Source organism: Spinacia oleracea, chromosome 4 (genome assembly GCF_020520425.1).
Source record: "Spinacia oleracea cultivar Varoflay chromosome 4, BTI_SOV_V1, whole genome shotgun sequence".
Taxonomy (NCBI): domain Eukaryota; kingdom Viridiplantae; phylum Streptophyta; class Magnoliopsida; order Caryophyllales; family Amaranthaceae; genus Spinacia; species Spinacia oleracea.
In genome coordinates this window covers 11,521,910-11,666,088 of record NC_079490.1, presented here as the reverse complement: position 1 = coordinate 11,666,088, position 144,179 = coordinate 11,521,910, and the positions used below count along the sequence as shown (strand labels likewise).

The window sequence follows — 144,179 nt, the reverse complement described above, 5'->3', positions numbered from 1 at the left end:
TCAACGTTCCGTGAATTTTGGTGTTAACAAGGTGTTGTTTGGTTGACATAAAAAACATAGGAAGTTGGACTTAATAGGAATTGCAAAGTATGTGAATTGTTTGGTTAACAAAGTTTTTGTGAAATGGGGGAAGTGAAACTTCCTGGGAATTTCAATTTCTTACAAAATGTGGGAATTTGCTTACCTAGTCCCCCCTAGGTAAGTAGAAATTCACATAGGAAGTTACTTCCACATTATCAACCAAACAACTTTAGGAAATTCCCATGAATTTAATTAAGGAATCCACTTCCTATGATTTTGTATTTCATGGAAAATTCTACTTCCTATGTGAACCGGACGACACCTAAGTGAGCACGCAGGAAACATTCTATTTTGGTGTACGTGGTAGGTGCTTATTTTCCGACCTTATACTCACTTCTGAATCATACAGGTGACGGCGAGGTCAATGTTGAGGAGTTTCTGAGGATGATGAAGAGAACGTCGTATGCATACTGAAATTGAACCTAAGTTAGTTCTGCACCATGCGTTACTAGAAGCTGCGTCTGCTGCTGTATGTGATGTGTACATGTTGACTGTTACCACTGAGCATTGCTGAGTGGTCTAGTGAAAGGGTTGCTAATGTGTGTTTTATGGGTTAATGTTCTTGTTTGTTTATGTTTTTCGTTATTTATTTGTAGTTACTCAACAGTTATAGACCTAATATGAATTTTATCATCTTTTGGAAGAAAGTAATGTCTGATGCTGAAACTTGTGGCTTCTGTATCAAATTTCTTAAGTTCCTCACAAGTAGTCACAACAGAATGTTTACCAACTTACCATTATGACGTACTAGCTGAGCTGGCAGCTAACCAAATATTCATCGTGTCCGGAATTAGTTGTCACTAGGGGTGTGCACGGTCCGGTCCGGACCGGAAATTGGACCGGAACCGGACCGGAATTGGACCGGACCGGACCGGACCAATAGATTCCGGTCCAGTCCTCGGTCCTTGAAAATACCCGATTCCGGTTCGGTCCGGTCAAAACCCGGAATTTTCCGGTCCGGACCGGTGACCAGGAATATAATTTTAAAAATATACTCCCTCCGTCTCTTTTTGTTTTTGACGTTTGGTATTCTGCATGCGTTTTAACGACTAATTAATGTGCATTGGTGTTCTTCTAAGTTTTTCATGTAAGTGAGGAAAATTACGTTTATTTATAATGTTTTCACTCTTATCAAAATTCTGATATTGGGAAAATGAGAAAAAGTTAATGTCCCTATGGAAAAGTGTGAGAGATTAAATGAACCAATGAATTCAATTTGTTAATATAATAATTGGACACAAATTTTGATAGAATATTAAATCATTTATGTGATAATATAAAAGGAAATGTAAAGAACGTTTTGGGACACCCAAAAAGGAAAACGTAAAAAACAAAAAGAGACGGAGGGAGTATATTTTAGATAGAAGAGCCCAATTTATAGCCCACATACACTAATCTCCTCCCGCTTTTTTTGTTTTTTTTTTGTATATCAGTGACATTTATCCCCTTGAAATTAAGCTTATGATGTGATAAATGGTACTCCCTCCGTATTTTTTTAAGAGATACACTTGGTCGGGCACGGGTATTAAGGAAAAGAATTGAATGAAATAAAGTAATAAAACAAGTGGGGTTGTGTAGATATTTTAATAAGTAAAATAAGTGGGGACCATGTCATTTTAGGGGATGGTGGTGGGGGTAGGGTGTAAATAGATTATTTAATTAGATGGTAGGGTTGATAAGTTACCAAAAATAGCAAGTGTATCTCTTAAATAAATACGGCCGGAAAAGGCAAGTGTATCTCTTAAAAAAATACAGAGGGAGTATATTTAAAGAGAAATATAGGTCGTAAAAAGAGGTAAAAAAAAAATTGAGTTTAAGATTGTAAATCGCAAAAAATTAAAGAAAAATCGGTCCAAGGCGTTCCAAGCCGGTCCAAAACCGGACCGGACCTGAATTTTCTGGTCTGTTTCCAGTCCGGACCGGATTCTTTCCGGTCCGGTCCTCGATCCGCGCGAATTCTGAAAATTCCGGTCCACCGATCCAACCAGTTCCGGTCCGGTCCGGTTTTGGACCTGTGCACACCCCTAGTTATTACAACTCACAAGATCCTTTATGAAAGGAGTTATTTATATACATGATGCAGAGAGTGAGCATGCTAGTATAATGACATTATGTGAGCATGCTAGTATAACATGATGCAAAGAGTGAGACGGTACACAGGCCAAATAATGTAGCAATCACGTAGACGAGAATCAATATCAGGTTATCGATAGCAACCTTCCATGAGATTAACGTATATAATTAAGCTAGTTGATGTAGACGAGAATCAATATCAGGTTAATTATAACAACTTTCCGTGAAATTAACCTAATTAATCTAGTTGCATGTAATCAATTATCAATATCAGGTTATCGATAGCAAACTCTCATTGAGATTAACCTAATTAAGCTTGTTGGCATCCATTGGGTATATTTTACCTATATTGCAATGTTGACCATCCCATTCAAAGCACATAAGAGCATTCACGCCAGCTAAAAAAAAAAACACTCACATACAAAATTTGGTGAGTATAATATTGTTCACGGACCCACACCAATGAGTTAAAAAAATCTCACCAAAAACGCTCACGAACAAAATGAAAACCAAACTCCTCGTGAGTGCCATTTGCATGTGATTGTGTGCAAATAGTGGAGTCCACATGCTGGAATATTCTCTATTTGCTTCCACTTTTGGCAGATAACAGTACACAAAAGTAAGAAATTACGTACCAAGAAGCAACGGATACAAAAACAAGAAGAATCTTTGCTGAGCGGGCGCGTCAGCTCAACCAATGGGAGAGCGCCACGTGTCCCACTCAGTCAAACAGCCAATTAGATTATTTGGTTTAAATTTACAACGACTCTATTTTATAACGGTATTTTTGCCAAAAATATTTAATAATAAAAAAAAATACCAACGGCTCTAAAATTTTAATCTCTATAAATAGACACCCAATTTGATATATTTTGACACACTTTCAAAAATTATTTTTCTCTCCTCTCTTAAAATAAATCATTTTACATGCAAAATACACAATAATTTGAAATACTTGTTAAAATATCTGAAAAATTTCAGAAATATAAATATCTTTTTATTCTAAGTTCGTATATTTTATTATTATTATTACTATTATTATTATTAGTATTGTTATTATTATTATTAATATTGTTATTATTATTCTTAGTGTTATTATTATTGTTATTTTGTTGTTTTAGTCTGAAAATAATATTAACATTACCTATATTATTGTGTTTGTTTATTTTTTTTTTAGTACAAAATGGAAAATAATTTCAACTTGGATGATTTTGATCTTAATCTGAATAGCAATCAATATTCTGACTATAATTCATATGTGCAAGGTAATTCTCCCTCTCAAAATTTTCAACAGTCATTTTATGCTAATAGTACTGTTTGTGAAGATGTAGAGGATAGTGTCCCGGAGACACAACCTCCGATCATGACACATCCGCTGCCTGTCAGACCAAATCAAAGAATTCCTGAAGCTGTTGCGTCTCGGAGTTGGTCTATTCAAGAGGATGAAGTTCTGGTTGCTGGTTATATGACATATTGCACCGATGTAGTATTGGGAACCGATCAGAAAGCAATTGATATTTGGAAACAAGTTTCTGCATACTACGACAAAGTTCAAGAGGAAAGGCCTTACGAAGTTGCTAAAAGAGGCCTCAGAATGTTAGAAAGTCATTGGAGAAGGATAGCTGCAGATGTACAGCTCTGGGCTGCTTCCTTTGAAAAAGATGAAGATTTATTTGCAAAAAGTGGGAATAGCAATGGGGACGTATACAGTATCGCCCAGAAGCTTTTCCGCGATTCTGTAAAATCAGGACCCAAGAACTTCACATGTGAGCATGCTTGGAAGATGGTTTGTGATCAACCAAAGTGGAGGCGAAGGATGAGGTGGGGTATTTCAAAGGAAGAAAGAGAGTTACGTGACAACGTAGAAGGAACTCCACAAGATAGTGAAGGCAGTGGCAAGAGAACTAGGCTTGATGATGATGGTAACAATGTCTTAGGAAGTGGTGAAAGTTTCGTATCTGGGGGTCTGAATCGACCAGATGGTGTTAAAAAAACTAAGGCTAGAAGAAAAGGAAAAGGGGCATCATCATCAGAGGCAGTTTCTAGTTTTGGTGATAGTTTACAAGCTAACACTGCAATGAGGCTTCAAGAGAACCAAACCCGCCAAAGGAGACTGGAGTTTGACATGTTAAGGGAAGCCAGGATGAAACAGCAAGTGGAAATAGAGGCGAGGCATGTTCAAGTTTCTGAGACAAATGTTGAAATTGAAAGAAAGAGGCTCGAGATGGAACCGATGAAGATGAAAAATGAGTTCTTGCAAATATTGATGTCGAAGGGAAATTTAACTGCATTTGAAGAACAAACCAAGGAAAGATTAATTACGGAGCTTTATGGTGGTACTAATTAGTTCAGTTTAATTTATAATTTATTTGGTGTGTTAAGATTTTAAGTCGTAAACTTGTGTTAGTTAATTTTCAATAAGCTCGTATTAGTTCGTATTGTGTCTTTAATTAAACTTGTATTAGTTAAGGCTTTAACCTTGTATTAATGTGTGGTATGTAATATATTTATTTCCTTGAAGTATTATATTTTAGTTATTAGTTATTATTTTTGTCATAGTCAATCTTATCACGTATTCTAGATAACCTTATCAACAAATCGAAAATCCTAGAAAATCTACGAAAATCCAAAAATATCTTATCCGAAATCCAGGTAACCTTATCAAAAAATCTAAAATCGTAGAAAATCTTACAAAATCTAATAAAATCTTATCACGAATTCCAGATAACCTTATCAACAAATCGAAAATCCTAGAAAATCTTACAAAATCTAATAAAATCTTATCATGAATTCCAAATAACCTTATCAACAAATCGAAAATCCTAGAAAATCTAATAACATCCAATAACATCCAATAAAATCATATCATGAAATCAAGATACTTATCAACAATCCTCTTTAAATACATACTCATTATCAAAGTCATTCTCATCCTCACACCTACTTCTCATTCTCTCAATCAATCTCATTTAAAAAATGTTGTTTCAAAATAGTTCAAGCTCATAATCTTTAGAAGAAGATCAAAACCAAGAAATTGATCAAATGATTGACGAAATCGTCACTCATCATTTACCAAACACATTTTCCCGTCGAGGTCCTAGACGTCAAACTGTGAATGATGGTGAAATGCGTATTCTAGCGGATAGAAACCGTGAAGAAGGGCATAACCGGTTGTTTAACGATTACTTTGCGGTTAATCCAGTGTATTCAGAAAAGCAGCTTCGTCGAAGGTTTCGAATGAGAAGACCATTATTTTGTCGAATCATGAACAAAGTGGTTGAAAACGATATTTTCATGCAGCAAAGACGAAATGCTGCTGGCAAGCTAGGGTTATCAGGATTGCAAAAATGCACTGCAGCTATCAGAATGCTTGCGTATGGTCTGGCTCCGGATGGGGTTGATGAATATGTAAGAATGGGTCAAACAACTTCAAGAAAGTCATTATTGCATTTCACTCAAGGGGTGATCAAGCATTTTGCAGAGGAGTACCTAAGAAGTCCTACAGATGAAGACTTAAGAAGGATCCTTTATCAAAATGAAATGCGCGGATTTCCTGGCATGATCGGAAGTATTGATTGCATGCATTGGGAGTGGAAGAACTTCCCTAATGCCTGGAAAGGTCAATACCAGGGACGTAGCGGGAATGCTAGCCTCATTCTTGAAGCTGTTGCAGATCAAGATCTATGGATTTGGCATTCATTTTTTGGTATCCCTGGTTCATGCAATGACCTTAATGTTCTTTATCGTTCACCTGTGTTTGATGATGTTTTGCAAGGTACGGCCCCTCCTCTAAATTTTCAAGTGAATGGAAATGAATACAACATGGGGTATTACCTAACAGATGGTATTTATCCAAATTGGGCTACGTTTATCCAAGGATTTACTCGTCCTCAACTTCAAAAGCATAAGCTATTTGCTGATAGACAAGTCCATGTTCGGAAGGATGTTGAACGTGCGTTTGGAGTTTTACAAGCGAGGTTTGCCATTATACGACAACCTTCTCTTGCTTACGATGAAGATATATTATCTGACATAATGAAATCTTGTCTCATCATGCACAACATGATAGTTGAGGATGAACGAGACATGTATATCCGAGCTGATGTGTTAAGAAGGTACTATGAACAAGACCTTTCGAGCTCCAGCGCAACGGTGAATAATGGTGAACCTTTCGAGTTCCAAGCTGGTCATCCCGTCAACATTAACGATTACTTGGGGAGAAGAGTAGCAATGCGTAACCGTCAAACTCACCAGTCTCTGAAAGATGATTTAATCGAACATAATTGGCAAAAATATGGACCCAATAATCATTAAACTCTTGTGTCGAGTTAAGATTTGGTTTAATAATGTGTGAAACATACTTTTATTTGGCTTTATGCTTTTTAAGTCTATCACGGAATATGTTTTGGTTGTTGTAATATTCAAGTTATCCAAAATACATTATGCAATTTAAGTTATGTCCCTTTGCATTTTTTTACATTAATTATGTATTTACATGAATAAAAAATTAAAGTAAATATAAATTAAAAAAATACAATTTTAAAGATAATAAAAATATATAAAAAATAATTAACTTACAATTATTTACCTTAAGTGTTTTAAATCATTAAGCTATTAATTTAAATGGACATAAAATAAATATAAAATAGATGGAGTATGTGGGAGATAGAAAGTGTAGTGGGGTATAATGAATAGTAAAAATAAGATTGGTGAGTGGTTTTTTTTGGTACATTGGTGGGATGGGTTTTATAAGAAAAATTTGTTTGTGAGGAAAATGATGTGGAGGAGTAAGAAAGTGGTAGAAAGAGAGTGGTGAGTGGGGTTTTTTTACCCATTAATGAGAGTGCTCTAACAAAGAAATAATGCCAAGAAGACGTTGTTGCAGAAACAAAATATGAATAAAACTTTGCTATAGCCAAAGAAATAATTGTTACTGTAGATTTTTTTTTATTTTTTTTTTGACATCACCATAGGTAATTTAGATGACCAAAAATAATCCAAAAAAAAAAAAAACCTTCGTAAGTGAATCCCAAATACTTAAGTATTATAAAAGCCATTGCATCATATATATGAGCATAAAATACCTTATTGACTGAAATTATACTACTCCCTCTGTTTCTGTTTGTTTGTTACGTTTGAATTTTTGCACGTTTATTAACATATAATAAAGATTCTTTTTTTTATTAAAAAAATAAACTCAAGGAAAACCTCAATCAACTAATCATTACAACAACCAATAATATTTTTTTTATTTATAAAATGAACCAATAATGGAAAAGCACAAAGATTGCTGTTTGGGCTCCCAATTGAATACCAATTGGGCCATTAAGTCCAAAACCCAAAGGCTGACAGCAACAACATCAAACCCACTACAGTCCAAAAGGCTATTCAGCCGCCAATCAAGGCCCAAGGCCCACTTGCAATAAATGACCTAAGGGGATTTATCGTACAAACATTATAAATAAGCCGTCATGGCTCACTTACCAAGGTACGTCCATTTCACGCCTTAAGACTACTCTTCTAGAGAACTTCTCTCTCTAGAATCCGAGCATTGTTCTTACTTAGGCATCGGAGGGGCTTTCCTCGGAAACACCCCCGAGGCTAGTAACTTGTTTACTGTGCAGGTTGATCTGGACACAACACATTCGAGCTAGCAAGATCTTCAACACACACAAAAGGGCCTTCATTCGAAGCCCATTGTTTCATCCACTTCAACACCGGAACAATTTGACGCCGTCTGTGGGGAAGAACACTTGAAAGCTCCGAAAAAACACTTCACTTTCCACGTAAAAAATGGAAATGCCCAACAATGACAACCAGGTGGGAGATGTCCTTGTCCAAACGGATTCGGAATCCGATGGAGGTGAACAGCTGCACTCAGTGGCGAGGTCGCAGCCAACAAGGGCCACTGCCACGACCAGCAGACCACTCCCTTCTCGAGAAGAGCTAGCTGCGGACATGACCATCATGCAGAACTTCCTCTTCAACGAGAAAGAACAAGCCCAGGCAGCAGCACGACGAGAAGCGAGGAGAGCTAGGCGACAGGTGTTGCTGAACATGCCCTCGACTGACGAGGATAATGTGAGGCCCGAGCAAGATCTCTCCACAATGTCAGGAACGCACCTAATGACAAGGTGGAGAGAGAGCACGTGGGATACGCAACAGAGAGCTGCACAGCAGCCAGAATGGTTCGCAACGCCGTCTCCAACACCGCAAGCTCTCCAAAGCGGGGCCAGTGATCGAACTCGGATCCGAAACTCGATCCATAGAAGACTGCGACCTTCAGTTCATGATAGGCTGGGTAGCCCCTGTGGGTCCAGTAGAAAACCCGAGGGCAGTGGCCAGTCGAGAAGGAGAAGGAGAAGTGACCGAACTCCTAGCCCCCTACACGCCCCTGAGCAATCCCTCGGAGGAAACTCGAGGAGCGAAGGTATCAGGGCGAGGCTAGGGAAGAGGATCATGACTCCAGCATCGTCCCCATTCTCAGATGACATTGTCATGGAGACAATCCCCAAAGTGAGGCTGCCAGCACACTTGACATACAGCGGGGTTACGGATCCGAGGGATCACGTCATCTCCTATGAACAACAGATGTTTTTAAGTCCCTACTCCGAAGCCTGTTGGTGCAAATACTTCCAAACCACGCTGACAGGAGTTGCAGGATAATGGTTCAGATCGCTGCCGAAGGGATCGATCAAAAGTTGGAAGAAGCTGAAGAAAAGGTTCTGTGTGCAATTCGTGAGAAACAATCGCCCAGAACGAACCACTGCCGAGCTAACTTCTATACAGCAAGAAAGGGATGAAAGCCTGCGAGACTTCATGGCCAGATTCATGAAGAAATCCACCAACATTCCGAACCTACAGCCAGACGTGGCAATCCTCGCTTTGAAGCACGCGCTACGGGAGGGAAAATTCCGAGACAAACTGACAATGAAAAACCCCTCCAAGATAGCGGACGTGCTCCAAATGGCAGATGCGTTAATCAGAACAGAAGAGTTCAACAAGGCTGCAGCAAGGCTAAGAGGATCCTCAGATCCGAAAGATAACAAAACAAATCAGAGTAAGCCCGAGGGCAACTCGAGAAAGGGGAAAGAGAAGGTGGGTGCGAGAGATGCGAGCCCAAAGAAGGATGGGAAAAAGGGTGAATTTCAACCCAAATACACCAACTACACTCCACTCGCCATACCCCGAAGAGAAATTTTCAATCTCCACAAAGATGATGAAAAGTGGAAGCTACCAGACAAGCTCCGATCCAACCCTCTCCATAGGAACAAGAACAATTGGTGTGAGTTCCACGATGACTTCGGCCATACCACCGAGGAATGCAACTCGCTGAAGGACAACATCGAGGACCTCATCCGCCGAGGCTACCTAAAGCAATACTTGCTCGACCGTAGAACAGAGAGGGAAGAGAAAGAGAAAGCAACATCTGGAAAGCAACAAGAGCAAGCCCAGAGAAGAGTCCATGAGACCGAGGGGCAAAAGAAGAAACCAATTCTAGTGGTGTTCGGAGGACAAAGGTCCGGCCACGCCAGCAAGAAACATTTAAGAGCTCTCTCCCACCGAGTCAACTTCAGCAATGTTGGGGAGAATCAGCCTACCCCCCGAACATGACCTTCACTGCTGATGACTGCCTTGGGACCCAGTACAAACATGACGACCCGTTGGTGATCGAAATGGATCTCAACAACCACAATGTCCACAGAGTACTAGTCGATGGAGGGAGCGCCGTCAATATCATCTTCAGGAACTGTTTCGACCAGCTCATCCTCGAAGGGGGAGAAGAGTCACTGACCAAGGTCGGCTACCCATTGATCGGATTCAACGGATCCGCAGCCATTCCCCGAGGAAAGATCACCCTACCCGTCACAATCGGCCAAGGCCTGGCAGCGAGGAATGTCCGAGAGGAATTCTTGGTGATGGACTGTGACTCAGTATATAACGTCATCATGGGACGAACCATGATCCACAAAATACAAGCAGTTCCGTCCACATACCATCAGATGATGATGTATGTCTCGGATGCAGGCTTCGCCGAGCGGATAAAGGGCGACCAAGAGGTGGCAAGGTCCACCTGTCACACGGCCATCCGAAAGCCAAGGCTAGGAGACAGTCCCGAGGACGAAGATGAGAAGACCTCCCCCCCAGGTGGAGAAAAAGATGCCAAGAGGAGAAAGGCGGGGTCGAGCAGCCTGGTAAAGCCCGCAGAAGTTGATGCTCGACCAGAGACCCTTTCTCCCGAATCAGACCAAGAGATGGAAGACATTCCCCTAGAGGATGAGTCAGACAGAAGTGCCCGAATAGGCAGAGGCCTAGGCTCGGGACTTCGAATAGAGTTGATCCAGTTGCTGAGGGATCACAAAGACATCTTCGCATGGTCGGCGGCTGACATGCCAGGGATAGATCCGAAGATGATCTGTCACAAGCTGGATGTTAGTCCCGAAGCTCGGCCAATCAAACAGAAGAAAAGAAACTACTCCTCAGAGAAAAACAAAGCTATCGCCGAAGAGGTGAAAAAGCTACAAGAGGCAGGCTTCATCGAGCCATGCATGTACCCCAAGTGGTTGGCCAATGTGGTCATGGTCAAAAAAGCGAATGGCTCATGGCGCATGTGCGTCGATTTCACTGATCTGAACCGAGCCTGCCCAAAAGATTGCTATCCCCTCCCGATGATAGATCAGCTAGTGGACTCAACCAGTGGCCATGCATTGCTGAGCTTCATGGACGCCTTTTCAGGTTATCACTAAGTGTTCATGCACCCTGACGATAGAGCGAACACCGCCTTCATCACAAGCGGGGGAGTGTTCAACTACAGAATGATGCCCTTCGGATTGAAAAATGCCGGAGCCACCTACCAAAGACTAGTTGATCACGTCTTCGCCGATCAAAAGGGAAGGAACGTCGAGGTTTATGTGGTTGATTCCATAGTAAAAAGCGTGAAGGAAGAGGATCACATCAAAGACCTGACCGAAACCTTCGCCAACCTGAGGAAATACAACATGAAACTGAACCCGAAGAAGTGTGTCTTCGGGGTAAAGTCAGGGAAGTTCCTCGGATTCATGGTGAGCGAAAGGGGAATAGACGCGAACCCGGACAAGGTCCAGGCTGCGTTAGATCTACCCGAGCCGAAGACAAAGAGAGACGTGCAAAGGCTAACGGGCAGGTTAGCCGCACTGTCAAGATTCATATCGAAAGCTTCGAATAAAGGGGCACCCTTCTTCAAAGCTCTCAAACCTAAGACCCTCCCAGGAGGAGAGGCAGAACCCATCAAAAAGAAAGGTGTCCCGAGAAAGGTGGACCCCGAGTTGACATGGGAACAAGAGCAAAGAGACGCATTCCAGCAACTCAGGGCTCACTTAGATCAACTGCCGACGCTAGCCAGGCCGAAAGAAGGGGAAAGTCTGTACTTGTACGTCGCAGTCAGCCCCGGAACTGTAAGCGCAGTGCTCCTCCGAGAGGAGGAAAAGAAACAGCAGCCAATCTATTTTACCAGCCGAACCCTGACAGACGCTGAAACTCGGTACCCGCTAATTGAGAAGGTAGCATACGCGGTGGTGGTAGCAGCTCGGAAACTGAGACCCTATTTCGATTCCCATCAAATAGTGGTGCTAACTGACCAACCACTGGAGAAAGTGCTAGACAAAATAGAGAGATCAGGAAGATTGGCTGCATGGGCTTTCGAGCTATCTCAGTTCGGGATCAAGTATCAACCAAGGACGGCCATTAAAGCGCAAGCGCTCGCAGACTTCTTGGCCGAATACTCATATCAGGAAATGCTAGATGACACCAAAATGACATGGGAGGTCTACACTGACGGATCTTCCACTGTGAACGGCTCGGGAGCCGGAGTAGTACTGATACCCCCAGTAGGTAAGAGCATAGAGTACACCCTAAAGTTCGGTTTCAAGGCAACCAATAATGAGGCCGCAATCGCAGGAATAGAGCTGTGCTTATCTCTGGAAGCCGAACATGTTTGTCCGAAGACTCATTCTCAGCTCGTAGCCAACCAGATCCGAGGGGAGTATGAGACCAAATGGCCAAGCATGACATCTTACCTAGCAAAAATCAAATCCTTAACGTCAAAGTTAAGATCCTTCGAAGTCATACTCATTCCCCGAGGACAAAACGCACAAGCAGATGCACTATCCAAACTTGCAACCTCAATGCTTACCGACCTAAACAAGTCAGTCCATGTGGAAGTACACCAAGAAAGAAGCAATGACATTCCACCCCCCACAGTGTACAATGTGCGTCCAGAACCGAGCTGGATGGACGCAGTCATTGCGTACAAAGAGAGGGGAGAACTTCCCGAAGACAAGCTGCAAGCAAGGAAGCTGAAAAGATTCAACCAATGGTTCATCATCGATGGCAACGGAGAGCTCATGAGGAAGTCATTCTTAGCCCCACTGCTGAAGTGTGTAGGCCCAACCGATGCCGATTATATCCTCAGGGAAATCCACCTCGGCATATATGGAAATCACATCGGAGGCAGAGCACTGGCACACAAGGCACTAAGAGCCGGATTCTGGTGGCCCACCATGGTGTCCGAAGCAAAGGCGCTGACAAGGAAATGTGAGAAATGCCAAAAGTTCGCACCTGTAATCCACCAGCCAGCCCAAACCCTGCAAGCGACACTCTACCCCTTACCATTTGCATAATTGGGCCTGGATATCATCGGTCCATTCCCCTCGGCTGTGAATCAGAAAAAGTGGCTGATTGTGGGGGTTGACTACTTCAGCAAGTGGATTGAGGCCGAAGCAGTTTCCTCCATCACAGAGCAGCAGGTCCGCAAGTTCATTTGGCAAAATATCATCACAAGGTTCGGAATACCGAGGCTAATGGTCTTCGACCATGGGAAGCAATTTGACAACACACCACTACAAAGATGGTGCAAACAGTTCGGTATCCACCTCGCCTACTCAGCAGTGTGCCATCCTCAGAGCAACGGCCAAGTCGAAGCCGCAAACAAGCTCATCCTTAATGCACTCAAGAAGAGAGTTGAGGATGAAAAAAGCAAATGGCTAGAAGAGCTCCCAGGAACACTCTGGTCCCTTCGGACCACCGAGAAGGAAGCCACAGGACAAACGCCCTTCCACTTGGTTTACGGTTCCGAGGCTGTCATCCCTGTAGAGATCGGAACAGAAAGCTTGAGGGTCCAGGCATACAACAGGTATGATGGAGTCCATGGTCAAAGCAACGACCAACTTCTATCCGAATCCTTGGATCTACTAGATGAAGCTCGGGACGAGGCCAGAACTCTGAACGCAGCCTATCAGCAAAGAGTCAGCAAGCACTACAACCGAAGAGTCAATGCCAGACCTCTAAAGGTCGGTGACCTAGTGCTCAGAAACGCTGCTGCAGTTCAGAAGGGAAAGATCCACGGGAAACTCTCGGCAACATGGGAAGGACCATACATCATCCACTCTGAAAAGAGGACTGGCACCTTTATGCTTAAACAGTTAGATGGAACGATCTTGAAGAACCATTGGAATGCCGATGTTCTCAAGAAATATTTTGTATGATCTAACTCCCTTCCTTTTGTAATCCAAGTAAGTCGTTTAATGAGAAGAGGAAAGCCACTGGCACCATGTGTTTCATTAAACATACCCTTATGTCTTTTTATTCTATCACTCTGTCTTTATGCATGCAACTTCGGATCTGATCAATCCGAAGCTAAAATCAACCCGAAGTAGCCATTCCTTGGGTTCCAAAGGCCCAAGAAACAGCTAACTCAAAAACAACCCGCAAGGTACCGTCCAGAACCTCCGGATTCGCGGTACCCAGGGATACTCCGTTCGCAACAAAGTCTCTCGAATACAGTTATAACGAGTACGGCTCAAATCCACGGATTCCCGAAGCTCATAACTAAGAGAGACTTGCGATTTCTTGCCCAGGTTTCCGAACCACAAGAACTCGGAAGAGCGGAAGTAGACATTGAAAGAGCTCAAAAGTAGACTCAACAGATCCACGGATCCGATGAGCTCAAAAGAAGACTCTAGACATGTCTACAAACGATAAAGAGCTCAAAAGCAGACTCTCAACAGATCCACGGATCTGAAGAGCTCAAAAGCAGACTCTAACGTCAAACTTCAAAGAGCTCAAAAGAAGACTCAACAGATCCACGGATCTGATGAGCTCAAAAGCAGACTCTAGACACATCTACTAACGATAAAGAGCTCAAAAGCAGACTCTAAACAAATGTTCAGACCTTGAAGGCCCCAAAGCCATCAAGCTCTTCAGCAAGGCCCTAATAAAGTCAGCAGAAGAGCGAGTCTCTTAACAGATCCATAGATCTGAGGAGCTCGGAAAGACTAAAAGAGAGCCGCGGATGCGAACAGAATCCAGGGATCCCAAAACAAAAGTTAAATACTTCGGAAGTGCAAAAAAAAAAAAGACAAAACAAAACAGCAAAGTCATTTTTATTCAACATTTGGGGAGCAAGTACGATTACACCAACTAAAGCTCGGATCAAACCGAGGAATCCTCAAAAATTGAAAGCAAAATGACTTAAAAAAAGCTAAATCGGCAGCCATCAACAGACAAAACATCGGCCTACCGAAGTACTAAGAAAGCAAAAAAAAGAAATTATTGAAGTACAACGCAGTGCCGAGGCAAAAAGGAAGGAAATCAAGCGCAAGTTCAGAGGTCCTCAACTGGAACCAACCGACTCTGAGGAAGACGACTGCCCGAGTCCCTAGGGGACGTCACCATCACGTCCCTAAAGAGCAGATTGCAAAGAAGTGCCAGCAGTGGTGTCCCCTTCCGAGGAAACCTTCCGAGCTTGCTGCTCCTTAGCAGCTTCTTCACGCTCCCTAGCAGCGTCATCCCTGTCAGCCTGACATTCCACCAGGTTGTCCTCAGCCTCGAGCCACTTAGGCACATGCTCAGCCCACTTAAAATCGGGCATGTGCTTGGCAAACATCCGACGAGCGCCGAGGATCCCTTCCCAGTACTGATCCTGGCACTGCTCGGCAGTATACATAAGGGCCTTCTCCTCCTCGAGTCGACGAACCCTGGCCTTAAGCTCATCAGCCTCATGTTCGAGCACAGGGATCCGTTGGAGGGCAGTGTTGAACTTCTGGGCACTCTCCCGAAGGCGTAGGATGACATCATCCTTGCTCTTCAGCGCGGCCTCAAAGCCAATCTTCTCCTCAGCTCTCTCCTTCTGGGCAGCCTCGTGCTCCCGAGCATCAGCCTCCATCTTCGAACGCAGATCAACGACCCCTTTGCCAAAGAGCTCGAGAGTAGTCGTCTGCTCCCGAGTAAACTCGGCAACCAAGCCCCTCGCCTCTTGAAGCTCGGCAAGGAGAGTGTTCATCTTCTCTTCCAGAAGAGGAACATCGTGGTTGTAGCGCTCGTCGAAACGGGCCAATCGTGCCTCGTCGGAGTACTGGCACTCAGCAGCAAAAGAGGACCAGAAGTGTGCTTGCGCAAAGAAAAAAAAGAGAGGAGAAGTGACACTAGTGGAAAAAGCCTCATTTACGTCGCTGCATTTGCGTCACCATTATAAACAAGTGACGCAAATGACAAATTTTAGCATTTAAGTTAGTCATTTGCGTCGCAGTTCTATTAATCTACGACGCAAATGACTCTAAGATGCTCGCAGAGTCATGTGCGTCGCGGATTAGTAGAACTGCGACGCAGTTAACTGTGTCATTTGCGTCGCAGATTTACTAATCTGCGACGCAGATGACTCTTAATACCACTTAAATCATTTGGGTCGCAGATTAATAAAACTGCGACGCATCGAAAATTTCCCTACCCCAACGCATTCAATTCTCACCTACACTTTACTGCTTCAATTCTCACAACTGCAAACCCGCAAACCCGCAAACCCTAAGCTTAGCTTCCCCCCTCAACTTCGTACTTCGTCCTTCTACTCCGACCCTCCACCCCAGTCACTCCCCGTCTTCCTCCTATTCACTGTCGACCGCCGCTCACTGCCGGCGTTCCGAGACATACTCCACGTTCTTCCTTCGGCTACGATTTATTCGAACCTGACACGAATTCAAACCTACTTCTGTGCTCCTCCATCAGCTTCGACTTATTCGGCCGGCGCTGCCGCCACCGTCGTTGCCTGCCCTGCCGCCGCCGCCGTTTCTTTCTCCTGTCGGCCAGTGCTGCTGTCTCCCTCCTCTACTTCAATTTTAGGTATTATTTTTTTGAATTTAATTTGAAAGATTTAAGTGTTATTGCATTTTAGTTTTAGTTTTTGATGAATTATAATTGCTTATTTTAATTGTTGTTTTTGTTGTATGTTAATTGTTTATTACATTTAGGTTTTGTTGAATTTAGGTTATGAAATGATGTTTATGTTATGAAATGAATTTAATTAGCTAGGTTATGAAATTAATTTAGGTAAAACAAAAGGAGTTATCGGAATATTATAGATTTGACGCCGGATGAAATTACTGAATCTCAACAAGTTCATCTTCAAGATTTAAGAACTGAAGAGCAACCACCGTATTATTCAAGGTTTTCAAACTCAGTAGTCGATGAAAGTGGCGGAATAGTCTCTTACTTAATTACGTTATTACTTCCTTAATTGCAACCATATTTATTCTTGTTTATCCACTCTGATTACGTGATTTTGAATGCTCGAGGAGTACAATTTCTTGTTTTAGATTAGATTATCGTTCCAATCATTAATTAACTTGTCACTTTATCTTAATGCATTATGGATGCGTAATTAAGCTAACTTTTGCTTTGATTTCTCTAGTATTTTTGATAATTGATGTAATTTATGTATGGTCTAGGGTGAACCTTTTGAGGTCCTTGAGGATGATAAGTGCCTGCCTGAAGAACAAGTTAAAGCAATTGCAAAGCAGTTGGTACAGCTTCATCTTTAAGTTTCTTTTAGTTATTTACTTCTTATCATTTTTCTCTTCAAAGTGGTTCTCAAACTTCTACATTCCCCCACTCCAAAGTACTGTGTGATATTTAATGCGTTTCACTTGAAATGAATAAAAGTGATTTTTAATTGTGCTGCTGGCCAAATTCCAGGTAAAAGCGCTGCATTACTTGCATTCCAACCGAATTATTCACAGGGACATGAAGCCGCAAAATATCTTTATTGGTTTAGGCTCCATGGTTAAGGTTAGGTAAACAGAAATTATCCATTTACTCTACTTTTTGCCTGACATATTTACTTTTCAGACGACGCAACGCACAACAAGGACAAGACCACGACGCTGGTCCCTATTGACGCCGCCGACCACGCCGCCGCCCACTCCGCCGGCGCCCCTGCTCAGTTGGTTTTGTTGAATTTTAAGAAGACTCCCAGAAAACCTAAAGAAAGTGTTCTCAAGCAAAGTAAGTCGAATTTCCCCTCCCTTTGTTATCGAATTTTTGGGATTTTATAAATTTGGATTTTTATTAGGGTTTGGGTTGATGATTGTTTGATTTTTTTTTGTGGGGTTGGCAGAATCACCAGCTGAATTTTTTGCGGAGAATAAGAATATTGCGGGATTTGACAATGTAAGTTCCAAGCTCAATCCTTTACAAGTATTTCGTGCTTTTTTCTTCCTTATTTGTGTGATTTTTAATTAATTTTTTACCTAGGAATTGTTGTTTTATGGCCATCTAAGAGAAATGAATACGATCTCGCTTGAACTATATGATTTTCTTGTTGTTTGGTTGGACGCATAATTCGTCAATTGGTAGAAGGTACACCCGGATGCATGCTAACAAATTTCATTAAATAATTTGGTTAATGAAAATAACAGCTTGCTGAAATAGCCAATTAATTTCTCTATTTTGAAATAGTGATGCTGATATTTATTTCTTATTGCTCCTGCGTCACTCGAATTTTGTTGAAGTAATCGCCTTTTTCTACCGTGCATTCACTGAAATTTTACCAATAATTAGTCTCTAGTCAATATTTATGGTACTGCCAAAATGAAATTTGAGGGGAATTTGAGGTGTGTTAATAGGTTGTAGTGGAAAGTAATGCGGGTAATATCATTTCTAGAATTTCATATCGTGATATTGTTCTTTTGCAGCCTGGTAAGTCCCTGTATACTACTGTTAGAGAGTTAGTGGAAAATTCTCTCGATTCTGCTGAGTCTATATCAGAGCTTCATGTTGTGGAGGTCACAATGTAAGTGGTTTCATTCTATGATTATGGCGTGTATGTAAAGTTAGCATTGTCATAGGTATTATTAGTTTCATTCTAAGGGAACTAAATTAACATGGATTCCAGCACAGGTATAATTAGTTTATTATTTACCTAAGAATCAAGTTTTTCAAAATTATAACATACAATGTGATATAAATTTTACTTGTGTTATTTATTTTGATGCATGTAGTGTGCTCAACAACCGGGATCACTAGATTGTGCTACTACGTCATGCGTTTTATGTACGATATATTTACAAAGCATCGTGATAGTCAAGATCTTACTACGGTATGTGATATACTTTAATAAATTGAAGTAGGCATAACTATTGATTGTTGACCTAATTATTTATATACTTGCATGTGTGTTTTTAGGATTATTCAAGAACAGAGCCTTTTTCATTCGAGGAGATTAATGAGGTTAAAGAATTTTGGGCTGATTACTTTTTGACCAATTCCGATGTAAATCTAGCTAGCTAGCTAGTTTGTTGTAATATTGGTTTGTTAGGTTCGTTATCAACATGTTGGTTGAACGATATGATATGATGGATTACCTTTTAATGGGGTTGTAAAACTATATTTGACAGGTGCATGTATTATAATTCCCGATTATTGGGAAGGGTTATATTACAAAGGAGATTCTGTCGAAATTTTCAACTATATTCCACTATTTTTTTTATGCATGTATATATAATACTGTGATCCAGATACATGAAATATGAAGTTGCTCAATAAAAAAAAAGAAAAAAAAAAGAAGAAATAAGTACATTTGCGTCGCAGTTTAGTAAAACTGCGACACAAATGACCTTATTTTTGATATTCAATTTGAGTCATTTGCGTCGCAGTTTTACTAAACAGCGACACAAATGACTTTTTTTTTGACATCCTGGATAGTCATTTGCGTCGCAGTTTAGTAAAACAGCGACACGAATGACTTTTCAGGATGTCAAAAAAAAAGTCATTTGCGTCGCTGTTTAGTAAAACAGCGACGCAAATGACTCAAATTTGCGTCGCACAAAAGTGCGACGCAAATGACTTTTTTCATTTGCGTCGCGGCCAGTTGCGTCGCACCAATGTGCGACGCAAATGGGCTTAAATGACCGACGCAAATGACTGTTTTTCCACTAGTGTGAATACCAAGAACGCGAGAACAAAGCTTGCGAAAAGTAGAGTAACATTTACTTTACCTCGTTCAAATGAAACTGAGCCATTTGAGTGGGATGGTTGCCCTCCTCCCCAGGAATCCGCCAGCCAGGAATTCCCCGAAGCATGTTCTCCCTAGCCGCACCGGGACCGATCATAGACTCGGGATGAGCTTCGGGATCTTACCCCAAAACAGACTTCCGAGCAAAACGGGCCATGGTCTCCCGCACTCTTTGAGGCACCCTCCTAATGGGAACATCGAAAGACGGGTAAGCCAAGCGCTCCAACACCGAGGTAGAGGTGGAGTCCAACGTCTCGCGGAACTTCCTCTTCGCCCCGCGCTGGCGAGCAAGCTCGTCACCCTCAGAAGCTGCAACCTCGGCGCCCTTGCTAGCCAAAGGACTCCCATCAGCGTTCCCCGAGGAAGTAAGGTCCACTACTACCTTCGGAGAAGCTAACAAAGCATCCTCAGCTCCAGCAGCAGCAACATCCTCGGCACCAGGAACCTCGGAGGAACCGAGAGGGGGGTCAACCTCAAACTTCTCCACCATAGGAGTAATATCAGCAACGGTCCCCCCCACCGGAGTCAAAGGCTTCAGAGGCGAGAGTTGAAACGCCTCCTCGACAAAGGCTGATTCACGGGCTCGTCCTGCACCAGAATCGCCACGCTCTTCAGTTTCTGGCCTGGGAGCGGAAGCTTGCCACGAAGTCCCTTTGGTGGTGGACCCATCTCTCCTCTTTGCCGAGCCAAGTAACGCTCACCCGCTTCGACAAGACTTGGATCCTCAGCAACGACCTGCCGAATTCTCTCCTCAGTCAGATAAGGACGACGGCTCAAAAACTCGAGAACTTCGGGACTAGGGGTTACCTTCGACGAAGAAGCGACTTTCTTCTTCAACTTCGAAGGAGACCTCTCCTTTCTATGCTTCTTAGGAGAAGTCTCTTTCTCCGAAGCTTTCCTCTTCTTTAGCTTCTTCGACTCCTACAAAAAAAGGGAGGCGGGTGAGCAACGACCAAAATGCCGAAGAAGGCAAGCAGAGTGCGAATGCAAGATCGCTTACCTCGGGAGCAGCGAAAGATTAAGGAGACGAAGCAGAGGAAATGACAGGCGCAGCAGATGTTACCTCTGGTCCCTAAGAAAAACAGACACCGAAGACAGGGTCAAAATCAAGACCACAAGAACCCACAGAGCCGAAGTCTAAACAAAATGAACGAATAATCAGCGTTACCGGATCAGAGGTAGTTACCAATTCAGGAAGCACTGTCCGCCTCGGGATAGCTTCTCCAGGGTTCTGAGAATCCCAAGGGTCGGCTCGAACGCCTTCCAGATGCGCAAGAGCGTGAACCGAGAACTCGTGATCCTCGAGCTTCGGCTGCCGAGGATTCTGCGCTTTGAAATCGTAGGGAGGGCAACGAACGAGAACCCCTTCGCCGTTGAGCTGGTAACCAAGCACCGCAGGGTCAACAGCTTTCTCGCCTTGATCTACACAAAAAAAGAAGAGATAGAAAAGATGAGATTCAAACGGGTAAAGAAAGGGGAGGTCAACACCCCAACTGAAGCACGATCTCAGCAAAGAAAACCTCACCCCTGTCATATATCCTACTGAGACCAGCAGCAGCGAGGATGACCTCCCGTGTGATATAATGCAGGTTCGGAAGCCAATACATCGACTCCCGAGCCGTCTTGGCTTTAAACCACTCCAGCTGCATGGCGTGGTCAGGATTCTCTCGATCAACAGGGCCAACCCGCGACATCGAAGGGTCCGGCTTCACGAACCACTTCGGGGGCGAGAAATAATGAGGATGCCTCGGATCAACGGGAACACGGACCAACAACCATCGCTCTTTCCACCCGTGGACCGAGGATACATACGGAAAAGCGGTCATATAAAGATCCTCGCCTTTTTGTTTGTTCTTGTTGTTGATGGCCCACCAACCAGCCTCGGCATTCGCGTTCCTCACGAGCTCATGCATCTCTTTGAAAACCTCGACTGACGGCTCGTAGCCGAGGTAATCGCACATCCAGCGATACCCCACAAGATGGCGCATGGACTTCGGGGTCAGCTGACCCAATGAGACGTTGTACTCCTCCAACACACGGGCGATGAACGGATCCAAGGGGAACCGAAGCCCGAAGTCGAAGTGGTGGAGATACACAGGAACGTATTCCGGAGGAGTACGAGTCACCCTCGCATTTTTCTGCTTCGGGAGCTCGCACCAATAGCCCAGGGCATGTGGAATGCCATATAAATCCTCGGCAAGCCGATGATACCTCCCTTTCTTGGCATCCACCAGCCACTTCCCATCAACTGCCACTCCATCCGGGCCAACAATCTCGGACTTGTCCTCGTAGAGGCTAGCAAGCCTCCCCAAAGGATCAGCCTCCTCCCACCGCCTCGGAAAGAGCGAGCGGATAGGAAAACGACCCGTCACACCAGCCCCCTGGCTCGACTCGGCACGGGCCTCGTTCCCCGAGCTCTCTCCAACACCAACCCCGGGAGCAACCCTGTCCTCCTCATCACTAGAGGAGGACACCACATCGGATTTCTTTTTCCATCTTCCCCCAGCCATGGTGAAATAGAGAACGCCGAAGATACACATAAAGGAGTAGAAAAAGAAGGAGGCAGAAACGAAAACAAATTACCTTTCCGGAAGCGGAAAACGCCGATGAAGAGAACGAAGTCAAGTCCCGAAGCAAATTCGCAATGAATGTGCAAAGATCTGAAGAAAACACCCAAAGAAATCGCCGGAATTCTGAAGATATGAAAAACGTTTGAGTGAATAAAGTTTGAAATGAGGAAAAAGATGCAGTATTTATAGGCCACGTCCTAAAAACCGCCCAACTTCCACTCTCCACACTTGTCACTCATCCACGAACTCGCATCATCTTCCCTTCGAAAAAAGAGAGAACCTTTGGACTTCCCACAGTTGGAAACCCACCCATTTAATTCTAAATGGGCCGGGTCTGGGGGGGCATGTTGTTTGGGCTCCCAATTGAATACCAATTGGGCCATTAAGTCCAAAGCCCAAAGGCTCACAGCAACAACATCAAAACCACTACAGTCCAAAAGGCTATTCAGCCGCCAATCAAGGCCCAAGGCCCACTTGCAATAAATGACCTAAGGGGATTTATCGTACAAACACTATAAATAAGCCGTCATGGCTCACTTAACAAGGTACGTCCATTTCACGCCTTAAGACTACTCTTCTAGAGAACTTCTCTCTCTAGAATCCGAGCATTGTTCTTACTTAGGCATCGGAGGGGCTTTCCTCGGAAACACCCCCGAGGCTAGTAACTTGTTTACTGTGCAGGTTGATCTGGACACAACACATTCGAGCTAGCAAGATCTTCAACACACACAAAAGGGCCTTCATTCGAAGCCCATTGTTTCATCCACTTCAACACCGGAACAATTGCTAACTTAACATATTTGGGAAATTGTACAGAAATTTAATGAGTTGAAATTATTGGACCAAAAAAAAAATTAAAAGATAGCACAAAAAATGATAGTATAATACGGAGTAAGTTTATAAAGGAAAGATTCTCCCACGTAACAAACATTGTGAAACACCTTAAAAGGAATACGTAACAAACAAAAAGAAACGGAGGCGGTAGTACGTTACTAGTCTTCATCGATCGTTCATCCTATTGCACCCACATTTTGCGGTCGACAACGGAAACTAGGCTTTCCTTGTAAGAAGAAACATATTTACAATGTTTAAGCGGCACCAATGATGTCTTGGCCTAGTAGTAAAGACTGAGGGCCTGTGTACGATAGGTCTCAGATTCGAATTTCCCGGCCCCATTTATAATTAATTATATTGCCCTTGTGGCTCATTCACAAAAAAAAAAAAAAAAACACCAATGTTTAAGTGGCGGACTTTGCAACTGCCATGTTTCTTGGGTTTCAAGGTCATATAGAAATAGATCGTCACATTGAAATTATAACCTTGTTATCATTCCATTGACCAAGTGGTGGACAATACCCTTTACAATCAAGATTATGGTGTATCTTTTGGCCCAAACCCCTTCATTCAATGTCCAAATCACGTACCTATTCAACGTATATTGTTGAAAACAATAGCCAAGAACTAAGGCAATAGAGTCGTAACATACAGCAAGGCATCTATACTAAGCCGACTTCTCATCGTTTGGAAGTTGCCACTCTTGAAATTTATCGCTACTTAGGTTGAAACTAATCATCAAATTTGAATTACCCGGCTCCTCCGATGTTAGCCAATTAAACACTATCATTTACATAGATGTAACAACTATGAACATCCAGAGAATAATGTTTTGTCAAGTCACCCCAATATCTCCAACAATAAAAATTGTATGTTGGTTCAGTGGTGATTGAGGTTGAACTTGGTAGGGATGACCTTTGTTCGATCCTCATCAACAATAATTGGGAGGGGACTGAAACCTATCCACTCATAACTCGCCCCGAACCCGGATTAGCCCCTAAGGGTGAACCGAATGGTACACAAAAAAAAATTCTCCAACAATCATTTCGTAATGAGTAGATGAAGATTGAATGAGAGATGGAATCGGATTCAATTTTATCCACACACTTGATAACAACAACCTTGTAATCTCGAGTGTAAGGATCGTATCCAAATCCGAATAACTCGTACTCACAAAAAGCAAGATTATGGTTTGTAATTAATGGAGGCAGGGTTTTTAACTCGTTGAGTGCAGGGTTCCAGAGATAACGTTGTTCGAGACTATCAAAACACCATAGATAAAATATCCCCGTCACACGGACCACACATGTACTCCCTCCGTCCCGGAATACTCGACCCGGTTTGACCGGCACAGAGTTTAAGGGACTTGAATTGACTTATTTAATTTAATAGGTAGTAGTTGATAGTGGGGTATTATTTTAATGTAGTTAGTGGGAAATGTGTAAAGGGGTGGGGTTGGGGGAGAGTAGGGGTTGAATTTTTAATTATTTTTTGTATGGAGTAAGGGGTAGGTGGGTTAATAGGGATGGAGTGAAAAATAATATAATATTGTTAGAATATTTCCATTTTTAGAAACAGGTCAAGTATTAAGGGACGGCCCGATAAGGAAAACAGGTCAAGTATTCCGGGACGGAGGGAGTATGTATTATAAACGGGTGTACCTATTCCTTCATATTGCCAATACTATTTCATCTACCCATAAATGATACACATTGAGTTCACCCGCTTCAGTAACCGTATATTGAGCAATGAGACAACCGCGACTATGAGATGAAATGATGGCTCTTAATCATAGCTAACCATGATTTGCAAACAACCCTCAATTGCAATAGAGTTTTCACCGGCAACCAAGATAAAATTTCTATTATCAAATCTTCATAAAGTGAATGCCGATTTTTTTTTAATTTTACCGTTTCCCGAAGCCGTTTTTTACGCTCTCTTTGCATTCTGTAAAATTACAAATAAACAAGCTTGCTACAATAGGTAATGTGGTTCTTGTATTTTAAAAAAAAGATACACTTTAACCGACGCGTAATTTTAGAAGAATGAATTGAATTTATTAAATTAAGATAAAATAATACACTTTTTAATATACGGCCGTTTAAAAATAGTGTATTTTTTTTTTTTTAAATACGAAGGGAGAATAATTTAACTCAATCTCTTTGTATTGGGAAAAGATCGAGTATACCTTTTTTTTTTTTTTAATGGTTGTAAATTCGATCATTTCTTCATATGTACTATATCGTTGCAAAGAAAGAGTCATGCCTACAAAAAACTGTCGTCCCCCCTAAATTCAATTCATAGACGAACATATATGGAACGCACAATAATTAATCATATTGAAAGTAAATTGATTATACTATCGTAGAGGTTAATTTATTTGATTAAAAAAAAAAAGTCAAGCAACATTTACAAAGAAGACTTTTTAATGGCTACCATAAAATGGTAGCCACTACCGTAAAATGAATCTCGATCAACCTTTTAGTTTTGTTGACTCCTCAAAACCGTAGATTATGCTGACTTTTTATTAATAAAAATGTATTTTCTTTTCAAACAAAAAAATAAAAATCTCCGCATTATCTTCCTCACATTCACGTTTGTTTTAATTTTTTTTTGGTATTTTCGTATCTCACTACCTCAGAGACAATGATTTCTCATCTTTTACCCAAACTCTGATAATTGCTTACTGTTCTATCATTTTCCAAAAACATCCGATACTCCATATTTTTCTTCACCATAAACTCAAAAATTTTCGTTCTATTAGGAAATCAAATTAGGGATAATTTCGATTCAATTTTGATTTGAACAAGTTGATTTCTTGTTCGAGCTATTCTTGTTCGAGCTATTCAAAGGATCTTTAAAATATTATCTACTACGCAATCGTCGTACAAACATCGATCTTTGTTCTTTTAGCAATATTCATATATTATTTTTGGTAATTTCGATTCAATCTTATTAGCCTGGAAATGGTTGGGTTTGAAACACCCTTATCCATTTCAAACACAACCATTTCCAGACTAATAAGATTGAATCGAAATTACCCAAAAATAATATATGAACATTGCTAAAAGAATAAAGATCGATGTTTGTTCTTACCTACGACAATTGCGTAGTAGATAATACGGTAAAAATCCTTCGAATAGCTTGAACAAGAAATCAACTTCCTCCAATCAAAATTGAATCGAAATTACCCCTAATTTGAGAACGAAATTCAGATTTTAATTTTATGAATTTATGGTAAAGAAAAATATGGAGTATCGGATGTTTTTGGAAAATGATAGAACAGTAAGCAATTATCAGAATTTTGGTAAGATGAAAAATCATAGTTGAGATACGAAAATACCCAAAAAAAAAAATTAAAACAAAAGTGAACGTGGGGAAGATAATTGGGGGATTTTTATTTTTTTGTTTGAAAAGAAAATACATTTTATTAATAAAAAGTCAGCATGATCTACGGTTCTGAGGAGTCAACAAAAATAAAAGGTTGACATTCATTTTATTGTGGTGAAGACCATTTTATTGTAGCTGTTTCGGGGTTGAAACGATAGTAGGAGCGTCCTTGGTATCTTGGGTTCCGGTCTCGTGCGGTGCCTGCAAGATGAACTCCGGGCCAAGGGGGGGTCCCCGAGGCGGAGCCTCCGACGCTCAAGTCAGTACAATTGATGTATAAAATGAGGTGTTTAGGGGAGAGAGAGTAGGGTGGCTTCTCTAGGGTTAGAGAATGACCCCTTTACCTTGCCCTTTGAGGGGTATATATAGTGCCTTTGTTGGGCCTTTGAGGCCTTGTAAGGGATATTGGGCTTGAGTGGATTTTATTGGCTTTTAGGTTAAAATGGTGGGCCCATTTTAACACCCCAACAAATGCCCCCCATACCCAATTCTATTTGAAAAATGGGTTGGGTTTTGATTTTGATCACTTCCAAGTGAAAGTCGATTTCAGCTCAGAATTTTAACCTCGGCTCGGATTGTAACATCGGTTCGAGTTGTAATCTCGGCTCGGGTTTTACCTTCGGATTTTTGTCCTTCGGATTTTTACCTTCGGCTCGGTTTTATCCTTCGGATTTTTACCTTCGGCTCGGTTTTATCCTTCGGTTTTTTACCTTCGGCTCGGTTTTATCCTTCGGATTTTTACCTTCGGCTCGGTTTTATCCTTCGGATTTTTACCTTCGGCTCGGTTTTGTCCTTCGGATTTTTACCTTCGGCTCGGTTTTATCCTTCGGATTTTTACCTTCGGCTCGGTTTTATCCTTCGGATTTTTACCTTCGGCTCGGTTTTATCCTTCGGATTTTTACCTTCGGCTCGGTTTTATCCTTCGGATTTTTACCTTCGGCTCGGTTTTGTCCTTCGGATTTTTACCTTCGACTCGGTTTTATCCTTCGGATTTTTACCTTCGGATTTTACCTTCAGCTCGGACTGTAACATCGATTCGAGTTGTAATCTCGGAGCGATTTTTCACCTCGCTCTTCAAATCCGGAGATCTGTTTAAGAACGTGCTTCTAAAATCGGCTCGGATTGTAACATCGGTTCGAGTTGTAATCTCGGAGCGGTTTTTTTTACCTTCGGCTCGGATTGTAACATCGATTCGAGTTGTAATCTTTGAGCGATTTTTAACCTCGTTCTTCAAATCCGGAGATCTGTTTAAGAACGTGCTTCTAAAATCGGCTCGGATTGTAACATCGGTTCGAGTTATAATCTCGGAGCGGTTTCTTTACCTCGGCTCGGATTGTAACGTCGATTCGAGTTGTAATCTCGGAGCGATTTTTAACCTCGTTCTTCAAATCCGGAGATCTGTTCAAGAACGTGCTTCTAAAATCGGCTCGGATTGTAACATTGGTTCGAGTTGTAATCTCGGAGCGATTTCTTTACTTCGGCTCGGATTGTAACGTCGATTCGAGTTGTAATCTCGGAGCGATTTTTAACCTCGCTCTTCAAATCCGAAGATCTGTTCAAGAACGTGCTTCTAAAATCAGCTCGGATTGTAACATCGGTTCGAGTTGTAATCTCGGAGCGATTTCTTTACTTCGGCTCGGATTGTAACGTCGATTCGAGTTGTAATCTCGGAGCGATTTTTAACCTCGCTCTTCAAATCCGAAGATCTGTTCAAGAACGTGCTTCTAAAATCGGCTCGGATTGTAACATCGGTTCGAGTTGTAATCTCGGAGCGATTTCTTTACTTCGGCTCGGATTGTAACGTCGATTCGAGTTGTAATCTCGGAGCGATTTTTAACCTCGCTCTTCAAATCCGAAGATCTGTTCAAGAACGTGCTTCTAAAATCGGCTCGGATTGTAACATCGGTTTGAGTTGTAATCTCGGAGCGATTTCTTTACTTCGGCTCGGATTGTAACGTCGATTCGAGTTGTAATCTCGGAGCGATTTTTAACCTCGCTCTTCAAATCCGAAGATCTGTTCAAGAACGTGCTTCTAAAATCGGCTCGGATTGTAACATCGGTTCGAGTTGTAATCTCGGAGCGGCTTTTTACCTTCGGATCGGTTTTATCCTTCGGATTTTTACCTTCGGATCGGTTTTATCCTTCGGATTTTTACCTTCGGCTCGGTTTTATCCTTCGGATTTTTACCTTCGGCTCGGTTTTATCCTTCGGATTTTTACCTTCGGAAGTGATGTAGTGCCATCATGCCAATGTATGCTGTTGTTACCAATCGTGCAAGGTGATTGTGGGCTCAGTTGAGTCTGAGTTGTGGAAACTTGCTTTATTTCCAAATTCATAACTTTCACGCGTGAGCTGTTACTGGCTCCGAAATTCTGTACTCAAGCAAAATGAATCCTCTTTATTCTGAAAATGAGTTTGCAGATCTGGGAGAGTGGGAAAGCATCTTTACTTGGCCTTGAGGCTACTGGGCCACCAAAATGTAGTAACGATCTGTAGCAACAATTTGTAGCAACATTATTTGTCACCACACTACCCATTATAACGTAATTTGTTGACAAACAGTAATTTTTGGTCGGCTATTTCAGATTTCCGGCCATTTTTGCGGTTGAACATAATAGTATGAAAATGTGGATTTTCATGGGTTATTGCTCTCGATCCCCACAGACGGCGCCAAATTGTTTCGGGGTTGAAACGATAGTAGGAGCGTCCTTGGTATCTTGGGTTCCGGTCTCGTGCGGTGCCTGCAAGATGAACTCCGGGCCAAGGGGGGGTCCCCGAGGCGGAGCCTCCGACGCTCAAGTCAGTACAATTGATGTATAAAATGAGGTGTTTAGGGGAGAGAGAGTAGGGTGGCTTCTCTAGGGTTAGAGAATGACCCCTTTACCTTGCCCTTTGAGGGGTATATATAGTGCCTTTGTTGGGCCTTTGAGGCCTTGTAAGGGATATTGGGCTTGAGTGGATTTTATTGGCTTTTAGGTTAAAATGGTGGGCCCATTTTAACACCCCAACAGTAGCTATTGCAAAATCTTCCCATTTACAAAGTATATAAATCTAGCAAATATGTAAAGTGGCAATGCAATACATGCAATCCTCTAATTATCAAAAAACTTTAATTGGGGGAAATGTTTCTCGCTCGATCTCTTCCTCTCCTCTTTTCACTAAAACCAAAACTTGCCATCATTATTAACTTAAACTCAAAATCCAAATTAAATAACGAATAATAAAAAATATATTAGAAGGAACTTAAAATAATGAGTCAAAAGAAGAAATTAAATAGTTACCACTTTATCACGTTAGCTGCGGATCAGAAGAGGGGAGGGATATTTCGGTAATATCACTTTAGGTATCCCGCTAAGATAAGACTAAATTATCCTCTAAACTTTCGCAATTAAATTCAATTAAAAAGTTAATTATTTATTGATTTAAAAATCGGATTATTTATTGATTTTAAAAACTGAAAATTAATAACAAATCAGAAAGTTTTTTTTGGTGACAGCATTATGGCTAATCCCCGTAAGTGTAAAATTTAATGGTCTAATATTTGAAAATCTTTGACTTTCTTATATACGAAAGCCTATAAGCTAGAGTATAGTTGTACGTAGTATATGTACAAGATCTTTGCTTACGCCCATACATTAATATTAAATAAAAATCAATTTTTAATTTTTAATAATTCCGCATGCATCATCGAAAATAGTCAAGCAAATATGTAATGTGGCAATGCAATACATGCAATCCTCTAATCATCAAAAAAAACTTTCACATAAAATTAAGAATAAACAAAGCCAAATTAACATATATCTCGTGATATTGAAACCCTGTATTTGGGGGAAATGTTTATCGCTCGATCTCTTCCTCTCCTCTTATCACTAAAACCAAAACTAGCCATCATCATTAACTTAAACTCAAAATCCAAATAAAATAACAAATAATAAAAATATATTAGAAGGAACTTAAAATAATGAGTCAAAGAAGAAAATAATTACCACTTTATCACGTTTGCTGCGGAGCAATCTTTTTAATTCCTGGTTTTATGTGTTGTAAAACGTGAAATTATATAGAAACAAGCTTGGGCATTAATAAGTATCCTAGATAAACCTAATTTCTATCATCTCTAATTTTTCTATTCTAAAGGAAACTCCTAACCAGCGGCCTCGCCTTTTGGGGCACTAGATTAAGATTTACAAATAAATAGCAATTAATAACAAAAGATATTGATGGAGATAAAAATAATTTCAAAAGATATTAAGTTTTTAATAACAATATAAAATCTTTGAATTTTGTTTATATCTTTCCTAATTAAAAACTCTTTTGAACTTTCAAAGTTTTAGATGTTTTTTTTTTTTTTTTTTTTTGCGAATGAACCACTAAGGGCGGGAGATGAGAATCGATCTCAGGATCACTTGGAACCGGGATAGAAGCTCTAACCAACTGAGCTATCCATCACTCTCAAAATTTTAGACGTGTGCAATAAAATTAGTTGTCTAAATTGTTCCATTAACGATGGAAAACTTTATCGCTAAAGGTTAATAGTGATGGAATTTCTTGTTGTGAACCTGTCATAAAGATGGTCGTCATTGATGGAAAACTTGTCGTTATCTCGTCGTAAAAAGCATTTACGATGGTTGTTCCCGTCTTTATTTAGTTGCATGTTAACCCCGTCGAGAAAGACATTTGCGACGGGATTTTTGGCCTGTCATTATTGGGTTGTCATTATTGACTCAAATTCTTGTAGTATCAGCTCATATAAAATTGAATATCTCACCATTCTCATAAAGTCACAAATCGTGTTTGTAAGAACGTATATATGTCGCATATACTACTCCTTATTATGTCACTTCACCACTAATAAGCATCATAGCATGTTATTGTGTCACGTACATAGGTCACTTCTTATTATGTCACATCATCACTAATAAGCATTATGGCATGTCAATGACAACCAAAAAGCATGTTAACAAGGATCGAACACCAGACCTCGTACTTAATATGACTTCAGATAAGTTCAATTAAGTTTATGTAAGTGAAATAAGGTCCTATAAGTTCCAATAAAGTCCTATAATTAGTTCCAATAAGGTCCAATATGTTTTAATAAGGTACGTTGTATAAGTTCCGATAATATGTTTTAATATCATGATTATTTGCGTTGTTATATTAAAATAATTTGTGGTTACTAATTAACAATAACAATTATCAATTATATGTAAGTATTAATTAATAAGTTATTATTAATTACTATCAATATAATTACAAGGGAAAAACTTATATAATAAACACTTTTAAAAATACGTGTACATCACAAATCAATTGACGGGCTTTTTGGTGAGACGCAAATATCATAATATTACTTATTTACATCAATGCATTAAGTGAAATACGCGTAGGGATCTGAGTATCAAAAAGGAGTTATTTTTCGTCCGTAATAATGTTCCATTACATAGTATGAATAGGTTTATTGTAGAGTTAATAATCACAAATATTTTTTTACAAATATATAAGTCGAATTTGTACTTGGATTTTATAAAATTTGGATAATTATTACAAAGTATTTATATTATCGGAAATTTCATGAAATGCCCCCGAGATTTGCCATAATTCACCAAACGGCCATCAAGTTTCAATAATTCATAAAATACCCCTCACAATTCGTATGAATACCCAAAATACCCTTACTAATAACGGGTCGTTAGTCCGCCGTTAGCCAAGTTTCCAATTCACCCAAATGCCCCTATTCTAAAACTTATTTCACCAAATGCCCTTATTCTAAAACTTATTTCACCAAATGCCCCAAACTTAAATATAACTATTCTGGTGTTCCAACGGCTAGCTTTTGTGTCTGAAAAGTAGTCGTTGGTCATGGTTGGCTATAAAACCTCCTTTGCTGAATGGTTCTTGTAATTTAGATGTTATTTTGATTTACTTTGCAAGTTTCATAAAATTTGTGTCATGAGTTTTCTTTCAAAATCATCATCAAAACCCAACGAGTCCACATATATTAGAGTACGTACCTAACCAATTTTGTTATTGTGGTAGGAAATTTGCCATTTGAAGCTCTTGTACAACACTCGATCCACAAATGTTGTACTACAAGTGTGATCCTTGCAACAATTTGAGATGGTGCAAAGGGTAGTTGAGCAAGAAAACAAGGGGCAATAACACGAAGGACAATACGGGAAAAGCTTAGACGAAGGATAAAGTATTGAAAAGAGGGAAAACAATAAGATGCAAGAAGAATTGAAGCAAATGAAGAAGAAGCTAAAACAACAACCAAAAGTAGTCAAAGTTGTAACAAATGGGGATATATATATATATATATATATATATATATATATATATATAGGGGAGGGATCCGGTGAGAACACCTCCTTATGTGAGAACACTTCTTATGGTGAGAACACTTTTACACTCTCTATGTTCTATATTTGTTCAACAATGTTCTAAATTTTCAAACTCATGTTCTAAATTTATTCAACCATGTTCTAAACTTATTTAACTATATTCTAAATTGGTTCAGCCATGTTCTAAATTTATTCAAGCATGTTTTAATTTTATTCAACCATGTTCTAAATTTGTAAGCTCATGTTCTAAATTTATTTAAGCATGTTCTAAATTTATTCAAGCATGTTCTAAATTTATTCAAGCATGTTCTAAATTTATTCAAGCATGTTCTAAATTTATTCAACGATGTTCTAAATTTTCAAAATCATGTTCTAAATTTATTCAACCATGTTCTAAACTTATTTAACAATGTTCTAAATTGGTTCAGCCATGTTCTAAATTTATTCAAGCATGTTTTAATTTTATTCAACCATGTTCTAAATTTTTAACCTCATGTTCTAGATTAATTCAAGCATGTTCTAAAATTATTCAACCATGTTCTAAATTTGTAAGCTCATGTTCTAAATTTATTCAAGCATGTTCTAAATTTATTCAAGCATGTTCTAAATTTATTCAACGATGTTCTAAATTTGTTCAACCATGTTCTAAATTTGTAAGCTCATGTTCTAAATTTATTCAAGCATGTTCTAAATTTATTCAAGCATGTTCTAAATTTATTCAACGATGTTCTAAATTTGTCCAACCATGTTCTAAATTTGTTCAACCATGTTCTAAATTTGTTCAACCATGTTCTAAATTTGTAAGCTCATGTTCTAAAATTATTCAATCATGTTCTAAATTTTTAAGCTCATGTTCTAAATTTATTCAAGCATGTTCTAAATTTATTCAAGCATGTTCTAAATTTATTCACGATGTTCTAAATTTGTTCAACCATGTTCTAAATTTATTCAAGCATGTTCTAAATTTATTCAAACATGTTCTAAATTTATTATATGCTTTCCTAGCACAATAAAAGCGGTACAAGTTAATTATCAAGAGATTCAATCAAATTATAATGCGAATTGAAAAAATAAATCAACCACATAAATCAATAAAATAAGTTATTGAAATTACAAAATTGATAACTAAACCAAAATTTGGAATAATTCATTTGAAACAAATCTAAGAAGAATTACAAAATAAAAATCAACCAAAACAGGGGACGTGGTGGAGGAACAAGGAACAAGGAACTGTGATTGAATTCTTGCGAGCAGCGGCGGCGGCGGTGAGAGGCCACCAGCGTCGTCGGCGAGAGGAGATAATCAAAATTGCTGCGAAAATATAATCGGAATTGGAGGAGGAAGGAGGAGATGATATGTGGCCGGATTGCTGCGAGCGGCGAACTGAGAGCAGCGAGCAATGAGCGGCGCCGGTCGAAGAATCGATTGAAATAGATTTTAATTTTGAAATTAAGAAATTGAATGAAACTGATTTTGAAATCGATTTTAAAGAAAAATCGAATGAGAATTGCTGAATTGGAATTGTGTTTACCTGATTCGCGAAACACAACCACCGCCACCAGCATTTTTGGTTCGAGTTCAGGTTTCGCGACCGGCGATTTTGTTCGAACATCGGCGAATTTGTTTGAGCGGCGGCGAGCAACGAGAAGAAATCACCGCGAGATGGAGAATTTGTTCGAACAGCGGTGAAATTGATGGATTTCTGGTTCGATTTTACCGATTGTAATTGCGATTGAAATGCTGCCATCGGCGGCGGCCAGAGGCGATCATCAGCGGCGGCGAAGAGAGGCGATCATCGGCGGCGAGAGGCGAGAATTGACCGGCGAGCAGCGACCGGCGAGTGTTGGTGGCGACCGACGGCGAGAGAGTTGGAGAGAGAGAGAGGGGGAAGAATTGGAGAGAGAGAGATGAATCTGAAATGAAAAAAAAAAAGTGTCGTGAAAAAATAAATTGGGGGTATTTGTTATAATTAATTACGAAAATGCCATTATAGAAAGTGTTCTCACCGTAAGAAAGTGTTCTCACCGTAAGGAAGTGTTCTCACGAGAGCCTTCCTCTATATATATATATATATATATATATATATATATATATATATATATATATATATATATATATATATATATATATATATATATATATATATATATATATATATATATATATATATATATATATATATATATATATATATATATATATATATATATATATATATATATATATATATATTGATGTTTGTAATTTTACAATCATGAAGTAAACACAAGTAATGAGAAACAAATTCACATTTCATAAATAATTCTTGTTGCATAATCTACACAAAATACCAAAATGAGAAGCATTTATGTTTTTAGCTTCACTTATAAAATATATTTGCACCCACTACATTTAATGTTGTTTTCTACTTGATGAATATGTGCAAGATCAAAATAGATGTGCAAAAAACTACCCCAGAAAGCATTAGCAACTATCCAGAAGAGCTTGTGGAACAATTCTCCACTCCAACCTCCATTCCTACCAAATAACAAAATTTGTTAGGTACCCTAATATATGTGGACTCATTGGGTGGATGATGATTTTGAAAGAAAACCCATGACACAAACCTTATGAAATTAGCAAAGCAGAACAAAATAACATCTAAATTACAAGAAGCATTCAGTAAAGGGTTTTTTTATAGTCAACCATGACCAACGGCTACTTTTCAAACACAAAAACTAGCCATTGGAACATCAGAATAACTATATTTAAGTTTGAAGGATTTGGTAAAAATAAGTTTCAGAATAGGCGCATTTGGTGAAATAAGTTTCAGAATAGGGTTGGGTAACGGCGAACCAACGACCTGTTATTAGTAAGGGTAATTTGGGTATTTGTACGAATAGTGAGGGGTATTTTATGAATTATTGAAACTTGATGGGCGATTGGTGAATTATGGCAAAACTCTGGTGCATTTCATGAAATTTCGTTATATTATTTATAATAATATAAAAATATAATTATTAATACAAGAACTAAATATTAATTACTTTATTAATTTTTATTTATTAATATTTGCAATAAACTATTATCATTATTATAATGGTTAAAAGTTTAGTAATGGTTTAATAAAATTTAATAAGATTTAATAAGGTCCTACAAGGTCATATAAGTTCCTATAAAATCCAATAAGTGAAATAAGTTTTTATAATTCAGATAAGTTCAAATAAATTCAGGTTCTATAAGTTGTTAACTTGAGAACACACCCTTAAACTAATACAACACGTCCATACTTAACTCTTTCCCGTTTTCATCAATTAGTTAGAATACAATATTGATATTAGTCTTTCCTAACTTTTGTCGTATCCTTGATAAAATTAAAATAGAAAACCATTAAAGAAATTTCCACTTAGACATTCAATGACGGTGGCATTTAACGAAATCGGTTTGATTTGAATGTAGTGTTGACAAAAAAGTAAAAACAAATTGTTCAAAATAACTTCCAAATGGGGTGGTGGCGCAGTTGGCTAGCGCGTAGGTCTCATAGCTAAGTTGAGTGATCCTGAGGTCGAGAGTTCGAGCCTCTCTCACCCCATTTGTTTTTATTTTTTTAGAACCAACTTCAAATCATCTTTCAATTGTCATTTTACAACATTCATCATTTCTCACACATTTATAGGGATGTCAATAGGTAGGATCTTGGTAGCGTCAAATCTGTAAAAAAATGGCCATATCCAAATGATTCCATACATTAATTACTCGATTTCAATTGTCATTTTACAACATTCATCATTTTTCACACATTTGTAGGGATGTCAATGAATAGGGTCTGGGTAGACTCAAACCTGACAAAAATGGCCATATCCGAATGATTCGATCCATTAATTACTCGATTTGGATCCGAAATGACGACCCAAAATCAACCCGAAATCCAAATTTACCCTAACTGAAATCGAAACCGATGCGAATTATTTTAACCCGAAATGAGGCGTTATCCGAATCGGCCCGAACCAATCTTCATCCGAAATCGAAGTAACCCGAACCGAAAATAGCTGTAAAATATGAATCAACCCGAAACTGATCCGAACTGGAGATCCAAAACCAATTTGTACCAAAGAACAACTCAAATTTATCATTAGTTCAAACTAAATACCACAAGTTTTTTTAACTTTTATTATTATTATTATTATTATTATTATTAATAATAACCACATAGTATCTATGAAATAATCGAGAGTTTGAATACTAGTTACTTTACTAAATCATGATAATCCTCTATTAATCACCAATATATATTGTTATATTTGTCCATATTTCATGTTTCGTCTTCTCGACCATACATTAGTAGAAGTAAGACTAGAGTCACCTAAATTATCACTTGTAACAATGTGAAAATGTAACCCTTGTCGTTTACTAAAATTTCCATACAGTAAACCAGTAATCTCGAACTGTATACGCTTATCCCTTAATTATTTTGTACGGAGTAAGAAATATTGTTACATATAATATTAAAAATAATTGAATATTTTACGAATGATGACCAAATATAAATCAAATTGCCAACTCAAAACTTGAAACGTGAAAAGTCCGATCTAACTCGAAAATATCCGAACTAATCCGAAAAGAGCCAATCTGATATGATCCGATCTGAAATGAAGCGAACCGATAATGACTTGACCCAAATTCGACCCGATCCGAGCATCAAAAAATCGAATTAAACTAGAAACCCGAATGGACCCGAATGGACCCGACCCATACCAAAACCCGATCCAAAGTGAAAGTGACACAAAATTACCCGATCCGAATGGACCCGAACCGAATCGGATCCAAACAATCCATTTTCCAGGTCTAGGTAGAGTCTAGAAATACCCAAACCCTAATTTTTTGACGTATACTCATACCCTACCTTACCTTATAGGGTCTAAATTACAAGACCCTTACCGGGACCCTATATATGAGTCTGGTAGGATATGGGTTGCGTTTAGGGTCCGGTAGGATATGGGATGCCTATTTTTTCGATAACTTTTATTAGCTTTTAATATATAATTATATGTAATGCAAAAAAGAACAAACATGACCAATGATTAATATGACAATTTAAAACAAATAAATAGCCGGTGTCCGAAAATCATCCTTATCTTTCCTAAAACACATCACAATTTAATATACTAAGCTCACAAATTACAAAATCTCAAGTTCTCAACGACACAACGTCAATGTTAGAGGTTTCTTTTACTTAAAGTGTGGTAGTGCTAGCTGACTTTTAGAGGAGTAGATGTGATTTTGTAAATTGTTTTAGGATATTTTTTTTCCCCTTAAAACTTGAGCGGGTCTAGTTTAGGCTTTGGTTAAGGTCTGGGTCTGAAAAGGGACCCTTATGCCTTATCCTACCCTACCCGAAACCTCATATACTCATATCCTACCCGATAATCCGAAATCTCATAACCCGATACCTCATATACACATACCCTACCCTCCCTTCCCCTATAGAGTATAGCGTCTAAAAAAATAAAATTCATATCCTTATTTAAGGGTAGGGTTCTGGACCCGTTGCAATTCCTACCCATTAGTGCTTGATTCTTCCTTGTAAATCTCTTTTGTTCCAAAATCTAATATCAGCTGTCATTTTGCAACATCAAATTCGTTTAACAAAAAATGAATCAAATTATTGCTCCTGCTAAATATATTTTACATTTTAGTTAAAAGAATTAAAGATGAAGTAAAAAAATAAATAAATGAAGTAAAGATGTACAAACCTTAATTTATCTTCCAAATTAAATGACAAATGGGGTGGTGGCGCAGTTGGCTAGCGCGTAGGTCTCATAGCTTAGTTGAGTGATCCTGAGGTCGAGAGTTCGAGCCTCTCTCACCCCAATTTTTGTTTTTATTTTGGAACCAATTTCACTCATCTTTCAATTGTCATTTTACAACATTCATCCTTTCATCACACATTAGTGCTTGATTCTTCGTTGTAAATCTCTTTTGTTTCAAAATCTATATTATTTTATTATATCGACACAGTGTAAAGACGGGAGTAATATCAAATGCCATTTTGCAACATCAAATTCGTTTAACAAAAAATTAACCAAATTATTGCTCCTACTAATATAAGTTACATTTTAGTTAACAGAATTAAAGGGAGTACTTATAGCAAAAAAAAAAAAAATTGAAGTAGAGATATACAAAACTTTCTTTATACCTTGCCAATCAAAAATGTGGATCAACAGAGTTAACATAAGTTTATAAAATTGCCTGTACACAAAAGTAATGATGTACAAATCCGCGGCACTGGCTTCAGGATAAACACTACGTCAGAACTTATTTTTATCTCAACTCTTATACTTCGTAATTCATTCTTACGGATTCTAGCTTCTAGCTGTGCTCTTGGTTCGCGAAAATAAGTTTCCAAAACCATGTTTATCCCTCTTCTCTAATGACATAGCCGCTTTAGCATCATCTTTTGCTGACTTTTGGTCATCCTCTTTACTGGTTGTTGAAGTATTTTGAGCAGTTTCAGAAGATAATGTATCTGGTTTTTCATCATTATGAAGAAGCTGTGACTCTTTTTCAGATACCTCCAACAAATTCTCTGAATCCAAGAAGAGATCCTCGAGTTTTGCGAGGGATTTCAGTTGGTTTCCAAGTGATGCAATCGTCTTCTGACACTCTGCCATTTTAGTTGCAGCTACAGCTAGCTCCTTTTCCTGTCATACATACAAACATTTTACAAAACATTGTAAGATATATTGCTGTTTAATGTTTTATTCTCCCATTTGTCAATGTAGTTTTATGATCAATTCATATCACACAAACTTGGTTAAAATTTGGTATGATCATAAATCACCAACACCTTATTTTTTTGTTATCTGAAAGATTCTACAATCTGATTGATTGAACAATTTATTTTGTCCTCAGAGGGAAAATAACCTGAAAAAAGTACAGCATAATTTTATGCTTGCATCAAATTCGAGCTGTTAATTTTTATTTTTATTTTGGTATTTACCAATTCAAAAACTTTAAAAGCCTGTTGCTAAGCCTGTCTATATGAAAGTTCAGCAAAAAATTCTGGTCTAAAAAAATTCAGTAAATTTCGACGAAGTAAAATAGTAAACTGACCTGCTGTTTATCCAACTCCTCCTTTGAGATCGGTGAAACCTGAAATTCAGCTTTAGATTTGATGTTTGACAGCTGAAATTCAGCTTCAGATTTCAAGTTCGATACCTGAAATTCCAACTTCCTACACTTAACAGCTAATCCTGAAGACCTTGCCCTTTCCTTTTCCACCTCATGTTCTAACGAACCAACTTTGGCAAGTACGGCTTTAAGTTGTGTTTCTGCTTCTTCTTTCTTTGCATTTGTCATCTGAAGCTCTTGATTAACAGCATCCTTCGACCCTTTCGTTGAAGCTAATTGACTTTGCCACGTGTCAGCATCATGTTTCACTTCCGAAAGCTCGTTCTCCAACTTTTTACACTTAGCACTAAATTCTGCAGACAACTGTCTCTCCTTTTCTGCCGTCTTCTCCAGAGATCCAATCTTAGCACGCAGCGATTTGGTATCACCATCATGTTTCATTTTCGAAAGCTCGTTCTCTAACATTTTACACTTAGCACTAAAATCTGCAGACAACTGTCTCTCCTTTTCTGCCGTCTTCTCCAAAGATCCAATCTTAGCACGCAGCGATTTGGTATCACCATCATGTTTCATTTTTGAAAGCTCGTTCTCTAACATTTTACACTTAGCACTAAAATCTGCAGACAACTGTCTCTCCTTTTCTGCCGTCTTCTCCAAAGATCCAATCTTAGCAAGCAGTGATTTGGTTTCTGCATTTACATCCTTCAAATGTGATTCTGCTGCTTCTTTCAATTTATTCATAGATGTTAACTGATTTTTCCATGTTTCAAGTTCATGTTTCATTCTAGAAAGTTCATCTTCCAAAACCCGACACTGTGCTGAAGAATCTGTGTATAAAGCCCTCTCCTTTTCAGTCTCACCCTCTAGAAAACTGATTTCAGACAGCAGATTTTCTCTCTCTTCCTCAATTGCTTTATGAAGGGACTCTGCCTCTTCCCTTCTTACATTGGCATCATCGAGCTCTAAATCAATCGCCTGTCTCAACTCATTTGCCAAATCCAACTCAGCCTGAAACATCCCTATCTTTTTATTTGCTTCTCTCAACTGTGCTTGTGATATCCTTAGTTGATTCTGACACGAACTCAACTGAGCTTCTGAAATCTTCAATTTATTCTGGCATTGAGATAATGCCGAAGCTAAATCTGTTTTTTCTGATTCAACAGTCTCAATATTCTGCTCAAGTCCAGCTATTCTATTTAACATGGCATCAAGTTCATTGCTACTATATTTGTCAATCGAAGTTGCAGTTCCAGGAGAGCAGCTTCTATTTCCATTCTCCGGAAGAGCTGCTAACTTCTCCATCTCTAGGAAATCATCCATGAGACCGATATCAGGTGAAGGTGGGGCCATGTGGGTTTTTGAGGGAGTTTTTCCAAGTTTAAGGGTAGATGTCCATGAATCTGAATGGCTCGGTTCATAATCAGATAACCTTTCTCCACTATCTGATTGACTATCATTGACCGACTTGGAGTCATTAAATGAAGTTGCTTTACGAGCCACGGTTTTTAACCTACGGCATTCAGCCTCGAGTTTAGCAACTCTCTTTATGCTCTCTAAGTGTTGTTTACTGGCTGTTTCCGCGGATTTTGTGCTTAAATCCCTCTCAAGAGTCCTTATTTCTAAATCTTCTGTTCGAGAACGGAGTTCGAGATGCAAAGAAGCATTTTCCTTCTCAACAGAACCCAGTTTGAGGCGAAGATCAGACTCCAAAGAGGCAGCAGCTGCCACTTTAGCATTCGCGGTTTCAAGTCGGGCTAGAATATCAGACATTGGGACATCCAACTCAGATTTTTTTGATTCTGAATCCTGTGACTTTTTAGAAAGGGCTTCTTGAATTTTCTCATCTTGATCGTCTCTCATGTGCCGCAACTGCCTCAAGCACTCCTTGAGGGCCCCATCAAGATGGACTATCCTATCCTCAAGTGCTGAGTTTTTCTTAGTTGCAATATCAAGCTGTTGTTTTAAAGTGACTACCTCATTATCAGCCTTTTCCCAACCTAAGATTCAGTCAAGTTACAAAAAAAAAAAAATCAGCAAACGGTTGGAGAAAAATTTCCTATATGGAATTGATAAAAGCTCTCTAAAACCGAAAGGTCTAGCCACGATAATGAGCTACATGATGCTAAGGGCAACTCCAGTGGTTAAAAAAAGGACCGTTGGTACATCAATGACATAAGCAGCTAGTAGTTATTTTGAGCAGGTAGCTCAAAATCTTGTTGGATATTGAATAATTTGTTTTGGATCGAATAAATAAATTGTTTAAATTAAATATTATTATAGGGAGCTACAAGGTATTATAGCCAACCAATGTGAAACTTTGTAACTTAAATCAAAATTGTAGCTAGGAATTTGATGTGTCAAAATTAGCTACACCATCTTGTAGCTCACCATTGGAGTTGCCCTAAATGTGATTGCACAAGCATGCATTATATTCGGGAAAAATAAATCAACATATTTCACCTGTAACAGCTTCCTCTGCAACTTTGGAATGCTGCTTTACCAATTCCTCTTTTGCACTAATAGTTGCAATAGCAGCAGATAGTTTCTCAGTCAGAATTCTCACACCGTCATTGGCATCTTCATCAGGAGGTGCAACTTTCGAGGTGACTTCTGTATTTTGATTTGGAGATGCCTTTGAAGAATGTGGAAAGCTTAATCAGACTCGCATTACATTATTACACAATCAATTGCAATTAACTAGAAAAACTTGCTGTCATTGCATATTTTGATTTGGGTATTTCCTTCAGTAAGAAAGCACGCGTGTCAAATTATACTCCGTACTTAAACTTACAACCAAAAGCACCAAACTAATCAGTTCCATGGTGTGCTTGGCTACATATATTTTTCGAGAACAAAACATGAGATTTACGCAAAAATCTATAATCAAGTATTCAAGTTCAACACAGGCTATCAGCCGAATTCCAAAATTGTACTAATTAGTATGAGATAATTTCATATACTTTGAATCTTCAGTCAATTTTGATGTTCACAAAATTCCCTAATCTGAATTCTGAAGTAGAATATGAATCCCATTTCGATCACCTTCCAAGATAACCAAAATTTAGGACTAAACTGGCAATAACTAACAATTTAACACCCATAAATCCATCATTATGACAAGATTTTGCTAGATTTGAACTAAAATGAGCACATTGTAATAAGAACAAACTACCATTACATTACTATAATTGACAAAATTACCAAGATTTGAATTAAATTGAACACAATATGATCAAATGACAAACCTGGTGCTCATCTGAAAACCTCTCAGAAGGAGATGATAATGATCCTGATCCTGATCCTGATATCGAGCTGTCGGTCTCGCCTCCCGGACTTTTGTCCGATGACCTCCTCCTCCATAACCAACTCCGGCGGTCCATCAGTTAAATTCACCTTGATCCCACTTTACTTCATCACCTTTCAAAAATAAAAAGTTCAGATTTTTGCCCCAAATTCACTAACAGCTTACAAATTCAGAATTTCTGTTGGTGAGTCAATCACAATTGTGCAAATTTAAGGATCAGAATACTAGATAAGATGGATTTTTTTAACAAAAAAGTTGGTGCTTGCCAACAAACTATTGATGTTTGACAATGAAATGTGTCAAATTTTCTACTCAAATCACCTCAGAAAAAATTGATTTTTTAATTTTTTTGAAATTTAAAAACTTTGCTTGGAATTCAATTCTCTTCTGTTCTAACCTCTACTGATAGATGACTAGAGTCAGAAAATTACTGGAATTTTGCAAATTTCTGGGAAAAACTTGGAAATTACTTCAAAATTAAAATTTAAAGAAAAGGGGGTGTTTGATTGTTACCTACCAAAGTCCCTCTCTGGATACAGTGACGTACTGTATAAAGCTTGTAAACATCGCCAAATAGAAGAGAAGAAGAAAGGGATGGGAGGACAGAGAAAGTTGATTATGATTATAAAGATGACCCACAAAAATTTATTCAAAAAATCATTTTAAAAAAGCAGAAATGAGAAATACCCACTAATTAAAATAGCAGAAAGATTGAATCTTTGATTAAAACAAACATACCCAGAAGCTGAAATGAGTTAATTAATCAATGAATTTAAAAGGGTAAATCTCAAATCCCCAAAAAATAAAAAAGGAAATAAAAAACAGGGGATCTGAAGAATGTCATAGTGTGAAATTAGGAGTTGGGATTGTTGAAAATTAATTTAGTTTTTTTAATTTTTAATTTTTAATTTTTAATTTTTTGAGTTTAGTGGGGTTTCAATTATGATGGAAAGATATAAGAACATGTGATGATGTGAAGACGAGCTGAGTAAGAGAGAGAAATAGAAAGAGCAAGACTTTTGTGCAATTATTTTTTCTTTCAAATCTAGGTTTTCTTTGAGGAAAAATTGGGAAGTGGGGTCAATTAAATAAAAAATGAATACAAAAAAATGTTATTCAAATTGTATGGCTTGATTCCCGCCATTGGAAGATGTGATTTAACTCAACTAGTTCAATTCCATTGATGTTTGATCAAATTTGTGTAATGGATGAAGAGAGTACTTACCTTGCCTAGCTTGCCTATCACCTTAAAGCCTAATAATGTGGGTTGTTGAAATTTTCTATTGTTTGTCATGTTTGGGTAGTTTTTCTCAAAATATTTGTGTGATGGCGATTACTTTTCCTCGTGTACATATTAGACATTAGTATTAAATAATTAATCAATCAAATTGAGTTTTCATGGGTTTTGTAGGTTGTAACTGTAAATCTGTAATTTAATTTTAAGAGCTCGTTCGTTATCATTGTCAGTTCAGTTTTTTGGTTTATGATTTTGAAAGTCGTATGACTTACATTGAATCATGAATTACAAAACAACAATACCTATTGTGACTATGTCTAAGCTAGAGAAAAAAAGTATTGGTTGACAACAAAAACCTAAAAACTACGAAGTACTTTTCTTGTTTTCATATTTATATTATTTTACTTTTCAAAAAACAGAACACGGAAAATGAAAAGCATACTGAACTAAATATAAGGTTTTTGTTAAGGATTTCATTTTCTTGTACTTTTTATTAATTTTAATAAGTATGCATTTGAATAAAGTTGTAAAAGATGAAATCAATGATCTCAATCCTAAAATTGCTAGCTATCTCTCAACTTAGGTTATGATTTGTTTAAATATAAGTGTTGCGTGTTCTCCTTAACTTGTTTTTAACTTATTTCATACGAAGCATTATAGTTCAAAAAATTTACTAAAGAAAAAAAAAACATAGTTTAGAAAAATAAAATTAGATAAACTTAGATAAAATATTTCCTGACATACTTCGTACAAGTTATATAAATTTCTATTGCTAGTACTACTACTACTTTTGCTTAACACATTTTTATATTTCATATGCATTTTCTCTAATGAAATATTAATCTTGGTTTATCACTCTTGTTTTAGAAATATATATGTGAACTTTTACTTGTAGTTAGCCTATGACTATATTAGAAGAAAGATCTTATTGAACCAACATCTATTTAACTTAGTCAACTCAATTACACAGGTCAATATTTGAGTCACTCTCAAACATAACTATCTATACATATAAATACTCTCTAACATCCACATTGGTTAGTCGTAGGCTCGTAGCCGCTCCTCTCTCTCTCCTTTTTCTCTCTTCCCTCTCATCTTTTAGGGTTTTAATTTTCTTTGCCGCTTAGGCCGGAAATAGTCTAATTTCTTCGGAAATTAGACTATTTTCGACCATTTTTCTTGTTTTTTCATTGTTTTTTTCTTTACGTTTTGTCTTGTTTTGGGTTTTTTTTTCTTTTTTCCGTTGATTGGTTCCCAATTTATTTTTGGGTTGTTCCCAATTTATTTGGGTTTTTCCTAGAGTTTTCTAGTTCTTGATTCTCGCCCGAGAATTTTTTTAGGGTTTTAATAATTGGGAAGGAGATTTGGATTCATACAGGTTTAGAGTTTATCACCAATTTGTCGATTAGAACAATTCGTGCGCAGATTGTGTAGGGCTCTACTTGGAAAGATGCGAAAATATCGAAAGTCATTGCTCGCGTTAAGCTAAAAGCGGTGGAATACGAGATGTGATTTAGGATGCAGAATAGTAGTTGTTTTGATTGTAATTATCATTGTAGATGCCGTATGACTGATTATTAATGAAATTATTTTTTCCAGTAAAAAAAAAATACTATACATATTGTTGTTGTAAACTTGAAATAGCTGGAGGATCAAGCTATGTATATTTAGGAGTTATCTAAATATAAGAGGTATCTAATAGGATTGTATTTAGGAGTTATCTAAATATAAATAGAGACCTAATAGGATTAGGAATAAGTTGGGTTTTCTTATATAAGGAGGTGCTAGGTTGTAGCACAACTTATGAGATTTGTGAGTTTAAGGTTTTTGAGTAATTTTACCTTAAAGATAATAAGAGAGGTATTCTTATTAAAACGTGTGTTCTTGAAATTCTATACTTGGTATCAGAGCCAAAGAAGTCGACCACAGTAAGATCCAAGGAGAAACAACCATGGGAGACGACGAAGAAAAGGATGCGGCAATCAAAGCCAAAGAAATCGGACCTTCATCCATTAAGTGTCCAATGCTCAATAACACAAACTACACAGTTTGGTCTATACGTATGAAGGTGGCACTCAAGGTTCACAAAGTATGGGAAACCATTGACCCGGGAACAAAGGATGATGACAAGAACAACATGGCCATAGCCTTACTGTTCCAATCTATACCCGAGGCACTGATTTTACAAGTTGGAGATCTTGACACTTCAAAAGGAGTCTGGGATGCTATAAAGGCTAGGCATGTTGGAGCTGATCGAGTGAAAGAAGCCAGACTACAAACCCTAATGGCCGAGTTCGATAGATTAAAGATGAAAGAAACTGACAAGATTGATGACTTTGTCGGTAAGATCTCAGAACTTTCCTCAAAATCTGTTGCTTTGGGACAAACCATTGAGGAACCAAAACTGGTTAAGAAATTTCTTAAGAGTCTACCAAGAAAGAGATACATACACATTGTTGCCTCTCTCGAACAAGTTCTTGACCTCAATACCACAAGCTTTGAGGATATTGTTGGGAGACTAAAGGCCTATGAAGAAAGAATCAGTGAGGAAGTAGAAGAAGAAGATCAAACTGAGTACAATGATCAAGGCAAACTCATGTATGTCAACACTAATTCTCCACAATATAATCAAGATAACTATGGAGGCAATAGAGGAAGAGGACGAGGGGGTAGCTTTCAATGGAGAGGAAGAGGTCGTGGACGATATGGGAATTATCAAAAACGAGACAAAGAATCTATAACATGCTATCGTTGTGATAAGAAAGGTCACTATGCTTCTGAATGCCCTGATAGACTGCTTAAACTCCAAGAAGCCATGGAGAAGAAAGATGATGACACTCAAGAAGCCGATGGATTGATGATGCACGAGGTGGTGTATCTCAATGAGCAAAAGGTGCAACCAAGCAAGTTTGAAGGTGAACTAGACACAAAGGATATATGGTACCTCGATAATGGTGCAAGCAATCATATGTGTGGAAATCGTAAGTTCTTCCTGGATCTTGATGAAACAGTCAAGGGAAAAGTGAGATTTGGAGATGATTCCCGTATCGATATAAAAGGTAAAGGTTCTATTCGATTCTTGTTCAAAACCGGTGAAAAGAAGGTCTTGAGCAACATATACTATATACCAGATTTGAGAAGTAATATCATAAGCCTTGGTCAAGCGACAGAAGCAGGATGTGAAGTAAGTATGAAAGAAGATCAATTGATGCTCTATAATCGATTAGGTCAATTATTGGTGAAGACAACCAGATCAAAGAATCGTCTTTACAAGGTCATATTGGAGGTAGAAAACATCAAGTGTTTGCAGTTAACAACATCAAGTGAATCATCAAAGTGGCACGCACGACTAGGTCACGTTAACTTGGAGACAATGAAACTAATGATCAACAAAGAGTTAGTAACTGGTATACCAAAAGTCGTAGTAGAAAAGGAAACGTGCGAATCATGTCTTCGTGGGAAACAAACAAGGCAGCCCTTTCCACAAGCCACCTCTTATCGAGCTACTCAAATTCTTGAACTTATTCATGGGGATCTATGTGGCCCTATCACACCCTGTACACCAGCTCATAAGAGGTATGTATTCGTACTCATTGATGATTACTCACGCTACATGTGGACTATTTTGTTAAAGGAGAAGAGTGAAGCTCTTGATAAATTCAAGAACTTCAAGATGCTTGCTGAACAGGAAACGAGAACTGTAATCAAAACGTTCCGAACTGATAGGGGTGGAGAGTTTATGTCACACGAGTTTCAAGCTTACTGTGATAAAAATGGCATAAAAAGACACTTGACTGCACCCTATTCACCTCAACAAAACGGGGTAGTCGAAAGACGCAATCGAACACTCTTAGAGATGACTAGGTGTATCTTAAAACACAAGAGTTTACCAAACTATCTATGGGGAGAGGCTGTGAGGCATGCTACTTACCTAATCAATAGAGTTGCAACTAGATCTTTAGCTACACAAACTCCATACGAAGTGCTTAAGGGGAAGAAACCTAACATTGAACACCTTAGAGTATTTGGTTGTATCGGGTATACAAGGACAGAAGCTATAGGAAGGAAGAAGCTAGATGATAGATCAAGGAAATTGGTACACTTAGGGACAGAACCGGGGTCAAAGGCCTATCGTCTATTTGATCCTTCAACCTCAAAAATAATAGTGAGTCGTGATGTAATATTCGATGAAGATAAAAGTTGGAGCTGGAACAACATTGAAGGAGAAGCAAGTAAAGACTCAGGAACGTTCATTATTGACTTAGGAGAATTTGGTAATAGAGGTATAAGTGAAGATGTAAGCACCATAGAAATTGAAGGAGTTGATCATAATGAAGGAGGGGATTGTAACACTCGAATTATGAGTGATAACGAGGACAACCCAGAAAGAGCTCCAAACTATGAAACAGAAAGCTCCGATCGTGAAATCAGTGAAGACTTAGCTGATGACCAAGCTCCTGTAAGAAGATCATCAAGACCGAGTGTGAAACCGGCATATTTGAATGATTATGTTTGTCTTGCGGAAGTTGAGTGTGAACGTCTTCTAATCTTGATTAATGAGGAACCTTGGGACTTTAATGAAGCAAAGAAAACAAAGCATTGGGTAAAGGCTTGTGAAGATGAGCTCTCATCGATAACCAAGAATAAGACATGGAACTTGGTTGATCTACCAGTTGGAGCCAAGGCAATTGGGCTGAAATGGGTTTTCAAGACAAAACGTAATCCTGACAAAAGTATCAACAAACATAAAGCAAGATTAGTTGCGAAAGGGTATGTACAAAGATTTGGTATTGATTTTGATGAAGTCTTTGCCCCGGTAGCACGCATTGAGACAATTCGATTCATCATTGCTCTAGCTGCCTCAAATGGTTGGGAGATACATCATCTGGATGTAAAAACCGCGTTTCTACATGGAGAATTGAAGGAAGTAGTATATGTCACCCAACCAGAAGGGTTCGAGATCAAAGGAAGTGAAGATAAGGTGTACAAACTGAACAAAGCACTTTACGGATTAAAGCAAGCACCTAGGGCGTGGAATGAGAAATTGAACAAGATTCTTAAAGAGTTAGGCTTTAATAAGTGTTCCAAGGAACCATCACTGTATAGAAAGGAGGAGAAAGGACACCTTTTGGTTGTAGCCGTATATGTAGATGATCTCTTAGTTACGGGTTCAAATCTTGATATGATACTCGAGTTTAAGAAAGAAATGGCAACAAAGTTTGAGATGAGTGATCTTGGAAAGCTAACGTATTATCTTGGTATTGAAGTACTCCAACACAAGGATGGTATAACACTAAACCAGGAAAGGTATGCGTCTAAAATTCTGGAAGAAGCTGGAATGAATGAGTGCAATACATCTCAAGTACCAATGGATCAAAATATAAAGCTATCAAAGAGACTTGAAGAACGTTGCATTGATGAAAAGGATTATAGAAGGAGTATTGGGTGTCTCCGATACTTACTTCACACAAGACCTGATCTCTCTTTCAGTGTTGGTGTTCTTAGTCGATACATGCAAGAACCAAAGGAGTCTCATGGAGCAGCCCTAAAACAAGTTCTAAGGTACTTACGAGGAACATTGTCTTTTGGACTTACTTTTAAGCGATCCAATGGTACGGGACTAGTAGGGTATAGTGACAGCAGCCACAATGTTGACGTGGATGATGGGAAGAGCACAACTGGCCATGTTTTCTACTTTGATGAGTGTCCTATCACGTGGTGTTCGCAAAAGCAAGAAACAGTAGCACTCTCCTCTTGTGAAGCAGAATTCATGGCAGCCACGGAAGCTGCAAAACAAGCTATTTGGCTTCAAGAACTCTTTGCTGAAGTAACTGGTAGAGAATGTGAAAAGGTGACAATTCGAGTTGACAACAAATCTGCAATAGCCCTTACCAAGAATCCAGTTTTCCATGGACGCAGTAAACATATACACACGAGATATCATTTTATCCGTGAATGTGTTGAGAATGAACAAGTGGAAGTTGAGCACGTTCCAGGTAATATGCAAAAGGCTGACATCTTGACAAAGGCACTTGGAAACAATAAATTCAAGGAAATGAGGAGTCTTGTTGGAATTCGAGATGTGAAAGAAGATTATTTCAAGCTTAAGGGGGAGAATGTTGTTGTAAACTTGAAATAGCTGGAGGATCAAGCTATGTATATTTAGGAGTTATCTAAATATAAGAGGTATCTAATCTAATATATATATATAAAGGGGAGTTTTTTCAAGAGCATTTAGAGCGTCCACATAGGATTGTCCAGTCACTAAATAAAATTTTAAGATTATAATAATAAAATAGATTAGAAAAATAAATAATAATTTTTAATCTTATAATTATCTTTATAATTCGTATAATAAAATAGATTAGAAAAATAAATAATAATTTTTAAACTTATAATTATCTTTATAATTCGTATTTATAACTAATTCTGCGGAGTAAGAAGTATACTCCATATGTTTCTTCGAAAAAAAAAAGAAGTATACTCCATATGGGTTTCATACAATTTTTTATATTGTTTTTTTTTTTTGTTTTTTGTTATGGGTATTAGGGGGAAGACAAGAAGATAAAAAGATTGAATACGTGTGTATCATTTCTTCCAATAATGATACTACTTAATGATCCTTAAAAGATAAAAACAAATTCTAGATAAAAATAATATAATTGGATAACTTATCACAATTAATACTCCCTCCGTCCCGGAATACTTGACCTGTTTTCCTTATCGGGCCGTCCCTTAATACTTGACCTGTTTCTAAAAATGGAAATATTCTAACAATATTATATTATTTCTCACTCCACCCATATTAACCCACCTACCCCCTACTCCATACAAAAAATAATTAAAAATTCAACCCCTACTCTCCCCCAACCCCACCTCTTAACCCACCTCCCACTAACTATATTAAAATAATACCCCACTATCATCTACTACCTATTAAATTAAATAAGTCAATTCAAGTCCCTTAAACTCTGTGCCGGTCAAACCGGGTCGAGTATTCCGGGACGGAGGGAGTATCTTTTTACAAACTGCTTTACAAAATTTATCTAATTAATGAATAAGTTATAGTGTAACAGAACCACCTCAAATATTTCATTCTTATATATTATTGTACCTATGAAACCATCCATAACAAACGTCGTTCACATTCACGCATATTGTGGTCTTTTTTTTCATGTCGATCAACATAGATTACGGTTAAATGACATCACTGTTTCATGGGTAAATATAGTCTTCTCCAAACTATTTTACCTACAGATGATAAATATCAAATATATTTTGTTTATCACCATGTCTTATAACTTCTTATGGACGACGTTGTTATTTCTCTATCCTCCATTGCTTCTTCTTTGTTGTAGGTTTGTTTTGCAAATTGGTTGTTTTTTTTTTTTGCTCACCACCATATTTTCTTCCCCCAAATTCAAAGGGCCTGTAATAAGCTAAAGCTCTCTTAGATTGAATTCCCCAACCCATTTATCCTCCCAAACACTGATTTTCGAGTCACTCCCTATACCCACAAAATATTAGCTTGAAACAAGTCCCAAACTTTACCCATTGATTTCCAAAGACGAGAACCATAGGAGAAAGAACGAAAGAGATTATTAGACTTGGTGTATTTATCCTTAATAACTTTAACAGCCATGTTTTGTTCTTGATGGATAATTCTCCACCACAACTTAAGGATATACAATAAGCTCTATTAAGGGATTTCACACACCTAAGACCCCAAACCCCCTTCTTTAGAAAGCGAGATATTATTCCAACTAAGAAGGTGGATTCCTCCTTGATCTACATCTTTGCCCCACAAAAACTTCGCAATCTTATTATTCCAACGAGATATTGGTTGTTTAAGACCTCAAAATGTTTACTTTCGATTAGTGTTGTTGATGGTACTTCGAACTAATTTGGTTAACTTCCCTCAAAAAAAAAAAACTAATTTGGTTAACTATATCGAGCGCATCTATTTTAAGTCATAAATCTATTTAATTTGAATAGATTAGTTATTGATTAGTGAACCAAACTTAAATTTCAAAAAGTATAATTATATTGAGTACTTCGTATGTTTCTAATTGTTAATTTTGCAAACGTATAATTAAATTGAATATGTTTTTACTTCATGTATGAGTATCTATCAAAACAGATTAATCAACAGATGTGAGTATGTGACTACAGTCACTAGAAGACAAGTGCAGTTCTTTTTTCGTTACTTTGGTTTAATTTGATTGTAAATTCATCCTTGCATTACTGAATTTATTGTAAATAGATGATTATCTTCCTGTTTGAATTTATAACTTCCTGTTTTCTTTTATGCATTTAACTTTTTTCCATATAGGATTGAGTTTATCCTTTAAGTGTTTTATTGGATTTAATCTTCCATATCATTATTATTTTTATTTGAGATGCATAATATTTCTTCATGAATGGATTTACAATTTAAGAAATAAAATTTACATATTTAATCAATATTTTAATAAAATAGAAGAACATATATAGGTTATGTCATTTTCTTATAGTTGAAAGAAACCCGTGCATTGCACGGGCTTCAAATCTAGTAGGATTGTATTTAGGAGTTATCTAAATATAAATAGAGACCTAATAGGATTAGGAATAAGTTGGGTTTTCTTATATAAGGAGGTGCTAGGTTGTAGCACAACTTATGAGATTTGTGAGTTTAAGGTTTTTGAGTAATTTTACCTTAAAGATAATAAGAGAGGTATTCTTATTAAAACGTGTGTTCTTGAAATTCTATACATATTAATGTTCTAATTATAATCCTTATGTATCCTATGTATGCCATATACTTGTTATAGTACTGCGTATATTGTTTAAAGGTACTTTTAAGTAAAAGTTGTAACAACCTCAAAGGCTCAAACAATTAGTACTACAAATCTAAGTTTAACTTTAATTGCAACAAAGGTATCAATTAGGATGCTTTTCTTCCTTGCTAATCTTTTTGCCACATCTAGTTGATGCATAAATTATGGTATCCACATAAATTAATTAAATATTGTCGGTCATGAGTGTATGTATATACATAATACATGCAACATATATTCATGCCATGTTGTTATTAGAAGTATGTGTTTGTAATTATTTGAATTTAGAATGAGAACAAATAATTTGATTAAGACTTGCATGCACGCATCTTAATTAAATTATAGTTTTATTAATATAAGTTAAATATCTCGTTTATATTTTTTTCATGCATATTTATATTTTCAAGGTCCACTTTATTTGTTGGTCCATGAACTTTGCTTATTTTGCTTTTTATCTTTATTTTATTTCAAGTTGTACGTAGTAGTACAATACTGATAAGAAAATAAATAAATTATATATATAGTAAGGGTGTTGATTGCTCATTAACGAATAATAATACTTTGCTTGATTTTCTTTTTGGTATTCGATCGAATGAGCTATAAATGCAATATGAAGTACGTACAAATTACAAACAAAGGGAAAAAGATTTGAATCTATTATCTACCATGTATTGAATATCAGTCTTAATCATTAGGTCAATACTTCATCGATAATAATTTGATCAAATTAATTTATTTATTTTAGTGTTAACACTCGGTTCACCCTTAGGGCTAATCCGGATTCAGGGCGAGTATTGGGTGGATAGGTTCTAGCCCCTCCAAATTATTGTTGCGGGGGATCGAACACGAATTCTCCCTACTAAATTCAGCTCCAATCATCACTAAACCAACAAACAATTGATATCAAATGAATATTTAAGTGTGATATGAATTTCCCAGACAAGTGTGCTCGTCACGTTGGCCCCACGTTGCACAAACTTCTTTCAAGTGGAGAATTATGAAGCTGATTTCATGGCAATTGGAGTATTTTAATTCATGTCACAAATTTTCTCACTATTGTTGAATGCAACTTCATTGTCTTCATGTCATCATTTTATATAACAACAAGTAAATATGACGAAATGTGTGTATATTATTTGACTTTTTGAGTATGGGTAAATGTCCATCATGTAATCATTTGAATTCAAGACATGTAACGACTACACAAGCATAATGTGAGAATTGTACGTACTCAATATATACATGAGGACATGTAACGATTATACAAGCATAATATGTCGTTGCGAATTTCTTCTGTTAACTCCTTGGGACACTTTATACATGCTTATCAAGATATCGACTTCTTTTTAAATAACAAAGTCTCTTACGTACTCTCTTCTTTTAACTAAGCTGGGTCACAATTTTAAGAGAAAACGTGTCTAACTTCCTCGTAAAATTTACATTTTTAAAAGAAATCACGATACTTTTGTAAGTAAGTGAGTTACCCGAGCCAATTCAAATTCTAAAACTCGTGTACAGACTTGATCATACGAAAATAATGATAATGATAATAAAATAAAAATAAAATTATACTTCTCCCGTTTTTCTTTTTAGTTGACACATTTATTTATCACGTTTGCCAATGCAATATTTCAATAATTAATTAATATCTTTAATTATTAATGGGTAGAATTTATAAAAAAGTTGATATTATAAATCTATACAATTAAACGATTATAACAAGATACCACGTGACTATTTTTCTTTTCTTCAGTATAAATCACAATTGATAATCAAAGTAAATTATATGAATAGTGTTAAAAGTCAAACTGTATCTAAATAAAAAGTTACGGAGGAAATATGATTTATGAGTATCAAGTAGTCTGCATGTGTGCTGACTGGTAGCAAAATGGATTATTTGAAGGGGGGTTAGTAAAAAGGCAATAATAGAGCAATCCATTACAAAGTTTCCAAGGGATATTTGGGACCTCTATGAGTTGTATAGTGAACATGATAGAGACTTGAGGAAGTGAATCACTTACCAAATTCTGTCGACTTTTCTTGTTTATTTTGTGTGTGTTCTATGTTATATTTGTCATAGATGGTCCAAATGGTCCATCCATATACAAAACAAATGGTTCAAGTCTAGTGTTCATGAATTACTTGTATTTTACTACAACTTATCGAGGTTGGCTTTGTACAATTGTACTAATGCGGAGTAATGTTAAAACAATTGTCACCGGAACATGAACGATAATGTTAGAGTAATGCCTTGAATCGGTCAAGCCCATTACTGCAACGTCTCAGCACGGTACCCGTTGTTTTGAACTAGGGTTATCTGTTTTAGGCCTATTTTTTGGGCTTTTTCCGCCTCCGTCTAGAGAGTACTATATAAACAATTAAACACTCTAGGTCATAACCTAGTTGGATTATGTAATTTGTATTTCTCAAGATCAATAAAACTTTTCTCCCCTCTACCCGTGGATAAAGATGGCTGTGGGCTGGGCCGGCCCGAAGCACGACCCGACCTGACACGACACAAAAAATCCCGGCCCGAGCACGAAAAAAGCCCGGCACGGCATGGGCACGAAGTCGTGGGCCGGGGGCCGGGCCTGGGCCTTAATTTTTCGAAAAAGCACGACAAGACACGACACGACTCGACCCGGCATGACAAAGCACGCTAAATTTTGTAATTTTAGTCTAAGGCACGACGGCCCGGCCCGACACGAAAGCCCGTAGGCTCGTGCTGGGCCTGGGCCTTGTTTTGAAATTTTCGGTCCGGCCCTACACGATACAACGTGAGCCTAGATTGGGCCCGACCCGACACGAAAACCCGTGGGCTCGTGCCGGGCATGGGCCTTATTTTGAACTTTTCGGCTCGGCCCGGCCCGACACGATACAACGTGGGCCTAGATTGGGCCCAACTCAGTTAGGCCCACGGCCATTGGGCTCGGCACGCAGCCCGACCCGACCCACGACCATCTTACTCGTGGACGTAGCTAGCACATTGTTAGTGAATCACGCTAAATCTCTGTATTCTTTATTAACCTTATTTAATCTTTCTTTGCATCCATTATAACAAATAATATGTACATACCTGTATACTTCGTATATTCTTTCTGATCTGAAAAGGTTTAATTTTGATTATAAATAAATAATATATTTATGATATACTCAGTAATTGGCAAAGTTTACTTTTGACTATTAATAAAAGTTTAGTTTTGATTATTAATCGGAAAAAAAACAACGGTCGGTTATATGTTGTCTACGATATACTACCTCCGTTCCTAAAAGTTCTTTACGCTTTGGAATACGTATCCAAAGTATGAAAACTTTGACCGTAAATTCTCATTGTTATATACATCAAAACGTTATCATGTAAAATATGTCTCATTATGTATTTTCAGAATATCTAGTTTTTATAATTTTTTCACATACAGAATTAGATATACAAGTGATTAAATATTGTATTGAAGTTCGTGCAAATAGTAAGCGTAAAGAACATTAAGGAACATAAGTAGTACTATGTATCTGGATACTTATGTCAGCTCCCTTACGGCGTTGTTCGAAGGCAATTCACAACTTATTTGCCAATTTATTTATCCAAAAATGAAAAAGTTGGTTCACATGCTAAAATTTATGACAAGCAATTACTAAGTTTACCAAGCATTTTTTACAATTTGAGTAACAATTAACTAAAAGAAAAATGGAGTACTTTGATAATATATTAATATGAGTCGGTCAATCTAGTCAAACCAACCAACCAACAACTGATTATCAAACAAGAATAGTACAATACTATTTAGTTAAATTAAATGAAAATCTTGTACACCACGAGCGATAACGCGGTATCAAATTACCAACTCAAAGGCTGCAATTAGGCATCACATAGCACAATCTATTCAATTTCAAGCAAAGCATTGCACATTTGCACAACTACAAGTCTACAATGATGATTTGATGACATTATGGATTTTACTGAAACACTCAACACTCAATTACTCCAACCCAAACACAAAACAGGCAGATCCATGAGCCCATGACCCCTCTTGTTCTAAAGGCTGAACAACCACAAATCCACAATCATCACATTAAGTAACATGGGCCTAATATGGGCCACATTTTAAAATAACTTGCCCCACATTTGCAGGTTTGGGCAGGCTCATTTTTGGCCCATTAATCAGAGGTAGCTTCATCTCCACGTTACTCGAATAATACACACACAAAAATATATTTTAACATAAATATAAATCAATGTCTCACCTTGGAAAATTACAGAAAAAAACAAAATTTTAAAACCCAAGAAAAAGACAAAACAAAAAACGTTTAAAATCCCATAATTTTGGGTGGGAAGAAAAATTACACAAAAAATCGAGGTTTTTTTGGCGCAAAATAGGAGAGAGAAAATCTGGTTTCACCAGAGACAGAATTATAAACTTGGAGCGGGTCCCACTAACAACGAAGGACAGAGAGAGAAAAAAATAAGAGAAAAAGCCCTAGCTTTTTTTCTATCTCTCTCTCTGTCGTTCTTAATTTTGAAAATAAAAATAAACATTTGACCTTGGAACCCTAGAAAGAGTTTCCCCAAATTGATTTTTAATTTGATTGTCGAAAAAAAAATGAGTTCTTCTCAAGTGGTTCCACCGCCACCTACTAGAAGGACTAGTTTGACGCAGAAACGGCAGCCGGGGGCGGCGAAAAAATCTGGCCCGCCTGCTGAAAATGGAACCTCATCCAAGCCTACTTCACCTCCGTAATATTTTCATTCCTATCATCTCTTAAATTTCAATTATTTGGTATAAAGCAATGATTTTTATTGAAATTAGTGACGGAAATGAAATGGGGTTGTTGATATTTGAAATGGGTTTTGTTGATTTTGGTAAATTGGGAAAATGGGCAGGTCATCTGTTGGAGGAGGAGAGAGGACGGTGAAGAAGTTGAAGTTGTCAAAGGCGTTAACGATTCCGGAGGGGACGTCGGTGTCGGACGCGTGCCGGAGGATGGCCGCCCGTCGTGTCGATGCTGTGTTGTTGACTGATTCTAATGCTTTGTTATCTGGAATTGTTACTGACAAGGTTTTTCATTTGCTGTTTTAATTTGGTTGTTGATTATTGGATTGTATGTTTTATTTTGTTATTGATTCGCTTTATGTGGTGGGTAGGATATTGCTGCTAGGGTTATAGCAGAGGAGTTGAGGCCGGAGCAGACGGTTGTGTCGAAAATTATGACGAGGAATCCCATATTTGTTACTTCGGACACATTGGCTATTGAGGCACTTCAGAAGATGGTTCAAGGTTTGAGGCATTTCCTGATATCTACTCACTTCCATTTTCGGGTGTGTTTTTTTGGTTAAAATTTTCGCGTATGTTAAGTAGAGTGAAGCAATACTAGTAAGATTAAGTTGTAGAAGAATGGTGTTCGGAATGGAAAAAGGATGATTACATAGGACAATCAAATTGAAACATCCTGAAATGGAAAGAGGATAACTATTTTGAATGTTGAAATGGAGGGAGTATATTGTTTCTTAGACTTGCTATTACTGTATTGTTTAAATGCAAAACGGTGGAGTGTAAGTCTAACGAATATTGTTATATTGAATACACAAAGTCCTAATCTATTGCCAAAAATGAGGGTCCTAGTTGGTTTCCCCCCACCCCAGTTGCATTTGAGTGTGATTTTTGGTGCTCATTGTGGAGTTGAGGAGATACAGGAATGTGAATTATCTTATTTTTAAGGGAAACAAATGAGGCAGATACACGAAGTTGGATTAAAAAAAAAACCAGGCAGGTTTGATTAGATTGCTTGACTGGAACTCTATTATGCTCTCTACCACAAAAATAGGTAAAATGTCATTAACTGGATATTTGAGGCTCTGTTATTTTGGAGTCAGGATGGTTTATGTAGAGAACGTTTCCCCCAAGTAGAAGAAAATGACTACCTTCTAAATTAGGAGCAGTCGCTTTCCATCAATCCTTCCAGCAATGTCTTATGTTTCAATTTATACCTTAAATCTTCCGAAATTATCTCAATAGTGTTTTTGTACAAGAAGCACCAACCTTGTAGTTTCTTTTGATAAAAAACTGTTGAAGGAACATCCTTCTGATCTAGTGGAGCCATATTATCTGTATATAGTTTCAAATTATGGATGTAAATTATGTTGAATTGCTTTTGAAAACATTCTAATACCATCTATGATTATTCTACAGGAAAATTCAGGCATCTTCCTGTTGTAGAAAATGGTGAAGTGATTGCTTTGTTGGATATCACGAGGTGTTTATATGACGCCATATCAAGAATGGAGAAAGCTGCTGAGCAGGGTAGTGCTATTGCTGCTGCGGTAGAGGGAGTTGAACGTCAGATGGGAAACAATTTCAGTGGTTGGTTAATCTTTCTCTCTCTCTATCTCTGCGTGTGTTTGTGTGGGTAGGTTGAGAGAGTGTTTGTTTGCTCAGTTATCTCTCAGATATGCTGGGCTAGCTGTTTAGAAATATTACTATTTTTTTTGGGAACAAGAATTCCAAGTTGTAGAACCTAGGAGCTGGGAAACTAGAAAGCTAACCTGTTAGTATGAATTTCAATATGTGCTTCCGTTGCATACATCAGTCTCCTAGTGCTTCTTTCTCCTTGTAGTATGTATAGTTCATCTAACTATACTCATCCTGACAGAGATGGCAGAGATAATGGATTTCTTAGGACACCATGAACTTCATTAGGGTTTAATCCGAATTAAAATTTGTGCCATTCATTGCTTTCATTTGTTTTTTTTAATAACTGAATGTATCAGTACAACTTTGTGTTAAGCGATTATTTATTAAATTTCTCTCTTTGCTTCTTTTCCAGCTCCTGCTGCCTTTATAGAAACATTAAGGGAACGGATGTTCAAGCCTTCTTTGTCAACTGTTATCACCGAAACCACCAAGTATACCTTGCCTTATTTTGCAAATGATCAATTTTGTATTGAGATATTGCTTGTTTAGTATGATTTGTTATTAAGATATATGGCGGTGGGTCTTTCAGGGTAGCCACAGTCTCACCGTCAGACCCCGTTTCTGTAGCTGCAAAGAAGATGAGGGATTTTCGTGTCAATTCAGTAGTTATTACAAGTGGGAACAAAGTTCTTGGAATCTTAACGTACTACCCTTTTCCCTAGATTTCATATTCTTGTTTCTTGGATTATCTTATGTTCAACGGTCAAGGCTCATTTTGTCTGTTTTGCAGGTCAAGGGATATACTCATGCGTGTTGTAGCACAAAACCTATCACCTGAGCTTACATTGGTGGAAAAGGTTTGGAAGTTCAATGTTTTTTAAGAACTGCTGTTTCAATTCTGTCGTTAAAGAGGCATTTCCCCCTGTTCTTTTTCTAATTTGACCTGTACTACTCCTAGGTTATGACACCCAATCCTGAATGTGTGAACGTGGAAACAACAATCCTTGAAGCATTGCACGTAATGCACGATGGGAAATTCCTCCATCTTCCTGTTTTGGACAGAGGTAAGGATACAAGCATTAGCCTTTATACAAGTTGGCAAAGTGAGTCTACTGAATATTCCCCTAATTGTTTCTGTTGTACAGATGGATCTGTTGCTGCTTGTGTTGATGTCTTAATGCTGACTCATGCTGCTATTTCCATGGTAAATCATTTTTTGGTTTTCTGTTTTACCGATTATGTGATCTTTTAAATTGCAGGCCAATTATTTGGTGTGCCTTTCAATAGCAAGAAATTAATTATTTTTCATATTTTTCGATGTTTTGTGCTTGCATGTGAGTTAACAAATTGGAAATGGAGTGTTTTTCATTGTCATTTCCTCTATGCTTATTTGAAATTTTGTGGTCATAGCTGTTTTGCTAAAGCATCTTTAAAACTTAGAAGTTTCTTTGGTTAGTGTAAAATGTTATTTATTGCTACAGAAAATATCATCTCCCTTTTCCCCTTTGCTAGTGGTTGGCTGGTTGCTACTGGTAGCTCATTGGCATCTTTCTTTTCGTCTCTGCGTAAATTAAAAACTAAGGAACATATCTTTAAGAATTGCAATTTAGAGGATGAGTACTCCTAGCAATTGCTCTATCTTCCCCAAGTTTATGCCATTTTTACAAGTACAAAGGGTTGTACAATATAATTAGGTCTGGACCCCGTTTCTAGATGTTTAACTGTTTAAGGATCGTTATGCCCTTATGCCTACCATAAAAAGGGAAAGAAATAAAAGTTCGGACATGAATCAAATGTCAACTACAACATCTGCTTTTATATGTATTGTTGATTTTTTAAAACCCATGTCTCTAGATTATCTGAATCCTGATGCAGTTAAAATGCTGCCAACATGCTTATAGACACTCCTTCCAATTATCCTAAATCACTGTTTCTCGTAGATGAATATCTGTTTGTACCACATTTTAAAAGTTTAGGATTAAGGCCTTCCTTAATCAGACCTGCTGGATATATGTACTATGTTTATGTTTCTTAGTAGTTAGTACTAAATCTAGATATACATTAACTTCATTCTGGAATTCTGGTGTAATTATTTATTACTCAGTACTTACTTTTGACATGTTTATCTTACCTTCTATCCTCTTACAAGGTTGAGAATAGCTCTGGAACTATGAATGATATGGCAAACTCAATGATGCAAAGGTTCTGGGACTCAGCACTTGCCTTAGACCCACCAGATGATTCTGATTCTCATAGGTATTTGTTTTCTCTGGGTCGTGCTACAAGAGTTGTGGTTTCGTTGTTAACATGATTTTTTCACAGTGAAATGTCAGCTGCGCTAATGAATTCGGAAGGAACAGACTTGGGAAAATATCCATCACTTGGTCTTGGAAATTCGTTTTCATTTAAATTTGAGCACCCTAAAGGTCGTGTTCATCGATTTAACTTTGGTAAGTGTACACCTGGTGTTAGTTTTGCTTGGAAATTAGGACAACACTTTAAATGAGGAAAATGTCTGAACTTAAGAGATTTTTCAAGACAATATTCATTGTTGATAAGGCAAATTTTAGTTAAATCAATTTTGTCATATCAACTAAACTTGCATTTCTGCCTTGGAAAATTTTCTACCCATTTAAAGCCACCTGGCGGAGTTTCTGTCTTTTTTACTACTTGATGGTTGACGTCATCGTGGTTTCATTTGATAGTTAATGAGTAGGAAATACCATATTTGAGAATATGGTTATTACTCTATTGTCGTGTCACCTAAACTGACAGTCCTGTCCCTTCTCTTAAATTTCTTCAGCAACCGAGAATTTGGATGAGCTTGTATCTGCTGTTATGCAAAGAATAGGGTCTAGTGACAGTGGCAACCGTCCGCAATTGTTGGTAAGTTTATTTCGTGACAGTTTTTTTTTTTTTTTTGACCTTTCGTTCGTTATTGCATGGTTCTGAACATAATGTTCCTCTGGTAATAGTATGAAGATGATGAAGGTGATAAAATATTACTCACATGTGATTCTGATCTCCTTGGTTCTGCGCTTCATGCTAGATCTTTGGGACAAAAGGTACTGCTTTTTACTCATGCTGGTGTGAATTTCTTATGAATTTTAGTGCATCCTTTTGACACTGCATTTTGGATTCATTGGTTTCCTAAACTTTCATGTGGTGGGTTTGTTAGTTGTTTTTCCATAGTACTACATTGATGTCTAGTGGTACGTTAGAGAGGTTCCATATCTGGCTAATATTTGACACTCCCTGCAATGCTGTTTTAGGATTTACTTTTACATTTTCCAGGCATATGTTTGCTATGAACAACAATTCAATAGGATCACACTGTAGGTGAGATACGGGGAAGTTTAAATTTGTGCTTGCTTCCGGCCTTCCCCTAACTAATTCAATAATAGTTGAGGGTGTTTTTACGAGGACTATACGTAATTTTACCAGTGATCAGAAAGTAACATTTTGTCTGGATTGCATTTGCACTTTTTGAGTTGTGGGGAGTAATTTCATACTGAGAAATCAGGACACTGAGAATTGAGGTAAGAACAGGGGCTGGGAATGGTAAATACAGCAAGATTAAAGTTGGTGCAAATGTGCAATCGAGATTTGTTAGGCTAGATTTAGATGATTGTGGCATCTGGGTTGAAAGTCAGATATATGGATCGGGATGGAGTCTGATATTACCTTCGATTCTTGGATGGGAGAACATGATCATGGTTGAGGAGTGCAGCATAGTGGATCCTTAGCTGAAGAGAGAAGGTAATAATTGTGGTATGTGATAGATACTTCGAAGTTATCTCATCAAGTTCTCCAGTTAGTTTGTTTATATCCTTGATTTTTTTAATGTGACAATAGAAAATCAGAAAATAAGATCAAGAAGAAAATTAAGGAACAACGATAATCGGCCGGGTTCAGGTAGGGTTCGGGTACACTTAAACCAAATAGAGCATAAATGCTAGACACTCGATAAAAAGCTAAAAAAACAGAACTCTTATCCATATTCAACCTCCACTTTCCCTAAACTCCTCTATTTTTAGACTAACTACCTACCCTCTTCTTGTTGCTCAAGCTACCTATAACTGAACTGTTATGGCACTTCCTAATGTGCCCTTCCCCTATACAGGTGAGGCTATACCCCCACGCATTATAGATTACTTCTTGGGTCAATTATTTACGGTTACACTAACTGGTCATTTGTTATGAAATGGGGATAGGGATAGTGGTTGGTGTAGGGATCGGGAGTTTATCCTGGGGAATTCATTAATTTATCCCTATACCTCATTACCTTGTTTGGCATGCATATATGTAGGGAATTGTTGGATAGAGTAGAAAATAAAACAACAAACTTACTATAACACCCTTTTCATTCTCACCCCTTCTCGTATAACTTTTGGAAACAACCCTAACATTTCCATCTTTCAGATACTCATTTCTCTCTTGTTCTTCTCAAGCCTCCATTTCCATACCTTAAACCTCAAATTCTGATCTATCTTTCAAACCAACAACACTATTATTCTGATACATACTACGTAATATGAGAAGGGGTTGGAAAGATGAAAGCATGTGAATAGAGACAGAAAGCGGAGAAGCTTCACGTTGTTTACTTAAGGCCGCTGACGAGATAAAGGTTAAGTAGACTGTTGGTCATGGCGGTAAGATTTAGGTGAGAGAATTGATGATGTTACGTTGTTACAGGAGAAGATTAGTAGCAAAAGAAATAAAAAGGGGCGTGAATACACATGGGAAGGGAAGCAATAACGAAGGGCAAAGATGTCCTTTTAGTCTTTTACATTACAAGGAGAATTCCCCATTCTTATACCTTCCCCCATCAGGTACAGGATAAGTGGGATAAGTAACCATTTTATCCCTACCCCTTATAGAATATATAATCCTTGTAAACAAACAAGGGATAAAGGTTAGGAGGGATATAAAATCCTTATTCCCGCCCGTTATCCCTCCAAACAAACAAGCTGCAAGTGATTGTACAATCGACTTGCATTTGTACTTGTTTTACATAGCATATTGGGTTGACCAACAGGACTGATTGGTTGCAAGTTTAAGACGTCAGTCATCAGGCGACCGAATTGATCCTAGAAATCTTGAATTTGGAGTCAGCAAGGCCAGATTCAGTCATTGTTCCATGGTATCTGAGGCTACTTAATATTTCAAAAATATTGGGCTTGCTACAAATGCTCTTTTAAAATGATGATGTTTTGAACTGTTGCAAAGAAAGATTCTTAATAACTATAAAAGTCAAAATGGTATCAAGCATCCACATTCAGATTTTTCTATGAAGCGGAAGGAAAGTGGAGATTTGGAGAGAAGATTCACGCTTCAATCTGCTTGCTTCTGAATCAAAATCTTCCCCTGTTCACAATCATCTCGTGTACTAGTGCATGTGTTGCATGTTTATAGAGGAACAGTAAAAATGTTTTCTAATGTTATGTTATTTGCTACAGGTTATAAGACTGTTTCTGGAGTTCCCTGAAGCCGTCAAGGAAAGAAGTACTGAGATTAGTGATGCTGTTGTTGAGAGATCTAAATTAACATCACTTCATTCAGGGATCTTGGCAGGTGCAGTGATGATGACAGCCGTTGGTGTGGTGGTCTATTTGAGGCATGCAAAACAGTGAGGCATCACATGGAATCAGTACCAGGCTACAGAAGTTGGCCACATCCTAACATAACCTATACTTTTTAGTTCCAAGGTTCAAATTAAGCTCGGTGTAAACAAAATCACGCTTTGGCTTCAAATTGATGCCTGCTTCTTTTGCTGGGAAGTTGTTAGATTTCCCAAACATGATGTTGATATTTCAAAACTATCACATAATTTTTTGTAAAGTGATAATATATGGAGCAAACAAGCAAAAAGCTTGGATCATCTCACAATCACAATATCCTTTACCATAAAAAGTTGTTCTTTACAACAAACATGACTCTCATTTTCGGGTGGTGGAAAAAATAAAAGAAATTGTATGTATGTTCAAAGTTTCTCCTTTACCTTCATGTTTGTGGATTTTGCAGCTTCAGAATAGATTGAACTTTTTCGAGCTAAATCGATAAACAAGAACAATTCATTTCACTGACATAATTATCTGTGTTAGTTTCAGAATGAAAAAAGCTCCATTTTTTCTGACTGAATAGTGTAATTCTGCAGAAACTCAATTATAGAAAGCGAATAGACCACAACTATTATGGAGGAGTTCATATCATGGTTATATTATATCTTAGTTCAAAGTTTACAAACGTTTGGCACAACACTAGATTATTCATTGTATATTCTACAATCAAGTTTTTAGTTCACTTGTTCGTCGACAAGCCAACTAAATATAATACAGCTTTTGCTGTAAATTTTCTGTATTTACAGAAAACTTCCCCAACCGAAAAAACAAAAACTTGGAAGACTCGTTGGAATCCTCTGCAGGCTTGTAGCGTACTATAGCAGGCCGATTTCAGAATTTATTTCTAGCATCTGTAATGCAAGGAAAGAAAACCAGTCAGCTTCATCAAACCAACATTTTCAAAATCCATACAAGAAATGTGTGAAGATTAACACAATGTTCTACATTGACACATGATGTTACATCCCGTCCCAGTTGTTAACAAGAGTAGGGGTGAGCAGGACCGGTTAGCCTTCACTTTTTTCGTGCTTGCTTTAATTAACAATTAAGTTAAGGCTAAGGAACCGGTACCGGAACCGATCATAACCGGATCGCGTAACCGGGTCCAAACTTTTGGAACCAGTACCAGAACCGGTGGAACTAGTACCCAGTTAGCCTTCTTTCATGCTTGCTTTAATTAACAATTAAGTTAAAGCTGAATTTTATACTTCTGTTTTTTTCTAATAAACTATCAGCTTGGCTATTTTAAAGTTGTTTCTAGACTTCTTAACCAAAAAACAATTACAATTATCATAAGTATTTTCGAACTATTTGTGTCCGTTTGGTACCGGGTACCTGGTCCCGAAACCGGTACCAACGGGTACCCAGTCCTAGAAATATAGATACGGAACCGGAACCGGTCATAAATTTGGAACCGGAACCGGTCCCACAGGTACTGGTTCCGGGTCCTAGGTCCTTTGCAGTTCCGGGTCCGGGACTGAATACCTAGTATTTCTGCTCACCCCTAAACAAGAGTGTAGGACAGAAGTTGGCAACAATATCCACTTCCTTCAGACCATCAACCATCAACCATCACACATTCATTCACTCACATGTAAAATACGATTTGACATGTTAAAAGTTACCTGGGTTCATGAATTACCAATTACGCCGGAATATTCCCATTGCCTTCAGAGTTTTCACCAGGATTTACAGTAATATTTCCAGAACTATCATCTTGCGGAGTCTCCTCAGAATCAGGCTTGACCTCTATTACATCTGCAATTACTTTAGGGACCTCATTTAGCAAACGTGACTGCTCTTCCTCAGACTGAAGTTTGTCTCTCCTTTGACGATATTCATATAAAGTGAAAGACATCAAGGTCAAGGATTACTTTAACATGGTAAGAAGCCTAATCATTTCTTAACTATAAGCATACAGAACTTCTGAGAATAAATATGCATGCAATTGCACATGCATGAACTGATGATGAATGTATCAAAGACGCTTCCTAAAGAAAAATACGTTCTTAATATGAACTAGCTAGATGGGTGCATATATCTCGGTAGGTTTAAGGGAAAAGGATTTCTTTTTTAAATTGCACTGTTTTTCTTGAAATTTATTAGAGAAAACATGGAGAAAAAGGAATCACAAATAAGACTTCTAAAAGGATATTCAGCTCTCCGTCCCTTCTCATTTGCTAGATCAATGCGACTCCGTAGAACAGACAGTTCTCTGGTGATCCACTGTAAGTAATTGCAAAGAAACAGTGAATTAAAATCAATAAATGAGTATGGCTGTAGAAGAAAGGTAGAGCAGGCAATGCTTACGACAAAGATGAATGCATTAACCATGTTAAGGGCACGCTTGGATTGGGTGGAATGGATTATGGGGGTAATAAAAGTCAAACCACCATAATAAAAGGACAATGAAGGTGAATTGAGGTGGTTGCAAGGAGGGTGGTGTGGTGGTATTGTGATGAGAAGTTGTGGTAGTGGTGGTGTTGTGAGGAGAAGGGAGGAAGGGGGGAAGTAATTACCCCCCAAATGAGGGTAATTATCACCCTAGTGGGATGGTGGGTAACTATTCCCCCCATGATGAGGGTATTTGTTCCCCCTTCCCTTTTATTTTCTTCTTGCCAACACTAGCTTGTTCCCTTTGCCACCACTTCATCCCCTCATTATCACCTTTAATTACCTTAGTTTGACTTTTATTACCCTTTTAATACATTACCCTCAATCCAAGCATGCCCTAAGAGGGATAAGAATTGAAAAGATCAACAGTCAAAAGATAAAAATAAACAAAAAAAAAAAGAATATTGTATACCATAACCTAACGTTGGTTTTCAAATGTAAGCTGAACAAAGTACATTCTAATATTAGTAATAGTAGTACTCACAAATTTTGTCATATCTTCATGGAGATCATTTACTTTCTTCTCAAGCTCCACCTGTTAGGGTTAACCAGGGCAGATAACAGTGAATAGAAAATCGAAAACGTTGAAAAGAAATTTCATTGTCTTCAAAGAAAATCACCAGAGATTTCTGTTGCATAACGAAGAGTAAGATACCATGCAGACCTTTTAATACGAAGTATATACTTATAGCATTTTAAAAAACTATGTTATGATATCACTTGAGCATACGTTCAATACGAAAGAAAATCTAAATGGTTATTTAGTTTCATTCATTACCAAACTTATTTATCAAGTACAATTTTAGGGTTCTATCTTTGATCTATACATCAGTTTCAAGCAATTTCTATGATATCTTATATTCCTTGAAGTCCTAGTAGATCTGAGAGAGCTTACAACAGTAGGTTTTGGAAGAAGGCCATTGTCCATTTTCTGGCGCAGCTCGGTACAGTCATCCTGCATATAACAAACAATTCAATGTACCGGTGTTACTAAATTTCCTACTCTGAAATAAGGCTACAAACATATGAAAGGAAATCAGAAGGAAAAGGGTAATTCCCATCGTATTAAAAGCAATTTTTTAAAAGAAAGCATATGATGTATTACTAGATTCATATAATGAGAGTTACATAAATCTTGGGAATGTATATGTAAATGGAGAAACTATTGATTATTCCAAAGACACGCAATTCTTGCATATTCAAGCCAGAATTACAAAACCCGTCCAGCCATTGGGAGGTTGAATTACAGCTTCATAACAAGTGGGTCACTTTGTTGAGAAAAAGCTTATAATTTACAGCATTCAATCAATCAATAACACAAAGAAGAAACCACAGCCATCAACAACGTCTTCCAGTTAAGGTAGTAATAATATTAATCAAAGTTCATTATGAAAAATAGAACATCATATGTTTGTAAAAAAAATTAGAAAAGTTACTACAATGACATATACAGAGTATAAAAGTAAGAGTATCAGACTGATCAGGTACCTCAGATAAATCATCATTTGATAGCAAGCGAATGGGGACATCATTTGGTAGATTAGATACTTGAAGAAGAACCTCATCACCAGAGTTCTGGATTCCTATGAGGGTATAAAAGGAAACAATTCAGTATAAAGGGCAAATGTGATAGATACTAAGGAAACCAGTGAATCCAGTTGCTAACTTGCCACTAGCTTCAGGATATAACTTTATATCACACATCTTCAATTTACAGTGTGACATGGTTCAACACATCAGTTAATTGCAGAACGAGTGCCGAATATTAGCCAATAACCTCTGCTATTAATCAATTGGAGAAAGACTATGTACACATAATATAAAAATACTCGGATGATGATCAGAGTTAGACTTTCTTTTGTCCTATTGTAATTATTTCCCTAGTGTCCTAATGTTAATCTTTAACACAATTACTAAACAGCTAATAGAGAAAAAACACATAACATTTCACAGTATATACAGGTTACACTTGCAAATTCCCAAGGTTAAAATATGGGGGAAGTAGTAAAGTGCAAGATGAAGAAAAAATGCACATTGTTTATGTTAACAAAATCCTTACAAATAGTGCTTTACCTTTTACTGGAAGGAGATGATATGGCTTCTTTGCATCCGGCCTGACTTTCACAAAGCTTCCCACCACTTTGCTTTCAAAAGTCTCACACTGCTCCAACAATTTTTCCACTATACACTTCTTCAAATAAACGAGCTTCATATTCTGCAGAGCTATTGTTGCAAACTGACTATAAACAACTTTAGCAACAACAATTGGTTTTTTAGGCTCCTCTAATACGGCTTCTTTCGATTGAAACTTTTCCATAAGTGATCCTTTATGCTGAAAGGATCCAACATTTCTCCACCAAGCCTGCTTCTTTGTAGCAGGCAAGAGAGTATTATTGTCCTCCTCACATCCTGAACTATATCCTTCACCTTCTGACTGCTCTAAGTTTTCAGAAAAATGACCTTCTAAAGCATCGTTTATTTTATACATGCTAATTGATTTTCTTCCTATTAAAGGTCGCAGACGTACATCACATAGAACCTTCTTCTTTTTATCTGGATCAAACAGTTTATTATCATGTACATACTTACTGATAAGTGAAGCCACATCATTCTGTGTTAGCTTCGTGCTCGTATCTACTCCAATAGATCCAAGGAACCCTATAAGAGCTTTCGAAGCCCAACCCACAAACTCAATTTTTTTAGGACCTTTGCGCCTTTTTGGCAACGGTTTGGGCTTCTTTTTATTACTACTAGTAACTATTTCTGGTATTACAGCACCATCACTTTCATGCTCATCATCAGATGGCAATTCAATGGTTTCTTCCTCTTTGACAGATTCATCCGAGTCAGAGTGGTGCACCGGCTTCCGAGACGAATGTGGCCTTTTTTTATGTAACTCGCCCTCGTCAGAATTGTCATTGTCCTTTTTTATTTGAACATCTGCATCGTGCAGATCTTCTAAGGTCAATCCTTCTTTTTCCTTAATAATATCCCAGTATTCCTTAAAAAGGCCTTCATATGTTTCCCGGTCTTTGAAGTCCACCCTTTCCTGTAAAATACAAATATAATAAAGTCAGCAACTATAGAGGCTGCAAATTAAATTTTGGCATTCATCAAGTCAAGGAAACACTGTTTGACTCTATTGGACTGTTCTGATAAAGCAGCAGAGAGCCGGAATAGGCAAGTACTAGGGTACAATTATAAACAGGACAAATTAAGATCAGATTTTGAAAACAAATCAAGGTATAAACTGAAGATACAGGACACATTCAAGTAAAACAACAACAACAACAACAACAACAACAACAACAACAACAACAAAAGCAAAATAATTAAGGGCATAGGAGGCACCATTTAAGAATATGAGGATCTGAAATTTTTCCATCAAATCTCCAAAAGACATTTCAGGAAAAAAAAATCTAACACAACCAACCGCTAGTCTGAGAGTACTTAATCTCGCGAACAACACTACCATCTACAAAGAAAAGTTATTAAAATAAAATGATGAACTTTTACAATTTTGCCTCCCCCAAATCACATAGAGATTACTCAGTGCTATAGACATCGTCAATTCGTCGATATTAACATGAAATCAATGCCACTAATTAGGCTGATGTCCTGGTTATAGTAAGGGGAGTTGTATGTATGCAGCCATACCCTGTGAAAACAGAAAGGTATTTTTCCAAGTGATCTATAATCTGATAAACAACCACATACTTCTTTAGAATAAATAAGAAGCACAGGAAGCTGAATGGGCCATTTAACTTTAGTCCATTGTAAACTAAAAGCCAGATATAAGGCTATTAAGCGTCTTAAAATCATTCCAATACAGATGGCTAGTCCATTATTAGTTATCCACATGCATGATGCCTTGTGCTTGAAGTATTGAGCTTCAGTCCAAACTCAAAATCTTCTGTATGCAGGAAGAGCACAAGATAAGACTCGTTAAACTCTCTCTTGATTTTGACATCTCATCAATTTAAAACAAATTATCTCATGTTAGTGGTGAATGCAGGATATGAACCAGAGGTGAAAAGACATAAGATAGGCCATAGAATTGGACAATGATCCCCATTGGTCTTAGATCATGGAAAAAACATTTTCTTTTGTTCACTCTATTGGTGAAAGGCCGTCACAGAGTCACTGGTGACAGCTTTGCCAATTTCTGAAAGCTACAACAAGAAGATCATGTTGATAGTGATCAACAATGGAAACAAAAGTTGAAAAAGAGGCACAGACGAGCCGCCAAGAAAGAATAATAGAAGTCTAAAACAAAGCAAATTAAACAAATCAGAAAATTGGGTGGTCAGGTTAAGACAATTGTTCTATTATATCCTTGTATAATCAAGTGGTGAGTTTTATGGAAGGCAAGGCAGCACTAATAACAAGCAAAACAAAAGCAGAGAGGGGGGGGGGGGGGGGGGGTGACCATGTTGGTTGTCGGTGCATTTACATCTGGTGCAATTTAGGTAAAGCAGAAAACAACTGTATGAAAAACTCAGTAACATAAGATGATCATTCTGATGTCACTAAATGATTAGCATGACAAATCAATGTTGGAAAAAAAATCTACGAAAGAGAGTTGCAAAGGATAACAGTTACTCGGTACATTTTAGTTGTAGATGATGATACATTTAAATGTGTGCATGACATTGTACAGAATCAATAAGAAAGTCCATGAGATTGTATAACATCAATCCAGGAAAAAATAAAAAATAAAGCAGACAGCACAAACTGTTTTACTAGCATGCACTCTCAATTCACAAGTTATGCAATGATTCACTCATCTTTTAAAATAGAAATATAATAAAAAGTCACTAGTCAATTGATATGTGTAAGAAAATTGGAAGAGGACTGTCATGTCATGGATAACCTAATGTTTTCGGAGTATAACCGTGTCCACATCAATTGCCGTACACCAGGTGACCATGATAGGCACCTGGTTGGTGAAAGAATACTGGCAACTAGTAGGACCAAGGGCGTCCCCATTTTTCACCCCAACAGATGTGTCCAAAACTCAAGTTATAGCTTAGCAACTTACTAATAGATGTTTGAACAAAACCTGCAAGTATTAGAGATTTAAACAAGATATAAATCAAACTATACATTTCATACAGCACATTTTAGAAATTGGCCCATACCCCATCTGAGTCAATATCCACGCCTTCCTCTCCGAGTAATGCAAGTTTAAGGCAGTCATTGCAGAAACCTTTATTGCGTACAGTTTTTGCAAATTGAGCGCGCTTGAAGCAGCTTCCGCAAACAGCATTCTTACAGCAGAAACACTGATACTTCGAACTTCTTTTGCAAACAAGACAATGATGCCAGTCTGAAAGAAAGCACTCATCAGTAGTCAAGTCAACTTGCATGTGCTTTCTTACAATGTAAGAACGTACAATAATAGAGACGAACAGAATAAGATATTATAAATTTATTACTAGGAAGGAAGAATATGTCCCAACCTTAAGGTCTATTAACTATATCTAAATTTATTTCAGGAATATCGGGTGCCGTGCACCATGGCACATCAAACTGTTAACTGGAAAGAAGTCTTCAACTTGATCTTATCGAAGGCCAAAAAAGTGTCAAAAGGTCGAAATTCTCAAAGAATATAGAAGCATAAGCTTACTGTTATGCATGAAAATATGTATCTGTGCATTCCCTGCTAATTGGCATACTCAGAAGTTCCCTCTGCCCCGTGAAAAAGTCCACTCCTTCGATTTGTGATGTCCCAAAATAGCGACCACTTACAAGAAGTGATTAATTATGTTTAACTTTGCATGCTACCTTTGTTCAGCAACTCCTAGCCTTACTATTTAAACATCATAAAATCTTAAAATAGATGTGAAGGGCATTACTAGTGTAACACCACTTAAGATAGAAATCAAATGATCTTTCTTAAACTTCCTGAAAAGTCGAAAGTGGTATTTTTTTTTTTAAATGAGACGCGGTGACATAGGGTGTACCAAATTCAGTTTGATTGAAAGGAAAATGCATAAGACGAATGCAACACCAGCATTCAGCAATAACTAAAGATGGACATGGGTGCAAAAACATATGTAAAGCTGATGTTTAAGATGAAGAAATTGAACCCTAAGATAACATAATTAATGGCACAACATTGTGTGAAATTTGTAGACAAACTTACCACAAATCCATTGATCATCAGCATCTTCAGTTGATTCTTCCTTACCCACACATTCAGGGTGATAAGATTTCACACAACCCCTGCATAATCAAACCACTTATAAGATAAGAAACTTAGCAGGCGTGACAGCGAAAGATAAGCTCAAAACAAGGTCACACCTTTTACCCTCCTACAAGTCAAGCAAGACATTACACATTCTAGAGACTAGTAAACAGCAAACAAGGTCATTATTAGTTATCCTTCAAAGATAATTTGTCACTGTCAATTTATCATTTTGAAAGACAAAAAAAAAAAAAAAAATCTAAAATGAGGCTAAGGAAATCTACACAATTATGCATCTGCAGTATTCTGTATTCTAAAGAGTTGAAGATTTCAACTTAGTTACTTAAGATAGATACTCCCACAAAAGGATCAAAGCAAAACAAAAAAATTACTTATAACATAAGTAACACTTCTTACATAATAAGACTGAAATGTTCAATCTTGCAAGAAAACATTCGTTACGTTGATCATTCAATCATCACCAACATTTGTCAATGTGCTACTCACTCCATCCCTTAAAGATTGTCTTACGTTCTAGAAAAATGGTTGTCCCTTAAATATTGTCCACTTTAGTTTACTTCCATTGCAGAAGTATTAGTTGTCAACTCCAAGTTCCAACTTCCAAGTGACATTAGATAGGGAAAGGGATTAGTTGCACGTGACTTGCAGGTGGTATTAACTTATTGCAGAATTGCAGAAGCTGCAGTTAAACCCAGAAAACAAAAGGATCTTGTAAACACTTTTAACTAGGGGGAGTATGTGGGGAAAAGAAAGTGTATAAATTAATGCCACCTGCAATGCACGTGCAATTGCAACCAACCCCAGCCTCCACAATTTCAAGGCCCCCCTTTAATAATTCATCTTCCCCCTTTTTCTCTTTCTTTTTCCTTTTCCTTTTTTATTAATTTATTTTGGATGTGGGTCAACCGAACCAAACTAGTCTCTTTGACTCTTAAGGAATAATCAACCAGAAAATCTTACCACATTCTGTGTGGGCGTCATCTAGCTTAGTTTGGTAAAGTCTTAACTAGTACTGGGATCGAACCCGTCTACATCAATGTTTTATTGGTTATTGGCTATTGCCCTTTATGGGTCTATATACACCAATGATTAGTTCAAGGAAAATAGATTCTTTTCCCCTATTTTCTTTCCTAGTGAAAATCATTCACAACATTTTTATTTTATTTGATTATTTATTGTGGGGGTAAGACTGATTCAATTGCTTCACCTACTTGTGAAATCACAGTGAAAAAAGGTTAAAACTTTTCACCATTAATTAATTAATTAATCAAAGAAGCATGACAAAGGTACAAAAGTGATTAAACCCTTAATTTCACATTAATTGACAGAAATCAATAACCTATAAACAAAAAAACATCACTAAAAAAAGCTAGCAAATTGAAGAACAACACTGAAAACATAACATCCTTGAAGAAACTAGCAATTTGAACAATACCCAGAAACAAAATATCATAAAAAAGATGCTACATTTTCCCACAAACTTTAATAACAAGAATAATAAGTATCCCAGAAAACCCCAGAAAGATGCTACATTTTAATAGGGGAGGGGATTCGAACATGTAACTTAGGCTAAGACCTCGTTGGTTTAGTGTACAATGGAGCAGTAATTAGTAATCAATAACAAAAATTAGCAAACAAAATTAGTGGAAAAAGAATCATACTTGTAATCACAAACCATCAAAAGACCACCATCTTTGCAAACAAAGCAGTAATCTTCAGACTCAACTTCTGCATCTATTTCTTGTACTTCAACTTTTTCCTTCTTCTTCTTCTGATGGTTGCTGCTGTTGTTTCTTCCCTTCCTCTTCACCATTGTTGTTGATTTTGAGAGAGAAACTAGAAGAGAGAGAAAGAAAGCAGGGGAGAAGGAGGAGGAGTGATGTAGGAGTTTGGTGAATTTATTTATTTAATTGGAAAATTGGAAATAAATAATGGGGTGAAAAATTAAAGTCTCCTGAAATTGCTCCTTTTGGGTAGTTGTTTTTCTTATTAGGTCACAGTAACGCACCCAAGGTAGATTGCCATTTGGTTTGGGATTCTCTTGTGTTCTTGATTTCTGTGATTTGGTGTTATAATATGGTTTTGGTAATTGCGATTTTTTATTTTTACCTTTTTAGGGGGAATATTTCCTTATTTCTGAGGCCATAGGCAATATTTTTTATTGTATTTGTAATTTGTTGTAGGTATCAAATCAATTTAATAAGGATATCTTACCAATTGTGAAAAATAATTGGGAAGATATTTTGTGTGCTACAAGGGTGTGAACCACCTAAGGACTAAGGAGTAACCCACTCGTGAATAGTTCGGATTTGACTCGTTTAAATGTCAGAAGTACGAAGTATTTTGTATAATGTTATACTTTATGATTTTTAGTTGACATATTTTTGTTTTTAGATTTTTTTAAAAGTTTACACGTTTATTTTTATAGTAACTTTTAACATGAGTATATGTTTCTTATTTTTATCTTTATTTACCTATTACAAAGTATTAAAGAAGGGTAGGTGGTGGGTAGTGGGTAATTAAGAGACATATTTGTTTTTTGACTCTCTCTTTCTCCTTTTCTTAATTCTTGTGTCAAAATAAATGTATCATCTAAATAAAAATGGAAGAAATAATTCAGATATTTAATGAAATGGATTGGATGTTGAAGTTAATTGTATTTGGCTGGTTTTTTTTGTAGAGGGGAGAAAATTCTCTGGTGGTTCTTAAAATAACATAAAATTTCTCAAGAAGTCCTCTAGCTTCAAAAATAAAATTAAAAATGCCATAGTAATTACTTACCTTAAAAAATTGTTATAATTTGAAGTTTAGCACTATTCACAAACTTCACTTTGATTATTCGTCGTGATTTACACGTAAAGGAAAAGCATAGACATGATCTTGTTGTATTCTTCTCAATATGCATTTAAGAAATATCAATTTTTTATGGTGTTTATAAGTATACAATTAGTGTGTAATAGAGATGTTTGGTTGCAAGCAAGTAAAGGGGGAAAGTGTGAGTTCGTAGGAATTAAGTGCATACGGAGTATATGATAAGTTGTTTAATAATTGACATGAAATGGGAGCAAGGGGGAATTTGAAACTTGCTTGGGAAGTTGAAATTCCCATGGACGTGGGAAGTGTCTTACCTACCTACCCCTTGGTAAGTCAAAATTTACATGTTAATTCCCATGGAATACTAATGTCCAAGAATTAAGTCAAAAGAAGTACGAAGTATTCTTTTTGACATAGTACTTAATTCTTGTATTGCCCCCTACTTAAATTGTCGAAGATTCGCCACCAGGAGTAGGAGATGATAGGGAAGGTATATATATAGGAGTAGGAGATGATAGGAAGAAGATTTTTTTTTTAAACGAAATGAACTCCTTTTATGTGTTTTTTTGTGGTTGCATTTTCCTTTCTTTCGCACACTTCATTATTAATCTTCACATTCATATATTTACCATTGATGAAAACATAGTTTTTTTTATATAGTATGATGAAAACATAGTTAATCATACATGCTACTACGTATATTACATAATTATTATGCCAATAGAGCATCTCCCATGTCTCGAATTAAAACTAAATACTTCGTATATCATAAACCATAAAATCGTAAATGAAAAATGTGACGTTTTGGTCACAAAAAGAAGTTGATGCTCCTATTTCCCACCTGCTGTAAAATCTTGCTTTTGCCATTAGAATTTAGATGCACCTGAAATCTCTAAAAGAGGTTATATTGTCCTTTTCTCAATGTCGTAAAATTCGGCTTATATTCCAGCTTCTTAACGTCACTCTATGTATTTCACTTTTACGCTTAAAATGGTTGTTTACATCATGTCCATAAAATGTTCGATGAAATGCTTGAACGAAATGTAGACTCTAAATAACTTTCATGACATCATTACTGACCACTTAAAGTCGTATTAATATTAAGGACAAATGACATTCCCATCTCGTAGAACATAAAAATACCCTTGGTTGCACCTAATAATTTTCACCACCTCGAGTCATTAGCTTTATTATGTTCATGTTACTCACCGTGTATCCATTAATGAGAATCAAATTTGTATAATTCATCCCGTCCAAACAAATTATCTCCTTCACCATCAAATATGCCAATTGTCATGGATTTCCCAAATTTAGCTGAACATGATATTGAACTCAATTGAACAAAATTCAGAAATAATACTTTAGTGGCTTTAATAACTACTACTTGATAATTAGAAAGATCATAGTAGGAAAACAACAAACTTGCAAACGAACTCAACAAAGTCCTTAGCTTTAATTTATCTTTTTCAAGAAATGTTCACAACACTATTATTGTTCGTGAAAGAATCTAAACTAACAGGTCAAAGAATAAACTAAAAACCTTAATTCAAATTAGAACCATAGCAAAAATTGGTAGATAGCATGAATCTAGAAACAAATTAAAGCGAAATATATCATTATGCCTAAAATGAATTAAAAAAAGATAAATATAGGGAAGACAAATTTACCTCAACTAAAATAAGATTATATAAAATCAATTAAGAGAACCCTTGCACCGATTTCGAACAATTTTAGATTTAATGCACCGAGCTTGTAAATTTCTTGGGAAAAAATTATGAACAGAAGATTAAGATTGTTGCAATGGAGGAACCCAAAAGAAAATTGGCTGTGGGAATAAAAACTAATTATATCCATAAACTCCTACCTTTTCAAATTCATCCATTTATAAATTGATTAGTTAATTAATTAATGATTTAAAAATTACTAAAAACCTTTCAATGAAGGAATAAATGAATTTGAATGAAACCGTATGAATTAACTTTGTCATTGATTTTGAAGCTAGGTTGAAGGAAGTTAGAGAGATAATGAAGGTGAAATATTTTCCATAAATCTTTGTAGAATTAATCAATTAAGAGAACCCTTGCACCGATTTCGAACAATTTTAGATTGGAAGACAAAATGCACCCAACTTGTAAATTTCTTGGAAAAAGATTATGAACAGAAAATTAAGATTGTTGCAGTAGAGGAACCCGAATGAAAATTGATTGTGGGTATAAAAACTAATTATATCCATAAACTCCCACCTTTTCAAATTCATCCATTTATAAATTTATTAGTTAATTAATTAATGATTTTAAAATTACTAAAAACCTTTCAATGAAGGAATGAACGAATTTGAATGAAACCGTATGAATTAACTTTGTCATTGATTTTGAAGGTTGAAGGAAGTTAAAAAGATAATGAAGGTGAAGCATTTTTCATAAATCTTTGTAGAATCATAAAGTTTTTATTTATTTTTTTATATAAAAAAGGAAAGGAGGGTGCCAAGTGTCATAAGTGGATTTTAAAAATAGATAGAGGAACAAAGGGAGGATATGCCAAATGTCACCATGTCATGAGTGGTTTGAATTTTTAAATACTAGGTATTGATTTATCAAGCACTTCTTCAGTTCTATCAATCTATCTTGCTGGATGAGGAAGTACAAATACATATCAGATATGTATGGGGAAATACATATCAGAATAAAAGACAAAATAGGAAAAAGGACAAAAAAATAATTAAATGGTACTTTTTTAAACACAAATGGTACTTTTTTTTTACAGAATGATACTTTTTTTACAGAATGATACTTTATTTACATGAATGGTACTTCCTTTTTTGTCTTTTAGCTATTTGTCTTTTAGTTGATATGTGTGTTTCCACACATATCAGATATGCGAAAAAACGAACCCCTTGCTGGATCGCCTGGTATTGATAAGCTACACCCTAGTGCTTCAGGTTAAAAAATTTTGTTGATAATTTAAATAAGGACCCTATCTAATCAACTGAAATTCTGAGTAAATCAATAATGAGTTCTTTTTTCTGTTTAAATATGTCTATATTAAGGTTATGTTACTATTGCATTTTGTAATTCATAGGGTAAGTAAAAACAATCATTGCACCCACCTTTTATTTTTAATCTTTGTGTATGTTTGAAATCTTTCTTCTGAATACTATTTTTGATAGTTCTTACAAAGATTAGCTACTTGCATTTTTCTTTTTAATCATTTTTAAAAGTCCCCTTAAAAGCAAAACAAGCAGTGCATTGCACATAGTTAAAACTAGTTAATTTAGTTTCTTAACTACAGCTCCATTCTGTTCGACTTATTTTGTCTGAATTTATATTATTTGAACTTATTTTATCAGAAATAAACTTATATGTGTGTGAAAATGTCTGACAAAAACATATTCTTCCTGAAATTATATTATCTGAATTTAACTGAATTATGTGAACTTGTCTAAACTTAATTTGTTTGAAATAAGTCAAGAAAAGTGAAACAGAACAGAACCGTATCCCAATGGGTTATAAATTTATAATACATTGCTTTAGTTTCTTAACTAGTATAATACCCGTGCGATGCACGATTTATGATATGAATATCAAATTTGCATATAAACTTTTACTAAACTATAGCTATAGACAATTATCATCAAAATAGAGCTTATAGATAATCTTATTATTGAACCTAATGATGAATAAATATGTTACTACCTCATTCCTAGCTTGTCTTATTTATTTAACAAATTCAAAATAAAATAAGGGTACATAGATAAACTTACGTTCTACCCCTTTCATAACCCATGTCAAACATAAATTTATTCTCATCCGCTCTTTACTTCGATAGTCACACCCACTTAATACTCCCCTACCATCTACATCATTACCCGGTCACTTAACACCCACCCCACCATATACCTTATTTAGCTAGAGATAACCTCGAAGTGGGGTGGGTTGGTCCCTCAACACCCATACCTTCCTAAAATTCTCATCTCAATGCTCGTCACCACAATATGTATGATACTCATTCCCATCTCAATCTCTGCCTCGCGGACGGATTAACCCTACTTCATCACTCGTTTGTGTATCCACACCCGCCTTAAGTCAAGCCCTAAACAACTGAACTCGTCATTATTTTTTGATAGGAAAGTTTTGACTTTAAAAACTTTAAAAGCATTTGACAATTTGTTTGTCCGATTACATTATATTTTGGACACATATAACTTATAAATATTTTCCTAATTAAAACTAATTATGGATAAATTTGTTATTGCCTCATTTGGTGTCTTATTTATTAAAAACAGAAAACAAATAAAGGTACATAGACAAAATTATTTTCATTCTCACTCATCAAATGTGTCAAACTTAGCCCAAGAAGGTTGGACCCGAAATTATTTTCTAGTAAGAGATTTTTTTTTTAAAAAAACTCTATTTTAGAGTATTTGACAATTTGGTTGTCTGATCAGATTATACTTTGGACACATATAGCTTAAAAATATTCTCCTATTTAAAACTAATGGTGGATAAATTTGTTATTGCCCCATTTGGTGTCTTGTTTATTAAAAATAGAAAACAAATAAGGGTACATAGATAAAATTATTTTCATCTCCATTCATCACATGTGTCAAACCTTTCCCTAGATGGTTGGACCTGACATTAGTTTTTGGTAAGAGAGTTTTTAATTTTAAAACTCCTTTCACAATTTGATTGTCTGATTACACTATAATTTGGACACATGAACCTTATAGATAATCCCCCAATTAAAATTAATGATGGATAAATGTGTTATAACCCCATTCGGTGTCTTATTTATTAAAAAAGGAAAAACAAATAAGGGTACATAAACAAAATTATTTTCATCCATTCAACACATGTGTCAATCATATTGTTATTCTCATCCACCTTTCACTTCGATAGTCACACACTCACACCTGTTTAATCATTTTATATTTACATCATTACCAGATCACTTAACACCTACTCCACTATTTTCTTTATTCATCTAGTCATGACTTTGAGGCTGGTCGGTGTCCCCGCACTCGTATTCGTCTAAAATTCTCATCCATATCCCTGTCACTCACAATAGGAAAGATACTCACCCCTACCAATCTTCTTATTAAAGGGTAAAAAATAAAACTCATCCTCGATCTATCACCGACCTGTGTATCCACACTCGCCTCACACCCACCCCTGGACTAACATTTTTTTTTTTTGGTAAGAGAGTTTTGAATTTTTAAAATTCTACTACAGAATCTTCTACAATCCCAATGTCTTATTATAATAAATTGAGTAAATAAACAAAACATTATAATATGTACCCTCTCCTTCCAAATTTAATCAGTGCAATAGTCTTTTCACAAAGTTTTATGCAATAAGTTATTGTAATCTTGTATATTATAATTTAATAGGAAAATAGACATGCAGAGTGATAGTGGAATTTCTTTTATAGAATCAAGTATAAGAGCAACAAATCAGAGAGCGACATATCCCCACATCGATTTCATTATCCAAAATTCCGTGCAAAGATTTTTCATTAGATTACAATGTAAAATAAAGACAAATATATTACCCATTAAATAATCAAATACAAATAAACTAATAATATAAAATAAAACTATAAAACTCTTAAAATTATTTTTCATTTAAAAGATTAAGGAACTATTAAATAAAAGGATACGTAGAAATTTAAAATTCAAGAAAGAAAAAATACAAAGTTATTAAACAATTTTTTTTCCCTTTCAATAAGCATATTTTACACAACATTGATAAATGCTACTTCGAATATTAAAGCAAAGGTAAATATTCGTTATACATATCCGCATTCAATATAAGACTCATATTTTAAATAAAAATTGACAATATATGCAATTATTCATTAGTAAATTTAAGTTCAATACATGCTAAGAGATGTTAAAATATTTTAAATAAAATATGTTTTAGACAACCTAGTTAAAATATTTTTATTTCTATTATTCATTATAAATGGTGATTTCCTTAGTGCACCATATTTACTTAACGTTTACATAAGCCGCACGAGAATAGAATATTTACTCATGTATATTTTTTACATCTTCTATTTTTATTTAGTATTTTTAGGATGCTTATTATCAATAGAATTTTTAAGATTACAATGGAAAGCAATAATATATTCTCTAATGTGTATTTTTCCTTAAATAAGACCACTTAAATTTATAATTTTATATTAGTAATTTTAATTACCTTTTAAATTTAAAATGGAGGCGAATTAATGAATGACATTTGTCATCACCACATTGATTTCCTCTCTTTTAGTATAGTAAATATATAGACTACATATATAACCCAAACCCCTTATCCTATCCTATGGATCTTGCCCCCTAATTCAGATCGAGCTAATTAATACGAAGTATATAGTCCATTCCGTAGTATTATTTCATTTTCAATTGTTAGCGTGCCTTCATCACTCCAAAAAAAAAAAAAAAAAAAAAAAAAATCACAGGCCTACCAAAAATTTAATTAGCGCGGGTTGCTCTTCCCCCGCCTAACCGCCATTGCCCCTTAACCTGATCACTGCATTTCTTTTTCATCCCCGAAGAGAGAGAAACAATTTCAGATTGAAAACTATTTCTTTTTTTATACAATTTCCGTCATCGGAGAAATCCTCAGAAATTTCAATCTACACTGCTTCGCCGCTGCAAGCCTCTATCCATCCGCCGACTCGGCCGCCTACCCCTGCGCTTCCAGACTCTGATAAATTTTTTGAACCAACACTGTTCTTACAGTTTTCTGGGCATTTCAATTATATGGTTACTAACTTATTATTGGAAAAAAAGTAAAGGTTGGTTCTTTTATTTACTTTCTTATTTTGATTGTTTTTTAGTTTAAAGTATTAAAGTTTGCATTTTGATAATGTCTATCTAACAATTTCATTACCGTTGCTGTATTTTTTTCACAGAGAAAAATGGGAGGCTATTTTGAGGACAATGCGAATTCTCACAATGTAAGCTTCTTATTTGTACGTGATTATGTCATTAGCATTTTTCACAATTGGGTTTGTATGTCTATTTTATGTTGAACTTTGATTGGTAGTTTCATATGTGGTCTTGTAATTCGGGGTTATCATCAGACATCAGTGTTACCTAGTTCGCTAAACCACGCAAACTGTGGTACAAAACATGTAAATTGGGTACCACAAATCGCGTTACAGTAACCATTCTCTTACCACAAATTCGGTAACAGCGGGTGTAACGCTGCCTACATGGGTGTGGTTATGTTTGTATTGTGGTCTGGTGATCAAACCATATTGTTTTTTTTTAATGTTAACAATGAAATTTGCTGCCTGTAATAATGAACTGTCGAAGGCTCTGTCGTGATCTGTTGTACATTCATTCAATCTGTATTCATCATGATACTTAAATGCCGGTTATCTTAATGTCTGTGTGCTTCAATGTAATTGGTACTACCAGATTTTTCGATACTGCTGTTGTCTGAAAGGCTAGTTCAGGTTATCTTGGTCACTTTCTGATAAGCAGCAAGTTACTGATAGTCATAGTGTTGTTTCTTTAACTTGATTCGATCAAGAAATGGCCTCCATTTTTCATTAAAAAATGTCAACAGGTGTAGTTTATGCATGATCAGATACATATAATCGTATACTGGTAGTTGAAATGCAGTACTCCGTAGAAGATTATTGAAATTTTATTACCTTTTCTTTTGCCTTAACAGTCGGATGAAGATACACGACACTTTCTAAGCATGCTTGATGCTACTGCTGATAGGGTTTTTGAATTATATACAGAGGTATAATGTCTTTCGTTTCTTCCTTCTCCTGGATTATTGTCACAGGCTATACATGGTTTTCGTTGTTAAATCCATTGTATTATCAGATATAATCTACGGCTCTGTTTCTGTTTTGTTCACCTTATTTCCACTTATTTTAGGAAAAATAACTTGAGTTAAGTTCAAATAGGATAATTTCAGGAAAAATAAGAGCTATCCAAGTTCAACTTGTAACTAAAATAAGTTGTAATAAATTTTAATAAGTTCAGGAAAAGTAAGTGTAAATTAGGTGGATAGAACTCAGCAATTTAACTGTTTCTGTTGTTTTTTTTTGAACATCACAGAGGATGGTTGCTGAATCCAGTACAATTGCAGTTCCGCCTGCCAAACAAACAGTGCAGCATAGCCCGACCTTTTTGCAGGACAAAGAGTTAACTCCAAAGTTAAATCGACAGAATACATTTCCCTCTCTGTCAGAACTAAGCAGTTCCCTTAATGAGCCACAAATCAGAAGGAAACGCCGCAGAACCTGTGAACAACCTAGTTTTCAGCAGTTGGTTGCTGCTACTAACCAGATTAATCTAGGCCTCAGTGAAATAACTCCATCGCTAAAGCGAGATAATCATTTTGTAAGTTGGCCACAAAACTTTACTTTCCAGAGTACTGGGGTGAATAATAAGTCTGTTCAAGGGTCTGAATCTAAACAGCCTTCCGTTCTTGCTAAGAACCATTGTCAAGTACCAAGGAAATCACCGTCTGGAATTAGAAGGAACACGAGCAATGCTGGTTTACTTGCTTTAGATGGAAATAACATTGGAAATGAGAGGGAAGAAGAAGTTGTTGATTTTTCAAAGGCGATTGAGGATGCAATTAGCAGAATTGAGTCTCTTATTCCATCACTTCAAAAGATGGTCAAATCTGATCATGATGTTTCAAGTTCAGTAAATCCTACAGGAAACGAAAAAGACAGGGTGAACAACACAAATGAGCTACGCCTCATTGACAAGTCGGCTGCATTTGGTGAAACTATAATGTGCAACCCTTCGGTTCCTTCCCAGGTCAAACGGAGCAGGAATGTTGGTTATGTAGGCAATGGTGACGGTATGCAACAACAAATGGTTTATTCGCAAGGAAATGTTGATTCCAGGAGAAATGAGACTAAATGCTCGAAGGTGAACACGACTCAGAGAATAGTTGATAAACCGTCAGAGTGGGTATCAGCTCAGAGTGATGATAGAATGAAGAACTTGCCGTTTGAGAAGAATTCAAATGTTCAGTCGATCAGCCAGGTTTCCGAGCCTAAGTTTAAGGCAGTGTTTGGTAGACCTGAGTTACGTAAAGGTATGAGTAGGAATGGATCTTTTGCAAGTCATGCCTCGGAACGCACACAAGGTTTGAGGGTCATGCCACGTCAACCCTTTCGTGGAGAGGCTATTGAGAGAGAAGCGACGTTGAGGCCATATGTGGGGTCCACAAATTCCATGAGACCTTCCAGAGCAAGTAATACGCGTTCTTCTCGTCAGAAATGGAGTCAGAGCCATACAAGTGGAAGAATCGCGGAAGAAATGGGCCAATCATCTAAGGTGACCAGGTTTAGAGATTCTTCAAACAGGAATACACTTATCAGGAAGAATATGAAGGGAACTTTGCACAGCAAGTCTGGACCTCATGATCATATCTCAGAGGAGACTAGCTGGAGTTCGTGCACTTCTTCTAGTGCGACAACTCAGCAAAGTGGCTCACCATCTTCTTCAAGTGGTAGCTACGAATCATCTGTATATGATAGTTATGAAAATGATGAAAGTGAGCCACTGCATGAGACAGTAGGCCAGTCATCGAGGATGAAACGGTCTGAAGTCACTGAGAGTGCTGCTTCAGGTTATGATTCCTACTACGACAGTCAAAATGAATACTCAGATGCAGGTTCATCAAGCCAGATGAGTTCAGCGCGACTCCATAAGTGGGACCCACAAAAGGAACGAGGAAAAAGGAAAGGGAGATTGAGGAGACTCGGGAGGAAGCTAGGGATGATATTTCACCATCACCACCACCACCACCACCATCATTATAAGGATGAGCCTGATCCGCGTCATGCTAGATCATTTTTGAAACGATTCGGGGAGATGTTACATCTCACGAAAAGTGCCAATAATCGTCAGAAAATAAAGTTTGACGAGCCAAGAAAATCTGAGATCAAGACTCTGGTGAAAAGGAAGCAACAAGGAGGGCACTTTCATGCACTTGTAGGTGGGCTAATGAAGCATATGAAGCATACTAAGAAACCTAAACAAGTGAAGAATGGTATTAAGGGGCTTGAAAGTGGACGTCATGGGGGTAAAAAGGAGGGGACAAAATTACCTTGGTGGCCGAAGATTCATGGGGGAAAAGGTGGAGTGAAGGTGTCCAATAACAGAAAGGTCAGGCTTGGAAATTATAGATCAAAAAGTTTCGCTGCAGCAAAGATGATCTTGAAGAAATAATAACCTCTTTTCTTGCTAATTCGTTTACCCAGTAGAGATTTTATATTTTTGTTTTGTTTAAGACTCTTAGATATTCCATGATACCAGAAATATATGTAGTATTCTTATATTTATTTGACCAAAGTTATGTCTAAATCATTCAGTTTTGTAAGCCATTCCTGAGTATCTAGAGATAAGTAAGGTTTACATACTGTATTTTCTTCAGCTTTTACACTACCAGATGAAGCATCATCATCATTCTTGTTACTTGAAAGACTTGCCTGCTGTCTCTTAGGGTGCCTCAATTTGAGTAATAGAAGTCGGGATACTTCATGTAAGCCACCCCATTTTTCAAGGGCACGGGCAATGTCATATCGTCCTGCAAGATGAAGAAAAAAATCTCAGTTTATCTCAGATCTTAAAGCAAAAACTAAATCAAAGTAATCAAGAAATAATTGTTGACCTGCACGTTCAAATGCTTTTCTGCTGGGCATATATGATGGATCCATCCCCCAGTTCTTTTGAAATCGATGAATCTGAAACGGATAAAGAATAGATACTTTTAAGTTCTAAGACACTAAACAATCACAGAATGGTCTTTTTTCTTGCTGAAGATGAGCAAAAATTGGGGATATAACAAAAAAATCTGAGCAGAATGCTAGAAACTTACCTCATCCTGCAAATTTTCAAGATTGTCCCAATAACCTTTGGGTTTCCGGTGTTTGTAAGCAAGGGAAAGATTCATCAACGTTGCAATCCTCCTAAAACCGCCCATCCGGTTGATTGCCTTCTCAATGTCAACCCTACCATTAGAACGGAGTTGTTTCCGCATGGGCATGAATCCTTCCTGCCCATGCTCACAAACAAATTTCAGGATCTCAGACTTCAATACTTCAATATCCCGTTGCAAGCCAGGGACTCTAGGCCTTTGTTTTATGGGACTTGAACTGATTCTGCTTGACTTACTTTCCGCAGTCCTCTGATCACTACTGCCTTCATTTGATGGTGCACAAGGTTCTTCTTCACAAGTTTTATATTTCTGCTGCTCAACTGATGGTTCATCATATTCATCAGAACTTGTTCCCGTCCTATTCTCGATATAGTCTCGAATAGCACACAAGTTTGACGGAAGATCTTCATATATAACCTATATATTCATAAAAGATTGTTTTTATCTCTTCCAGCCAAAATGACAGCAATATCCAAGTGTAAGCACTACAATAACAATGTTGACACAAGAGCATGAAGCTAATTAGATTACTGAAGCTGAGTTTTTAGCCTACCTCTTCCATTAGTGCTTCTGATAGTAAGGTATCTTGGCGCATTTTAGACTCCACAGAGTATTTTAGCAGTGTGTGATGGTTGCCAAGCTGCTCAAACTGCCATCTTCCGTGAAAGGAGTCAAAATCCCCCTCAACCTGTTCAAAGCTAATCTCTTGCTCGAGCTGTTCACATAAATTCATGACAACCCGTGCATGGAGTACCATATATAATAGACCCTTGCATCCTTCCTGCAAATAGATATGTAATAAGAACTTTAGTTAGTTTAGTGGCAGTCAAACATGCTTTAAACCCTGGTTAATAGGCATCGGAGAGAACATATAATTTCGACAATCAGTTAGTGAGTTGGTGTAAAATGATGCAATGGATATAAGAAGATTGTCTAACAAATTAGTATGAGAACCATGTCCTGTATTTACCTGAAGGATGCGAACTTTGTTGTTATCTCGAGATAGAATTTTGCTGATTGCCAAATTTGGAACTATCCTGCAGAAAATGTAACCTTTATCAGGAGACAGAAGCTTAATGCAAAGCAGCAAAAACCACAAGTCAAGTTTTTTTTATCTAAAGCTAAATATAGTTTCCTTTCTGGTTGCCTTGAGAATCGATCTACAAGGAAAGATCGTGTAACTAAACATGTATGGAGTACTTCGTATTAGTTTTGTCTGCATGGTAACCAAAACAGGTTCAGATTCAGATTGGCCAAAGAAGTTTTTGAAATTGGCTGACACAAAATCCTTTGCCAGGGGTTGATTAAGTCAAGCTATATTATGAAAAGGTATGCATAATATAAAATACAAACTTATCCAATTAACATTTCGGTGTGCTTCACAACTCATAAGGGTTGAGTGTTTCCCATCTCAAGTTCAAGTTGATATAAGTAGAGCAGATTGGACAATATTAAGCAAATTATTTAGATATGTCAAACTAAGCTGGAAAAAAAGAGACCAGCTAATAATCTAATCATGCAACAAAAATGGTTTTACTTACTCTGGAAGACTTTCATAAGCAGTTAAAACATCCCAGACTTCACGAACAGGAGCTTTTACTGTAATGCTAGCAACAACGCAGCGATGAACACCACCGTTTTCCTTCAAAACATAAGTTGTTGTCATTTGTCAACAGTGATATTTTCTACACCAGGAAAACCAGTTGAAGATAGTGATAGTCAAGTAATTACCAATAGACCATCAAATCTACGAAGATGAACCTCATCCACCAAGCAGGGTCTATCAATCCTACAAACTTTACCATATATCCCCCAGGTACTATTCAACTCAGAAGGTGCCTGGGGCAAGGGCCCAAGGCTGGAACTGGAAGGAGTCTCCTTCTCCTTTAAAGTACCAGACAAGCTTGTGGTGCCGGAAATAACTGACGTTTCAGTTTTCGAGTTAATAGAGATAGGAATCTTCTGATTCCCTGCAAAAATGCTCTCAGCTCTGCTAGCTAAGGCTCGGAGATTCACAGGGAGGTCTGTTCGAATAATCCTCTCTAAAAAGATGGCAGGAAAATTGAATTTTGGTATGACATTGACCTCGTAAGATAGTGTTGTTGTTGATGATCTGAAGTTATGTAATACAAAAGAATGTCAACAAATAGTAATCTTGAAATTTGCAGATTCTCAAAATCAAGCAAAACAATCTAATTCAGTATAGCCACTATTTCAAGTTAAAAAACAACAAATTGTACAAGGATAATGTAAGTTTCTCAAGGTTTTCACATTTCCAATAAAATTCACAGGCCACAAGGATACTTCAAGATTTTCTGCAGTTAAAGAGAATGATATATTAGCACGATTTCTTTGTCTGTTGTTGGCATTTGTGAAATCTTGTTTCTATTCTGTAATCTTGTATCATGATGGTTTTCACTAGATTACTCATATTTCTTTTTCCTGGAACATTTGCAGCATACACGAAAGAAAATATTATTGTTGCCTTTCTACTCTACTGACTGAACTACAATTGTAAGGGTAAAAACCCAAAAAGCCTCAATGGGAACACATACCTTCTCTTTGATTTCACTGACCATTTTCCTTCAAATTTTTTGAAATCTCCATCTACCATGGAGAAGTGAACATCACGGTCATTTAACTGCATCAAAATCAGTAATTATAAGTAAGTCTGAAAATGGTTAGTACGTAAAGGATGACAATTGACGTGGTTACAATACCGGCCACTGAACACTGTTCAATTAGTCACAAACAACAGGTTCCTATGTGACCTATCATTACAGATATGAAGACACTGGTACACAAGAAAATCGGAAAACAAGCACGCAAAAAAGGTTCCTGAACATTGTCAGTTGATTGTATATCTAACATCTGAAGTAACATGAACTATCACCAAACCAGCTCTGATGAGCTCAAAATATCCCATGAGTTAGCAAGCCATGGAAAGCAACAGAGAAGAAGCTCAATCCTATATGTTTTACTAACTCACATAAACTTTTCCCAAAAACCTCAAAATAGGAGCCTTAAAAAGAGAAGAGTTAAACAAGCAAGGTCTACTTACCCTATTCTCCCTGCACATTTCAAAATTACCATCACTGCTACAAAGATACAATACAAAGTTTAGGAGCTTACAGATTTGGGAAATTCTTGAAGATCCAAAACAACACGAGCCTCAATATGCCAATACAATGCCCTTTGGAGGCCTCTTTGCTCTAACCATAGTCTACCAGGATGTGGACAAGGGATTCTTCCACTGACATTAAAGTAAGCCATAACCCATCAAACAAAAGCATCCGCAGGTTTAAATGTAAAAGATGTATTATAAGAGGCCAAATTATTCACACTACTTCCAAGTGAAAAGTGCTGAAGGTCCAAAAATATCGCGGACAAGGAGCTAGTACTTGTTCCACTAGCTAACTTATCAGTTTCTTTCACCTTGTTTACAGTATCCTTTAATACCTTATTCCTTCCCTAATACGGAGTACAGTTTATAGACTTCAATTTTAAATATATGGGAAAATCCACCATGAGTTGTGAACTTAAACTTTGCTCCAACCCGAATTAAAGGGTATGTTCACGGCCATGTTTAATTCAAGTTCATGTAGTTTATGTATCAACTATGATCCGATTGATCCCTCCATACACCAAACACATTAATTCGCCTTTTTCTTTTACATTTTCAACAATTCACTGAGTAAAATATCAATGGCTATAATTTAATCTCGAAACTAGATTAGATCCCGTGCACGCACGGATTTTGATCATTTTTTTCACAAAATATTTAACTGAATATCTCCCAAACTACTGCATAGTTATAACACTAGATTAGATCCCGTGCATGCACGAATTTTGATATTTTTTTCACAAAATATTTAACTGAATATCTCCCAAACTACTGCATAGTTATAACATTTTTAACATACTCGTTTAAATTTATTCATCTAATATGCATATTTAAAAAGCTAATATGACAATTTGACCAAAATATTGAGTGATATATTTTCCATTATTAATATAGCGATTTGACTAAAATATTACCATTTTAGAATATTATTATTACGTCGTATCTATTATTGCCATAATTTATAAACTAAAATTTGTTTCCCTACATAAATATTAAATAAGGAGTAGTTTATAAAAAAAAAGGTAGAGAATAAAAATAAAATAAAACAGATACACTTTTTTGGGAAAGTGGTTTTTGGCGGAAAAAAATCACACCAGGAATTGACACGTGTCATTCCTGGTGTCTCTTTTAGTATATAGTAATAGATTTTTAACATACTCGTTTAAATTTATTCATCTAATATGCATATTTAAAATGCTAATATGGTAATTTGACCAAAATATTGAGTGATATATTTTCCTTTATTAATATAGAGATTTGACTTAAATATTACCAATTTAGAATAACTATTATTACGTCGTATCTATTATTGCCATAATTTATAAACAAAATTTTATTAATAGTTTATAAAAAAGGTAGAGAATAAAAATAAAATAAAACATATACACTTTTTTTTTAAAGTGGTTTTTGTTGGGAAAAAATCGCACCAGGAATTGACACGTGTCATTCCTGTTGTCCTCTTTTAGTAATAGATAATAGATAGATAATAGATACTTGACTCCCTCAATTTCAATTTCCGCAATATTCGCCATTTGAGGTTACACATACGCACACATATCACAAATTTCATTGATACTCAAAACAAACTAACAATAACAATTCAATTTCTTGCCAAAAAAAAGAAAAACAATTCCAATTAAGTTTAAAAGCAACAAAAGCTATTGCAAAAAAAATTAAAAATTGAATATTACCTACAAACAAGATTAGGGACAAAATCAGCAAGCCGTTCATAATCAGTAAGAGCATTCCAAACTGATTCAACATCGGCATTGACTTTAACCTCCGCCTTAATCTGACGCTCTCGCCATGAAATCACTTCAACCTCACAATTCACCTTCCGTTCCCAATTTTCTCTCTCCTGCTGCAGATGCTGCTCCTCCGCTTCTCTGTTCCCCGCTCTCTCAAATCCTCCATTGACTGCGTAAGCGTTCGCAGTTACTCTCCCCTGTTTGCAGCAAAATCTAGGGTTTAAATTATCGTTGCTGGTATGAATTGAGGTGTCGGATGAAACATTTCGCGAAGTGAAATTGCAGATTTTGGCGGGGAATTGGGGGTTAGGGTTTGTAGTGAAGGAGAGTGAAAGTGGATTCAAGGTGTTGGAGATCATGGCGTGTGTTACTAGATTTTTCAGTGTGCAAGTAGAGAGGAGAGAGAGGTTGTTAGGGACCGTTAATTGGGTGATTTTGGCGCTGAGTGTGAAAGAGACAAGAGAGGAATTTGTGGTTTGGAAGTGGGGGTTTGTTGGTAATTTTGAACTGTTGATTTGTGGTCTGAATTCTCAAGACCATATCCATATCTTGATATCTATATTCAATATCCACTTCTTTCGGGTCAAGTATCAGACCATTTTCACAATTCGAAAGTATACCATACCCACCGACGTTGAAGGTGGTTAGGTATAGATGTGGCATGTGGTTTAGTAAATTTTCAAATGGTATTTTACGTAAATTTATATTTTTCTTTTTTTTTTTTTTTTTTTTTTTTTTGACATAAGAAAATTAATATTTTTCTAAGTGAAACTAATATTTGACAAAAAATGGGTCTATATTTGAATTTTTTACGCTTACATTGACTATTGTGGATGATTTAAAGGTAAGATTAAACATAGTTAAGTGAGACCTTGTTAGATTCGTGTCAATAGTGATCAAGGTTTTATTTTTAAAATGTCAACCTCTATAGTTTTTACTTTAAAGATAATAAAAGATCTAACGATCAAAGTTTTGCATTGACATGTGTGAATGTGACCAACATTGCGAGTGAAAACGAACGGAGAAAGTATATTTTTGGAATATCAACTTTCAAGATCTTGCTAGAAATAATATATTGGGTCAGATTCGTTTCAATGTATATTTTTGGAATATCAACATTTAATATTTTTGACACGTGTCGATAAAGAGATATATTTACGTTTTAAGTCATGCATTAGAAACTGTAAAAAGTGTCAAATAGGACAATCTATTAAGAAAGGACGTACGTATAACGTAGTAGTTTAACAAGTACCGGCCACAACTACAATAATCATCATCAAATCAATAAAAAAAAAATACACTACTCCACGAATATGATAATAATAATTAGTAGCAAAACATTAATTAAACAAAGATCATTTAAAGACTTGTAGTAGTGATGTACCATGAAGATATAAACATGAGATTAATCAAATAATAAGTGTAATGATTAATAATCAATGTTCCACTCAGGCACTCATATGCACGACACAACAAGACAACTAATTTTACATTTTTCTACACTAAGGAAAAATAAAAACAACCGGAAATTTTATGTATATAAAACGAGGGATCATCACTCAAGTATTCAACAAAATTAAATCATCATCTTCTATCATTAGTAATTACGTTAGTACTCCATAATTGATAATGATGAGGATTAAGAGAAGTTCATCAATCATATTGGTAATTATGTTGATGATGATGATGATGATGGTGTCCATCCAAGTCCGCTGTCAAGAGAAGAAAGATGCAGTTGGAGGCGTACAAAAGGCCGCGGTGCAGGCCGTACAGACTGTCGTCGTCGATGTTGATGATGGAGTAACACCGTGGTGCCGCAACCGTCCCAAACCCTGCACGGGGAACGGCCACCCAGTTAATGAGTTTATTGGTGGAGATGCTTGATACCGAGTATAGAAGAAGTATTTTAATTTGGATATCACATATGTGCTTGTAAATCAATCCGTGGACTATGGACCGTGGTGCACATAGATCATGGTGCATCAAAAGAACATATGTGCATAAGCAATAGAACATGACACTACAGCAAAAGAACATGCGATATAATATTTCACTTTTTTGTTATAAAAAATAATATATTATTTTACTATTTATTAAAAACTTATTTAAAAAAAAATACTCATGTTCTTTTCTCGTAACCAGATGTTCTTTCAATTATATACTAGTGTTCTTAAGGTGCACCATGCTCTATGTGCACTATGGTCCACCTTCTAAATTGCGCTTGTAAATACATATCATAGCAAAAGACAAAATAGGAAAAATGACAAAAAAGAAATTAAATGGTACTTTTTTAAACGAAAATTGTACTTTTTTTTAACAGAATGATACTTTTTTTTACATGAATGGTACTTCATTTTTTGTCTTTTCACTATTTGTCTTTTAGTTGATATGTGTGTAGCCACACATATCTAATATGCGAAAAAACAACCTCATCAAGTATATGATTTGCTTGTTTTCATCTTCTATAATTAGTACGGAGTAATACAACATCGTATTACTCCGTAGTTAAGTTGAGTTGGCAAGGCTTAAGATCGAGGAATAACCCGGTTATTCAACACTTGTGCTCGAATTCCATCTATCTGCATTACTTTTGTTTAGTTTTGTTTTGTTTATAAGGAGTGGTCTCAAGCAATTTGTTTTGGGAAAATTCTTGTATGTACGTCTTATTTACAAGGAGGATGTCTCATAGTGAATTTGTTCTTTTTGGTTGTCAAGATTTCTTGTTGTTTCCTTTTGTTACGTTGTTAGTTTTTTTTGCTTGTTGGGTTACTCACTTGTGTAGTTATGTTTCTAAGTTGTACTTTACTCTTAGTATGTTGAATTTTCTAATAGTCATTACAATGAATTGTAAGTGAACCTGACAAAGCTGACCCGAATCCGATTAATAGTTCCTAGAGAATGATTCAAAGCGAAATCGAAACAGATACGAAATTGATTTAACCTGATATGCCCAGATACTCGGGTTGACTCGAACCGAATCATTCCAAACCAAAATAACCGACTTGAATTAATCTGAATCGCCCAGCCCCAAATGTTAGCTAGTTTACTACACTATGACCTTATCTAACGAAAATCGATCTAACCCCCAAAAAAAATCCAACATGGACTAACCCAATATAATCCAAACTGAAATATTTGACCCGGAATTTTGACTTGAATAAAACTCGACCCGACCATCTGTCGCCCGAATAGACCCGACTCAAACTTGTACCAGAACCGAAATAGGAGTGACCCGAATTATGTACAACTCATGCTTCAAATGGGACAAAAGCTACGGATCCGGATTACTCCGTGCTTCCTACTTAGAGACCATACCCATATGATATGGCCATATGCCCATATGTCACTTCTTTCGGCCGGGTTGAATAAATACGGGTCAAAAACATATGTACATACGGAGTATTATGCAACCAAACCCCCAAAATCACAGATTTTGGATAGCTGCCACAAGATAAGACCATGCTGCTCTCAGGGAAGAGCTTCTTGTGCACCAAAATTTCCCCCCATTTCTACAGAAATAAAAGCAAAAGATTCACAAAAATATTTGCAAAAAAGCCAGAATTTCCTGAATTCCCAAACAAAAACCAAAAATCCAATTTTGAATTCAGGGTCACCAACAACATTTTAGCTCAATCTGCCATTGCAATCCTGGGTTTAGGTTTTGTTGATGCAGGGTAATAATCCATTTCCAGTTTTCCACCACAAAATTTCTTAACTTTACAATATATTGCTGTTATAATTTTTATTGATTTGTGATTGTTATTTGAAACATTGAATTGGGTTCAGATATAGTGGAGATTGGTCAAGAATTGGAGTGATCTCAAAACAAACTGAGGATGTGCTGAAGATTGGAGCTTTTTTGGTGGTTCCACTCTGTTTGTTTGTTGTTTTATCTCTTGCTAAAAAACCAGAAGAATAACGTATATAGAAGATCCTGTATTTTGTGTCATTGACTCATTGTGTATTTGTGTGTGTTATTTTACAGTTTAACGACTGTTTTAAGTGATTATTAGAATGATCGAGTTTAATGTTAATTTTTTAATTAAGGAGTTCTATAAAACCGCGTTCAATAAGATAGGCACTAGTGGTTATCAACACCAAATTTGATTTGATAACCAGGTGTTGAAGAAGAAGTGTAAGGGTAAGAGCGTCGACGAGATTGTGAAGGCACGTAACCTTGATGTATTGACACATTTACAAAAGTTGCGCCAACGTAAATTGTTTAATTGTTAACTTTTAACTTCAGTGTATTATAATAAATCAGCCAAATGGATAATCTGATAAATTACCATGTTTTTTTTAGGAGTAGTGATATACCACTACCAGTCTACCACTACCAATTATATACATTTATATGTAACAATATACACGCAAACACCAAGAAAAGGTAAAGGTTTACATTTCCACACCGTCAATATTGGAGGCGGAGAGGCCGCATGCTGTGATGTGTGAGCAAACATATCACAGCATCAAACATGCACCATTTCTTTTTAAAAAAAGTACCATTCATTAAAAAAGAGTACCATTTCGTTAAACAGAGTATCATTTCGATAAAAACATGTACCATTTCGTTAAAAAGAGTACTATTTCATTAAAAATAAAGTACCATTTCGATTAAAACATGTACCATTTCATTGAATTTTTTTACTTACAAAAACATAACAGACCGGGATTTTTACTTCCTATCAATATTGTGGGATCAAAGCCAAATAGTGGCACTTGGAGGTAAATATTTGTTGCAAACGTTTTCTATTTCCTTAATTAGTCTTGGTGCCTAACCTATATAGGTCAAGTTGATATGTGTTGAGTTTCAATCCAAGAAGAAAGACCCTACTGAATCCATAAGTGTCTCACATTAGTCAGCTTTGTTACATATGTCAACACACCCAAGCATAAAGTAGTTGATGAAGCTCGATCTTGTAACCTCCAAGTTATGGGTACGTTCCTGAAACTTAGTGTTGGTTGAACACTTCTCCTTGCTATTATATTTTAACAAATGTAGTAGGAGTATACACAAAGAATCGAAGACGACTAAATTTAATCCTTTGAATTAAAAGACATCCAAATTATGCCAAGAAAACATACTCATAGCAATTTCCCCCAACTAGCACTCTAAAGTGGAACATTGATGCATCAATGGACCCTTCTCGCCCAAAATCCGCCATTGGTGGGGTTCTACGTGGCCGATCTAGTGAGTTCACCTGCCTATTCTCAACGCCAATTCCCACAATGGAGATAAATTGGGCTAAGGTTTTCGCGATTCATCGAGTCATCAAAATCCACTTGAGCAGCAACCGTACAATGAACTTGAAATTCTGTGTGGAATCAGACTCCGCAAACGCGGTTAAATGGTGCAACGAGAGCAATGGGGGTCGTGGAACCTCAATTTTATTCTTAACTTCATTCGAAACTTGACTTTGAAGGGCATGGTTGAGGTTTATTGAGGATAACGCAATTATCCATAGAATATCGTATGAAGTAGAGTTATGTTATAACTGGGCTATATGATATAAGATAGAAGTATATATGAATTAGGAAACCTATGAAGAGTAGGAGATCTAGTTTGTAGTATAAATAGAGACGTATGCCCACAAATAACATAGAACACAATATTATATTTTCCCATCAATAATATACTTTATCATGGTATCAAGTGCAAGTTGAGACCTTGGGATTATTTACAAAAGTTTTCCCCTACCAGTGGGTTGGGAAATTAGACCCACAGGCGGGATTTATAAGTCTCTATCCAAAAACAAGAATTTTTTAAGTTATTGTTCCGCTGCGCATGTTTTCTTTTGCAATTGATGAGGTAGTTTGTCTATTCGTCTATGTTTAGAAATATGAAGAAATGTTTCGTGTGTGTTAGACAAATAAATAAATTGGTTTGATTTGTCTCCTTGGATAATTGTGGGTCGTATCTCTGCCAATTGTTTAATTGGAGGTTATGATCCTATGTTTCGGCTCTCCTTGTATCGTAAGACATGGACGGTTCTCCATATGTCGTAAGATATGGACGGTTTTCATGTATCGTAAGACATGGACGGTTCTCCTTCTGCCGTGAGATAGATTTTTCATATCTGGCATTTTTTTTTTGTACGAAACGACAAGACTCCTTGAAACGACAGTAACGACATGACTCCTTGACCCGACAAGACAGGCATATAACATTTTTTTCTTGTACGAAACGACATGACTACTTGAAACGACAGTAACGACATGACTCCTTGAAACGACAGTAACGACATGACTCCTTAACACGACAAGACAAGCATATAATTTTTTTTTCTTGTACGAAACGACATGACTCCTTGACACTACAAGACAGACATATGACTTTTTTTTCCTTGTACGAAACGACATGACTCCTTGAAACAACAGTAACGACAGGATTCCTTGACACGACAGGACAAACATATGGCATATTTTTTTATTTCTCCAATCGCAAAGTTCGTAAAACTGTCGTTCCGATTGCGGGAGGGTATTTGAGGATAACGCAATTATTTTATATGATAGAATATCGTATATAGTAGAGTTATGTTATAAGAGAGCTATATGATATAAGATAGAAGTCTATATGAATTAGAAAACCTATGAAGAGTAGGAGATCTAGTTTGTATTATAGATAGAGACGTATGCCCACCAATAATAAACAATACAATATTATATTTTCCCATTATCAAGGTCAAAAACAGAGGCAGGAGATCAAACTTTGTGGCAGATTCTTTAGCCAAACAAGGGTTAACAAGGAGGGATGAGTTCCTTGCATGGGTTTAACCTAGATTCAGGCTGAAGATATGTGATTTGGTTCAATGTATTTCGTCTATGCTGTATTGCTGTGTGTTGATTGTAACCATGGCCATACCGCAAAGGTTGTATTTCTTGAAATCGATTCTCAATGAAATGAACCAAATTATCAAAAAAAAAATCATAAAAAATAAAAAATAAAAAAACAACTTAAACACGATTTATTTATAAGTAATTAACCAAAGTATTATTGTGTACTAGTATTGAAGCCCGTGCGATGCACGGGTTTATCAATTTTCGTACATATTTGTCTTATATCATCGCATACAAATAGTTGTTTTATAAAGTATACGTATAATAGAAAGTTAAAATAGGTCTCATTTCAAATTGGAGTATAAATGTGTTCTTAATATTTAAAATGTTTATGAATAAAGTATTTATAGGAAAACCGAGTTATCAAATGGTTAGTTCAATAATGGTAAAACTCGAGTTAGTTATTCATGTGTTCTCTACAAAATTATTACATATACTTTGTATAAGTATAGTCGTATAGACTCACTCTGCCCTTATTTTTTTCGCCCCATATTCTGTTTAGTCCATTCGGTTGCTTCATTTTTGTATGCTGTATTAAATTTACCCTATAAACCCCATTTACTTTGTATTAAGTTTCCTTTAATATAACGTTAAAAAAATATATGGAAAAAGTAAAAGTAGGATAAATTTACATTGAAATCTACTATCCTTTTATTTGTTATCATCTTTTTAAATATTTATCTTATCACTATGGGTAATATACATGGAGTATAAAACATGGTAGAGATATTCGTATGGAGTGTTTTAAAGTAATACTCCCTCTGTGCCTTAATACTCACACCGTTTTGACTTTTTGCACTATTCACATAATTCACTTTGACCTCATTTTATTTCTAGTATATTAAAACAAATGTTAGTATATAATATATTGTTGGCTTCATCTTAATATATATTTTCAAATATTAATATTTTTTTAAGTTTTTATAATATGTAGTTAAAGATATTGGTGGTCAAAGTTGTGCATTGGCAAGCGTGTCCAGTCAAAACGGTGCGAGTATTAAGGGACGGAGGGAGTAATAATTCTATGTTAATTATCATCTTTTTTAAAATTTATCTTATCATTATGGGTAATATATTATAGAATATAAAACATGGAAGATATAGAATATGAAATAATGCAAGTAGAATTCTATTATAATATAAATTAATCCAAATATCAAAGGTTTAATGAAATAAAATCTACTATATATTTCAGTAAAAATTTGCAAAAAAGAATAAAATAAATTAGAATATGTGTTTGACTATTTGGTACGGAGTATAACAATCTCAATGATCTTTTTGTGTACGTATTGATATTTTCCATCATTCCATGTTATTTTGTAGCAATTAAACCCATGGCCCTTAATCCTTATCGCATAATGAAAACGATATGTACAAAATATGGGAAAAGTAAAAGTTTGATAAATTTACGTTGAAATCTACTATCCTTTTATTCGTTATCATTTTTTTAAATATTTATCTTAATATGGGAAAAGTAAAAGTAGGATAAATTTACGTTAAAATCTATATATGTATGGAGTGTTTTAAAGATAATAATAATTCTATGTTAATTTGTGGAATTTATGTTTATCATTAAGTAGTCAATCATGTCAAGACTCTAATATTATTTATTTAATTAGTTAATAATTTAATTATATATGATGACATTTCATTACTAATTCCGAAAATCAAATTTTTTTTATTGCGGCCTAATAAAAGGTCGTAGCTGATCATTCAAAGTAATTTTATTATTCATCAAAATGACACTGAAGATTTACTTAATACTTAAATTAGGATGATGAGTTAGATTGGACAATTGAATATTTTCATATGTTAATCATATTATTATATGTTTCAAACTCTAAAGAATTGAGAATAGGAGATTCGATCTAATAATGCCTTCTCCTTACCAACTCTAAGTATGACTTATCCTTATAGGTGTCTCGAATATGCACGATAAGAAATATTAATTCCGTACTTCATATAAGAAAAAGTGAATTGTTTTATAGCCATTTATTTGCCTTCCTCGTGCCTCATATAGTTATATCTAAAGACTTTATATAATGTAAAAACTACAATGTACCCGTACAATCAATCCAATTTTGTTAAAAGAAAGAAACTTTTTGTTCAGGGAGAGATTAGAGTTTGTCTAGTTGCATGGATTTCGTTGCTGATTGTGTTTGTTGGTGGGGGTTGAATATTAAAAGAGACTAAAAAGGGAATGTAATCGTTATTATTAAGGTAATTGAAATTACAGTCACCACTAAAAAAAAATTAATAACATATAACTTTCAAAATTCTTGATGCAGAGCGATCTTGCGGGGTTGGTGTAATTTTCACACCTATATAGTTTGTTGTGCCGGATAAAAGACAACCTTTTGTAATCAATGGAACAATAGCAATCTACTATAATTTGTTGCATTAATCGCAAATAATAATGACGTCTTGACCTAGTGGTTAAGACTGAAGACCGGTGTATAATAGGTCTCAAGTTCAAATCTCTCCGCCAGCATTTATAGTTTGTATTGCCTATAGAACTAATTTGCACTAATTGGCTACATATATAGTGCTAACATAAATAGCAACAATAATTGACAAAACAAAAAAAAAAAAAAAAATCACCCATAATCAAATAATTGATTATGTGGTTTGTCCTCCACTAACATAGAACATTAGAAGCGAAGTATTATTTAGTGTTGTTTAGGGATCACTACGAATTAGACTATCCAAGAAACTCGTTCACCGTCTTTAGGTTGCAACGATTTCATTATTGCTTTCATATTAATTAATTGTAGGGTTTTTGTTTTGGTTTTATGATCTATCTCTAAATCAAAGTTTGGTAAAAGTGTTTATATACTAAATGCATACATGTTTATCATATTAGATCCGACCTTGCTAAGCACACCTTCACGTACAAAAATTGTGTATATTTCATTTTCATATATGTGAAGTCATGGGTATTGAAAAGGAAACATATATAAAACAAAGTTGTAATAAAACATCAACTTAATTATTAAACCAAATAAGATGATAATTGACTTGAATCTGCGTAATTAGTTCAATAGTTCATCGTTTGACTTCCATTGATCTCAATTCCTTGCTCGTCTTATAACATGTAGTATTAAGGTTGTTCTTTCAATATTTTAGGGGCCCTATAATTCTTGCGTATCATCCTGTTCTTCTTTGTAACCGAGCTTGTTTTTCCTCGTCTTAATTGGCAATAATCTTCGCATCCATATCGAATATCATCATCATCATTATTATTAATTGTCGTCCGTAATATAAATCCAGCTGATCGCTTTCATCGGCATGATCATCATCATGATCATTAACCCTAATTAATGCATTATGAAGATATACTGGCTCGAAACAATCCATCATCATCCCTGCTCGGTTTTCGTAATGGTATAAAAGTGGTATACGTAGTTAACATTGGATAAAAGTTAACAACGTACCATTCCAAGTTAGGAAAACAAACAATATTCACAATCATCATCCAAACAGGTATTATATCATATAAGAGAATACCAAATAGCAACTGCATCAATACTAATCCTCATACTAATCATAATCACAGATCAATTGATTAAGAAACAATTAAACAAAGCAGCCAAATTCAATGAAATTATAGTACTCCGTACATGCTAACAACAGCGAAATATTAGCGTAATATAAAAAATTCGAAGACTACCTATCACACCGGAATTATTTTATTTTGTTTCGTGAAGTTTATATGTATATATATATATACAAAAGGGTAGAAGTTTGTGGAATCTATGTTTATCATATTAAGTAGTCAATTACGTGAAGACTCTAATATATTTATCTAATATTATTTATTTAATTAGTTAATATTTTAATTATATGCGATGACGTGGAAATCCTACGTAGACGCTCCGAAATCTCTTGAAAAAACTCCCCTTTATATATATATATATATATATTAGATTTGTGTGTGCATGTTTAAATTAAGAGCACGCATCTAGACATCTAGTGCATACTCGTAGTACTTGAAAATCAACTAATTTTCATTGATCAACTTTATTACATAACGCACGTAACACATTAACATAACATATGACATATGTATCTTATCCAACACGGGGGTGTGGAAGGTCAACAATACCCCCAGCATTAGCATAAATGATAGCACGATTGCAACAGAAATCAGTAATCGGAGTTGTAGCATCCGTACGCCTAAGCAAAATCAACATTTGCGGATACTGTTGTTGTATGATGCCCTTAGCAACTATCCAATCCTTTCCTAGCAACTCCGGCCACTCGTACTTTTGCCCTATAATTCATACCAAGTATATAGTTATATACCTACATTATGGTCAAATTAAGCCCGATATTCATGACTATATGTATGTATTGAGAAAAATCGAGCATATTAATTTGATTAAAATAATACTACGCAATTAATTTAAAGCGAAAATTTTTATCACTAAAAAACTTAATATCCATACCTTGAGTGCAACAAGAAGAAACGACACATTGCCTAGGATTTTCACAAGCCATTTGCTTTTAGTATTTGTTTTGAGTTTAGTGTTTGACTGTTTGGTGAAGTATTATTTCTTGGTTCTCTGCTTTATATAGCATCATTTTGATTATCCAATTATTAAATAGGGTTTTTCATTATTGGATATATGATATTGGTGTCAAATTCAATAGCTAGGAAAGATATCATTTTTTTTAGAAGACAATCAAACTCAAAAAGAAAGATATCTTTTCTTTAACAACACAAAAGGAAATAAATCATTTCAAATTAAACATATGAGAAGGAAACATATCAAAGAAAAAATAAAAATCAATTCAAGGCATTGGTAGAGCTTAGGTGGTGAGCATCTCACCTTAGGACACGTGTCTGTGTTCGAATTTATCAACCTAACATTTATCTTAGGAATTTACTATCAGTTGGTGGAACTGGTCTTTGGGTAGCGGCGAGGCGGCTATCTGATATGTGTTTCAAACATATCAGTCAACAAAACGACAAAATAGGGAAAAAACGAAGTATCATTCCTGTAAAAACATGTACCATTCTTGTTTAAGAAAGTACCGTTTCTTTAAAAAAAATGTACCATTCAATTTATTTTTTGTCTTTTGCTATGACATGCATTTGCAAACACATACTTAATATCAGATATGCAAAGATATTTTCTTTTGGCCTTTGTGCCTATTGTGTTTTGGCCTTATTGGGCTTGTAAAGTCTTAGTACCCAGCCTTTTGAGTTGAGTTGGTGTAGCTTAGCAGGGGTTTTGACCCTTGGGCCAATTATCTTACCTCATCAAGTTTAGATTTGTGTATCAAGTTAATGTTCCGGGGGAAAAAAATATCCCATACTTTTTTAAGGAGACATTAAACCGAGTTTTCACACTTTTTTTATTGAAAATTAAATTCCTTTTTTTTAATGTCAGATTTTGGATAAAAGTGAGAATATTATTTATAATAATAATATGCATTATTTACAAATTCGAATACCAATAAATGAGAGAGAAACATGAGAGGCCCAAGTTTTCTAGAGAGAGAAAGAAAAACCTAGGGTTTCCCAGCCCCTTTCCCAAGCCGTTCTTGCCTTCCTTTGCTAGTTTTGCTCTGCAAAATGCTTCGTCTTCCTCCTTGTCCTTAGATCTGAATGAGATTCCCCATTTAATCTCTAGACAAAGCTTTAATAGGGGTAATTATAGCTTCTCAAGAAATGGGTTGGTGCTTTGTTTGTATCGAGACGAAGTTCTACTTTTCCGATTAACATCTTGGCTTAATCAGCAAGTCATGGCTGATCCAAGGGTTGTGATTGATGCTGAGTCACCTAATATTGGGGTTTGCAGCAGTAATGATGACTTTGGTGAGTTAAGTAAAGGGTTTACTCCACTAACCCTTATCCACCGTCTTAATTGGGCCAATGAAGTTTGCTTATCCAAGATGGAAGTTGTAAGATCTCCTGTTTTCTCAAGATTTTCCTCAGGGAAGTCTCTCTCCAAGCTTTGTTTTACTTTTTCATTTAAGTTCTGTCATTTATTGCTTGTTTTTGCTGTGTTTCAATGCATGCATGTTGTTTTTTTGTGTTTAGTTTGTTTCTGGATGATGATTACTTGTGGTTTTCTTCATTTGATTTGCGTTTTTCTAGATCCTTCCTATCTTAGACCTGGTGTTATGTTTACTTGCTCGTTGCTCTTTGATCTCCCATGCCTACTACTTTGCTACTATAAATACGGACTTAGAAGCTCCACTTCTTGCACTTCCACTTCCATTCTTAGTCCAAATCTCTCAGCCTTGTTCAGCTCTAGTTTACACTATCCTAAATTCTCTCTAGTTAGATCTTCTTATCTGGTGTGCCTTGGTGGTCTGTCTTTAATGTTAAACAACTCTAATAATCCTAGTTATGCCTCACTTCTTAAGAAGAACCCAACTCCACTTTCCAATGAACTTAGACCTGCCAGCCTACCTGGTAATTCAAGTTCTCCCAGCTTCTTCAGCCACCCCCCCCCATAGCTCCGTTCTCTTGGGAGGTTGCAGTGTTAATAATGATACCAATTCCCCATCTAAGGACAATCCATACCATTCTACACCACAGGTTCCTAGTTCGAATAACGCCACCATCACCCTAGATGCCCCTAAGCTTGATCATGACCAAATCCAACTCATGTCAGCTACTTGTCTTTTTGGGAAAGTTGGGGGGAATTTGTGCCTCAAGCTGCTGTCACTTCTAGGATGAAAAAGGATTGGGTTTTCCTAAGGGGTGAAGTGTCTTTTAGATTCATTGGTAATGGCTGGTTTCTCATTAAGTTTGCCAACCCTCTAGATAAGGATGAAGTTTGGGAGAATAGACCTTGGTTTGTTCAGGGGCTGAACTTTGTGTTAGTGCCTTGGAAACCATCTTTCAAAGCCCAGTTTAACTCTATAACTCATGTTGACCAGTGGGTTAAGATCCCTTTCCTCCCCACAGAATACTGGACTTGGCACTATCTGAACCAAATTTCTAGCTGTGTTGGGAAACCTATTAAGCTTGACAAGTTCACCTCTGAAAATGCTGATAAGGGTCAATTTGCTAGAGTTTGCCTCAACCTAGACATAACTAAGCCTGTGCCTAGGTCTATTACCCTTAATTTTGGTTATGATATTCAAGAGTTCTTCTTGTCTTATGAAGGAGTGTGGGAAGTCTGTCCATTGTGTGGTGACCCTAACCATTTCCTCAATGCTTGCCCCAAAAGACCCCCACCTTGTATGGAATTGGTAGTGGCTCAGTTTGATGAGGCTAAGTTGTTTGTCAATATGGCTGGGAGAAATGAAGGCCAAGCTGCTCCTACTGATTGGTTAGCTGTGGTTCCTAGGAGGAGAGCTAAACCTAGAGCAAATGTGAGAAAAAATCAATCTAAGCTTTTCAAAACCCACCCCAGTGTTGGCCATGCTAGACCTGAGCCTTCCCCTAGTCATGGTCCTGAAGCTGGTCTGCCTGTCATTCCTCTTGCCAACAGCTTTCAGAGTCTGCAAGAGTTCCAAGTCTCTACCGGTGATACCATTACTTTAAACCCTCCAATGGTGCAGCCTTTTGAGGATGTACTGCCTGATTTTGACCCCATTGATTTAACCACTCAAGTTGTGGAGGATGCTCAGGGTGATCAAGACTTGGATATGGACTTGGAAATCTATGATGGGGATGGGTTTGATGAAAATGACCCTATCTTCTCGGATTGTATTCCTCCAAGTGATTCAGAGAACACAAAAAGGAGAAAGAGAGATGATGGTGATCTCTCTCCCTCACCTTCAGCAGGATGATTAGTTGCTTTCAGTTACACTTGGTTTTGGGTTGGTGGTTGGTTTTTGGGTCCTATCAAACCAGATTTTTTTGGTTGCTTATGCCTTTAGGGTTTAGTAGTGCTATTCTTCACTATCCTTACTCTTTCATGTATGTTCACAGGCTGTTATCTTCCAGCTTTTGTATGCCTGTTGATCTTTGTGTAGTTTGGCATAGCACTACTGTAGTAGCTACTCTGCTGATGAAGTTTTCAAGTGTAACTCTTTACTCTTATTGCAATGATAATTATGTTGTTTCTTCTTATTTTGGCTCTATCTTATTTTTAAGTGGCTATGATGTCCATATGGTTCATGGTAGCTTTTATTACTGTCTTAAGATCAGTTTACTTGCCTTGGTTCGAGTTATGGTATTACTTTGGCCTGCTTGTAAGACCCCAACCAGATGGAGGTACCTTATGACAAGGAAGCTCTCTGAGAGGTGCTCTGTAGCTCGGGCCAAAGGAGACCTTTGGTCCAAATCCAATGATGCTGTAAGATACCACCTAAGTGTCTTACCTGAGGACTTTGTGTTTATCTCTTTTTTTGTTCTTGTTTCTATCCTTGTGACTTTCAGTTCTAGGGAGAAGTTTAATCTTGTTCAAAGGAACTTCTTTATTTGCTTTAGCCTCTCTTTTTCCACCTACTTGAAGGAAATAATTTCCTTGGTCCAAGTATGCATTCTATTTTAAGTCTAATAAATGCGGTTCAGTATTAATTAACAAGTTAATAATTCAGTGAGATCAAGTGAGCTGAATGCCTAGCTAGAGGCCGCTTCAGTTCAAGTGGAATTAATGATATTAATCCACAGCTTACTCTTGACTGAACCCGTAGGGTCACACAAATAGTACGTAAACGGATCAAGTATTTAATGGCATTAAATACTCTATCTATGGATATTCGGAATTGACGGATCTTGGTTTCAGTGGGAGCTGAGATCGTCACGAGCAAGAAATGAATACTCCGGAAACGATGATATTGCCGGAAACGGAAATATGGATCGTATCGGAAATATAAATATTATCCAAGTCGTAGGTGTTGCCGGAAATGGAAACATGGTACGTATCGGAAAATATTATCGGAAATGGAAATATTGCCGGAATCGGAAATATTGCCGGAAACGGAAATATTGTCAGAATCGGAAATATTATCGGAATCGGAAAATAATTCCGGAAACGGAAATATTAAATATTTGTTCGAAACGGAAATTAATTCCGGAATCGGAAATATTAAATATTGTTCGTATCGGAAATGAATTCCGGAATCGGGAATTTAATCGGAAGCGTATCGTACGAATTAGCATCGAACGAGGCCCGCTAGACGAAGGCCCAGCACGAAGCCAGGCCATCGCCCAGCGAGCCGCACGCAGCAACGCACGCCTCGACCAGGCCCAGCGCAAGGCCAGGCCCAGCCAAGGGCGCGCGCGCGCGCAACACTGCACATGGTCTGTGCGCCTGTCGTGGGCCGCAAGGCCTGCGCGGGTGCACGGCTTGTACGATGCGTGTGCAGGAAATCCTAATCCTATTAGGATTTGTGCAAAGATTAAAATCCTAATCCTATTAGATTTGCTTTGTTATTTAGAGTCCTAATAAAGTTCTAATTAGCAAATCCACATCCTAGTAGGATTACAATTCCTTTTCCATACTCCTATAAATAAGTACCTAGGGTCACAATTTATGGGTACGATTGAAATATTCAAAGGGTAAGTTTTTGAAATATAAATCAGCCATACACTTGCAATAAGAGCCGAAAATCCTAAGCACCTTAAGGGCGATTCTAGTTGGTCTAACTTGAGGCGGATCCGGACGTACTGTGGACTATCTACGGAGGGACGACATTTGGAGTCCTAAAGACTTGTTCTTGTTCGGTTCGGGCGCAGCTAGGGAAGGCACGCTACAACATGTATGCATCTATTCTATGCTAAATGATTATGTGTAAATAATATGCTTTCCTGGCTTTATGGTTTTTCCGCATGATTTATGAATTGTCATAAGTATCATAACCTAACAGTGGTATCACGAGCCTCTTATTATTTTCATAATCTAAATTGCATGAACATGGTTAAATATTACAAATTTGCAAGAATTAAAAGGGGTGATTAATTTTCGTAATTGTTAATTAATTGCAAATTGCGTTTATTTAATTATACGTACGCAGTTTTTCGGCAGTTTCTTCGTTACTCATCCAAATCGAGTGATTTTTGTGTCAATTCCGCATGTAAAAGGCATTCTAAAATTTTGACAAAATAGTATTTTTCGGCCGAACCCAGAATTCTCAAATTCGAAGCCTAACTATGACTTTTCGGAGGTTTTAGTTTTTCGAATGCAAAATTTCGTAAATTTAAGATGTTAAATTAAATATTTGCGATTCTTGTTGATAAATCTTGAATTTTTGATTGACCTACTGTATATGTTTAACAAGTTTGAATGCCTAGCCTTGTTAATTATGCAATCTAATTTGTAATTATGATTAATTTGTTGAAAATTGGAATAATTTAGAATTAATTTGATTTTCATAATTAGTTATAATTTAATTAGATACCTATGATTAAAAACCACCATAAAAATTGTAAATTTATGTTAAATTTTAAATTTTTATGACCTAGACTTGAATCCATGTTAATCGGAAATCAATTAAATAATAAATTTTCGATTTTTCGCCCTAAAATTATGAAATTAATATTATTTATTAATTTGTCATTAATTTTGAAAATAAAATTTTAATTTTTATGCGATTCGCTCATATAACTTGCACGCACAAAGCAATGGACGCTACGTGTTACCCTTAAGGGGTGTTGTATAGTGCGGGCATGCGACGACGAGCAAGGGAGCTCGTCGCCCATGCGGTACGAATGCAGCGAGCAAGGGCATGGTGCACGAGCACAAGGCAGCAGCCCTGCCTTGTGTCGTGGGCTGTGAGCAATGGGCGCATGGGCAAGGGCGAGAGCAAGGCACGAGCAGTCGCGTGTGGGCAGCAAGCGTGCTGCGCCACAGCGTGCACTGCCTCGCGCAAGCGTGCGGAGCCTCGCGCGCAGCGAGCGCAAGTGTGCGTGCGACGAGCGCTGCGCCCAGCGATGGCGTGCAGCGTGCTTTTTGCGACGTGCGACGAGCGCTGCGCCCAGCGATGGCGAGCAGTGTGCGTGTTGCGACGAGCGCTACGTCCAGCGATGGTCAGCAGCATGCTTGTTGCGACGAGCGCTGGCGCGCGCCTTGCGCTGGGGAGCAGTAGCGATGCGACGCAGCGCATGGGCTGCGCGCACATGGCCAGCGATGGCTGTGTGCGTGTGGCCCATGGGCGTGCGTTGCGTGGGGTTGTTGCGTTACGATTAGATCATTTTGAAATTTTAATTTGAAATTTTCAGTTTACGTAATTGTAATTAATTTAAAAATTAATAATTTAAATTATTTTCTTGGATTTTAATTTTGAATATTGTAATTATAATAAATTTTATTTATTCTAATTATTTTACTAAAATTAAAATCATGAATTAATTTAAATACGACTGAAATTAAATTAAATTTATGGATTCAATTATAAATTTATATGAGCTTTAAATTTTAATTAAATTTGTATGTTTCCGGTTAGACTAGAAATACATTTTTATGTTTAAAATTAGTAAAGCATATGAATTTATTGGTTTAAGTGGGAGCCCTTTTAGTCATATACTCTTGATTAGGTCTACAAATCCTTAAGGTTAAAACAACTTGATTAGAATTAATAAGGACTGAATAATTTGTAGATTATTGGTGCCCTTGATTAATTGCTGCAAATGTTTATGTGATGCATAATGTGTTTTACTAACCAGCTATGTGGGCCATTCATGTTAATGAATGGGTGAATGGTATATATTGTATATGTACTGTTTTGCAGGTTATGAAGTGACTAGTATGGCCCAAATAGGATAGAAAATATGGTATGCGTACCATTAATTTGAATGTAATTGGTCTAAAGTACCAAAGTTGTTTTTCAATTCAAATATGGTCTGCGTACCATCAAATAGTTGTAATTAGTTTTAATTATAGCTTATCCTATTTGAAGAAAATGGTACCTCCCACGGAGATTTTCAAGACGGACTTTGAAGTTGAAGCTTCAAGATGAAGTCGGGCCATACTAGATCACATTTATCTTATGCATGTTTTAAGTTATTTATTGCTTTTAAATATGTCTTAAAATGCATGAGATCAAAGCTTGATTATGTTGCATGATTAAGGATTTTAGTTCACTTAAAATCTAACCAACATAGTAAGAGCCTTAAGTTCCAAACTTAAAAATTGAGTTAAAAGGTGCCATGCCAAAATATACACTTGCTTGGATATCCTTTACATCAATCTAGTAATAGTTTTCGTTCAGCGAGGTGTTGCTTATTGGTCCTAAAGGGGCAAGGTACATAAATAATTGTGAGTACATGTTAGTTTTGGTGAAACTCAACGATATAAGTAAGGAGTCCTTTTATGTCGTGGCAAAATCGATAGGTTTACCTAATAAGTTCTTAGACGTACCTATCAACCAAGAATAGTTTCTAGACTATTAGCAAAAGGCTTTTGCCTACCTAAGATGTTTTAGGATTAAGTCGACAAACTGTGCTTAATTCTTCAATGATTTTAGGATCTTGGAATCATTTTATTCACACCTGCCGGAACACATAACTTGAATAAAATGCTTAATGAACATTGAATTATGCATGTATGCTAGAATTTAAGTTTATTAAGAGAAACTGTGAATGGTTATTTATTTGTTTATTCTTTTCAATTGTAGTTTTAACTATGGCAAACAACAATTCATTCAACATTCGATCAATTCTCGAAAAGGAGAAGTTGAGCGGGAAAAACTTCCTTGACTGGCAAAGGAACTTGCAAATAGTTCTTATGCAGGAAGAAAAGGAGTATGTCCTGGAAGAGGCGATGCCCGAAGCCGCAGGCGATGGGGTCACTCAGGCAGCCCTCAATCGTTGGATTGATGCCAACAAGGATGTGAAATGTCTAATGCTCGCCACCATGAGTGCAGATCTGCAGAAAACGTTCATCAACTCAGATGCTTTCACAATCATCAGTGAGTTGAAGAACATGTTCCAAGATCTGTCTCGAGTCGAAAGATTCGAGACTCATAGGCAAATTCTTGAGACCAAGCTTAAGAAAGGCGAGCCCGTAAGTCCACATGTTCTCAAAATGATTGGACTCATTGAGAATATGAGTCGGCTGGATCAACAATTCTCTCAAGAAATGGCTGTAGACACCATCCTCCATTCTCTTCATAACGGGTATGATCAGTTTAAACTGAACTACAGTATGAATAGTCTGGACAAAACGCTCACTGAGCTTCACGGTATGCTGAAAACCGCTGAAAAGACGCTCAAAAGTGATAAGCAAGATGTGCTTATGGTGCGTGGGGGCAAGTTCAAGAAATCTGGAAAGAAGAGGAATGCTAAGAAAGGTGGCAACAAGGCCAGCCCAACTAAGCAAACTGGCGCCAAGTCTGAAAAGAGGAAGGTCAGTCAACCCACTTCTGAATCCGAATGTTTCTACTGCAAGAAGAAGGGGCATTGGAAGAGAGATTGCTTGAAGCTAAAGGAAGATCAGAAGAACGGAACAGTCGTTCCATCTTCAGGTATTTTCGTTATAGACTGTATACTTGCTAATTCAACTTCTTGGGTATTAGATACAGGTTGTGGCTCACACTTATGTTCCAATCCACAGGGACTAAGAAGAAGTAGAAAGTTAAGCAAGGGTGAAGTCGACCTACGAGTGGGAAATGGAGCACGGATTGCTGCATTAGCTGTAGGAACTTATTATTTGTCGTTGCCCTCCGGGCTAGTTTTGGAACTGGAAGAATGTTTCCATGTTCCAAGTCTTACTAAAAACATCATTTCAGTTTCTTGCTTAGATGCTAAGGGATTTTCCTTTTTAATAAAAGACAATAGTTGTTCGTTTTATTTTAAAGAGATGTTTTATGGATCTTCTAGATTAGTCAATGGACTTTATTTATTAGATCACGACAAACAAGTTTATAACATAAATACCAAAAAGGCTAAAAAGGATGATTCAGATCTCACCTAACTGGGGCATTGTCGATTAGGCCATATAAACTTGAAACGCTTAGAAAGACTTCAAAGGGAAGGAATTCTAGAACCATTTAACTTAGAGGATTATGGTAAATGCGAATCATGTTTACTTGGCAAAATGACCAAGCAACCTTTCTCTAAAGTTGGAGAAAGAGCAAATGAACTATTGGGTTTAATCCATACAGATGTATGTGGACCAATGAGTACAAATGCTAGAGGTGGTTTCAGCTACTTTATCACTTTCACTGATGACTTCAGTAGATATGGTTATGTCTACCTAATAAAGCATAAGTCTGAATCCTTTGACAAATTCAAGGAATTTTAGAGTGAAGTAGAGAATCAATTAGGCAAGACGATCAAGGCACTGCGGTTTGATAGAGGCGGTGAATATCTGAGCTATGAATTTGATGACCATCTGAAAGAATGTGGAATTCTATCAGAATTGACTCCTCCTGGAACACCACAATGAAACGGTGTGTCGGAACGGAGGAACAGAACCTTGCTAGACATGGTCAGGTCAATGATGGGTCAGGCCGAACTTCCATTAGAATTTTGGGGACATGCACTAAATACAGCTGCACTCACTATAAATAGAGCTCCGTCTAAAGCTGTCGAAAAGACTCCATATGAGTTATGGTTTGGAAAGCCTCCAAATGTGTCTTTTCCTAAGATTTGGGGATGTGAAGTATACGTCAAACGATTAATTTAAGACAAACTTCATCCGAAATCTGACAAATGTATCCTTGTGGGCTATCCAAAGGAAACAAAAGGGAATTACTTCTACAATACATCTGAGAACAAGGTGTTTGTTGCTCGAGATGGTGTCTTTTTGGAGAAAGATCACATTTCCAAAATGACAAGTGGGAGAAAAGTAGACCTCAAAGAAATTCGAATCGAACAACAAACTCTAGAGAATGCTCAAGATGACATTCAGGATGAAACTCAAAGATCTTTAGAAGAATCTGGTGAGAATCATGGCCAATCTAGAAATGTTACCCCGCGTAGATCGCAAAGATATAGATCTCAACCGGAAAGGTACTTAGGTATTTTGAAGAACGAGAGCTATGACGTTCTATTACTTGAAAGTGATGAACCAGCGACTTACAAACAAGCTATGACGAGCCCTAGCTCCAAGAAATGGCAAGAAGCCATGCAATCTGAATTAGACTCCATGTCTGAAAACCAAGTATGGGATTTGGTCGATTTGCCAGATGGCTACCAAGCCATTGGAAGCAAATGGGTTTTCAAACTGAAAAAGGACAAGGATGGAAAACTTGAAGTTTTCAAAGCTAGATTGGTTGCAAAAGGTTACATGCAAGTCCACGGCGTGGATTACGATGAAACCTTTTCACCAGTTGCAATGCTAAAGTCTATTCGGATAATGTTAGCAATCGCTGCATATTACGATTACGAAATATGGCAGATGGATGTCAAAACTGCTTTCTTAAACGGCGTTTTAACAGAAACTGTGTTTATGACACAACCTGAAGGTTTTGAGGATCCAAAGAATGCTAAAAAGGTATGCAAGCTAAAGAAATCAATCTATGGATTGAAGCAGGCATCCAGGAGCTGGAATATACGTTTTGATGAAGCAGTCAGTGATTTTGGTTTCATCAAGAACGCAGACGAATCTTGTGTATACAAGAAGGTCAGTGGGAGCAAAATTGCTTTCCTAGTATTATATGTCGACGACATATTACTTATCGGAAATGACATTCCTATGTTGAACTCTGTCAAGATTTGGCTTGGAAAATGTTTTTCGATGAAGGATCTAGGAGAAGCACAGTACATATTGGGCATCAAGATTTACAGAGATAGATCTAAAAAGATGATTGGACTTAGTCAAAGCACTTATATCAATAAGGTGCTTGATAGGTTCAAGATGGCAGACTCCAAGCGAGGCTACCTACCCATGTCTCATGGAATAACTCTAAGCAAGACTCAGTGCCCAAAAACACTTGATGAGCGTAGACGAATGAATGGGATTCCATATGCATCATTGATTGGTTCAATAATGTATGCTATGATATGTACACGCCCGGATGTTGCGTACGCACTCAGTGCTACGAGCAGATACCAGTCAGACCCAGGAGAGGCGCATTGGACTGCTGCCAAGAATATTCTGAAGTACCTGAAAAGGCACAAAGATGACTTCCTGGTCTATGGTGGAGATGATGAATTAATTGTTAAAGGCTATACAGACGCAAGTTTCCAAACCGACAAAGATGATTTCAGATCACAGTCTGGGTTTGTCTTCTACCTCAACGGAGGTGTAGTAAGATGGAAAAGTGCTAAGCAAAGCACCATTGCGGATTCTACAACTGAAGCGGAGTACATTGCTGCACATGAAGCAGCAAAGGAAGCTATATGGCTAAGGAAGTTCATAGGCGAACTTGGTGTAGTCCCCTCCATTAAAGGACCAATAGCCCTGTATTGTGATAATAACGGAGCTATTGCACAGGCAAAGGAGCCTAGACACCACCAGAGAGTCAAGCATGTACTTCGTAGATTTCACCTTCTACGAGAGTTCGTTGAAAGAAAAGAAGTCGAGATAAGCAAGATTGGAACTGATGACAACATATCAGATCCATTGACTAAACCTCTGCCGCAGGCGAAGCACAACTCGCACACTGCAGCTATGGGAATCAAGCATATTGGAGAATGGCTTTGATGTCCTTATTTAATGTTTTAAAGTTTTAGAGTTTAAATCTTTGTAAAACATTATTGGTTAATCATTCACAATAAATGAATAGAATTCATTTTTCCATTTAATTTGTGGTTTATTAAATGATGAGTCCCTTCAATTTGACGATATATTCAAGATAGACTGTCAGGACCAGTCCTGTGACTAAGAAATGTCTATCAAGTGAACTTGAATGTCAAAAGTTGAAAATGGTCCCTGGTCGGAGTTTTCTATAAAATGGACGCATAAAAAACGTTAGACGACTAGAATGCAAGATGACTAGTAGTTCTGTTTCTTGAACTATGTGGACATGGCAATGTCATAATCATTTGCATAGATACTTACTTTGGGAAGACTAGTATCGGACAAGACCTATGAAACTTTACTGTAAGAGATGAAAATCTGTCATAAGTAAATTTCATTAAAATTATTAGACACTAAATCCTCAATACCTGAGTGATTTGAGATTACTTGTTTGAGAACTGGTTGCTTTGACATTGACCAACCGTCGCACCGTAAAAGGAGGCTATAAAGGCAACGCTCAGGTAATCACCTATCAAACGAAGTCTAATCTCAAGATCGCAAGATTGGGATTGTCCTCCCATAAATCGGGATGAGATGCTTAAAAGTTGTACAAGGCCACTCGGAGAGCTAGAAACTGTGAAATGCATGGCCGTGCTCGGATGAATCATAGGCTATGATTATCTGTTTATTTGATCAGTTGAACTCTGAAACCGAGGAACACCTCTGGACATAATAAGGATGACAACTCTTACCTTATGTTCAAGAGCAAGCATCGAGCGACAAAGGAATTAGGAAATGCACACTTGTCCCTAAGGACAAGTGGGAGACTGAAGGAAATAATGCCCTTGGTCCAAGTATGCATTCTATGTTCAGTCTAATAAATGCGGTTCAGTATTAATTAACAAGTTAATAATTCAGTGAGATCAAGTGAGCTGAATGCCTAGCTAGAGGCCGCTTCAGTTCAAGTGGAATTAATGATATTAATCCACAGCTTACTCTTGACTGAACCCGTAGGGTCACACAAATAGTACGTAAACGGATCAAGTATTTAATGGCATTAAATACTCTATCTATGGATATTCGGAATCGACGGATCTTGGTTTCAGTGGGAGCTGAGATCGTCACGAGCAAGAAATGAATACTCCGGAAACGATGATATTGCCGGAAACGGAAATATGGATCGTATCGGAAATATAAATATTATCCAAGTCGTAGATGTTGCCGGAAACGGAAACATGGTACGTATCGGAAAATATTATCGAAAATGGAAATATTGCCGGAATCGGAAATATTGCCGGAAACAGAAATATTGTCAGAATCGGAAATATTATCGGAATCGGAAAATAATTCCGGAAACGGAAATATTAAATATTTGTTCGAAACGGAAATTAATTCCGGAATTGGAAATATTAAATATTGTTCGTATCGGAAATGAATTCCGGAATCGGGAATTTAATCGGAAGCGTATCGTACGAATTAGCATCGGACGAGGCCCGCTAGACGAAGGCCCAGCACGAAGCCAGGCCATCGCCCAGCGAGCCGCACGCAGCAACGCACCAATTGGTAAAGCTGAGCGTTTAAGTTCAATGCTTTATGATCTCAAAACTACAGTGTATTTTGAATTCACAAGCACCAATTGGTTTGCCATTCGATTTTGATATTCGAAAACAACCATAAAAAGTCGCTAAAAGAAACGTACATTTTAAATTGCTACTTTCTCTCATTTCCGTGAATCGTTCTTGGATTCACTACCAATCGAGGAAATTTACTGTTACCTTTCTAAAAGGATTTATTGCAGTGCAAGATATTTAATTATAAACAATAATTAAAACATACATTGAAGCATGCAAAGTCTAAACATTTATCATGAATAATAACTTGAAATTAAGGCAACCATGCAATTCAAACAAGTTATTAGCATTTTATTCGATTTTATTGTTCCGGCAGGTGTGAATAAAATGATTCCAAGACCCTAAAACCATTGAAGAATTAAGCACAGTTTGTCGACTCAATTCTAAAACATTTTAGGTAAGCAAAAGCCTTTTGCTAATAGTCTAGAAACTACTCTTGGTTGATAGGTACGTCTAAGAACTTATTAGGTAAACCTATCGATTTTGCCACGACATAAAAGGACTCCTTACTTATATCGTTGAGTTTCACCAAAACTAACATGTACTCACAATTATTTGTGTACCTTGCCCCTTTAGGACCAATAAGTAACACCTCGCTGAGCGAAAACTATTACTAGATTGATGTAAAGGATATCCAAGCAAGTGTATATTTTGGCATGGCACCTTTTAACTCAATTTTTAAGTTTGGAACTTAAGGCTCTTACTATGTTGGTTAGATTTTAAGTGAACTAAAATCCTTAATCATGCAACATAATCAAGCTTTTGATCTCATGCATTTTAAGACATATTTAAAAGCAATAAATAACTTAAACATGCATAAGATAAATGTGATCTAGTATGGCCCGACTTCATCTTGAAGCTTTAACTTCAAAGTCCGTCTTGAAAATCTCCGTGGGAGGCACCATTTTCTTCAAATATGATAAGCTATAACTAGTTACAACTATTTGATGGTACGCAGACCATATTTGTATTGAAAATTAACTTTGGTACTTTAGACCAATTACATTCAAATTAATGGTACGCAGACCATATTTTCTATCCTATTTGGGCCATACTAGTCACTTCATAACCTGCAAAACAGTACATATACAATATATACCATTCACCCATTCATTATCATGAATGGCCCACATAGCTGGTTAGTAAAACACATTATGCATCACGTAAACATTTGCAGCAATTAATCAAGGGCACCAATAATCTACCAATTATTCAGTCCTTATTAATTCTAATCAAGTTGTTTTAACCTTAAGGATTTGTAGACCTAATCAAGAGTATATGACTAAAAGGGCTCCCTCTTAAACCAATAAATTCATATGCTTTACTAATTTTAAACATAAAAATGTATTTCAAGTCTAACCGGAAACATACAAATTTAATTAAAATTTAAAGCTCATATAAATTTATAATTGAATCCAAAAAGTTTAATTTAATTTCAGTCGTATTTAAATTAATTTATGATTTTAATTTTAGTAAAATAAATAGAATAAATAAAATTTATTATAATTACAATATTCAAAATTAAAATCCAAGAAAATAATAATTTAAAATTACGCAAACTAAAAAATTTCAAATTAAACATTCAAAACGATCTAATCGCAATGCAAACACCCTACGCATTGCACGCCCATGGGCCGCACGCACACAGTCATCGCTGGCCATGTGCGCGTAGCCCATGCGCTCGTCGCATAGCTGCTGCATCTCCACCGCAAGCCATCGCACGCTGTGGTGCTTGCTGTGCGCGCGCCAGCGCTTGACGCACGCGAGCCATCGCTCGCTGTGCGCGCTCGCCAGCGCACGCTGCGCGTGCTCCATTGCTCGCTGTGCGCGCGAGCCATTGCTCGCTGTGCGCGCGAGCCATTGCTCGCTGTGCGCGCGAGCCATCGCTCGCTGTGCGCGCAAGCCATCGCTCGCTGAGCGCGCGAGCCATCGCTCGCTGTGCGCGCGAGCCATCACTCGCTGTGCGCGCAAGCAATTGTGCGCGTTCAACGCTGGGCGCAGCGCTCGTGGCACGCGAGCTTGCGCTCGCTGCGCGCGAGGCTGCGCGCTCTTGCGCGAGGCAGTGCGCGTCGTGGCGCAGCTCGCTTGCTGCCCACACGCGACTGCCTTGGCTTTCCTTTCGCCCATGCCCATTTGTTCATAGCTCGTGGCCCACGACACAAGGCAGGGCTGCTGCCTTGTGCTCGTGCACCATGCCTTTGCTCATTGCAATCGTGCCGCACGGGCGACGAGCTCCCTTGCTCGTCGTCGCATGCCCGCACTATACAACACCCTTTAAGGGTAACACGAAGCGTCCATTGCTTTGTGCGTGCAAGTTATATGAACGAATCGCATATAAAATTTAAAATTTATATTTAAAATTAATGACAAATTAATAAATAATATTAATTTCATAATTTTAGGGCGAAAAATCGAAAATTTATTATCCAATTGATTTCCGATTATTATGGATTCAAGTTAGGTCAAAAAAAAATTTAAATTTATCATAAATTTACAATTTTTATGGTGGTTTTTAATCATAGGTTTCTAATTAAATTATAATTAATTATGAAAATCAAATTAATTCTAAATTATTCTAATTTTCAACAAATTAATCATAATTACAAATTAGATTGCATAATTAACAAGGCTAGGCATTCAAACTTGTTAAACATATACAGTAGGTCATTCAAAAATTCAAGATTTATCAACAAGAATCGCAAATATTTAATTTAACATCTTAAATTTACGAAATTTTGCATTCGAAAAACTAAAACCTTCGAAAAGTCATAGTTAGGCTTCGAATTTGAGAATTCTGGGTTCGGCAGAAAAATACTATTTTTGTCAAAATTTTAGAATGCCTTTTACATGCGGAATTGACACAAAAATTACTCGATTTGGATGAGTAACGAAGAAACTGCCGAAAAACTGCGTACGTATAATTAAATAAACGCAATTTGCAATTAATTAACAATTACGAAAATTAATCACCCTTTTTAATTCTTGCAAATTTGTAATATTTAACCATGTTCATGCAATTTAGATTATGAAAATAATAAGGGGCTCGTGATACCACTGTTAGGTTATGATACATATGATATTACATAAATCATGCGGAAACAACCATTAACCCAGGAATACATATTATTTACACATAATCATATAGCATAATTTAGATGCATACTCTTTGTTGCGTGCCCTCCCTAGCTGCGCCCGAACCGAGCAAGAACAAGTCTTTAGGACTCCAAGTGTCGTCCCTCCGTAGATAGTCCACAGCACGTCCGGATCCGCTTTAAGATTGACCAACTAGAATCGCTTTTAAGGTACTAGAATTTTCGGCACTTTTGAGCAAGATGTGTGGCTGAATTTTTCTCTCAAAAACTCACTTTGAATACTTGAAAACTCGTTATAAATTGTGAACCCAGGCCACATATTTATAGGGGTATGGAAAGAGAATTGGAATCCTATTAGGATACGAATTAATTAAACTTAGAATCCTACAAGAACTCTAATTAATTAATTTATCAAATAGAATTAGGAATTTAATCATTAACCGAACTCTGCACGTTTTAGGAATCGTGCATGAACACAAACTCACACACACACACACGGCAGCCACAAGGGCCGCCCATGCGCGTGCGTGCGAGCAGCAGCCCACGCAGCGAGGCCCACGCAGCCGTGGCCTTGGCGCGCGCGGGGCCTGCCTTGCGGTAGGCCTGGGCGCTGCCTTGGCTGGGCTTGTGGCGCGCGTTTGGCTTGCTGGTCGATGGCCCGGCTTCGTGCTGGGCCTTCGTCCGGCAGGCCTCGTCCGATGCTAATTCGTACGATACGCTTCCGATTAAATTCCCGGTTCCGGAATTCATTTCCGATACGAACAATATTTAATATTTCCAATTCCGGAATCAATTTCCGTTTCGAACAAATATTTAATATTTCCGTTTCCGGAATTATTTTCTGATTCCGATAATATTTCCGATTCTGACAATATTTCCGTTTCCGGCAATATTTCCGATTCTGGCAATATTTCCATTTCCGATAATATTTTCCGATATGTACCATGTTTCCGTTTCCGGCAACATCTACGACTTGGATAATATTTATATTACCGATACGATCCATATTTCCGTTTCCGGCAATATCATCGTTTCCGGAGTATTCATTTCTTGCTTGTGACGATCTCAGCTCCCACTGAAACCAAGATCCGTCGATTCCGAATATCCATAGATGGAGTATCTAATCCCATTAAATACTTGATCCGTTTACGTACTATTTGTGTGACCCTACGGGTTCAGTCAAGAGTAAGCTGTGGATTAATATCATTAATTCCACTTGGACTGAAGCGGCCTCTAGCTAGGTATTCAGCTCACTTGATCTCACTGAATTATTAACTTGTTAATTAATACTGAACCGCATTTATTAGACTTAACATAGAATGCATACTTGGACCAAGGGCATTATTTCCTTCAATATTTAAAAGCAATAAATAACTTAAAACATGTTAGGTTATGATACATATGACAATTCATAAATCATGCGGAAAAACCATAAAGCCAGGAAAACATATTATTTACACATAATCATTTAGCATAGTTTAGATGCATACTCATTGTTGCGTGCCTTCCCTAGCTGCGCCCGAACCGAACAAGAACAAGTCTTTAGGACTCCAAGTGTCGTCCCTCCGTAGATAGTCCACAGCACGTCCGGATCCGCCTTAAGATTGACCAACTAGAATCGCCCTTAAGGTACTACTTATTTTCGGCTAAATGGGCAAGAGTTATGGCTGATTTTTTCTGCTTAAAAATCCTAGCTTTGAATACTTGAAAACTTGTGTATAAATAATGACCCTAGGCCCTTATTTATAGAGGTATGGAAAAGGAATTGGAATCCTATTAGGATACTAATTTATTTAATTAGAATCCTGCTAGGACTCTATTTAAATAAACTTTATCTAATAGGTTTAGGATTTAATCTTTTATCGAATCCCGATAGCTTTAGGATTCCCACACGAGCATCGCACGAGCACCGTACACCCGCGCAGGCCTTGCGGCCCACGCTGAGCGCACAGCGCTCGGCCCATGCTACTGTCCGCGCGCGCCCATGGCTTCGGCTGGGCCTGGCTTGCGCTGGGACTGGTCGAGGCTTTGGCGTGTGTTGGTGATGCGTGTGGCTTGCTGGGCGATGGCCTGGCTTCGTGCTGGGCCTTCGTCTAGCGAGCCTCGTCCGATGCTAATTCGTACGATACGCTTTTGATTAAATTCCCGATTCCGGAATTTATTTCCGATACGAACAATATTTAATATTTCCGATTCCGGAATTAATTTCCGTTTCGAACAATTATTTAATATTTCCGTTTCCGGAATTATTTTCCGATTCCGATAATATTTCCGTTTCTGACAATATTTCCGTTTCCGGCAATATTTCCGATTCCGGCAATATTTCCATTTCCGATAATATTTTCCGATACGTACCATGTTTCCGTTTCCGGCAACATCTACGACTTGGATAATATTTATATTTCCGATACGATCCATATTTCCGTTTCCGGCAATATCATCGTTTCCGGAGTATTCATTTCTTGCCTGTGACGATCTCAACTCCCACTGAAACCAAGATCCGTCGATTCCGAATATCCATAGATGGAGTATTTAATGCCATTAAATACTTGATCCTTTTACGTACTATTTGTGTGACCCTACGGGTTCAGTCAAGAGTAAGCTGTGGATTAATATCATTAATTCCACTTGAACTGAAGCGGCCTCTAGCTAGGCATTCAGCTCACTTGATCTCACTGAATTATTAACTTGTTAATTAATACTGAACCGCATTTATTAGACTTAACATTGAATGCATACTTGGACCAAGGGCATTATTTCCTTCAGTCTCCCATTTGTCCTTAGGGACAAGTGTGCATTTCCTAATTCCTTTGTCGCTCGATGCTTGCTCTTGAACATAAGGTAAGAGTTGTCATCCTTATTATGTACCAATAATCAAGGGCAATTAATAATCTACAAATTATTCAGTCCTTATTAATCAATTAATCAAGGGCACCAATAATCTACAAATTATTCAGTCCTTATTAATTCTAATCAAGTTGTTTTAACCTTAAGGATTTGTAGACCTAATCAAGAGTATATGACTAAAAGGGCTCCCACTTAAACCAATAAATTCATATGCTTTACTAATTTTAAACATAAAAATGTATTTCTAGTCTAACCGGAAACATACAAATTTAATTAAAATTTAAAGCTCATATAAATTTATAATTGAATCCATAAATTTAATTTAATTTCAGTCGTATTTAAATTAATTCATGATTTTAATTTTAGTAAAATAATTAGAATAAATAAAATTTATTATAATTACAATATTCAAAATTAAAATCCAAGAAAATAATTTAAATTATTAATTTTAAAATTAATTACAATTACGTAAACTGAAAATTTCAAATTAAAATTTCAAAACGATCTAATCGCAACGCAACAACCCCACGCAACGCACGCCCATGGGCCACACGCACACAGCCATCGCTGGCCATGTGCGCGCAGCCCATGCGCTGCGTCGCATCGCTGCTGCTCCCCATCGCAAGGCGCGCGCCAGCGCTCGTCGCAACAAGCATGCTGCAGACCATCGCTGGGCGCAGCGCTCGTCGCAACAAGCACACTGCTCGCCATCGCTGGGCGCAGCGCTCGTCGCACGTCGCAAAAAGCACGCTGCACGCCATCGCTAGGCGCAGCGCTCGTCGCACGCACACTTGCGCTCGCTGCGCGCGAGGCTCCGCACGCTTGCGCGAGGCAGTGCGCGCTGTGGCGCAGCACGCTTGCTGCCCACACGCGACTGCTCGTGCCTTGCTCTCGCCCTTGCCCATGCGCCCATTGCTCACAGCCCACGACACAAGGCAGGGCTGCTGCCTTGTGCTCGTGCACCATGCCCTTGCTCGCTGCATTCGTACCTCATGGGCGACGAGCTCCCTTGCTCGTCGTCGCAAGCCCGCACTATACAACACCCCTTAAGGGTAACACGTAGCGTCCATTGCTTTGTGCGTGCAAGTTATATGAGCGAATCGCATAAAAATTAAAATTTTATTTTCAAAATTAATGACAAATTAATAAATAATATTAATTTCATAATTTTAGGGCGAAAAAATCGAAAATTTATTATTTAATTGATTTCCGATTAACATGGATTCAAGTCTAGGTCATAAAAATTTAAAATTTAACATAAATTTACAATTTTTATGGTGGTTTTTAATCATAGGTATCTAATTAAATTATAACTAATTATGAAAATCAAATTAATTCTAAATTATTCCAATTTTCAACAAATTAATCATAATTACAAATTAGATTGCATAATTAACAAGGCTAGGCATTCAAACTTGTTAAACATATACAGTAGGTCAATCAAAAATTCAAGATTTATCAACAAGAATCGCAAATATCTAATTTAACATCTTAAATTTACGAAATTTTGCATTCGAAAAACTAAAACCTCCGAAAAGTCATAGTTAGGCTTCGAATTTGAGAATTATGGGTTCGGCCGAAAAATACTATTTTGTCAAAATTTTAGAATGCCTTTTACATGCGGAATTGACACAAAAATCACTCGATTTGGATGAGTAACGAAGAAACTGCCGAAAAACTGCGTACGTATAATTAAATAAACGCAATTTGCAATTAATTAACAATTACGAAAATTAATCACCCCTTTTAATTCTTGCAAATTTGTAATATTTAACCATGTTCATGCAATTTAGATTATGAAAATAATAAGAGGCTCGTGATACCACTGTTAGGTTATGAATTATGATACATATGACAATTCATAAATCATGCGGAAAAACCATAAAGCCAGGAAAGCATATTATTTACACATAATCATTTAGCATAGAATAGATGCATACATGTTGTAGCGTGCCTTCCCTAGCTGCGCCCGAACCGAACAAGAACAAGTCTTTAGGACTCCAAATGTCGTCCCTCCGTAGATAGTCCACAGTACGTCCGGATCCGCCTCAAGTTAGACCAACTAGAATCTCCCTTAAGGTGCTTAGGATTTTCGGCTCTTATTGCAAGTGTATGGCTGATTTATATTTCAAAAACTTACCCTTTGAATACTTCAATCGTACCCATAAATTGTGACCCTAGGCACTTATTTATAGGAGTATGGAAAAGGAATTGTAATCCTTCTAGGATGTGGATTTGCTAATTAGAACTTTATTAGGACTCTAAATAACAAAGCAAATCTAATAGGATTAGGATTTTAATCTTCGCACGAATCCTAATAGGATTAGGATTTCCCGCACACGCATCGTACAAGCCGTGCACCCGCACAGGCCTTGCGGCCCACGACAGGCGCACAGCCCATGTGCGGTGTTGTGCGCGCGCGCGCCCTTGGCTGGGCCTGGCCTTGCGCTGGGCCTGGTCGAGGCGTGCGTTGCTGCGTGCGGCTCGCTGGGCGATGGTCTGGCTTCGTGCTGGGCCTTCGTCTAGCGGGCCTCGTCCGATGCTAATTCGTACGATACGCTTCCGATTAAATTCACGATTCCGGAATTCATTTCCGATACGAACAATATTTAATATTTCCGATTCCGGAATTAATTTCCGTTTCGAACAAATATTTAATATTTCCGTTTCCGGAATTATTTTCCGATTCCAATAATATTTCCGATTCTGACAATATTTCCGTTTCCGGCAATATTTCCGATTCCAGCAATATTTCCATTTCCGATAATATTTTCCGATACGTACCATGTTTCCGTTTCCGGCAACATCTACGACTTGGATAAGATTTATATTTCCGATACGATCCATATTTCCGTTTCCGGCAATATCATCGTTTCCGGAGTATTCATTTCTTGCTCGTGACGATCTCAGCTCCCACTGAAACCAAGATCCGTCGATTCCGAATATCCATAGATAGAGTATTTAATGCCATTAAATACTTGATCCGTTTACGTACTATTTGTGTGACCCTACGGGTTCAGTCAAGAGTAAGCTGTGGATTAATATCATTAATTTCACTTGAACTGAAGCGGCCTCTAGCTAGGCATTCAGCTCACTTGATCTCACTGAATTAATTAACTTGTTAATTAATACTGAACCGCATTTATTAGACTTAACATAGAATGCATACTTGGACCAAGGGCATTATTTCCTTCAGGAAGTCCAAGAAACACATGTTCAGCTCCTTCGCACTAAACAAAGGGTAGGCGTCCCACTGAGGTTCCATGTGGATCTTATGCGTTCATACTTTGATCGCCTAAGTCTACTAGGAACACCAATAAGCGAAAGGATGGCAGTCTCTATCTTGCTCAATTCACTACACAGTGGGTTTGGTCGCTTCAAGCAACTATACCTAAGTGAACCAAGAGAAGAAACAGTTGTAGAATTTGTTCACCTTGTCAGAAAGGCTGAAATAATACTGGACTGTGAAGCCAAAGATTTACGCAAGGCTAGAAGGAGACCGTTCAAGAAAAGTGGAAAGTCCAAGGGCAATGCTAAATCAAAGCAGGACAAGTCCACATCAAGCTGTCTTTATTGTGATGAAATAGGCCATTACAAAAGAGAATGTCCAAAGCTAAAGGAAGATCAGAAGAACGGAACAGTCGTTCCATCTTCAGGTATTTTCGTTATAGACTGTATACTTGCTAATTCAACTTCTTGGGTATTAGATACAGGTTGTGGCTCACACTTATGTTCCAATCCACAGGGACTAAGAAGAAGTAGAAAGTTAAGCAAGGGTGAAGTCGACCTACGAGTGGGAAATGGAGCACGGATTGCTGCATTAGCTGTAGGAACTTATTATTTGTCGTTGCCCTCCGGGCTAGTTTTGGAACTGGAAGAATGTTTCTATGTTCCAAGTCTTACTAAAAATATCATTTCAGTTTCTTGCTTAGATGCTAAGGGATTTTCCTTTATTTAATAAAAGACAATAGTTGTTCGTTTTATTTTAAAGAGATGTTTTATGGATCTGCTAGATTAGTCAATGGACTTTATTTATTAGATCACGACAAAAAAGTTTATAACATAAATACCAAAAAGGCCAAAAAGGATGATTCAGATCTCACCTATCTGTGGCATTGTCGATTAGGCCATATAAACTTGAAACGCTTAGAAAGACTTCAAAAGGAAGGAATTCTAGAACCATTTGACTTAGAGGATTATGGTAAATGCGAATCATGTTTACTTGGAAAAATGACAAAGCAACCTTTCTCTAAAGTTGGAGAAAGAGCAACTGAACTATTGGGTTTAATCCATACAGATGTATGTGGACCAATGAGTACAAATGCTAGAGGTGGTTTCAGCTACTTTATCACTTTCACCGATGACTTCAGTAGATATGGTTATGTCTACCTAATGAAGCATAAGTCTGAATCCTTTGACAAATTCAAGGAATTTCAGAGTGAAGTAGAGAATCAATTAGGCAAGAAGATCAAGGCACTGCGGTCTGATAGAGGCGGTGAATATCTGAGCTATGAATTTAATGACCATCTGAAAGAATGTGGAATTCTATCAGAATTGACTCCTCCTGGAACACCACAATGGAACGGTGTGTCGGAACGGAGGAACATAACCTTGCTAGACATGGTCAGGTCAATGATGGGTCAGGCCGAACTTCCATTAGAATTTTGGGGACATGCACTAAATAAAGCTGCACTCACTATAAATAGAGCTCCGTCTAAAGCTGTCGAAAAGACTCCATATGAGTTATGGTTTGGAAAGCCTCCAAAAGTGTCTTTTCTTAAGATTTGGGGATGTGAAGTATACGTCAAACGATTAATTTCAGACAAACTTCATCCAAAATCTGACAAATGTATCCTTTTGGGCTATCCAAAGGAAACAAAGGGGTATTACTTCTACAATACATCTGAGAACAAGGTGTTTGTTGCTCGAGATGGTGTCTTTTTGGAGAAAGATCACATTTCCAAAATGACAAGTGGGAGAAAAGTAGACCTCGAAGAAATTCGAGTCGAACAACAAACTCTAGAGAATGCTCAAGATGACATTCAGGATGAAACTCAAAGATCTTTAGAAGAATCTGGTGAGAATCATGGTCAATCTAGAAATGTTACCCCGCGTAGATCGCAAAGATATAGATCTCAACCGGAAAGGTACTTAGGTATTTTGACGAACGAGAGCTATGACGTTCTATTACTTGAAAGTGATGAACCAGCGACTTACAAACAAGCTATGACGAGCCCTAGCTCCAAGCAATGGCAAGAAGCAATGCAATCTGAATTAGACTCCATGTCTGAAAACCAAGTATGGGATTTGGTCGATTTGCCAGATGGCTACCAAGCCATTGGAAGCAAATGGGTTTTCAAACTGAAAAAGGACAAGGATGGAAAACTTGAAGTTTTCAAAGCTAGATTGGTTGCAAAAGGTTACAGGCAAGTCCACGGTGTGGATTACGATGAAACCTTTTCACCAGTTGCAATGCTAAAGTCTATTCGGATAATGTTAGCAATCGCTGCATATTACGATTACGAAATATGGCAGATGGATGTCAAAACTGCTTTCTAAAACGGCGTTTTAACAGAAACTGTGTTTATGACACAGCCTGAAGGTTTTGAGGATCCAAAGAATGCTAAAAAGGTATGCAAGCTAAAGAAATCAATCTATGGATTGAAGCAGGCATCCAGGAGCTGGAATATACGTTTTGATGAAGCAGTCAGTGATTTTGGTTTCATCAAGAACGCAGACGAATCTTGTGTATACAAGAAGGTCAGTGGGAGAAAAATTTCTTTCCTAGTATTATATGTCGACGACATATTACTTATCGGAAATGACATTCCTATGTTGAACTCTGTCAAGATTTGGCTTGGGAAATGTTTTTCGATGAAGGATCTAGGAGAAGCACAGTACATATTGGGCATCAAGATTTACAGAGATAGATCTAAAAAGATGATTGGACTTAGTCAAAGCACTTATATCAATAAGGTGCTTGATAGGTTCCAGATGGCAGACTCCAAGCGAGGCTACCTACCCATGTCTCATGGAATAACTCTAAGCAAGACTTAGTGCCCAAAAACACTTGATGAGCGTAGACGAATGAATGGGATTCCATATGCATCATTGATTGGTTCAATAATGTATGCTATGATATGTACACGCCCGGATGTTGCGTACGCACTCAGTGCTACGAGCAGATACCAATCAGACCCAGGAGAGGCGCATTGGACTGCTGCCAAGAATATTCTGAAGTACCTGAAAAGGCACAAAGATGACTTCCTGGTCTATGGTGGAGATGATGAATTAATTGTTAAAGGCTATACGGACGCAAGTTTCCAAACCGACAAAGATGATTTCAGATCACAGTCTGGGTTTGTCTTCTGCCACAACGGAGGTGCAGTAAGCTGGAAAAGTGCTAAGCAAAGCACCATTGCGGATTCTACAACTGAAGCGGAGTACATTGCTGCACATGAAGCAGCAAAGGAAGCTATATGGCTAAGGAAGTTCATAGGTGAACTTGGTGTAGTCCCCTCCATTAAAGGACCAATAGCCTTGTATTGTGATAATAACGGAGCTATTGCACAGGCAAAGGAGCCTAGACACCACCAGAGAGTCAAGCATGTACTTCGTAGATTTCACCTTCTACGAGAGTTCGTTGAAAGAAAAGAAGTCGAGATAAGCAAGATTAGAACTGATGACACCATATCAGATCCATTGACTAAACCACTGGCGCAGGCGAAGCACAACTCGCACACTGCAACTATGGGAATCAAGCATATTGGAGAATGGCTTTGATATCCTTGTTTAATGTTTTAAAGTTTTAGAGTTTAAATATTTGTAAAACATTATTGGTTAATCATTCACAATAAATGAAAAGAATTCATTTTTCCATTTAATTTGTGGTTTATTAAATGATGAGTCCCTTCAATTTGACGAAATATTCAAGATAGACTGTCAGGACCAGTCCTGTGACTAAGAAATGTCTATCAAGTGAACTTGAATGTCAAAAGTTGAAAATGGTCCCTGGTCGGAGTTTTCTATAAAATTGGACGCATAGAAAACGTTAGACGACTAGAATGCAAGATGACTAGTAATTCTGTTTCTTGAACTATGTGGACATGGCAATGTCATAATCATTTGCATAGATACTTACTTTGGGAAGACTAGTATCGGACAGACCTATGAAACTTTACTGTAAGAGATGAAAATCTGTCATAAGTAAATTTCATTAAAATTATTAGACACTAAATCCTCAATACCTGAGTGATTTGAGATTACTTGTTTGAGAACTGGTTGCTTTGACGTTGACCAACCGTCGCACCGTAAAAGGAGGCTATAAAGGCAACGCTCAGGTAATCACCTATCAAACGAAGTCTAATCTCAAGATCGCAAGATTGGGATTGTCCTCCCATAAATCGGGATGAGATGCTTAAAAGTTGTACAAGGCCACTCGGAGAGCTAGAAACTGTGAAATGCATGGCCGTGCTCGGATGAATCATAGGCTATGATTATCTGTTTATTTGATCAGTTGAACTCTGAAACCGAGGAACACCTCTGGACATAATAAGGATGACAACTCTTACCTTATGTTCAAGAGCAAGCATCGAGCGACAAAGGAATTAGGAAATGCACACTTGTCCCTAAGGACAAGTGGGAGACTGAAGGAAATAATGCCCTTGGTCCAAGTATGCATTCTATGTTAAGTCTAATAAATGCGGTTCAGTATTAATTAACAAGTTAATAATTCAGTGAGATCAAGTGAGCTGAATGCCTAGCTAGAGGCCGCTTCAGTTCAAGTGGAATTAATGATATTAATCCACAGCTTACTCTTGACTGAACCCGTAGGGTCACACAAATAGTACGTAAACGGATCAAGTATTTAATGGCATTAAATACTCTATCTATGGATATTCGGAATCGACGGATCTTGGTTTCAGTGGGAGCTGAGATCGTCACGAGCAAGAAATGAATACTCCGGAAACGATGATATTGCCGGAAACGGAAATATGGATCGTATCGGAATATAAATATTATCCAAGTCGTAGATGTTGCCGGAAACGGAAACATGGTACGTATCGGAAAATATTATCGGAAATGGAAATATTGCCGGAATCGGAAATATTGCCGGAAACGGAAATATTGTCAGAATCGGAAATATTATCGGAATCGGAAAATAATTCCGGAAACGGAAATATTAAATATTTGTTCGAAACGGAAATTAATTCCGGAATCGGAAATATTAAATATTGTTCGTATCGGAAATGAATTCCGGAATCGGGAATTTAATCGGAAGCGTATCGTACGAATTAGCATCGGACGAGGCCCGCTAGACGAAGGCCCAGCACGAAGCCAGGCCATCGCCCAGCGAGCCGCACGCACAACGCACGCCTCGACCAGGCCCAGCGCAAGGCCAGGCCCAGCCAAGGGCGCGCGCGCGCGCAGCACTGCACATGGGTTGTACGCCTGTCGTGGGCCGCAAGGCCTGCGCGGGTGCACGGCTTGTACGATGCGTGTGCGGGAAATCCTAATCCTATTAGGATTTGTGCAAAGATTAAAATCCTAATCCTATTAGATTTGCTTTGTTATTTAGAGTCCTAATAAAGTTCTAATTAGCAAATCCACATCCTAGTAGGATTACAATTCCTTTTCCATACTCCTATAAATAAGTGCCTAGGGTCACAATTTATGGGTACGATTGAAGTATTCAAAGGGTAAGTTTTTGAAATATAAATCAGCCATACACTTGCAATAAGAGCCGAAAATCCTAAGCACCTTAAGGGCGATTCTAGTTGGTCTAACTTGAGGCGGATCCGGACGTACTGTGGACTATCTACGGAGGGACGACATTTGGAGTCCTAAAGACTTGTTCTTGTTCGGTTCGGGCGCAGCTAGGGAAGGCACGCTACAACATGTATGCATCTATTCTATGTTAAATGATTATGTGTAAATAATATGCTTTCCTGGCTTTATGGTTTTTCCGCATGATTTATGAATTTTCATATGTATCATAACCTAACACTACTTGCCTTGGCCTTGTGGCCTAACTGAAATAATGCTCTCTTTCCTTCTCAGTGTCAGCTTTTGGTGCACTGGTGGGTGTGGATCACTTCAATGTTGGGACTTCTTATTCTGCTGCTCGAAGATTTCTAACCTTGCTGCATCCTTTTTTGTCATTTTTCTTGTTTTACTGGGTTGCTACTAGCATGGCCCTAGTTGGAAATTCATGTCTTCCTTGCTTAATTGTGTTTTCCTGTACTCTTATTGTAAGTATTGGAACCGGCCTTTGAGCCGCATGGAACTTTTCGGGTCTAAGGCCCTTATTTTTTTTCTAAATCTTGTATATGAAAATACTCACTTGGAATATTCAAGGAGGTAAGAAACTCCAAGCAATCGGAGACATTAAACAGCATGTTACTACTTTTAAACCAGACATATTAATTGTGTTAGAAACAATGACTTCAAATTCTACTAGTAAGACTGTAACTAGGGGTTTTCGATTTCAAAAAAACCTTATCATTGATCCTATTAATCATAGTGGTGGTATTTGGGTATGCTTGAATAACGATTCTATTCTAGTACAGAACTTCACCTTAGTTGATAGATGTGCGCACTTAAATGTTTTATTCAAACCCACGAATGAACAATTCCTAGTATCAGGTGCTTATTTCCCAGCACAAAATATTGATAAAGATCCCTTTTGGGAGTCAATGTCCATCTTCTATGAAAACATTCACCTCCCTAGGGTTCTAGTTGGGGACTTCAACAAGCTATTAAATCCCAGTGACAAAATCGGGGGCAATCTAATCACTATGAATCAATGTCAAAGACTCCCTCGTTTTCTTGCTCGGGCAGGAGCTACGGACATTGCTTGTCTTCAACAAACCTTCTCCTGGAAGTCACAATCTCACCCGGGTCTCTACCAACGGCTAGATAGAGCTATTGCTAGCAATAGTTTTTTCGATAAGTTCCCAAATGCAACAGTAAAGTATGGAACTTTCACAAGTTCAGACCATGCCCCAATGTTCTTTGACTCCAATAGCGAGACATTACCGACTAACCGAATGTTTAAATTTCAAAACTCTTGGACCTTAGAAGAGGAACCAATTAAAATTATCAAGGCCAAATGGAATGTCAATACTCAAGGTTCCAAGTTTTTTAGAATTCATTCAAAACTTAAAGACATTAAAACTGAATTAAAATGCTGGGCTAGACAAAAGTTCACTTTCAAGACTACCCAATTGATTGCTAATGAAAATAAAATACAAGAACTGGAGGATAAGCTAGTTAAACAACCTTTTAACCCTATCTGGCAAAGTCACCTGCATAGAATGCTTAAGCAACGAGAGAGAATTCTTTTGTATAGGCAGCATAGGTGGAAAAACGAGGCCAAGAAAACTTGGTTAAACCAAGGAGATAGAAATACTAGATTTTTTCATCAAATTATGAAGCATAGAGCAGCCAGGAACCATATTTTCAGACTTAAGAACTCGGAAAACCAATGGGAGGAGGGACAGGACAAGATTAAAGAAATTCTTTATGAGTCGTTTAAAAATAGATTCAAATCGGCAGTGACACATGGTCGTAGTATCAACCTGGACTTTCTCCCAAGCCTCATAACTGATGCTCAAGTAGAAAGCCTAGCTTATTTCCCCTTTCTCTTATGAAGAAATAAAAGAAAGCTTCTTTAGCATGAATCCTCTAAAAGCACCAGGTTCGGACGGTTTCGGGCCAAAATTTTATCAAGGCTATTGGAAGTTCATTGGGACTGAAGTATCAACAGCTGTCAAGAGTTTCTTTTCTCACGGTAGGCTTCCCCCTTTCCTGAATCACACTCTTATTGCCCTCATCCCAAAAAACGAAAACCCAGAAAACCCTAATCAATTCCGTCCGATTAGCCTGTGTAACACTATCTACAAGGCCATTTCAAAGTTATTAGTTTCAAGACTAAGTCCTATTCTGCAACAACATATTAGCCCCTTTCAAAATGCTTTCACCCCAGGAAGGTCCATTCATGATAATCTTTTACTAGTTCAAGAAATACTGAACGTATTTAAGAAATCAAAATCTAGAGTTGGTTGGTGTGCTTTAAAACTTGATATGGAAAAGGCCTATGATAGAATCGAATGGGATTTCCTCTGGGCAGCCCTTGTCAAAATGGGCTTCCCTACTCAATGGATCAATTGGGTAAAGGCTTGCGTCACCTCGGTCTCCTATTCCATTAAAGTTAACAACGCTATCACTGATATTTTTACCCCATCGAGGGGATTAAGACAAGGAGACCCACTGTCCCCTTACCTGTTTATAATCTGCATGGAAGTTTTTATCATCATGCTAAGCAAAGTGAGTGTTAACCCTAGCATGGGCTTGGGCTTTAAAGTGGCCCCTCAAACTACTAAAATCCCATGCCTTATGTTCGCGGATGATAGTCTGCTCCTATGTAAAGCTACAAACTCTGCGTGCCAAAACCTTCTGAAAGTCATTTCAGACTTCTGCAAGTTGTCAGGTCAACTTGTCAATTTCCACAAGTCTGCAATTATCTTCTCGAAAAACATCACTCACTCAAAAAGAGATGCTTTATCTAGTATCTTTAACATGACCAAGTCTATGGCCCTTGGTAGGTATTTGGGCGCACACTTTTCAAGTTTCACCCCTACTCGGTCAGATTTCGCCCGTATAATGCAAAAAAATGAAAACCGAATCAATTCTTGGCAAGCTAATCTGCCTCCAAAGCGGGAAGAACGACTCTCATTCAGAGCAATCTTGAAGCTTTACCCTCTTATATTTGCTCGTCCTTTCTCTTACCTAGGAAAACGTGCCTGCAATTAGACAACATTCATCGTCATTTCTTTTGGAAACAATCAAAGGAAAGCAAAGCTTTCCCAATGATTGCATGGAGAAAGATCTGCCAACCTAAGGACCAAGGTGGACTGGGGCTAAGAAGAACCTACCCGTTAAACAGAGCCTTCATTGCAAAGCTAGGCTGGAAAATACTCACAGATAATAATAATTTATGGGCTAATATAATGGGGAAAAAGTATCTGCAGAATAACAACTCTTTCTTTACTTGTAAAAAGAAACCACGGGATTCACTGGTATGGAATCAAATCCTTAATCAACGTGAAATCCTACGTAAAGGCATAAGATGGAAACTAGGAAATGGTAAATCTATCAACTTCTGGCATGATAACTGGATTGGACAATATGCCCTAAAAGATCTCACTACCATTCCCCAGAATAGTATAGACAGGGAAGCAACTGTAGCCCAATTCATAGACGAAAGGAAAAACTGGAACACGGAAAAACTTTCGACTATTCTCCCACCTGACCTCGTCCTCAAAATTAAAGGAATTCCCATTCTTATTAGCGATCTTTCTGATAGTCCTATCTGGGGATGTACAAACTCAGGAGAGTTCTCTGTCAAATCAGCCACCTGGCTGGCTCATGATCACCCTACTCCTTGTGAAAAATGGGATTTTAAATGGATATGGAAGATTAACATTCCTCCCAAGCTACAAATCTTTCTGTGGCAAATCTGTCATAAAAGCATCCCTGTAAAAGAAGTCCTCTTCCACAGGAAAGTGATCCCTTCAAGTTGTTGCCCACGTTACAATTTAGACAGTGAATCGATAGATCACACCTTCCTCACTTGTGAACACTCCAAAAATGTCTGGTCGCATAGGCTAACAAAAACCTGGCTAGGATGTAACTTACCTACGGTTAACTTTTTCGATACCTTAGAATATCTCAGACGATACAAGAAAGTTCTTCAGAAATTTATTTACCTTTGTTGGTCAATCTGGAAAGAACGAAATGCACTAGTTTTTTCTAACACCCAAGTCTCACCCTGTCGTTGCTATTTTAAGGCTGCTCATGCCTTCAAATAATGGGAACTCAGGCTTCTTACGGACTCCCACCAACTTAGAGGTACCCCTTTCACCAACCAGAGCCATTCTATCACTCTCCCAACCACCTCACCTCCCATTCTGGTTAGGTGGTTTCCGCACCCGATGGGCGCCTTCAAACTTAACTTCGACGGTTCTTGCAAGTCTTCATCAGCAGCAGCGGGCATCATCATCAGAGATTGCAATGGGAAAACCATTTCAGCCCGAACTTTCAACCTTGGTAGCACCCAGGTTTTCATGGCTGAAGCAATGGCTCTCCATAAAGGCATTCAAGAGGCCATCAGCAATGGTATTAAGGAGATCTACATCGAAGGTGATAATCTACTTGTTATAAATTCTTTAAAAGGAATCTGGAAAACGCCCTGGAAACTTCACAACATTATTCAGGACTGCAAAACTCTTCTACAGCATTTTAACTCGGTTCATATTCAGCATATCTTTCGGGAGGCAAGTAGAGCTGCAGATTGGATCGCTAATGTAGGCCATTTAACTGTTGACACTATGTATATTACTACTAGTTCTAGCCTAAAATTAGAGGAGATTGTAAATAGTGACTACTTAGGTTGCACCCTCGTGCGGAGGGGCTCCTAAATTCTTTTTTCCTTGCCTTTTATAAAAAAAAAATTAAAAAAAAATATGCATTATTTACGTTTTTAAAAAAAATAATATTTATTCACTTAATTATTTATTAAATCGTGTACATGGTAGTATGGTACCAAATGTAAAAATCTAAAAGATAATGAAATGAGTAATTAAAATATTAAAAAGAAAAACGGCAAGGGTAAATGCAAACAATATACAATCACGGGTCTTTAGAGCAGAGTAATCAGTGCCACCACCCAAGAGTACTATAGCTAAATAATATACTTGACATCTACGCATTTCGGCATCATGAACTAATGAAGTGAACTCTCTCTTGTTCAAATAGAGAGCGGCCTGATCCCGAATTTAACATTTTTCCATCTTATAACTTGTTGCGTCACATTGGCTTTTCGATCAAGCTACATACATACTAGCTACAATTTTTGCTCGTTGCTTTATTTTAATGTGGATATTGAGGTCCTTCGCTAGGAAAATAAGGCCGGAGTAAAAAAGTGTGAAATTACTTCAACTTAGGTTGGACCTTTTCATTAAGTCAAACTTAACGGATCTTTTACCAAACTAGCTACTTTTAAAATTTTATTTATCAAAACGGCTAGTTTTAAATTGTATTTTCCAAAGTAGCTATTCTTTAATTAGTTTCAAAAAAAAGTAGCTAATTTTTTTTACTTACAATTAAAAACCAATAAACCGGTTTGAATTTTTTTAAAACCAATTAACCGGTTTAATTTTTTTACACAGTGAACTGATTTGAATTTTTTTAATAATGAACCGATTGTCAATTTACTTATATTTTTAGCCTCTTAGAAACTTCAAAGTTTTTAAAATTGCTCGTAAATATTACAAATATAAAGAAATTAGTTGAATCTTGTTGCAGATATTGTTAATCCGATCTCTTAGCTACGCGAATTCGTTGTGTTAAACGAATTTGCTTGGCAAACTCGATCAACCAAGAATTTAACATACTCTAAAACCGTGTGCGTGAAAGTGACGTGAAGGAGAAGATTAACGCGTGCAATAAAGGCGTCTAACAATGCAAATTTTTGTGTCTATTATCCCTACAAGTCGGACCACTATCTTACTATACTCAATTGTAATTTTTTATTTTTTAAATTACTGTAATTTCTCATTATTAAGTTGAAACTATGAATTGAATAAAAATTAATTAAAATAATTAATTAATAATTAACTTATCATTGGAGCAAGAAATATGTAGCAAGTGTGTAACTTGAGAAGATAATGTGTCATAACAAGCATGCATAATAAAAAAAAATCCGACCGTTGGAGTTTATGTTGTCAAAAAGTAAACGTAATTAAAATATTAAAATGGGTAAAAGAAAAATGAACTTAAAGTATTACTATGCTGTATCGTGTATGTATCAAAATTAAACCATCAAGAGTAACGTTTTATATTATTTATGGGCAAATTCAAAAGAAAAATTAATTGGGAGTATAAAGTAAACAAAAATAAAAGATAACTAAACCCCCAAAAAGCCAGTTAACTATACTAAAAAAATGCACCAAACAAAACCAGTTTAATTGTTTTTGCCACAAAATGAAAATAGTCATTTTGGTAAATAAATTATACGTATTAGCTAGTTTGGTAAATAGATTTTAAAAGTAGCCATTTTGGTAAATAAAATTGTAAAAGTAGCTAGTTTGGTAAAAGATCCAAACTTAACTTGGTAAAAGAAAAATTGTATGATGGTACGGAGTAATTTAATTCCTTGTACATCAAGTATTACTTCTAGTATGTGTGCTTGTTAGATAATGCCTTGAATCGGTCAAGCCTCTTACTGCAACGCCCCAACAGGTATCTGTTATTTTGGACACGGGTTATCTGTTTTGGGCCTATTTTCTGGGCTTTTCCGCATCTGCCTAGAGAGTACTATATAAACTCTTTAGGTCATAATCTAGCCGTATTATGTAATCTGTATTCCTCAAGATCAATAAAACTTTCCTCCCCTCTGCCTGTGGACGTAGCTAACACATTGTTAGTGAACCACGTTAAATCTTTGCGTTCTTTAATTACGTTAATTTAATCTTTCTTTGCATTCGTTATAACAGTGCTTTCATATACGATAATTTTCTATATATAACCAGCAAATTATTTATCAACATGTGAAAATTAGGCTAACGCGACAAAGGGAATACTAAACTTGTACTGTCTTCCCTCCTATCATCCCATGAGTCTCATCGGTTTGCTCCTTTTCTATTAAAACCTTTTCTATGGAGACATTAAATCTAGTTCTCACACTTTTTTTTTTATTGAAACATTAAATCCCTTTCTTTTTATTAATGTTTGATTTTAGATAAAAGTGAGAATATTATTTTGGATTTTTCATGAAATACCCCCGAGTTTTTGCAAAATTCACCAAATGCCCCTCGACTTTCAGAAATTCACCAAATGCCCCTCACAAATAACTTAATACCCAAAGTACCCCTACACTTAACGGACGTTAAGTCTCCGTTAGCATAACTTTACTATTTTACCCTCATTCTATCACACATTTCAATATGCATTCTCTCTTCTAGCTTTAAACAAACTCCCCAAAAGTCTCACTTTCTCTCTAATCAACAACTATGGCAGCAAAGGCTGGGAAGAAGCCCGCGGAGGAGAAGAAAGGTCGTTGTCGCAAAGAAAGCTCCGGCTGAAAAGAAGCCAAAGGCCGGCAAGAAGCTCTGCTGCCGCTAGAGACAAGAAAAAGAGCACAAGAAGAGCGTCGATACTTACAAGGTCCACATCTTCAAGGTTCTCAAGCAAGTTCACGCTGACATCGAAATTTCCAGCAAGGCGATGAGCATCATGAACAGCCTCATCAACCACATGTTTTTGATTTCGATGTTTTTAGGGTTTGTAAACAGTTGGATATGGGGAAAATTGAAAAGAAATTTGAAGGTGTTGGTGGATTTCGGTTTGTAAAATTGATTCAGGTTTCGTTGTTTAGATTAGTAAATGTTAGCATTTTAGGTTAATGTTGATGTTTGTTGAATTTGCCATTTTGTTTGCAGTAACTGAAATGATCAGAATAGTTTTCTTTATACCGATTCTATCGCTCCCTTTCAATTGATTCTCAACATTTTCTGTTTTGAACTGGCCTTTAACATGAACTTCGTTGTTGATAATTCATCAGTTGAATAGAACTTTTCATTTAATATTTTTGTGGGAAATGAATTTTTGATCATTCTTAGTTGGTATTGATATAGGATTTTATTAACTCAGTGAATTCCCTCAAGAAGATACGATATTGATATTAACTGGTTGAATTGTTGGTTGCAGAAGAATGTCCTGTCCTCGTATGATGTCACCACCAAACATGTAACACTTGCTGCTGGTGATCTTGCCCAATAGCAGCCAACTGATGTGTCTTGTTAACTGTTAAGCTGGAAAGGATTTATATGGGCTTGCCTCAAATACCATTGCATTGATGAAATCTTCAAAACAGATAAAGAAGCCTTAATTAATTAAAATGGTGAAAGAAATCTTCAATTCAGTTGTTTCTGCCCGATGCTTGCCAAAGATCCAATCACATTTTACATATGAATGGCACAACCACCCATTTTACATATTCAGAGTTTACAAATTTTCTCATGATAACTTAATTGGAGTTAGGGGATGCAGCTATGTATATCGTGGTCATCTTAAAGATGGTAGAACAGTAGCTGTGAAACGACTTAAAGCTTCTAAGGGACTAGCTTCTGACAGAATTCTGTAAGGGGGTATAAGCAAACCTGCTTTTGCAATCTTCCCAATCCCTGATCTATTGTGGGAAGCCTTACATATTAGTAATAATTTAACAGCAATTTAAAAACAAATTTAGCCTAATTAGTGTTATCTTGTGCAGGTTGAGATCATATCAAGACTACTCCATTACCATATTGTGCCATTTTAATTGAGTGAGGAGCGAGTGTGAGAGGACTTGTTGTGTAATTGGGCATACCCTTAAATTAATACTTCCTATTTCTTTTGTTATTTGAATCACAATTGCTCACCTAGTCACCTAGAGATCAAGAAACTCATCAAAATGAGTAATTTTAAGTTATGGTATTTGGTGAATTAAATTTCAGAATAAGGGTATTTAGTGAAATAAGTATTTAAATAGGGGTATTTGGTGAATTTGAAACTAGACTAACGGAGGACTAACGGCGCGTCATTAGTAAGGGTACTTTGGGTATTAAGTTATTTGTGAGGGGCATTTGGTGAATTCCGCAAAAACTCGAGGGTATTTCATGAAAAATCCGAATATTATTTATAATAATAATTTGCATTGTTTACGTTTTTAAAAAAAGTAAGATTTATTCACTTAATCTATACTAATATATTAAAAGGCGTTTATAAGAACGTATATGTGTCACGTATCTCTCCTTATTACGCCACATCACCACTACTAAGTATCATGACATGTAATTGACAACCAAAAAACATGTAGCAAGGATTGAACACTAGACCTCTTGAATTAAAAGTTACCATTCTTACCATCTTAGCTAGCCACAATGATGTTATATTTTTCTATTTCCATAATAAATACAACCTTTTTAAAATGAATAATAATGAATTAAAGGGGAAAAAAAAACAAAAGAGAATTAATTACTTAACTTATAAATGTACAATTCCTCTCTTCTCAACTTAAGCTTTAAAAATAAAATAAAACTTAGGGTAATGAAGTGTAATTATGAGTGTGGAAGAGGGAAACATTGACAAGAGTATAATAATCAACTAATCATGAAGAAGAGAACTCGACTTTGTTTTGATTTTCGGATATGGGAAGGAAGTTTTTTGATCGGCCACTGATCTTGCATGGAAATCAGATAATAGCACAACATACGCACATATTTAAAATAAGTAAATCCCACTAAAAGTAAAACCCGGAGCAACGCCCGGGCCACAAACTAGTTATTTGTTAAATCACGTGCATGATACCAAATGTAAAAATTAAAAAGTGATGGAGCCAATGGAATAATTTAATTCCTTGTACATCAAGTATTACTTCTAGTAACTCTTTCTTATGTGTACTTTCATACACGATAATTTTCTATGTATAACTAGCAAGTTATTTATCAAAGTGTGAAAATTAGGCTAACGCAACAGAGAGAATACTAAACTTGTACCGTCTTCCCTCCTATCATCCCATGAGTCTCACCGGCCTGCTCCTTTTTCGAATTAAACCCCTTTACAGCTTTTGGGCCTTAATCATATCCCATTATTTGATTTATGAATGCATGATAAAATTACGTGTAGACCGGTGTAATAAATGTTTAGTATAAATAAACATTTTCATTTTTAGCCTTTTATATGTATCCTTAACTCCCTAACGGCTAAGGTTGCATATATTGTTTTCTTTTAAAGAATCAGAACATTTTTGCGGGGAAAAAAAATAAAATTTTCAACTAATAATTTAGGAAAATTAATTTTAGTATACCATTTTATCGATTTTGGAATACTTCTATGTGAGTGAGCAAAGTTTTATGTGCTCTCACAATGAATGTGCCCAAATCATTTTCCATAACTGAGTATCATTGTATGTATGGTTGCTTTTTGTTTGATATCATTGTATCATGTATGGTTGCTTTTTGTTTGATGAAGTTTTTAGTTTCTTGTTTTTGACATTGACTTGTTAAAGGCTGAAATGCTTGATTTAAAAATTAGCACATGGCTCTCAAAATGTTACTGTATTGAATAATGTAAAGTTGTAATTAAACACGTGGTATTGAATGCTTGATTAGAAAATTAGCACATGATTCTCAAAATCTTTTTCTGATTAAAGTTAACCCCTGTTAAGCAATGTTTATATGACACTGTCATGTGCCTCCAAGAAAAGGGTCATACCCAGAGCTGTCAAAACAGATCATCGGTGTTGTTCCTATGTTTTGGTTGATGACACACACATATTGCAAACTTCCTGATTATGGTTGCTAAATGACTTTGAACAGGCATATGCCCAAGTTTCTATTAGGATAGGAACTTGAATAAACTGGTGAAGTTCCTGAGGTACACTTGGAACAGTCAATGGAGTTTCAGAGCTGGAAGTTGTATCTGTTCCAGTTTGAAGTCACAAGAGGAGCAACACAGTTACATATCAAGAGTTCTGAATATCCACAAGAACTATTACAGACTCATAGCCAAGAGTTCCTGTGTTAGCTGGAGAGGAACTCATCAATGTTCCTTGGTTGGAACGTCTGAAGCTTCTGAGTTGCAAGTTCCAGACAAAGGGAAGACATGAAGTCTAGGTAGTCCACTGTACTTAGAATTTTATGTAAATATTAATTATGCTAATGGTATATAGAGTACTCAAGGAACTTATGATTTAATTAGGCCATTTATTTTATTGGAAGCGATTTTTATGGAAAACATTTCATAAATAAAAACAAGTTTTGCATATTTAATATAAAATAGATTTACGTTTTATTTTATTTAAACAAAACTTATTTTCCTAAAATTTCTCCTAAGTTTTTGTAGATAAATAAAATCTGTTTTAAAGAAATGTTTTAGGGTTTGATTGAGTCAAATCTCCAACTGCTTCATGGCTGAACGTGGGAAGTGGTCTTCCCCTTGTTCCTCAAGTCAAGGGACGTGGAGACCAAAGTGCTGGCAGTTAGCAGTTGAGGTTTTGAAGGGAACTAACCCTAAGGATAAACACTATAAAAGGGAAATCGTTTTTGGTTTAAAGCACACAAACATTCTGAGAGTTTTTGCTTTCCTAAAAACGTTTTGTCTAAGATTTTCTAAAACAGTTTGTGTCCTAGTTAATTCAAAGTTCCTAAGTTTCTTATATCCTCACAAAAGCATTATTAATATCTAGAGTTATCCAAACACGAATTATATTTTGTATTAGTAAGGATAGAGTTATCCTGTTTAGACTTAGAGTTTAAGTCTGAGAGAGAGAAGTTAAGGAGTTGTAATCGAAGTAGATTACTGTGAGGAACACGAGTTTGAGAGGAACTTGTGTTGGAGAGATTATTGTAATCGAGGCATTACCATAATAAAAGAATTCTCTTCTTGATTAGTATCAAGAAGTTTTCACAATTGTTGCTATTGTCTTCTCCATTCTCAGTTTCTTGATTGTTTCTTAAGTTCCGCAAGAAACTTTATCAAAGTTCTAATTACAATTCACCCCCCCCCCCTCTTGTGCGTGTTCCTACTGGAATAACAGTTGGTATCAGAGCCAGTACTCACCAAAACACAGGAAACCCTGTTTGAGTCAAGTTCCTGAAAGTATGAACTCACAAGAGAAACTGGAAGAAGGTTACTCGACACAAAGGCCACCTATGTTCAATGGCAAGTTCTACTCATACTGGAAGAATAGAATGGAGATATTCATCAAAGCTGAAAATTACCAAGTTTGGCGTGTAATTGAAGTTGGAGACTTCGAGGTAACAAAGACCAATGCTGAAAACGAGGTAGTTCCTAAACCAATGTCTGAATTTTCTAA

At 37.0% G+C, this 144,179-nt stretch overlaps 9 protein-coding genes and 2 non-coding genes across 15 annotated transcripts in view; 8 read left to right on the top strand and 3 right to left on the bottom strand.

The window, feature by feature from the left end:
• LOC130459436 (caltractin) overlaps positions 1 to 747 on the top strand; it is a 3,943-nt gene extending 3,196 nt beyond the window's left edge. The window contains exon 7 of the mRNA XM_056826806.1: positions 431 to 747. Coding sequence (XP_056682784.1) covers positions 431 to 495 — 65 coding nt within the window. The 3' untranslated portion in view covers positions 496 to 747. The remainder of the gene's footprint in view (positions 1 to 430) is intronic.
• Positions 748 to 3,337: 2,590 nt separating this feature from the next.
• On the top strand, positions 3,338 to 4,501 carry LOC110793538 (glutathione S-transferase T3-like). Its single transcript, XM_021998422.2, has one exon. It carries the CDS (start codon positions 3,338 to 3,340, stop codon positions 4,499 to 4,501), a length of 1,164 nt encoding a protein of 387 aa, XP_021854114.2.
• A 598-nt stretch (positions 4,502 to 5,099) lies between these two features.
• On the top strand, positions 5,100 to 6,600 carry LOC110793537 (uncharacterized). The gene is made up of 2 exons (XM_056826805.1): positions 5,100 to 6,131; positions 6,224 to 6,600. Exons 1-2 carry the CDS (start codon positions 5,197 to 5,199, stop codon positions 6,225 to 6,227), a joined length of 939 nt encoding a protein of 312 aa, XP_056682783.1. The 5' UTR covers positions 5,100 to 5,196; the 3' UTR covers positions 6,228 to 6,600.
• Positions 6,601 to 36,090: 29,490 nt separating this feature from the next.
• TRNAM-CAU (transfer RNA methionine (anticodon CAU)) lies at positions 36,091 to 36,177 on the top strand. Its single transcript is given in 2 exon segments — positions 36,091 to 36,128; positions 36,142 to 36,177. It is a non-coding gene; the product is annotated as a tRNA-Met (tRNA).
• A 2,192-nt stretch (positions 36,178 to 38,369) lies between these two features.
• Positions 38,370 to 38,456, top strand: TRNAM-CAU (transfer RNA methionine (anticodon CAU)). The gene is given in 2 exon segments: positions 38,370 to 38,407; positions 38,421 to 38,456. It is a non-coding gene; the product is annotated as a tRNA-Met (tRNA).
• Positions 38,457 to 38,754: 298 nt separating this feature from the next.
• On the bottom strand, positions 38,755 to 44,038 carry LOC110793532 (filament-like plant protein 3). 4 transcript variants are annotated; one of them, XM_021998415.2, is made up of 5 exons: positions 43,534 to 44,038; positions 42,962 to 43,133; positions 42,177 to 42,348; positions 39,699 to 41,713; positions 38,755 to 39,286 (listed from the first exon to the last, which is right to left on the bottom strand). In XM_021998415.2, exons 2-5 carry the CDS (start codon positions 43,094 to 43,096, stop codon positions 38,948 to 38,950), a joined length of 2,661 nt encoding a protein of 886 aa, XP_021854107.2. In that variant the 5' UTR covers positions 43,097 to 43,133; positions 43,534 to 44,038; the 3' UTR covers positions 38,755 to 38,947. The 4 variants fall into 4 exon arrangements, with proteins under 4 accessions (XP_021854107.2, XP_021854108.2, XP_021854109.2 ...); XM_021998416.2 differs by having other exon boundaries at positions 43,538 to 44,038; XM_021998417.2 differs by lacking the exon at positions 43,534 to 44,038 and adding an exon at positions 43,418 to 43,521.
• A 13,377-nt stretch (positions 44,039 to 57,415) lies between these two features.
• On the top strand, positions 57,416 to 65,411 carry LOC110793531 (CBS domain-containing protein CBSCBSPB3). Its single transcript, XM_021998414.2, has 14 exons — positions 57,416 to 57,805; positions 57,953 to 58,127; positions 58,214 to 58,346; positions 59,259 to 59,429; positions 59,893 to 59,971; positions 60,070 to 60,183; positions 60,271 to 60,337; positions 60,439 to 60,544; positions 60,626 to 60,684; positions 61,630 to 61,736; positions 61,803 to 61,930; positions 62,284 to 62,366; positions 62,456 to 62,545; positions 64,940 to 65,411. The coding sequence occupies exons 1-14, from the start codon at positions 57,672 to 57,674 to the stop codon at positions 65,111 to 65,113; spliced, it is 1,620 nt and encodes a 539-aa protein (XP_021854106.1). The 5' UTR covers positions 57,416 to 57,671; the 3' UTR covers positions 65,114 to 65,411.
• A 248-nt stretch (positions 65,412 to 65,659) lies between these two features.
• LOC110793530 (uncharacterized protein At5g08430) lies at positions 65,660 to 75,872 on the bottom strand. Of its 2 annotated transcripts, none has more exons than XM_021998411.2 (10): positions 75,368 to 75,872; positions 73,644 to 73,723; positions 72,637 to 72,824; positions 69,569 to 70,544; positions 68,984 to 69,078; positions 68,391 to 68,450; positions 67,980 to 68,030; positions 67,257 to 67,327; positions 66,727 to 66,948; positions 65,660 to 65,952 (listed from the first exon to the last, which is right to left on the bottom strand). In XM_021998411.2, the coding sequence occupies exons 1-9, from the start codon at positions 75,517 to 75,519 to the stop codon at positions 66,747 to 66,749; spliced, it is 1,875 nt and encodes a 624-aa protein (XP_021854103.1). In that variant the 5' UTR covers positions 75,520 to 75,872; the 3' UTR covers positions 65,660 to 65,952; positions 66,727 to 66,746. The 2 variants fall into 2 exon arrangements, with proteins under 2 accessions (XP_021854103.1, XP_021854104.1); XM_021998412.2 differs by having other exon boundaries at positions 66,744 to 66,948; positions 75,368 to 75,844.
• Positions 75,873 to 82,953: 7,081 nt separating this feature from the next.
• On the top strand, positions 82,954 to 86,736 carry LOC110793528 (uncharacterized). The gene is made up of 4 exons (XM_021998409.2): positions 82,954 to 83,315; positions 83,433 to 83,477; positions 84,203 to 84,277; positions 84,601 to 86,736. The coding sequence occupies exons 2-4, from the start codon at positions 83,439 to 83,441 to the stop codon at positions 86,734 to 86,736; spliced, it is 2,250 nt and encodes a 749-aa protein (XP_021854101.1). The 5' UTR covers positions 82,954 to 83,315; positions 83,433 to 83,438.
• Positions 86,737 to 86,817: 81 nt separating this feature from the next.
• LOC110793529 (uncharacterized) lies at positions 86,818 to 92,836 on the bottom strand. The gene is made up of 10 exons (XM_021998410.2): positions 92,261 to 92,836; positions 90,578 to 90,698; positions 90,001 to 90,086; positions 89,177 to 89,558; positions 88,987 to 89,087; positions 88,416 to 88,482; positions 87,999 to 88,226; positions 87,386 to 87,862; positions 87,179 to 87,251; positions 86,818 to 87,094 (listed from the first exon to the last, which is right to left on the bottom strand). The coding sequence occupies exons 1-10, from the start codon at positions 92,674 to 92,676 to the stop codon at positions 86,847 to 86,849; spliced, it is 2,199 nt and encodes a 732-aa protein (XP_021854102.2). The 5' UTR covers positions 92,677 to 92,836; the 3' UTR covers positions 86,818 to 86,846.
• Positions 92,837 to 95,721: 2,885 nt separating this feature from the next.
• LOC130472576 (uncharacterized) lies at positions 95,722 to 96,332 on the top strand. The gene is made up of 2 exons (XM_056843946.1): positions 95,722 to 95,991; positions 96,104 to 96,332. Exons 1-2 carry the CDS (start codon positions 95,777 to 95,779, stop codon positions 96,234 to 96,236), a joined length of 348 nt encoding a protein of 115 aa, XP_056699924.1. The 5' UTR covers positions 95,722 to 95,776; the 3' UTR covers positions 96,237 to 96,332.
• Positions 96,333 to 144,179: the final 47,847 nt, after the last annotated feature.

What these genes read in the sequence shown, in the direction of transcription:
- LOC110793530 (XM_021998411.2), bottom strand. Translation starts at nt 75,519, where the DNA reads ATGGTGAAGAGGAAGGGAAGAAACAACAGCAGCAACCATCAGAAGAAG. An exon ending in TCATCTCCTTCCAGTAAAAG is followed by an intron (nt 69,079 to 69,568) that starts GTAAAGCACTAT and finishes ATACCCTCATAG; the next exon opens with GAATCCAGAACTCTGGTGAT. An exon ending in GAGAAGGGACGGAGAGCTGA is followed by an intron (nt 66,949 to 67,256) that starts ATATCCTTTTAG and finishes GATGTCTTTCAC; the next exon opens with TTTATATGAATATCGTCAAA.
- LOC110793529 (XM_021998410.2), bottom strand. Translation starts at nt 92,676, where the DNA reads ATGATCTCCAACACCTTGAATCCACTTTCACTCTCCTTCACTACAAAC. An exon ending in GTAGATTTGATGGTCTATTG is followed by an intron (nt 89,088 to 89,176) that starts GTAATTACTTGA and finishes TATGTTTTGAAG; the next exon opens with GAAAACGGTGGTGTTCATCG. An exon ending in CAGAAGCACTAATGGAAGAG is followed by an intron (nt 87,863 to 87,998) that starts GTAGGCTAAAAA and finishes ATGAATATATAG; the next exon opens with GTTATATATGAAGATCTTCC.
- LOC110793531 (XM_021998414.2), top strand. Translation starts at nt 57,672, where the DNA reads ATGAGTTCTTCTCAAGTGGTTCCACCGCCACCTACTAGAAGGACTAGT. An exon ending in CTGGAATTGTTACTGACAAG is followed by an intron (nt 58,128 to 58,213) that starts GTTTTTCATTTG and finishes TGTGGTGGGTAG; the next exon opens with GATATTGCTGCTAGGGTTAT. An exon ending in CTCATGCTGCTATTTCCATG is followed by an intron (nt 60,685 to 61,629) that starts GTAAATCATTTT and finishes TCCTCTTACAAG; the next exon opens with GTTGAGAATAGCTCTGGAAC.
- LOC110793537 (XM_056826805.1), top strand. Translation starts at nt 5,197, where the DNA reads ATGATTGACGAAATCGTCACTCATCATTTACCAAACACATTTTCCCGT.
- LOC110793528 (XM_021998409.2), top strand. Translation starts at nt 83,439, where the DNA reads ATGGGAGGCTATTTTGAGGACAATGCGAATTCTCACAAT. An exon ending in ACAATGCGAATTCTCACAAT is followed by an intron (nt 83,478 to 84,202) that starts GTAAGCTTCTTA and finishes TTGCCTTAACAG; the next exon opens with TCGGATGAAGATACACGACA. An exon ending in TTTTTGAATTATATACAGAG is followed by an intron (nt 84,278 to 84,600) that starts GTATAATGTCTT and finishes TGAACATCACAG; the next exon opens with AGGATGGTTGCTGAATCCAG.
- LOC110793538 (XM_021998422.2), top strand. Translation starts at nt 3,338, where the DNA reads ATGGAAAATAATTTCAACTTGGATGATTTTGATCTTAATCTGAATAGC.
- LOC130472576 (XM_056843946.1), top strand. Translation starts at nt 95,777, where the DNA reads ATGCTGCTCTCAGGGAAGAGCTTCTTGTGCACCAAAATTTCCCCCCAT. An exon ending in TTAGGTTTTGTTGATGCAGG is followed by an intron (nt 95,992 to 96,103) that starts GTAATAATCCAT and finishes AATTGGGTTCAG; the next exon opens with ATATAGTGGAGATTGGTCAA.
- LOC110793532 (XM_021998415.2), bottom strand. Translation starts at nt 43,096, where the DNA reads ATGGACCGCCGGAGTTGGTTATGGAGGAGGAGGTCATCGGACAAAAGT. An exon ending in TGCAGAGGAAGCTGTTACAG is followed by an intron (nt 41,714 to 42,176) that starts GTGAAATATGTT and finishes ACTGAATCTTAG; the next exon opens with GTTGGGAAAAGGCTGATAAT. An exon ending in AGGAGTTGGATAAACAGCAG is followed by an intron (nt 39,287 to 39,698) that starts GTCAGTTTACTA and finishes TATGTATGACAG; the next exon opens with GAAAAGGAGCTAGCTGTAGC.